Source organism: Xenopus laevis, chromosome 1S (assembly GCF_017654675.1).
Source record: "Xenopus laevis strain J_2021 chromosome 1S, Xenopus_laevis_v10.1, whole genome shotgun sequence".
NCBI classification, from domain to species: Eukaryota; Metazoa; Chordata; class Amphibia; order Anura; family Pipidae; genus Xenopus; species Xenopus laevis.
Window position 1 is genome coordinate 45053822 of NC_054372.1, and position 144179 is coordinate 45198000.

At 37.2% G+C, this 144179-nt stretch overlaps 1 protein-coding gene across 2 annotated transcripts; it reads right to left on the minus strand.

Moving 5' to 3' along the window:
• Positions 1–14630: 14630 nt before the first annotated feature.
• Positions 14631–91135, minus strand: fhip1a.S (FHF complex subunit HOOK interacting protein 1A S homeolog). Of its 2 annotated transcripts, XM_018243267.2 has the most exons (13): positions 90766–91135; positions 76227–76309; positions 66303–66539; positions 58016–58642; positions 53264–53422; positions 49863–49949; positions 34462–34629; positions 31954–32033; positions 26607–26791; positions 22033–23031; positions 20838–21016; positions 19577–19715; positions 14631–16065 (listed from the first exon to the last, which is right to left on the minus strand). In XM_018243267.2, exons 3-13 carry the CDS (start codon positions 66402–66404, stop codon positions 15842–15844), a joined length of 2949 nt encoding a protein of 982 aa, XP_018098756.1. In that variant the 5' UTR covers positions 66405–66539; positions 76227–76309; positions 90766–91135; the 3' UTR covers positions 14631–15841. The 2 variants fall into 2 exon arrangements, with proteins under 2 accessions (XP_018098756.1, XP_018098755.1); XM_018243266.2 differs by lacking the exon at positions 76227–76309.
• Positions 91136–144179: the final 53044 nt, after the last annotated feature.

Genomic DNA, 144179 nt, shown 5'->3' on the forward strand with positions numbered 1-144179 from the left:
TGTTGTTCTTAGATCTACCAGGCAGCTGTTATCTTGTGTTAGGGAGCTGTTATCTGGTCACCTTCCCATTGTTCTTTTGTTTCGCTGCTGGGGGGGGGGAAAGGGAGGGGGTGATATCACTCCAAGTTGCAGTACAGCAGTAAAGAGTGATTGAAGTTTATCAGAGCACAAGTCACATGACTTGGGGCAGCTGGGAAATTGACAATATGTCTAGCCCCATGTCAGATTTCAAAATTGAATATAAAAAATCTGTTTGCTCTACTGAGAAATGGATTGCAGTGCAGAATTCTGCTGGAGCAGCACTATTAACTGATTCATTTTGGAAACATTTTTTTTCCCATGACAGTATCCCTTTAAGAGCAGTTCAGTTGGGTGTGGAGGGAAGTGTCAACTGTGAGTCAGGGCCATATAACAGCAAGGGATCCTGTTACTAGCAGCGAATACTACAGACAAAGCTTAGCTGTACATTATTCAGAATGCACACATAATTTAGAATGTGTTAGATATCATGAAGTGCTTAAGGCAGTGCTGACAGTATGGAATCTTGGTGGGCAGAACATAATACACAGTGATCTATTAATAATAACCATAAAATATTGAAGGACATGTTTCCACTGCATTCCTGGGTCCACCCACGTGTTATTTCTCCTAGCAAACATGACAAATGCTTCTTTACCGATCTATGTACCTCAAGGAAAGACAGAAACACCAATCAACCTTGGCACATCACCCAGTGACACCACTACATGTCCTTTCCTTCATAACAAAGAATTATTGTCCAGACCAATTAGAATTTTTCTTTAATCCCCTCTCAGGCAAGATTCATTATTGGTGCAAATCCAGAAATCTTAAGTGTGCCGCTGGCATTGCATTGTCTACTCGGCTTAGTTCAGTTGTATATTGCATTAGTCATCCAATGTATTTTTATCATTAGGTCATCACACATTCATTTACCATGGCAAAGATGCAATGGCATGGCACACATGTTAGAGTATCATGTTAGATTCTGATGTGTTGTTTGGATAGCAGCATTGTAAAGGATCTCTTTGAAGAACCAGCCAACCCACCTACCTACATTTATAAAGAGAGAGATTTCTATGTTTGATTTTGCAGACACATTGTGTAATGTAACTAATGTTTCTTTTAATTATGTTTGGTATCTATGTACTACAGTATCTTTAGTAGAATGGCAATGCTGGAATGGAACTGTTCCTCTAATTACACTAATGGGACATTTAATTGCATAAAACAATAGTACATTTTAAAGTTGACTAGATTTGTATTGGTTAGAAGCTTCTAGATGGGAGATAAATGTGATTATAGACAGAATAAATATGTTTATCATATTTTTAAAACAAATTATTGTCTGTGTTATGCAGTGTTTGGGCTAAAGTACATGACAGCATGAGATCCATCTATGCCACAAGATTTTATGGTGTGCACTAAAATCTCATTCTACATCTGGTTATCGTCTGGTACATTTATGAGACTATTTTTATATATCCAACGTGTTCTGCAACCCTTTACAGAGACAATACATCATTTGGAGCACCCAGAGTTCATAGTATTATGATTAGGAAAAGAATCGGGCATTAACACGTCCAATGATATTGCAGCCATTCTTGGTTCCAATCATTACTGCTCCACTGGATGCCAAATGTTTGGATCTTCTGTATTATACCATTTCTTTCCACCTGTTGAATGTGTTTAACTGATCTAAATAAATAGCTTTAGTACTACAGTACTACAAAGTTTGAGGGCAATATTTCTTCCTAAATATGACTGTAATGTAAGGTATCCCAACCCAGAACTAACTCCAAGGTTCCAGTCTCCTGCCCACTCTTCTGCCTATAGCAGCAGCCTTTGGCTTCAGCTGGAGCCCTCCGCTACTTAGATGGAACCGAACGTATAGGGATGGGGGAGCAGTCAGCATAGACAAGAAACAGGCCAGGTCAAAGGAAATGCAGTACCAAATTAAAAAACAGAAGCAAGGTCAGGGTCACAGGCCAAGGTCAATACACAGAGCAGTAGCTAGGGTTGCCACCTTTTTTGGAAAAAAATACTGGTATTCCTATATATTTATATTCCCTATTAATAACATTGGTATCAACCATCATTTTTACTGGCCAGGCAGGTAAAATCTCAGCCAGGTGGCAACCCTATCGGTAGCACAGCACCAAATTGGGATCCGAATAGTCAGAAGGGCATTTCATATCTTGGCTCTATGGTGCTCCATTCTTCTACATAAGCTTTCACAGTGATCCAAAGCATGATATTTTGAGAATTGTTAGAGACTAAATCATCAACTATTCCTTACAGGCAGACTTGGGGAGAAAAGATTTTAGGGAAAGTGTTTTGGCTGGAATAGATTCCATTATTCTACACCAATATTTAGCTACTTTCTTATACAACAACCTCCAGGGCTGGTCCGATCAAATGTGGGGCCCAATTGGTACCATTTTGGAGGGGCCCCCAGATGAAGTGTATTGGCCTGATATTGATAAGATATTGGCCTGTAGGAGCCAGGGAATAGGGGGTTCTTTGTATTTGAATGCTACTGTTGAGAAGGATGCCCCTTTTCAAAAGAGTCAAGTAGGGCTTTGTGTAAGTACAGTGCCAGTTCATGTGCATATCTTTTGTACCAAACACTGGGATATCTGTCTGTTGCTTTGTTAGAGGGTAAGGATTAAGGCCTTACATGTTTTTCTTCCTGTTATCGGGTTAATTACATGTGATCACAGAGATGCTGGGAGACCTGGAATAGGGATCCTGTCCAGCTATGTCTTTATTAGTGTTGTGGCTAGGTCGTGACGAGTAGAGTTGTTGGTAATGCACAAAAACATATGCAACCTCTGGCCCTCCAGCTGTTGTCAAACTACAACTCCTACCACCCATAGTATGCTAAGACTACTGAGGGATACTGGATGTTTTAGGCCTTCAAAGGCTAGAGCCACACAATGCAGATTCTTCGCATGCAGAGAATACGCTGCCCCACTGCTCCCATTCTTTTCTTCAGGTACTGTGTATTTCAGCCAGAAATGCAAGATGTCGCATTTGGGTGCTGAAGTCCTCCACGTCTGCTTGCACCCAAGTGAAGCCAATGCTTTCGGGTGCAGGCCGAGCAGGAACGGGGGGCAGATTCTCAGCCTGCAGAAACACTGACCAAGATCCACAATCATCTTGCTATAGCCAAAAGAAAGGCCTCGGGATTTTCCTTAGTTAGCACCAAAATCTGCCTATGTATGGCCAACAAATACAGGTTTAACTAATTTTCTCATTATATTTGTCTAACTCTTGGTCAAATTGGGTTAATACTAAAAAAATGCAATTATTTTTTTTTCTATTTAATCTGAATCTCAATTATTTAGTAATCTCATTAACACAATGGCAATTGTTAGATTATGCATTAGAAATACTATGACCTCACTTGAATCAAATAAACATCAGTCACAGAAGGTAAGATCATGACTTCATTTAATGACTGTGCTCTGCCTCTATCTCTGTCTCTGCCACTCTGACTCTTCCCACCCCCCTTTCTCTCCTAAGTTTTAGGTGTTCCAAGAACTCTGCAGAGGTGGAGAGAAGACTCCAGTGGAGGATCTAGGGCTTCTGAAGGACAGAATGCAGTTAGAGGAGATTTGCCAAGAAATTCTTAACGGGCACCAAAAAGAGGTATTTTGCATTTATATAACTTCATAAAAGTAAATGTTACTTCCCCCTATGGAACTTCCCTGAGCTCAACATCACATTCAGCCTTTCCCACCAGCCATAAGTCAAAGTACAATGCCTCTTTTTTACCCCCATATACCCCTTTATTTATATACAGATAAGAGCACAGTCAGTGGCAGCTGGTAATAAGTATTTGTGAAAGTTTCATTACAGTGTTTCACGGCATATTTAGTGTTCAGCTGACTATGAATCACTTCAATTAAGAATATTAATAATGCAAGTGGCAGTCTGCAAGGAGCTGTTTGTCAGGTCATGGTCTTATATCTTCACATTAGAATGGCATGCTCATTTCTGTGTGCCAGACAAACGATCGTTTCACATTATATTCTTATTAGGTTGCTGAGCCGTGTGTTTATTATAATAAAGCTAATAAACCTTAATGGCTAAACTGTTTTCTGAATGACCAGTCTGCAAGGTAACTGTTAATGGTTGGAACATGAGAAATTTATTATATTGTATTTATATTTCTTACAGGGAAATACTGCCTACATTTGTAGATTATCTTTTACTCTATTTAAAGAACATGGTACAGGTATTGTACATACACAATGTACATGTGCCATAAAGCTATAACATAATATTATTAAATTATGTGGGCACAATTGCAATTGGTGCAAATTGTAGGCAAACTGATATTACATAAGCACCCAATATATCTAATTTGCTAAAATGTGCACAGATGTGCATTCAATAAAACGCCATGTACAAAGTGCTTGCGCCTATTTGTAATTATCTGTAGTAGTTCCATGCACTGATTTATAGGTACATTGGTGCCACGAGACATGCTGATGCCTTGACTCTTTATTAGTACTACAGGCTTTATACCTTTGGTACCTTCACATCTCTCTCTCTCAGCCCTGCCTGTGTACCGCATACTGTATAGATAACAGCAAATGGAAATGGCTATAAATTAAATAATTATTAAATAAAAAGTCAGACCAAACTAGAATCCACAAATGGAGCTTATTTATTTTTTAAAAAGCACAATTTAATTGGATTGGGAACAAACTTGATAAAATAGAGCAAAAACCAGAATAGTTTTAGATTCTTTTTAAAATATTCTGGGCTCTTTCCCCTTTTCGTATTTTTGCCAAAAATGTCAAAAATAGTCCGATTTTCAGGGTAATTTCAGGGCAGACCATGAAAAAAGTTCAAATAGAATAGGGACCTCTCACGTTGACTCATATACAACCTTGGCAGGTCATGCAGGATTTTGACTTCTTTGCCAGATCGGAAGCCCTCATAAACTGGCAGATAAGCTGCCGAATCGGCCTAAAGGACCAATATTGGCAGCTTTAATCTGCCCGTGTATGGCCACTTTAAAGTCAAAGAAATTTGGCCTCCAGATTTCAGTTGTCTATTTTCTTTTAGTCTCAAGAAAGTCATTTAGTTCTGTGCTGGAAGTAATGTAAAGCAACTGATTTCCTGGACCTGTAGTATAGGCCTCAGTTGTGCTGCCTGGCTGCAATAACTATTTGCTCTCACTCCATGTCTGCCTAGCAACAGCATTATTAATAAATTATGCAGTAATTATATTATAATAATACACAAAAGCCATGAATATCTTGTAAATTATATCCTTATAAACGGTGAGTAGTGATGTCATCAGTTATAAACCGTGAGTAGTGATGTAATTTCTGTCACATGACTCACTAAAATTTGTGTATTATAATTAATAAAGTACCCCCAGTTGTAAAATATGAGGATATTATAAGTTACCTCAGAGTTCCATGACCTGTATAAAAACACTCGGCCTTCGGCCTCGCGTTTTTATATGGTCAAGAAACTCCTCGGTAACTTATAATATCCTTATATTTTACAAGTACTTTATTCACTATTATAATAGCTCTTACTTCATATGTTTTAACATTAACATTAAAGAGAAGATCCTTAAAGGGATTCTGTCATGGGAAAACATGTTTTTTCAAAACACATCGGTTAATAGTGCTGCTCCAGCAGAAATATGCACTGAAATCTATTTTTCAAAACAGCAAACACAGTTTTTTACATTTCATTTTGAAATCTGACATGGGACTAGACATATTGTCAGTTTCACAGGTGCCTTCAGTCATGTGCCTTGTGCTATAGTAAACTTCAGTCACTCTTTATTGCTGCACTGAAAGTTGGAGTAATATCAGCCTCCCTTTCCCCCAAAGCAGCCTAATAATAGAAAAATTGGAAGCTAGCCAGATAACAGCTCCTTGGTATGAGAATAGCACTCAATAGTCAAAATCCATGTCCTGCTGTGACTCCTTCAGTTACAGTGGAGAAACAATAGCTTCCCTGAAAGCAGTTCTATCCCAAAGTGCTGGCTCTTTCTGAAAGCACAGGATCAAGCAATGACCAGAGATGGCTGCCTACACAATATTTTCCATAATGTATCCCTTGATGTATCTCTACATACCCTTCTGTCCTCTGTTAGGGGGTTGCACAGGTCATGTATTCATAGCCTCAGAGTAAAAATTCCATAGGGTTTGTAATGAAGGAATCACATCTGTTATATACATGTACAGAGTGACATTGGAGAAATACAAGGTAGAGCCATGGCATTTTATAGCTTGAAGGATGCATAACTGACTCAATTCAGTAGAAGAGGCAGGGCTGATGCAACGTTACATGTTTGGATCAAAAACCGTAATGCAATGATCTCCAACCAGTAGCTTGCGAGCAACATGCTGCTCACCAACCTCTTGGATGTTTCTCCCAGTGACCTCAAAGCAGGTGCTTATTTTTTAATTCAAGGCTTGGAGGCAAGTTTTGCATGAAAAATAAGTATACTGCCAAGTAGAGCTAAAAAAGCAGGGGCTAAAAATTAGCCAATCACAGCCTTTATTTGGCATCCCATGGACTTTTTTTCATGCTTGTGTTGCTCCCCAAATCTTTTTGCATTTGAATGTGGCTCGTGGATAAGGTTGGGGATCCCTGCCTTAATGAATGATGCCATAAATCCCAACATTTTTATCCATGTTAGCCCAGCTGAACATACTGTAAATTACCCTTTCAGCCTTTTCAGTTGTTGCTTCCTTCCTGAATGTTTGGCAACACAGCATGAATATTTCCCTTTAAAGTTCTTCATCATCTGTAACTTTCACAATGCAGGAGCCACTGCTTGACCACTTCTACACTCCTTTAATATTTCTACCAGCTAGAGGATTTATCACTTTTACACTTGGCAGAATTTATTGTAATACGTGGCCCAAATCCACAGTATCCCTGGATCACTGTTAGCCTTGCCTTAAATGTTAATAAGACAAGCCACATGCCATTAATAGCAAAATTAAAATATTGAACATATTAAGAGGCAGATTTATCAAAGGTCGAAGTGAATTTGAGGGAATTTTCAAAGAAAAGTAATTTTTTGGATACTTCGACAATCGAAAAGGATACTACGAATTTACTTCGAATTCGATTTGAAGTAAAATAGTTCGAATATTCGATAATCGAAGTACTGTCTCTTTAAAAAACTTCGACTTCAATACTTCGCCAAATTAAACCTGCTGAAGTGCTATGTTAGCCTATGGGGACCTTCTACAGCATTTTTCTACGTTTTTGAAGTCGAAGTAAAAATCGTTCGATTGTACAATAAAATCGTTCGAATCGTTCGATTTTAGTTCGATGGATCGATGGCCAAATTCGGAGAAAAATCCTTAGACTTCGATATTCGAATTCGAAGTATTTTAATTCGAAGGTTGAATTTCGAAGTATTTTTTACTTCGAAATTCGACCTTTGATAAATCTGCCCCTAAATATAACGATATTGGAAAGAATTACATATTTTTTAATTAGGCAAAATGTTTGTTTACATCCCATTTAAATTAGATATTAAAGGGACAGTCCACACAATAAGGAAATCCTTGTGTAAAGGTTCCTGTTCTGTGGCCCCATGCCCTTTAGTGGCATAAAGCTTAATGGTTGCTTCTTATATCCCTATGTTTCACTGTTCTACATTACAATATAGTCAGGTCTCAGTGCAGCAAAATAACATTATCAAGCATCAGATTGAATTTTAGTATTAAATAGAAGAATATTAGTATAGGATAATGCTGATCTGTTACAATGATGACTTTGTAGTCAGCAGTTTATTCTGTGCTATTCTTTGTTTATTCTAACCTGTAAGCCCCTCTTTTAAAAGAATTGTTCAGTGTAAAAATAAAAACTGGGTAAATAGATAGGCTATGCAAAATAAAAAAAAATTCTAATATAGTTAGTTAGCCAAAATGTAATGTATAAAGGCTGGAGTGATTTCATGTATAACATGTCAGTCAGAACACTACTTCCTGCTTTTCAGCTCTCTTGTTTTACACTGACTAGTTACCCTGGTTACCAGGCAGTAACCAATCAGAGACTTGAGGGGGGGCCACATGGGTCATATCTGTTGCTTTTGAATCTGAGCTGAATGCTGAGGATCAATTGCAAACTCACTGAACAGAAATGTACCATGTGGTCCCCCTTCAAGTCACTAACTCAGAGTTATAGAACTAAAAAGCAGGAAGTTGGATTTTGGCTGTTTTATTAGACATCTGTTCACTCCAGCCTATATTTATTACATTTTTGGCTAACTAACTATATTAGAAACATTTTTTATTTTGCACAGCCTATCTATTTACACAGTTTTTATTTTTCACACTGAACTATTCCTTTAAGGCTTCTGTTGCCTGTGGGGGGGAGGGATTAAAAAAATAAATTTAAGAAGAAAATAAGCAGCCATAATTATGGCCTATTTTAGGTCACCTCTGATTCAGTCCTGTCCCTGGGGCATTTAGATTTGTAATTAGAGTTCCATGCTTTGTCCTTCATCTTTTAATTAGTGTCCTTCAATTGAGTATAGAAAACAATATTTTGATTCCTTCAGATGATACAAAGCCGTACAAAAGAATCTCATTTCACCGGCGCATCTGCTCTCTTTTCATAGGGTAAACTCCACATGTAGACAAGAAAGTAGCAGAAGGCAGCATTTATATAAGTATGTGTCCTGGGATGGGAATAGTAAGTGATGTAACTTGTCCCCCTATATCAGGAGTTGTAGGGTGGGGCTGCAAGAATTAAGCTGTCCTATGGCAATGTCAGGATTCTTTTATTTTACTAAGTACACCTGCCATGCTAGATAATGCAAATGCCTCATGTGAAGGGGTTGAACTAAACAGTATAAAGTGTGTGTGGTGGGGGTTGTAGCTACAGTATGTTCATTTATATGTCATTGTTCTGCCACTGTTGATCCATGTGATAACGATGCCCGGCTGTTGCTTATATTCAGTGTTCTTTATTGATTTCACAGCTCCTGTTGTCATTCTCAGAAGGGGTTAGAATAACATATATTCTCTCAAAATGAGGTTAGCAATCAAATCTATTTCTATTACAGATTATCAGCTCCCAGTCCTGTTTTTTCAGTACATCCCATTAAACAAGAGACGTTGAGAAACTAAATGTCAGCTTAACTAGATGTTATTGGGCTCCATAGCAAATTAATTTTAGGGCCCCCAACATATCCAGAGGCTATCCTGTTTTAGCAATATATGTTGAAATTGCTCATTAATTAGGGTTCCATCGGGGCCCCCTATACCTCCTGGGCCCCCTGCAGCTGCAGTGTCTGCTTCCTCTATAGTTATGCCCCTGCCTACTCTGAATCATAGGACACTCACTCCTTGCAATTTCACATACATGGCTTATTGCCAATGTGCCCACCCAGGGTGCTCTGCAGAATAGTGCACACCTATTGACGTTTGGACCTGCGAATGTACCACCACCCCCTGAATGAGGAAGTAATTCCAGGGTTCCCATAGCAGATTGTGCCAATAACTGCAACAAACTTGCTCCAAAAGAATCACACACTAATGGTATTTCTGACACCGCATGCAATAGTGATCCTTTTAATGTTTCGGGGATAACCTGGTGCCTGGTGTAACTCAACACGCTACAGCAATAATGTAAAGCAGGTGTGGCATTGTTGGGAAAAAACATGTCAATTTGCGTCCTAAAGTTGCACTTATCACATGTCTTGCTGAATTATATCCGTTCCTAGAGGAAGATCTCAAAATATTTTGCTCAGTTCCAGTAGTGGATGCTCCAGTGCTAAACAGGGGGTTAAGATCTTTATTGTTGCTAATAATTTCTGTTAGCCAGGCCTATGGTTCTGCAGCTTCCTAGGTTACAGTGTAAATGCTCAGGATATACATATTTTAGCAAAACATCACATATATACTGTATAACTTTTACAACAGAATTAACACATCCTCATGCACTGAAAGGCAGGCTGTAGAATGAGAGACTAATAATATGCCACTAATTCCCTGTATCTTCTCTATATGTACATCACTTAGTTGATTCTGGAGCATCATCCATAAATCAATCATTCCCATCATGTGAGAAGCAGATAGAGAGAAATTAATGATACTCTATCTTATTATTATAATAAGATATTTGCTCCCTGTGATCTGAAACTCATTGTTTTACCCAGCAACTGCTATAAATGGACCAATGTAGGGAAAATAAGTAACTTTAGACAAAACTGGCAAAACCTATCCCATTTCTTATTGTAACTGGTGTGTCTAGGCCTCCATGTGACCAATCAGAGGAGGCAGGGTGGTCACCGCCAAACCTCACTTATTTCACAAGATAGAAAGAATGATCACATCAATATCATTAAAGGACACATTAGTAGATTAAATTAGTAGAATAAATTCACCAGGCATAGATTCACAGCGAACTTCCACGCATATAAATTCCTGGCATGTGCAACATGGTGTATTCTTGATTCACAATAGTTTTTCTGGACCACAGTTGCCACTGACCATTAAAGGAGAAGGAAAGGTTAAAACTAAGTAAGCCTTATCAGAAAGGTCCATCTAAATATACCAGTAAACCCCCAAAGTAATGTTGCTCTGAGTCCCCTGTCAAAAGAAACACTGCATTTCTTTCCTTCTATTGTGTACACACGGGCTTCTGTATCAGACTTCCTGCCTTCAGCTTAAACATCATTGCCCTGGGCAAGAGCATGCTCAGTTTGCTCCTCTCCCCCCACCCCTCCCTTCTCTACTGTAATCTGAGCCCAGAACAGGGAGAGACTCAGGCAGGAAGTGATGTCACACCACATTAATACTGCAGCTCCTCTTCTAAACAAACAGAGAGTTTCTAGAGCTTTTTACTCAGGTATGGTAAAACACTCTACAGAATAAATATAGCATTCTAGCTTGCACTATTGCAGCTAATCTATTGGCAATAAAATGCCTCCGTAGCTTTCCTTCTCCTTTAAGTGACACTGGGACCCCCATTAGTGCGTTCCCTGTGAGTCTTACATGACCCTTTGTCTGGTGACAGTAAAAAATACACACAGAGCTTTATTTTACATATGTTAGAGGCAATCTTGATCCCTGAGTAATTCAGAGTATGCTGAGCAAGTAGTGAATATATACCATCAACTCCAGTCAAACAATAGAATATTTGCATGAAAGCCAAGTAGCCTTAAGTCATTTTTTTACAACAGATAAAACTTTTTATTATATATTTACTTCTTTATTTTTAACATATATAAATATATACAACACAGTTTGAAAGTTGCAGAAAGAATATAAATAAATAAGCGGCGTATTAACCATACCAGTTGATGGTGTCCCACCTAAAAGCTGCACGCCGGAAGGAAGGCTTACAAAAACTTATGACAGATTGTGTCTATATCCATATGCTACACTCTTGCATGTTTAAGGCAGGTCTGTGATTTTTCTTTTTCAGGGGCTGTATAGGCACTTCTGCAGTTTAAGGCACCATACACCTTGCAGGTGGGATACACCTGATATAAAGTGTGTTTTTTTACAGTACAGTTTATTGCATCAACAAGATTGTGTTGACCAGGCTAATCGTGTGAAGGGTTTTGTGGCTGCAATGATGTAATGAACAATTTTATAGGCACTCAGCCGCTAATGCAAAACTTGTTCTGATCTGTACATTTCCTATCACCGTCACTGAGCTTGAATGACCCAATACAATCTGTCATTTCTGAACTCACGTTGCCCCAGCTCCCACTGATCACTAGGGAGGCTGCAGTCTCTGCCATGTTCCCCAGGGATGCACACTGAGCAGGCAGCACTCCAGTAAGCATCCTATGTATGCCATAGCTTATAATAACAACCAGCTCCTAAACATAAATACAATTACAATAGCCAAAAAGTATAAAAACAGCATTAGTGTAAATGTGAACAGTGTTAGATACATAAGCCCAGCGGGTACTGTCCTCAACGTTTACACTTTACACAAGAAATAATGTGATAAGATTAAGTTTTACTCTAATTTATTTGATGGGGCTCCTTACATAAATGATTATTTAAAAAATGATTATTGCATTTATTGTATGTTTGTATTGTAATGACAACTACAGCCATTTAAACCTTTGTGTTGTAGGTGGTGATAAAACATTTTTTTAAACCTTAATTTGTTAATTTTATATTTTAAATGTTAACTTTGATATCTGTAATATTTATACAATGCTTGAATGTACCCTCCTGCCACCTCCACTCTACAACAAATGTATTGAAAATGTAAAATTAGAAAAAGTGTTGTTTCTTTCTATGTATAATGTAGATTGGAGCCAGCCTGAGACCACATTTGCTGCCCAGATAATTCTCCCCTACTGTGAGAGAAAGGAAAGCTTGGACCCTCTGTATGGCTAGTTCTCCTCAATAAATATAGCTGCATCCAAGCCATGTACACTGGATCCTACATGAAGGTTAAACTGGTCATGCTTACCATATAGTCTCCCATATCCTGGATTTGTCCCGAAGATGAACAGCTATGGAGGCTGCATTTGTGATTTGCTGATAGAATCAACACTGTTGAGCAATTAAATTACTTTCCGGCTCACAAAGGTGGCTGCCAAGAGTCCAATGTTGTTAGTATTTATGCACATGGAAGATCACTGAGACTGTCCTGCTGTAACCACCGCTTTTGAAAACACATAATCCAGACCCAACTCAGACATTCTCCACAGACTGAATGATTATGTGCAGGTTGCCTACCATGCCATATTTGCAGCTGCTATGATGCACTACAGGGCCTCATTGCCTAATGATTTGTTCCTACCCACAACCTCTCTAAGCCTGGGGCTGTAACATATAGGGGCAAATTTACTAAGCAGTGAAAATTCGCCAGCAACGGCTTCGCAGGCAGCGCATCACTTCGCCAGGTGAAAATTCGCTCGGACAACGCTAATTAACTATCATGTTAAGTTTGTCCTTGGCACCGAACGATGGTGAAGTTGCGCTAGCATTAATTCAACAAGCAGAGCTAAGTTGCGCTAGCGTTGGCTAATTTGCATACGGTGGGAAGTTAAAGTTGAATGGACGTATATGTTGCAGCATATACATTACACTACACAAGCCCAGGGTTGTTATATTGCCCTACACATGAGCCCAGTGTATAGTTTATGTGCTATATGTTAGGAAATGTAGGGGGAAGCCGGTTACCCCAAAAAAAATGTACGCTCTTTTGCAGCCTATCACCCTGAAAAAAGGAAAAGATGCCAGCGTTTTTTGGGGCTTAGAAAAATTTTCAACAAAATTCTTAGGATGTTCTATCTACTCTATTGCACTGGTCTGAGGAGGCGAAGGTAAGTCTGGCGCAAGAGGTAACGTTCAGTAAAATCCGCATCTTAGTGAATTTGCGCAGTTACGTACATTCGCCAGAGCGCAACTTCACCTGCCGATTGAGTGCGAATGAGCGCCAGCATCAGTCTCTTTGCTAGCGAAGTTACGTCTGCGCCCATTAGTAAATCGGCAAAGTACCAAAATGACGTCACTCTAGCAAATTCTCGCTAACGTTAGTCACTTCACCCTTTAGTAAATTTGCGCCATAGTGCATAAGACTGAGGTTTACATGTACAATAGCCCTGTATTAGTAAAGTTCTACCCAATATACTTTAAAAGTGCTCAAGGTATTTGTGCAATATATATTTTTAAATATAGGGTCTATATAAACTGTTGCAAATTAGCACTGGGATGAGACCTATTGTCAGTAGCAGGCATCTTGATCACAACTAACAATTGTAGTGATCAGTTGCCTCATTTGATACAAGCCGTGGTCATTATTCCTGTAGCTCACTCCTGTATCAATAGAACTACTTATAAAATACTTATGGGGGAATGTAATAAAAGTCGCAAAGAGCAAAACAATTAGCACAAAATAAAAAGTCTAATTTCGCAATGTAATACTCTTCCTTAAACTGTTATCACATTGCGAATTGTGCATTGCCCACTTTTAAGAAGTGCTTGAAGGTGTCATAATCTTTTGGAGCAAACATAATAACTTTTTCATAAGAGGTTTTATTACATTCACTGCACACTGGCGCTAACTATAAAATTCGCAAACCTTCTTCCACTGTCGGAAGTGGTCGCTAAACAGTTTCCAGGTTCGTAAATGCTATATTAAATTCGCGCAAAGCAAAATTTGTTTGCACAGAGGCATAACTTTTCGCATTGCGAATATTTTTTACATTCCCCCATTAGAGCTTAAAACAGATTAAGGAAGGCTAACCCAAAATTCTGATTTCTGAAATCTCAGGGGCACATTTACTTAGCTCGAGTGAAGGATTAGAATGAAAAAAACGTTGAATTTCGAAGGTTTTTTTGGCTACTTCGACCATTGAATTGGCTACTTCAACCTTCGACTACGACTTTGAATCGAACAATTCGAACTAAAAATCGGTCGACTATTCGACCATTCGATAATTGAAGTACTGTCTCTTTAAAAAAAAACTTCGACTACCTACTTCACCACCTAAAACCTACCGAGCACCAATGTTAGCCTATGGGGACCTTCCCCATAAGCTTTCTAAGCAATTTCTGATCAAAGGAAAATCGTTCGATTGATGGATTAAAATCCTTCGAATCGTTCGATTCAAAGAATTTAATCGAACGATTTTTCCTTTGATCGTTCGATCAAAGTAAATGCGGTAAATCCTTCGACTTCGATATTCGACCCATAGTAAATGTGCCCCTCAGTGTAAAAACAAATACAAAGCCTTCAGCCAATAAGCATTTCTTAGTATGTTATGTGCTAAAGGTGCAGAAGCAGTAGAAGAAATAGAAGATACTGTATTAAAAATATTTGCACCAGGTCTAGCAACCAATTATAAGGCTGTAGGTCTAGTAACCTACAGCAACTAATGATTAGGTTGCATATAGGTTGTGTATATACTGATCAGCTATAGTATTTAAAGGGTGAACTTTGGCAAAAATTAAAATGTAATATAAGTTCCATCATATTGATATAAGAAACTTTGTAAATACAATCAATTAAAAATTCTGCATAGTTTCTGAAATAATCAAGTTTATCTTCACTATTCCTCTCTCAGCATCTCTTCATTCTGTCTTGTGTCAGAAATTAATTCGCAGTTAGATCCAATACATATTATAGGGGGTCTTCCTTTTCTAGAAGACGTATAAGAGCTGATTCAAATAACCAATTCCACTACAAACATAATATAACAAATAATAAATCCTGCAGGTAGAGAGACAGGATTTTTTGTGATTTGAATAGTGAGCTCTAATACATCTTCTAGGCAAAAGGAGCCCCCCCCTACAAGATATATTGGATTTAAAGGTCATTGAAAAACAGACTCCCAAATCCTGCATGAAGACAGAATGAAGAGAGACAGATGCCGAGAGAGGGAGAGTGAAAAGTAACTTGAATATTTCAGAAATGGTTTAGAATTTGTAATTGATTATATTTTAGAAAACTTCTTATTTTAGTATGATGAAGCTTATATTCAATTTTAATTTTCACAATAGTTCCCCTTTAAAGCAAGTATCTAATGGATTGCTGGACCTGGTGCAAAGTTGGCATTTTTATTACATATTGTCTAATGGTGTCTCATGGTACATATATGAGATCATAAAGCAAATATTATAATCACAAAACCACCTTAGAAACCACATCCCCTCCAATAAAATAATTCCGTCCAGAGCATCAAGTATTACAGGAAGTACTAATAACCTCTTTCAGTCATTGTATGGAATTGTGTTCTGCTGCAGTTTATCCCCACAAAAATCCAAATTCATCTAAAAGTAAACTTTGCACTATTAAAGAAAAAGACAAATGTACATAATAACCCCCCCCAACCCCTGAACTAGTGATAAAAAAAATGTAAAACAGAATGTTCTTGAGCTAAAGCAGCAAGTTCTTTCAGGAATTCTTGAAACAAGACAGCAGCCAGCATAGCATTTTTGGTTTTTTTAGATGCTCCCGCCATAGGTAGTGAAGTGTTTGCTCTATGTTCCTTTGATTTTTGTTCTAATCCTTTGGAAGATTCTACAGCTTCTCTCTCTGTGCTCGATACCACCTGTGTGTTGTCTGAAACAGAAACAGAACAATAACATAGACTAGAGGTTTTGCCATGTTCTACCTTGCCCTCAGCCATGTAAATAAAATAATAAATAAAATCAGTTAATAGTGCTCCTATAACAGAATCCTGCACTGAAATCCGTTTTTCAAAAGAGGACACTTCTTCATATTTCATTTTAAAATCTGACACAGAGCTAGACATGATGTTAGTTTCCCAGATGCCCTCCGTCATGTGAATTGTGCTCTGGAAAATTCAGTCACTCTTTATTACTGTGCTGCAAGTTGCAGTCATATCATTCCTCTCCTTTTCCACCCAGCATCCTATCAACAAAACAATGGAAAGGTAACAGGATAACAGCATGCTGACACCTGCATTGCTAAGATATGAGAACAGCACTCAGTAATAAAAATCCAAGCCCCACCACAACTCCTCCAGGTACATTTAGTAGCAGAAACAATAGTTTATCTGAAAACAGTTTCATTGCAAAATGCTGGCCTTTCAAAATGACCTGAGATAGCTGCCTACACACCAACATTTCAGATAAAAAAATATACATTTATTGGTTGAGGAATAACATTTTATATATTTGTAATATCTACATTGCAATTTTGAAATAAAACGTACACAATAAAAATCATGACAGAATCCCTTAATATATATTGGCATGTGCTCATTCAGGTGGGCTCTGTCTGGACTTCCAAAGTTAATATAAATGCATTACTTTTTTCACAGACATACCAAGAATTGATAGGTAGCCAGGATACTCTTGCAAACCATTTCCCAAAATCCCTTAGGTTCACAATATTATGCAATGTTTACAATGCAATGTTATCCCTTCCCTCATTTTGTTCCATTGTGAAGTGTTGTATTCTTGGACTCGACAACCCTATGATTTCCATAGTGAGTGGTAAAGATTATCTGGAAAGCAGAGAGACCTCAAATCACAGAATTCATCACTTCACAATAGAATAGGGGAAAGGCTGTGTTACGCTGTGAAGGGGTGGGGAACTATTCCATATTTATATTTATTTCAGAAAGTGTTTATGCAACTTTTCTACAGAATGAGCTCATGCCAAATGTGTAGTGCATTATCCCTTTAAGTTGGCCAACTAAGTCATAGATATCCCTGTTCTGGCCAGTCCTACTCTCAGTTTTACCTTATTCATTCAGAAGTTTAGCATTTCACTTCTAATTTTTCAAAAAGCTAAACCAGCCAATACATGGGCCACCAGGGGCTGCTGAATTGGCTGCTCCAGACTGAATGGACAGACTATTGGCTTGTATCTGAGTCAATGTGGCAATATCTGGTTGTGGTTGAAGTCATTGAATTGTCTTCAAAGTGAGAGGTCACTTATATGATTTGGTAGTTAGCATAGGTATCATATGATCTGTTCAGTCTGATTTTGCCCCAACCTAAAATTTTTCTTTGTATGGCTAGGCTTAGCCCCCGAATGGCTGCACTTTTTATTGGACAGCACAGGGATCCCTGAGAACGAATGCATTGTAAGATGCAATAATAAATGAATCAGGTGCAATCAATGAATTGTTACATTGTGGGAATGGAGAAGAGGGGATACTTTGTCATAGTCAGCCAGCTTAAATGTCCAGCAAGATGTAGACAAAATTCTGTTTTGCATTTAGCATAAAATTCCTTAATATCTTTTAATATACTAATATGGGCATCTGGGATCTATTGTTCTATGAAATAAGTAGTCACACACCCACAGCACAGCTTTGACTTTTGCTGTTTGCTTATGTTAACTGTAATATCAACTGCAATATTTTAACTAGGACCTCTATGGTATTCCACTTGCATAAAATGGTCACAGCTACAAATCCACTACTGGATATAAATACTAGGCATCCTATTTAGTATCATGTGCACATCAGCCATACCTTCTAAGCCTCGGCAGCAGTGATGAAATATTAAAGACCACACAACAAAGAATGCTACAGCAGCTGTAACTTTGAAGCCAGACATTTGTCAAAGATATGGAGCAAGCCATGAAAGAAAGATTTTGCAGAAGGTAATCGGTGAAAGGCAAAAAGATTCATAATAAGAATAATAATGGTAATAACACTGACAAATTGATGTGCAAAAGGCTTTAAATCCTGTATTCTCGGCCGGCGAATGCAAATGCATCCTCTTGTTTGCACTTGGAAATGTTTAATAGATTAGGAGGCTCTTTATTCATTTGCTGCCAATCACTAATTTGCAAAACAAATGCATTTCAAGTTTAGTCTAAGCTGCCACAATCATTCCCTGATAAGCACAAGTTATGACACATAAAAAGGGGGATAATATTCATGCTCCAGCATATCTTTCTCTATACTATACAGTGTATTGGGAGCTTAGGACTAAAAATTGTGCTAGAAATGTATTCAAAAGCTGCAAGTAGAGGCAGAGGTAGGCAGAAAGCTGCAGAGATTAGTATGGGATAATACAACTGAAGATACCTGAATACCAAGACTGGACAAATTGCTTCTGACCATGGGAAATGAAATATTGTGTGATGGTGATGCTGATTAACAAAGACCCAGTTCAATCAAGGCTGTTCAATCAACCCTCTAATATTAATGCATCAAGAATGTATGGTAGATTAGGCCGATTGAGGAGATGAAGCCGTCTGGATATTATGAAGTTGTTTGGGTCACCGACAGCTTCTTGGGCTCCACACACATTTATTAGTTCCCAGTTTCACTGCTTCCCTACAGTATTATGAAGGGTATGGCAATGCCTCAACTGCCAGCCATGTTAAGTCAACTACCAACCAACCAGATACATTTCAGTTCCTCTTTCAGTTTGCTTGCAAGACTATATATACATGGTAGATAATGGAAGTTACAACTGACCACAGCGAGCACCCCATTTCCGATGGACAGGTACATATATAAACACTGTATATACTGACTGTTCAGTGGCAATAACAGTCCTGCATTTTCAAAGCAGAGTATTTACATTGACTTTCCAGGGTTTAATACCTTATGGTTAAGAAATGGTTTTCTGTTTTTTTTCTATCCAGCCCGTTTCAGACAATAATGACTTGTTAAGAGAAGAAAAGGCAGGAGATGAAGGACTATCCTGCTGTGTCCTGGGCATGAGTGCTCTTCTCAGAACACCACCAATAATGCAGAGGCATGGGGTATTTTATGTCTGTATAAATATGACAAATGTTTATCGCTTAAGGTGCAAAAACATTGGTGTGTGGCCAATCAAGCAGCCTCAACTGAGTTTATACATACCAGTATGTTATACAAATATATGGTGCCTCTGTATAGTTTAAAGTCATACTAAAGAGAAAGAAAAGATAAAAAACCATTCCCCAAATCGGAAGGCAGCATGGAAGAAAAATGAGTAAAGTAAAGTAAAAAAGTAACAGTGCAGACCAATAAATAGTAAAATGGAGCATTACAAATGTGTGCCTTAGCTATGCTAACACTTGTAAAGTCATGATGCAGGGGGGGAAATAAAATAAGTTTTATTCATGCACAAATTGCATACATTACAATCAAATGTACCTTTGGTAAATGTATCTCTAGACTGGTTAGGCATGTCCATACGAGAAAGCAGGTACCGCTGAGCTTCTGCGAGGAGCACTGGAAAATTCTGCTCTGTTGCTGCAAATTGCTCAATTTTCTGTTTGACAGAGGCCAGCACCTGATATAAAGAGAATAGAAAATGCATTGTTTATGAGCTTTCTTTCCTAAAGAGCTTTTATCTACTTTATCAAGCTTTGTTTATAAAGAAAAGAAAGGCTATATTTATCATATAAAGTAAAAAGTGAGAGATTTGGGTCCCTATGAAGTTCTGAATGCATCTGAACTCAAAATCAATGTCATGATAAAGTCAAGTATGTATTTCATCTTTACGTTCCTAGTTCTGGAACTGAAGGGTTATTTAAATGGACACATACTAGTTAAATATCGTATTGAAAAGATTGCTTACAACATGCGTGCTACAAAATAATATGGCTGTAGATAAACTTCAGAGCAGTCATTCTCTTGGGGGGGGGGTATTTACCAAAGTCTACATTTTTCTGGTTGGAGTTTTAAAGGGGAAAACAATTTTTTATAGGAAAAAAACCTCAAAACTCAAGATGTATTAAACCCAGAGGCTGCTAAAACTGAGGGGAAAAAATTCTCCATCTCTAACAAGTCAGTGGCAAATGCCCAGTTTGCAATTGGAAGATATCATGATCTTTGCTGGGTTCCATAAATAATCTGAATAAATTGTGGTTTTCGGGCATCAGATCTAAAAAATGTGTACGATTCAGAATTATTCTTTTCCAGCACCAGATTTTCACGAGTTAATTTATTGATAATTAATAATTTATGAATAAGGTGAAAAGTTGGATGGGAGATTGGTTGAAGTGGTTTTAAGACAATCATTTTCGGATTTTAGTAAATAACCCCCTCAATGTGAGACATATATATGGATTCATTACACCCCCCATGCCCTGATCTGCATAGAGCCTATGTAAATGCAAAATTCCTTATTCTGCAATGATTGTATTCATTTAAGTGCTTTTCTTTCTTTTCATTCCAGTTCTAAAGTTGCATGTGTGAATTCTACACTAACCCTTCACATTTTTCAGGTAATTATTTTTTAACACAGAGAAAGATAAACAATATGTCAATAAATTTATATTAGCTGAACATTTCTTCCAAGTGTTATGTATACTACCCTGTATGCCCCTTCTTTTGGGCCCACAGTCTAAACAATTGGAAGTGAAGAGGAGCTGTTGTCTCTCCGCAGGATCATTGTGTAAATGTAGAATACCTGATACAGAGATCGCACACTGGGCTGAAAGACTATGTTGGTGTTGAGCAGAAACGATCTGATGAGTGGCTGGGGATAGGTGGCAAGCTGAGTAATTATCCCAATCAACAGCAGATTAACATGCAAGGAGTTTTCCAGCATGTTCTCTAGCTTTGACAGTACAACACTGATGAATGGTCCTGTAGGAAAAATTAAGTAAATTATAATAATTATGTGCCAAAAACAGTAGACCTGCCGACATGAAATAGATGAACCAAAAAGACACAAGTCTCTGTGACTGGCAGAGAAAACATACAGAAGGGTATGAGAAGAAAAAAGAGACATTGGTATTTTACACAAACTCCAAATTTGCAAGCACTGTCAGAAACATCAATAAAGAGATAGCAGAGACCCTTGAAATGATTAATAATGTAGATTTATCTTTTTATATTTCTATTGTGTAAAGAGAAAGTTGAAACAATAAAGCCAGTATAGTAGTCCTGTAATTGTTATTGTAAATATCAGTCAGGCATCTTAGCCACCCACAAAAATGTAGCTGCAAATCAAAAAGTGGTAGGTAGTTTGTTCTACCAGGGACTAGAATGACAAATATGTCTTATATTTAGCAAAATAATAATAATAATTATATCCTTGAGAATGAATAAAATTCTGTGTAGGTAGATTCCCTCGGGAGTCCACCCTGACTTGGATGGATTCTTTTATTGAGCTAGCCTTGGTACTACTACCTTGACTTTGAGGAAGAACCATCCCATTGAGTAGTTCTTTGATTTTCTGTACTGTGAAGAGATATATCTATGCTCTTGCAAAGGCAACACCCTTTTCTGCCCCTACGTTCTTATGTCACACATTCCCAAGTTTATAAAAACTCTGTGATTTCTTTGTTCGGGGTTCTGACTCAGAATCCACAGAGCATGTGTCAAGTAAACTTTATCTTTTCTCCTCAAGTGGTCTCCGGTTTTTAAAGTTCCACATCACCCTCATCAGTCAATATCCCATTGTTCTTCAAGATTACTTTCAGTTTTATATTTGGAAAATTCGTCTTTGTTCCCCCAAAACCTTATTGCAAACAACAAACCATTCACATCATTTGGGGAAGCGTGAGCACGGTACTAGATGCCAAATTACAGTTAATTCATCATTAATTCAGTATTTAGTAAAATTATTGTTTTCTACACTTTCATATTTAATTACTTACCAGTAAATGGAGCAGCCTGAGACCTTGGAAGGTAATTAGAAAATATCGTTGCATCTCTTGGCCCAAATGGAGATGACATGCTCTCTGACTGTGGTAAATCCAAAGAATATTTGTCAAAATCATCCTCGTCTTCTTCCATTGGAGAAGCCAAACTGTGAACTGGAGATAAAGACTCTTCCAGTGTTGAGATTTTCAGTCCATTAAGCAGGTCATCGTATCTTGCAATAAATTCCTCACTGTCTGGGCTTAACATATTCATATTAGAGATATCATCTGCTGCAGAAGAAAGCCTAATCTCTACTTTGGGTACTGTTTGTTTAACCTGTTTTTTTACACTGGCATTATTTAGATTTGCATTTTTATTGTTGTTTGCTTGGGTCTGATTTCCTTCCTGAAGTTTTGAAAATTGATCATTTGTCTCTAGATCATTTTTGTCTGATATGTCCTGCATATCTGCATCATTAGCATCCTTAACAGCACATAATCTGTAAACCATTACATCATCCTGAAAATCTGATTCTTCAATGTATGATCCTTTGATGAACATGATTGCATTCCGCTTCATCTCTTGAATGTGGTGAGGAAGCTCTGGTGGTAAAACTGTATCAATAGATGGTTGAGGGGAGCAACTTCCAGAGTCAGGAGATATCCCAGTATCATAGCTGTCATCCCATTCAAGATCTAGCAAAGTTTTACCTCCTAGAGATGGTGTCTCAGAGGAAATTGAATCCATATTTTGCCTATTTGCACGTCTGAATGTTGAGAAATTCCCTCTTCTATAATTATCCTCCATCAGAGTTTTAAAGGAGGTTTCAGGGTCTGGGTTTTGCCCATCATATGGGGCAGACCAAACTTTACAGTCTTCTAAGCACTTCAGAATATTTTCATGAGCTTCCCATAAGTACTCAAGGTAGTTTTCATCAACTGGTTCTGCACAATCACCATCCATCCAGGTATCTTTCTCATATAAACTTGAAGAATGCTTAGAATTATCAGAATCTGTAAAAGACAAATTGCAGTGTTTGACCAAATCTGTCAAAAAGCAGCATTTATTTTTCTAAATATTAACGATAATGAAAATAGTGAATTGACTGTTATGGTGCCAGTATAATCATTATATATGAAAAGGAGGTAGTCCAAAAAATATGAGTGAGTTGGCTAGTATGAGATTGATATTAGCATCATATCATACATACAAATGCCAATCTTGTTGTTAGCTGGTTGGTTGATACTGAGATGGATACAGAAATGAGACAAGCAAAGCAGGGCATGTACCACTGTATAAAATTGCCGTACTGTAGTAACTGCTGCAGGCAGAAAATCAAGATAGGTTTTTAACTGGTTGCAATGAATTACTGCACTAAAACAGTATGAAACAGATAACCTGTAAATGCCAGAACTGTAATTCTACAATAGAGGGAGGCCTAAAGCTCTGGTGAGTCTCTAAGGATTTAAACCAATATCCACAAGAAATATATGAGTGGATGCATACCTCCATTGACACTATCCAGAAAGGTATATGAGCCCATACATGCTCCTGGTGATGAGCACTAATGCACTCAGTCTGCTGTGATGGATTGTGTACATGGACACTAGGAACACTGAAAATAGCCTGGACCCAGCAGTAATTCTGGTATTCACCTAGAGGGTAGAGGGTTGTGTCTATAGCCAAAATATTTATACACTAATGACATTACTGAAACTGCACACATTGGCATATCGGAAGTGAAATGCTGCAACATGCATGCAATTCACAAAAGTGCATTCTAGTTTTGACACAAGATATTTACCCTTTTATGCTGGAATTCTGTGGGGACAATGCTGCATTCTGGCTTTAAAGCATGGTGGTTTGTATTGAATTTAAAAGTATTCAATGTTAATTAATATTTCAAGGATGGAACCAAGTCATATGAGCTGGTATGCACATTTATTGGCACAGGTTAAGATGTTGAGTACCTCTCTAAGTGATTTGTCCAGCTGGATGGAATACTCACATCTTTATATTGTACAATAACATCTCACAATGAGTGGAGTGTTTGTTTAAAGAGATGAATTAAATGCTCTTCTGACACCCAGCTGATTGTTAATGGAGATGTTATTATGGCAATTGTTCTGCAGCCTGATCCTCTTAATCTTATGAAAGTATATAAGGAGAGGGCCATCTACGCTGCAGCTGACAAGTGAGATACTGGTTTCATTTGTTCTATTGAAATTAGACTTTTAAGAGCATGATTGTTAGCCATTCTTTATTTTGGTAAGAGAATTATCAGAAGAAAGGATTGTATTAGCATTTCATAATTCGAGATGAAGTATGCGCAAGTCACATTTTCTGCTTTTTATAAAAAAAAAAATATATTTTGTAATTTGCTGGGAGTTGTGCAACTGCTGTGTTATTCATACAGACAAATTATAGTTATCATTTTGTTCTGCAGAATACAGACCCTATGTGAACTAGTTTGTCACAGAACACATGGCTACCTACACATTGCAATGCATTGTGGGTAACAAAAACATCAGATTAGAGTTAAGCAGATTGTAATATATCAGTAGCTCACTGCCTGCTCCCGTATAGTGTACATATTTCTGCAAAAAGCAAAATAAACAGCATTTATATGTAGACGTAGTCTTTACATAGTACTGTAACTGTCCTTCAGAACATCCCTTCTTTGTGAATTACACACAGCAATTATGTAATTGGGTTATACCAGTGAAGTGAAGGGCAAGTTCCCCCTCCTGCAAAACTATATGGTGTATGTGCGGCTCTCTTTCCATCATTCTTATACAAGTGAATCCAACTAGCCAATTGCTCTCTGATTTTCTCTCTACTCCATTTTAGATGCACTGTCCTTATTTTCTTGTTTTTTTTAATTGCTCCATATTTACACTCTTCTTCTGTAGTTCTCTTCCTTTTTTCTTCTCTTTTTCCCACACTGTCTTCTTTTTGTTTATATTTATATAATAATTTCTATATATGGTTATTTATCCTTTACCCATGGGCATTTCTCTGTTCCTTTTCCCTTTATTAATCTCATAATCTCCTTTTCTTATGCTTCATTCCCACCATTCATCTTTCTCTCTTCCCCTCTCAAATCTTACATTCCCTCAAACTTTTATCTACTGTATTTTCTTTTCTAACCTCCTTATTCCTCTCATCTTCTCTCCTCTTTTTCCCCTTCCACCCCTCTTTCTATTTGCCTTATCTGCCCACTGATCATCTACTCCCTCAAACCCCTTTCCTTCTACTCCCCTTCTTTTTTGCTTTCCTCGCCTTCTTTCCCTAACATGACTGCTCGTCCTTAGAGATGAGTACATCACCAAAAATGTGTGAAACAGCAAAAAAATTGCTAAATTGAAGTTAATGGGGTGTTTGTTGTGTTGTTTTCAAACAGAGCAACTTTTTTTTGTTTTTTAACCCATGCAATATTTTTTTAAAGCACTTGATATTTTTTTAACTATTCATTTGAGTCTATAGATGTTCTGTTGCAGAGAAATGCCGCAAAATAGCATCCCCTCTCCTCTGCCCTGTACCTCCTTCCTCTTTTTTGCTTTCTGACCCATTTTCTTCTGCTCTGCACTTTCCCCCTACTCATACCATACAGGTATGCATAAGTTATCTGATTTGCTTTTCAAAGAATTAAATCATGCAGCCTATGGATAAACTATCAGAATTAAAATGAGATCCAATCCAATCCATGAATCCAATCAAAGCACTGAAAAAGAATCAAACAGCTTCAGCAAATCCATGGATCTGGTGTAGCCTCATGACATTGTAGCCACAAACACACAGAGGAAATGGACATGACTGGTACATAAAACCCTGCCTGCCTGGAGATCTTGTTTTTTTTTTTTTAAGAATTGGATATTGTTTGAAAATATGACCACAGTCTTGAAGCCTGCTATTGTGATCCCAAAAACCTAACCTTATCCATAAGGCCTTGCAAAATGCTTCAGCTAAATATACAAAAATAAGACCCACAGCATTCATCAAAAAAGTTAAAGTTCATATTTAACATTATTATGTTATAGACCAGAAGAATTCACTCTTTTTTTCATTAGTCAGTTGCATGAACACTGAAGTGTTTTAAAGTAATAAAAATATAATGCAGTGTTGCCCAGCACTGGTAAAACTGGTGTGTTTGCTTCAGAAACTCTACTATAGTTTATATAAATAAGCTGCTATGTAGCAATGGGGGCAGCCATTCAAAGGAGAAGAGGTTCAGGTTACACAGCAGATAGCAGATAATGTAGCAATTAAGCTCTGTAGAAAATAATGGTGTTATCGTTATCCACTATTTAAACTGTGCCATAGAGCCTTTTTTCAATTTCCACTATTGCTACACAGCAGCTTATTTATATGAACTATAGTAGTGTTTTTGAAGTAACAGATCAGTTTTACCAGTGCAGGGCAACAGTACATGATATATTAATTACTTACTTTAGTTACTATTCCTTTAAAAAAAACTGCCCCCGGCTGCAAATGTTCTTAATACCAATGTCTATAATAAATTAAACATGGTTAATGTCCATTTAATTATCTCTTAAAACACGACTTATTCCTATGTTAATCTCCATACCTGTCCTTTGTATGAATTTAGAATTCATAATCTGCCTTCTCTCCAAATATCCAGTGCTACTGACAGTAATAGCACAGCAGTCTGGAATCAAGGAAAGGAACTTTGCTGCGCATGCAGAGTAGCAGTCTTGTTCTCTGACAGCTGATCGCTGAGTGACCATTACATGATTGCAAGGGATTAAATACCTGGAAAAATAAAGTTTTAGTTAAACCCAGTGTTTTACGGCAAAGTAGCACAGCCTAAGAGACAAAAGAAGTAGAATGAGAGCAATATAACATGAGATTTGAGGACAAACACTAATTTGCATTTTGAATACTGGCAGGGTAAGTCAAGTATTTATGTAATTTTAACCAGTAAGCAATGAAGGCCTGAGAACACGTTGACCATAAAATGGGTATAAAAACCTTTGGCCCAAGGTAATTTGTAATATTTTTTTTCCTGAAGAAAAATTGCCACCCGTAAGAGGTTGCACTGTACTACTGACTGCTTGGGTCCAAACCCGTATTTACTGAATCAGAGCCACTGTTTACTTTTCTCATTCAAAGCATGTAGGTGTAACGTATGGTGTCCCAAAATCCAGAACATACCCCATGGTCCTGATCTTAGCTCACGTTTCTGCCTTTCACTTCGAGAGGAGCCTTCCTCTACTCGGATGTCACCAGGACTGAGTGAGAGGACCAAGGGGGAAGTTCTAGGCAAGCAAGGGAACTGCAATAAATGCAGGACAGGAAACAGAGGGTGTAGTCGTTGAAGTGTCACGGAAAATACTAGTCATAATACATTAGCAGAATAACAGGCCAGGGTCAAACCTGTCGGCAACATTGTGCAGAGTCGGGATCCAGAAGACAGGCATGGGTCGGTTCAGGCAGCGATACAGCAAGGTCAAATCAGGCATCGGTCAGGAACAGAAAACCAGATGAAGAATCACACCCATGAACTATCAGGAAATAGACCTACACTGGGCAATGAGTCAGTGCAGAGCAGGGGGTTTAATAGGTAGCTTAATGGTTTACACTGATTACCAGTGGCCTGACTGATAACAGGTAAAACAAGCCATGCCTACTTGCAATTACAAGGATAGCAATAGGAGTGAACCAGGGCCTTAGTTGTCTGCTCACATAGGGTAGAGCTAATGCCCTGGTAGAAACACCTGGTCACTGGTTTGACTCCAGGCCGGTTATGACAAAGGTTTTAGAACATAAATTGAAATGTTGATGGAATGGCATTCAATAAAGTATTAGTGCAATTAGATGTGATTAGAGTGTGCACACTATGAGCTATTTTGTATGAGAAGGCACCAGACCTGGCAGCACCTACAAAGAGAAATGACATCATGCACACGTGTGACGTCACTTCTGGAATACATCATTTCTGGTTTCCACCATGATGAGCCCTGTACCCCCCATCTCAGCACCTGAGAGCTGCCCCCAAAAGCTGCTGCCTTAGGCAGAGGCCCTTGGGTGGCTATATGTATGGCCCTGGCCTTTACTGGACAGCCATTTAATTTATAGAATATATTTTAAAAAAATTGTAAAAACTACCACAGCTGGTAAAATTACTGTTGATCTGTTGACAAAAGTGTCTGCTTTATCTATTCCTTAAAAAACAAAAACACAAATCCCTTTCAGAGTTAATTGCCAAGGGGATTTATGTTTGTTCTTTTTATAAGACATTGGTTTAAACCCAATCACACACATCCATCTGTCATTTATTATTTTATGCAAAAAACATATTATATTTTGAGTTTTGTTGGACACCTTATTACAATAAGTTATTTGATTTTTTTCCCAAGAAAGTTCTACAGTCTAGCAGGTAAATAATTATGTATTGGGGCATTGCTTATGTTAGCAATGTTGTTCTCACCTGATTAGTAGCTAGGAGCACAGTCGATTCTGACTATGTTTGCGTTATTGTTGTTTTTGGATATTGAAGAATCTAGGGGCAGCCCTCAGGGCCACAGTGTAAGATACCACTAATATTTAAATAATATTATTGCTTCTTTGCTACCACCTCCACTACCTACATTCTTTATAGTGAATATCTGAAATGAGTAACCAATGTCCCAAATTCAAATATTTTACTTTCCAGGGCCAGATTTATCATGGAAAAAAAGCAGATAGTATATGGGCCAAATTTAGAATCTATGGGTTTCCTTGCTATGCCACATGATAACTTTGTTGCTGACACTGTTCTCTAGTATATAGGTCAGGTCTGCCTGTTGGTATGTTACATGAATACATTTAACAGTGCAGCTGAAAAGGCTTATTTATTAAAGGTCAAATTTCAGTGGTTTTAAAGGTTTTTGTAATCACGACTAAACTCACAAACAAATGATTATCATTGTATTTATTAAAAGATCAGAATATAAAAAGTTTGAATGAAAAAAAAGCATTGAACGATCGGAAAAAAAATCCAAATACCACTAAAAGCTCTAGAAAATTTGAGTTGTTCGGACAATTTCTACCAAAAACTACTACTACTACTACTCTCCAAGTCCTACCTCTCAGAAGCCATGTCCCAATATCTGATGAGATCTAACAAGATTGAAACAGGCTGTCTGCAAGTATGGATATATGGTTCTAAACCATTAGGCTGTATCTGTGCTATAAACCAGCAGTTCTGGATGCATAGTTGGCCAAAGGGACACAAAGGAGTGATTTGCATGTCTCTGCTCATGATGCTTTATGGGAAAATCAAAACTCTCATCTTTGGTATCTAGGCAGTGCTGTGTGTAAGGCATGAAACAAGTAAATACCTTCTGATTCCAGAAGGCATCACTTTGCATATAATTACTAACTAATGGCTTTTTGGCTCCTTTCAGCCCTTCTCACCATAACCAGATTTGGTTCCTGCAACCCTCTCATTCTGCTCTAAGACACCAATTGTGTACTGACCAACAGCAACTGTTGCTGTAAATGATTAGAGAACAACAACTCTCAGTGAGGAATCTTGCATATTTTATCTGAAACTGATGTTCTACATAAAACAAAGGATTTGATGAATAAAAAGGTAAGCTTTGTTCCATGCAGGAAATCAATGAGGAAGAACATATAGAGGTGCAGACATCTCTAGTCCATCCATGCTGAGAAAAGATGTGAACAGAGCAGCCTTAGATTAAGTTTAACTCCGGTTCATTAATACTCATTACAAAGAGAATAGGAATGATGCAGGTCTTTCATATGTAGGCTATTCAACCTAAGAAAATGAATGCATGCCACTCAAAAAAAAAGTATTGGCACTGCCTGGCATTCAACTCCTTAAGTTATTGGTGATTCCTGGCAATATTGCTACATCAAGAATCTCCCTGCTGACAGTGCCTTGCTATAATAAGGCATATTTTGTTACTTAGCAAAAAGACACATCTCATAGTTTCATTCTAGACAGCCACTCTGCAGCCATACATTATATTAATTAAAACATGATTAACTGATATTTTTTTATAGCTGTAAAACATTCAAAACTGGTTTTCAGGCAGGGGTACCCATAAAATATTAAGCAGGTTCAGTATCTCCTAAAGGAATTTCACATTATTAGGAATTGTAAAATAAGGGCTATTTAAAACAAATCATTGGTCACTGCACAATCATTTGCTGTGGTTGTGGTAGGATTTTGGTTTGTAATCATATAATAGATGATAATAAATAATAGGTGACTGATTCAGTTCAATTCAGACCTGGGCACAATTTGCAAATAATTTGTATGTCCCCTCTGTGTTTGTGCAGGTTTTTTCCCACACTGAAGAAAACTCAATTCTTAGTGTGTTTTGTGAATAGGACAGGGACCTAAGAATTAATTTCCACTGAGGCAGGAAATAATGTTAAAGATGAACATTCTTTTTAAAGTACTGTGTAAAGGTATCCACTATATGAAGGATAATAATGAATTATTACTCATTAGATATTGAACTGGCACTGCCCTGCACTACAAAGCCAACAGTCTCAATAAATAAGCACTTTCTTTCTGAAAGATGCATCAAACTGTATTAACGTCCAATTAAAATGGGTTGTTAAAATGGGTTGTTCTCCTTCATATTAACTTTTAGTATGATGTAGAGAGCGATATTCTGAGACAATTTGCATTTGATTTTCATTATTTATTATGTTTTTGAGTTATTTAGCTTTTTATTCAGCAGCTCTCCAGTTTGCAATTTAAGCAAATTGGTTGCTAGGGTCCAAATTACCCTAACAATCATTGATTTGAGTGAGAGACAGGAATATGAATAGGAGAAAGCCTAAATAGAAAGATGAGCAATAAAAGTAGCAATAGTAATACATTTGTAGCCTTACAGAGCATTTTTAGATGGGGTTAGTGACTCCCATTTGAAGAATCAGAAGCAAATAATGCAAAAACTATAGAAAAGAAAAAATTGCTTAAAATTTGCCATTCTATAACATACTAAAATGACTTAAAGGAGAACTAAACCACTCCTTAGGCTCACTTACCAGAGGAATCCAAATATCCTGAAGATGGCACCAATGAGCTCCACTGCGCTGCTCTGCATGAATGTGTCAATGTTACTGCCAGAGACACTTTTTTCAAGAAAGGTACTATGAAGGGAGAAAGTGGGGGGGGGGGCAATGGAGGGAAGGGATTCGAGGTTTTATCTTAATGGGGGTTTAGTTCTCCTTTAAAGGTGAACCAACCCTTTAACTTGGTGTTCAGTGGGAGAGATACTGCAGGTACAGCTATTTGCAAGCTACAAATTGTAATGGATATGACAACTAGTCTGCTGACCCCTGCTTTGTATCCCCAGAAGAAAAGGTTAGTAAATGTTCTTTAGTTATGCTGAGATGAGCTTTAAACTCTTAATTCAGGATTATATTATTTGGTCATATTATTTGTGTTTGATAGAAATGCACATCAAATACTTCAAATGCTTTAAGCTTAATTGAATGTATTATATTATTTCTTCTGATTTTCACTTTTGGCTGAACATATTTGTTACACAATGTTAATAAATATGGGAAAAATATGATGTCATATAGAAAACTATGACATCACTGTTAATATGGTTAAAAAAATATATTACAAACTTATGCTAAAGACTCACAAGGAAACTTGGGGCAAATTCTCAAAATGAGGCGCCAACTATGTTTTCCAACCAGCCATTTACTTTATTTTTTATTTTTCACCTTTATTCAATTTTTCCCATGTGCCTCACACTAACTATGGCCACATTATTGCAACAATCAACACAAAGAAGCTATTGGTTAGCAATACATTTTTCTATATATACATATATATAAAAATAAAGCTAAACAACAGGGAAACTTTACTTTTAAAACAAAACAGAGATGCCAGGAAATAAATATTCCCTGAATAACCAAGAATCTAATGAATCCATTACCTCAAAATGAGTTGTAACATCACGTCTTCACAATGTAAACCAATAAGAGTTCGGAACAATGCCAAGGACACAACGCAAAGCTAGGAGAGAGAAAAAAAAAGACACAAAACCTTGTAAATCATTAAGTTACTGGTGTTATTTGTTTGGAGATGATAATTGACACAGTGAGATACATAGCCAAATGCTTTCATTCTAATGATGCTTTAAGCTAAGGGATGAGTCCCTTTAGAGTTAATAACCTTTCATAATATCTTCAGTTTTCAACACCTAACTTGATAACAAGCTAAATGTCTCCACAAAAGCTCGTCACAGCAATCTATTAACTATATCTCCACATTGCTAAGGACCTAATAGTAATAGTTTGTCTCCAATCAATTTGTTTTGCACAGAGAAGACAAGGTTTGGTGTGACTGCAAACAGAAAACTTGTATGTAAAAATAAATGCTTCAATCTGAATTTACCCCTTCGTGTTCATGTCTCTGTTGCATGTGTTTGCTAAACTACAGAGATATTCCTAAAATGACTATTGGCTGTAATAACCTGTGCAAAAGTACAGTCAGTGCTATATAGGCCGTAGCTTACAGAAATCTAATATTTTCAATTGAATACAGCAAAGAGAAAATAATAGATGCCTTTGCTTGATCTTCTTTTAATATTTTGCAGTGCCAGTTTGACTTTGAAAGGACATTGATTTTGTTTGCATGGCTGTCTGGCTTATAAGATTCACCGTGATATGTTTGTTATGCACAGCGATTCACTATTCTGAGAGAGTAGTCTGTTAGTTTGTAGAATCTCATCATGACATCGCCATCACCTATATTTCAATCCTGTTGACAGTGCTTGAATATGGATTACAGCTATGTACAGTGAACAGCTCTTCATTAGTAATGGTAGTTAGAATTACAGGCACCGTGGCAATGAAAGAATATTATCCTTGGTCTACTTTAACAACAAAAACTTCACCTATTTTGAGCTGGTACAATAATATAATCGAAATAAGCATCAGTATGCTATTTAGGCTGGGGGCTGAATTTAGACATTTATGATATTATGCATCAAAATAAATAGTGTCCTAGACATAAGTGACATTTTGGTTAGATCACAGAGCTATCAGTAAAGCGTAAGAAAAGGACGAATTGTCCATGTAGTGGAAGCCAGCAGAGAAAGAGGTTCAGGTAATAAGAGTGAAAGCCAGAAAGTACAGTAGGGCAATATGTTCATATAATTCCTTAAATACCCTTCCAATCGAATTTCGAGTATATTCGAATTTAGTAGAGTTAAAAAAAATTCACATGAATTTGAAATTCCATCTTTGATAAATGGACTTTAGAAAATAAAAGGGTTTTTGCTTAATGATTGGTAAGGGATAAGGCTGATAAAGTGACTTGAAATCTGGGAAAAGAAAACTTAAAACCTGAGAAATACAACTACTGAAATGAATTAGCACATGAAGGGACTGGGGAAAAATAACGTATGTAATAATGTATGTGTAAATGTATGTGCATAGCTATTTAAGTGGCAGGGATCTATCAGACCAAAACAATGCAGGTTTCCCATGCAACAAGTTCTGGTGCCATGCTAAATTTGGTGGGTGATACTGATAGCTTACCAAAGGATTGTTTGGTGGGCAGTAATCATAAACTCTTAGCAAGACAAGAGCCAAGTTAAAAATTCTAACTACTGCTAATAGTATATGATACACATTACACATATCAAACAGCATTGATCTCTAGAGATATAGTGGGACATTCACTAAGATTCGTTGTTGCGCCAGTGTCCGCTTCGCCAGGCGTATTTTCGCCAGCGCTACTCAAATTCACTAAAATCCGAAGTTGCGTTCAGGGGAAGCATAAGGTTGCGAAGTTGCGCTAGGGTTAATTCACCAAGCAAAGCAAAGTTACGCTAGCGATGGTTAATTTGCATACGGCGCCAAATTCAAGTTACAATGGAGGTATATGTAGCAGCACTACACAAGCCTGGGAAACCTTCAAAACAGCAAATAAAATTTTGATTTTGCCCTACACATGTGCCCACTGTATAGTTAAGGTGCCATGAGTTAGGAAATGTAGGGGGGAAGGAGGGTAGCCCCAAAAAAAATTTCGATCTTTTTCAGCCTATCACCCATACAAAATGAAAAAATGCCAGCGTTTTTTGGGACTTAGAAATTTTTTTAACTTTTTTTGAAGCAATTCCTATCTACTCTATTGCACTTCGCCTGGTCTGAGGTGGCGAAGGAAGTCTGGCGTAAAAGGTAGTGTTCAGAAAAATGAGCACTTTAGTGAATTTGCGTAGTTACGTCCGTTGCGTAAATTCGCCAGGCGTAAGGGTGCAAAGTAACACTAGTGAATTTATGCCAGCGTCCGTTAGTGAATCGGCGAATTAATGAAAATTCGCGGCGCTGGCGCATTCACGCTAGCATTAGGCGCTTCGTCTATAGTTAATTTGCCCAATAATGTTTTACAAATAGCTGTAATAAGCACAGATATCCACTGTGACTAGAAGACTTACCCGAAATGGGGTATTGATACGACTAACCAGTGTATCTAGAATGTGCACTTTCTCATACTGATGAATCAGGATAAAACGGAGCAAAATTTGAAGTAGGGTGGGCTCTGAGATACTTCGCAGGAACAGATCCAGATAAGCAGTAGTAGTTATTACTTCCTCCACAGTCACCTGAAATGAAGCAAGTGCAGTAATAAGTGAGCAAACCTCCCAGCATTTTGGAAATAGAAAGGACAAAAAGATCTGCTGCAAAATTGCCAAAAAAAACCCACCATGCTGATTTTTGTGGCCACACTCCATAATAACCATGTTAATTTTACGAAATTTGGCAGGTTATGAAAGGTTGAATACTTTTCTGTGGTTTTAATGTGTTATTATAGTTTTGCTAATAAAGGTGAATTGCCATTTAAGCTGCATGTCCCAGTTTCCCCAAGAGACCTGCTTATCTTAAATTGTTACAATTGTTTCTTTGCATATTTTAAATTGTTAAAATTGCTTCTTTACTTATCTTAAATTGTTACAATTGCTTCTTTGTTACAAAAGTATCAAAGTACACCTGCTGAGTTAATTAAGTTAGAAACTTTGTATCTTTTTCTGGCTGTTCAGTGCAGGAGATCAAAGAGAAAGTTGGGACATTTCAGTAACAATCCGGGACTGCAGATTGAGCTGTCAAAATCAGGACTGTCCTGCGAAAAACTGGACAATTGGGAGGTATGAGGATACAGTATGCTAAATACTAGTTCTGATTGGCTGATTTCTGTTGGTTGAAGATACTGTTATAATATAATGGGATATAAAATAATCTGTACCTTCTCTCCTTGTTGGTACTTATAACAGCAACATTTAAGATGAGTTTAATGTAACCTTCATATGGCTGTAAGATGCAGACCTTCAGGTCCAGAAAACGTTTGAATTTGCTTTCCTGGTCCATTACTCCCAGGACTTGGAGATCCAAGAAAAAATATACAGCTAGCCACCCCTGATTATTTGATACAGGCACACCGACAACTGAGCATTATATAACCTTGTCTGACATGAAGAAGAGCAGTGGAAGGAAAACAATAGGCAACCATTCATATTGGCATTATTTTATTATAAATTATATTAATATAGGAAGATGAAAACACAGTCTTGCATAAGCATACAAATAAAATCTGTCTCAAACTTCAGTTTCTATCTCCCACATACTCTTAAGAAAGTATTTTTTTTTGTAAAGGCAACAACTTACTCTAAATGCATAATTATTTTAGCAAAAGATTGCCAGCAATAACAAAGCTGCAAATTAAGTTTGTTTGAAGTGCAGTTCTTTACAAGCAGTGTAAAACAGCTGACCTTTCCAATGCTTATTCCTGCGTGACACCCAACAATATTAATGCACCCTCTTATGATCGCATTTGAAAACATAAATTACTCAAGGCAAAAATATAATAAGCCCTCTTCTCTTTGTAGGGTACCAAATTAAGATAGTCTTAGAGAATGATGAATTCCACAAATGACAACATTATGATTTCATTAAAATAATTATTGTTGGGTGGATTATCAAATGTCATTAAAAGTCACGAGATTCATTCGCAAAGTGCAAAAATTATAGACCTGGGTAAACTGTCAACATCTTTGAAAAAAAAATCTGATTAAAAATCTATAGCTTTAGAACAGAACAGTGGGGAATGTTCTATAGTTTGCAGAAAGAAAACAAATGATTGCCATTATTCTTTCTTTATACCATAGAAAATTGTTTAGGAAATATATACTTTACATCCCAGCATGGCTACTCTACCAGATCAGGAGTCATGCTAAAAATAAAGTTCTCCAAAGAATCCTGATTACAGATGAGCATATTATAAAACAGTTGTCTTATTTGTAGAACTAACTAATCAATTTAAAAATCCAGAGATTTGCAAGTAGATTTGTAGCACGCTGACCTGTAAATTAGTTTATGGTGAAAATTCACCCTTGTAAAGGTGGAACAAAGCATACTATGAATCACAGCTGTGAGAGCTGAAATAATAGCAGTGCTGTTAAATTTAGGGCAACCATTTCAGAGTTTTAAACTTGAAAGAAAGTAAGCTGGAGGTAAAATTGAGTCCCTGTGTAAAATGTATAATGAAGCGGTAGAATTCTTAATGAATCAGATGAAATGAGCGTAGGACTGGCCAGACCAATTAAATATATTACAATATATGGAAAACAAGCCCTGTTTTGTTTAAAAGGGAGGGCATTTTTAGTATCTTAATGCACAAAATGCCTTAGGGGCAGATTTACTAAGGTTCGAGTGAATTTTCGAAGTTAAAAAAGTTTGAATTTCGAAGTAATTTTTTGAATACTTCGACCATCGAATAGGATACTACGACTTCGAATTTACTTTGACTTCGTTTCGAAGTAAAAATCGTTCCAATATTCGACCATTCGATAATGGAAGTACTGTCTCTTTAAAAAAAACTTTGACTTCAATACTTCGCCAATACTTCAAAGGATTTAATCGTTTGATGGAACGATTTTCCTTCGATCGTTCAAACGCTAAATTCGGCGAAAAATTTCAATTTGAGGGTCGTTTTTTTAACTTCGAAATTCGACCCTTAGTAAATCTGCCCCTAAATGTCACATATATATATATATATATATAGGAAAAGTAGGATAAGTACAACATCCACAAATGCATGTTTAACCCTTTTGATCTATAAGAAAATAGTCCCAGCACAGGTCCTTTTTTAGTTAGTTCAAGTATTAGACAGGCCAAACAGCTTTATGCAAGGAGGGTATAACAGAGAATAGAATAACTGACAAGAATCATTCCAACAGATAATGTGATCCCCACTTTGACATTGCTGGGAGCTGCAGGGATGTTACATATAAAACACAGAGAGTTCAGTTCAGGAAAGTGTCTTTCAGTTACGAGCACTAAAATTCTTCCATTTGTGTGTACTTAGAAAACTGCAGATGCCTAAGGCAGTACATTTTCATTAGGAAACCTGTACAGCCTGGCAAAATGAATTTTTACTACTAGAGCAAACTGAAGATACAGTAGAAAAGAATGCAATTTGTTAAGTGGGACATAAGAATAAATGTCTGTATACTGTGTATATTTTTATTTGTATGTTTTATTATTTACCATATAGCAACAAACAATCACATAGTACTCTGGTCGGGATTAAACTCAGGTGCAAGTTTTTCCCAAAAATTAAACAAGAAGTAGTTAAAAATATAATAACATTTATTACATGACATGAGAGACAAGAAAGTCTGACATGTTTAGTGCCAGTTGGGGCACTTATGAGTATGTGCCCCAACATGAAACGCCTCAAGCTTTCTTGTTTCTCATGTCCTAATAAATGTTTTTGTATTTTTAACTACTTTTTGTTTAATTTAATGGAAAAACTAAATTTTTTCTGTTTTGCACCATCAGACTGGGGTGAACTATGAGAGTCTACCCGTATCTTTATTTACTCTCTATGTGGTATACTAGGTTAGTGCCTCTACTTGATTATTTACTTTGTAATATTGCATCAGTTTTTCTATTTTTACTTTAAACTCAGGTGCCCCCAATTGCCCACTAGTATGGTGCCAACAAGGTACACATATTGGAACATCCTTAAAAGACATATGGGTGGCTTTTGAACACCAATTTTTCCGGCATGCCAGAAAGCTCCAAATTACAAGAAGGCCATCTCCGATAGACTCATTTTTAATCAAATAATTACAAATTTTAAAAACAATTTCCTTTTTTCTGTGTAATAAATAAATAGTACCTTGTACATAATCATAACTAATCATTTACCCTTATTGAAGGCAAAACAATCCTATTAGGTTTATTTAATGTTTATTTTTTAGTCGATTTTAGGTATGGAGATCCAAATTACGGAAAGATCCCTTATCTGGAAAATCCCCGGTCCCGAACATTCTGGATAATAGGTCCCATACCTGTACTTACAAGATATTAGCAGAGCAGTGACAAAAATGTACTACATTATAATTAAACTTGGAACATGAAGATTTTTCATTTTCATTAGAGAGAGAGCTTTACTTTGAAAGTTGCGCGTAAAACTTTGGGGCCCATTTACTTGGTTCGAGTGAAAAACTTCGAATTTCGAATGTTTTTTTTGGCTACTTCGACCATCGAATTGGCTACTTCGACCTTCGACTACGACTTCTACTTTGAATTGAATGATTCGAACTAAAAATCATTCGACTATTCGACCATTCGATAGTCGAAGTACTGTCTCTTTAAAAAAAAACTTCGACCCCCTAGTTCGCCACCTAAAACCTACCGAAGTCAATGTTAGACTATGGGGAAAGTCCCCATGGGCTTTATAAGTATTTTTTGGTTGAAGAAAAATCGTTCGATCGATGGATTAAAATCCTTCGAATCGAACGATTCGAAGGATTTAATCGTTCGATCGAACGATTTTTCGTTGCGGTAAATCCTTCGATTCCGATATTCGAAGTCTAAGGATTTCCATTTCGCAGTCGAATATCGAGGGTTAATTAACCCTCGATATTCGACCATAAGTAAATTTGCCCCAAAGTGTATAATGAAGCAACAGAATTCCAGGAATACCGGGGATGACGTTGACGTAGTTGGCCAGCTTAAATATATTGCAAACAGATGAATATTGCACTTATTTGAATAAAGTAGTATTTATTGCGAAGACACATTTTCTGGCTGTGTGGTTGACCTTCGTATTCATGGAGTGTAACCAAGCCCAGCTGTTCCTTTCCTATTCACATAACTGATTCACTGTAACCAAGCGCACTTATTAATATATCCCCTGACTGTGCTGAGTCAAACTGCCAGGCTGTATTCCACCACCTTTTAAAACTAACCTTACATACCAACGAACCTAACTACACTCAAGGAGACAATGAGGATATCCAGGTAGGAATAGAAACAGACCACTGCAATATTAACGTGAGATATACAATAGCATTCAATTATGTAACAGCTTCATTACAGAATTATATTAACGTTAAGGTAAAACTTTAATACATACTTATTATCAATATATATGCTTAATAAAACGAATTACCTAAACAGGCTACCTGCCATCATGCATACCAACTGCAATCCTTGCTTGAAGGCAGTGAAATACATAATGCTGGAGCAAAGCATTCCTCCAAAAGCTGTGAAAAGCGACAAACTACTATCACCACACACACACACTATATTAATATTAAGCTAATAAGCAGGATGCTGCTTACTGTGCTCCTGGAACAGAAATAAGCTTCTTCACTGGCCTGTTCACTATTCTCTCCAACCCCTTTTCTTCTGACTTGACTGAGGAGGGGGGGGGGGGATTTTGTGGATCTTCAGTGTGCCTACTCCTTTCTGAATCATTATATTCACAGAGAAACCATTTTGAAGCATACCGACACATATGACAAGTATGCCACCTACATTGTACAATGTATATATATATATATATATATATATATATATATATATATATATATATATATATATATATATATACTGTATTAAAACAACAAATGTCTGTGTACTCTTGCTCTTATATCGCTAGACAAACATGGTAGAGTATCTTTAACCTGCATTCAAAATCTACCTAACCTGGATTTAGCTAAAATTACAAATTGGCATCAGGCAATGACACATTTTAAATACATTCATGTTTGATCTGTCTGTGCTCTCCATAAGGTTAAATGCATTCAATTATTGTCCAGCATAAGAGCAAATCTGTTCTCAGGCTTCTTTGTAAATTACACATTTGGGCTTGCTTACATAAATTAATATGAAACAAGGTAACATGGGTTGCCTATTCCTGACTTATGGTGTTAAATTGAACATTACAAAATATGCAACAGTATTGAAGTTAACTAAAGGGGGGGGGGGTAGACAGACAGAGTGAGAGACTGAATTCTAATTATATAGTGCAATCATTTCTGTCCTAATCTGGACCTGGTGAAAAGCAAAACTTTTTTTTAGTCCCAATGGCGATAAAGAATTGCACCATATGTCTGAAGGGCAGTTTAAACTAAAAGGTCAAATGCAAAGGATTAAGCACTTGTGCTTTGCTACTAGTCCAGAGAGAAATTCCAGTAGAGTAACAAAGGTACATGTGAGTCTGTTTAGCCCTGTTTCTCACTCTAACATCTTGAGAGGACTGACTGCTTTACTGTATAACTGGGATCTGGTAACTAAATCTTTGGCATTGTTGTCAATGAAATCTTGCAGTGAAAACAATATTTAATATTGTGGCATCCAGCAGCCACAAAATACCCCTAGGACACAAATAAAATCACTTACTACTAAAAATTCCTAGACAGAATGAAAGCACTATGTGACGATAAAGGGCCAGCTGTTTTAATATAAACTACACCACATTCTTATGGACCGTGGAAATGAATGGACTATACAAGGGCTTCTTGTATAGGTTTACTTTTCTCTGGACCCACAACCTACTAATAGTTGGGGCCTGCAGGATCCCTGATATAAGTATTTTTAACATTGGCCATGATAAACCTGTATTTGACCAAATGTTTCCTGCTATTTAGTATTCTTATTTGTATATTTGTTAATTTGTTAAGTATTTATTTGAGAATTTTAATTATAGAAATATTTGGAACTCACATGTTGGTTGCATGTATGGCAGTCTTCTTTACAGAGGAGCAATCAAAACATGGCTAGTACCAAGAAGCAAACTGTCATAATAATACTGTTCATTTTTCTGTGCCTCAGGCACAAAACTTAAATTTTCAAGATATTAGTGTTTTGTGCTCTGCATAGACATTGCTCTCAATTTCCCGTTTTAAGGTTGCCAAGATCTCATTACTAAAATTCATCATTTCAATTTAAGGTTTAAAAATAGATGTAGCAGAGGTCTCTGAAGTATAAGATTGGTGCCAGTTGACAGGCTGTGGATATGTAATGTATTGGCATGTCATGCAGTTACTGCATATCATGGTTTGCCCTAATCATTACACTTGCATAAAAACATTAGACCTGATTAGATCCTGGTCTGTGGAAGTCCAGGGAGCCTTAGTAAGGCCAGTCACACAGGTACTTCATTAGGTTTTATGGCCATGTTTTTTTAACATCCTTAGTTAAACATGCAAATCTGATATCCACACTAGGATTACAAATTACAATTTTCTTTATTTTTTATAGAACTTATTTTAAAGACTCGTGAAACATTTGGGTTCTGGATTCTGCTAAGCAATGTCTATTGATTTGTCCTAATTCTCTGAGCTACACTTCATTACTATGTAAGCACATATAAAAAAACTGTGAAAGGTAATGATAAAAACGATAAGGCAGAAAAGATTCTTTAACGTTAGCCTCAATGATATCTCAAAGTTTGGATGGATCATAAACATTGAAGAACATGTTGTGTCCATTTTATGTTTTCTGTTGATTTACACATTATGGTCTCCATTCTACAGTGGGATTCTTGGGCATTAAGATTCTTGGTACTTGACAGAGGAGCTTAGAAATCTCTCACTAAGCCTCTCAAGTTACTTGTGAAATAGTTCAGATGTACACATTCTACATTCACCACATACCACACTATGAGGACAAGGAGTGAGGACAAGGGGTCAGCCTGGAGCACAACTAAGAAGGCTTATGCCAATAACTAATAATACAATTATCCTTGAAATCCTAAGAAAACATAGGAATATGTGTTTGCAATATTGGTTACACTATTTCTTAAACCTTCCCTGAACCTTTTGAATAATTCTATATCTCTAGTTAACTATCTCTCTAGCAATCATATATATATATATGATAACCCTTTCTATCTCATATTTGATTTATATTTCTCTCTCTTTATTATCTATCTCTTTATATCTCTATCATCTCTCTAGCTATCATATATTTGTATAAAATATCTATCTCTTTAGCTATCACTTATTTATATAAAATATCTATGCCATGTATCTCCTATCTATCCATATAGCAGAATACTCTGTCTATATTGGTTGTGTCCAAGGCAGGTATCTTAACCTTCAAGATAACAAACAACTGACAAGTAGCTCTATATAAATAACAAAAATTAGACATTCATAATTATTTAGCCCAGGGTCATAATAAACATCAAGGGGGTTATTTATCAAGGTCCAAATTTATCTGAGTATTTCTAATATCCAACTCCAACCAACTCCGAATTCCTGAATGGACCTTATTTATGAAGAAAAAAGGCCAGAAAAATGAGGGTTGGGCAAACTTCGGAGCTTTCCCCGAAAATTGTTCAGAGTTTTCCGCGAAAACTGCGATTTTTTCAGAGTTTTTTCTGATATCATTGGATATCGGTACGGACATCAGCGCAGACACTGGGACTTTCCTCATTGACTTATGCAGGACCTCGAGAGATTTTAGATGCCGGGGTTTCGGATTCTGAGTTTTTAGACCATCAGACTTTAACGAATCTCGAAAAATTCGCAGTTTTTTTTTTTTTGCTCCGAAAACTAAGAATTATTTGAGGTTTGGATATTCAGAGCTTGATAACACCTTAAAGTGTAATAGACTAACATTAAAATGATCATATGATATATGTGCTAAAAAGAAGTCTGCCACCTGTCTTAACATTTGAAAATGATCATCTATTTTGCATGCAAACAGATTTATAAACATGGTGTTTATTAGGATAATTAATAGCATGCCTCTAAGCAAGAGAGGCCTCATCCCTATTGCTGATATGCTTCTGCTAAGGTAGAAGCCTGTTGGTATCCATATAACAAGTCTAAATTTGTACTGAGAGAAACCAACTCTTTATCATCAGCAGTATCATAGGAATGGCCTGTATGCACAGCAATTTATATGCACGACCAGCACTGGTGCTAAGCATAACCTTACTGACAAGCATCAGTCTCACACTTCCATATTGAGCATTTAAATGTATAGGATTGCTTTTACTAATGTGAGATATCATTCAATCATTCACTGACATACATGCCAAGAAGATTATTAAACTTGCTGTTTGGCCACACGTCCCTTGTAATGTTGCAGACCAAATGGCAGGCATCAGCCAGTAATGGTATGAGACACTACTAGGTGACACGGCAAGCAAAAGCTAGAACACTAAATTGGCATATTTTATAAATAATTTGGGCTTACTAACAATGAATGAAGTTATTGTGTAAAACAAGAAACAAGAAACCAAATTTGGCAAAGACCAATTTATTTGACTGGGTTTCTGTTACAACAGCTCAATATTGCATTGTTGTTATTATCTTGTATTTATAAAACCCCAAAATATTCTGAAGTGCTGTATAGTAAATTCTCATAAACATGGACCATACAGATTAAACACAATAGTACCCATTAAAAGATACAAGAGGTAAAAATGGTTCCTTACCAATCTAAAGAGACCCATTCAATTTCTATGCACAATGTAAGTCTTTGCAAAATGTTAATTCAGTAAAGTTTTTCCTTGCAATACGATTAACATGGCTGTATTCAGCTAAACAATTTCCTATTATTACATAATGCATTTTTTACACTTTTAAGACTATGGTTCCTTAGAGAAATACTTAGCAGCAAAGACCTGATAAAAGAAATACATTCATTAATAGCATTATCTAGCCTGAATTGCTAAAGCACTAATGACAAGAAAAGTACACGTAAACAAGAATCAGAATCCATTTCATTACCCAAATAATTTCACTTTCATAATAGACAACTTGAGTAGAATTCCTATTTATTATGCCATAGGAAACATTGCATAACAAGCACAATATTTATGCTCAAGGAAGATTTTGGCTTTTGGGAAATAACATAGTAAAATATAAACTATTCCACAAGGTGTACATTATGCCTTCACATTTTCCCCCAGCAGTTCAAGTAAGACAAAGGCAAACAATCAGCATGTTACTGCTGACCAGAAAGAAATTGTAAGTAAATGCTTTGGAACCAATATACAGCTGCAGACTTTATGAATGCTTTAATGAGAAATTAATTATTAATTCGGTGATATGGGACAGTTAGGAAATTACGGTGTTTATCCTATACCAAAAGGGCAGTTTTAATTGCAGTGCTATCCTTTCAAAAAAAAATCTGATACTTTCCTGAGCAGGAACATTTTTGGATAAATTCAGTTTTACGCAATACATCATTAAAGCAACATTGGGTTTTTTTTACCTTAAAAAGGCTTTATTTCCACCAGTAAACCCTTTGAGAAATACTTAATAAATTAATTTAGTTTACATTTCCTGCATTGCCATTAGGTTTATTCAAAAAGTAATAGGATCCCCAATTGCTCCTGTTTAAGCAACTTGTGCTTCAATCTCTTAACATGACTTGATTATATAGGTTATCCAGAATGCTTGGGACCTGGGGCTTTCTAGATAATTGATCTTTCTGTAAATTGGATGTCTAGTCTAGAATATCATGTAAACATTAAATAATCCCAATTGGCTGGTTTTGCTTCCAATATATTTTAGTTTGGATCGAATACAAGGTACAGTCTTATTATTACTCAGAAAAAAAAGTTCTATACTGACTAATAGGGGTGCACCAAATTCAGTTTTGTAGGATTCGTCACAATCCTGGATCTTTCAGAAAGGATTTGGCCAAATTCCAAACCAAATTTGCAAGCATACATATATAAATAGAGTAAGGGAAAGGTAGGAAATTGGCATGTGGAGATTCTTAATAAAAGTTTGCGATTTCCTTTATCATATGACCTAAAGTCTCATGGTCTTAGGGATTTTGATTTAGTTAGGCCAGACACTTGGATTCAGTCAAATCCTGCCAAAAAAAGCAAGAATTCGGCCAAATCCTGAATGGAACCTGGGATTTGTTGCAACCACACTGACTAAGTTTTACAGTGACTATTGCCACTCCCAGTGGTGCCCATGACCAAGTTTTAAGAGCCCTAACTTGTAAAAATTTAAAACTACTCATGCTTAACTCCATAACGATTCATTAAAATATATAAAAGAGATCATTCAATTGGGCATACCTAGTAAAGGTGCGAAAACACTATTAATAATAACACTAATAATTTTGATAGGCATAAATTTGATCTCCTAATCCAATTCCAGATTGTCCCAAAGAGCCAGATACAATTCAGTGAGGAAAACTTATTTCACTGTTTATCACATCAAAACTCTAGTGGAACATATGGAAAAAAAACTACACCTGAATTAGGTGAAAATGTTTTTCTCATCAAATTGCTTTTGTATGATGAACTTTAAAATAAAATTTTCTCATGGAAATAAATCTGGTCAAATAGCCCTTATGTTTTCCCAATGAACAGCTAAGGCCACTGTGCATATTAAGGGTCAAAAAATTAAAGTCTGCCCTACCCTGAGGGAAAACACAATATACCCACACATATACCGGGGGGGGCTACTTATGAAGCCTCAAATTTTTCTGGTCGAGTTTTAAAGGGGAAAAAATTCCAATTTATTATGCTCCGAATCTGCTTAAAATCCAAATCCGAAAATACTCCAGCTAAAACCTGTCAGTCATATAAAAGTCAATGGTAGATGGTTCCTTTAACAAATGGAAGATGTTTTTTGCCTTCATGATAGTTTCAAGCTGTTTCAAGCTGGGTTTCATTCGATAATTTAGGCAAACAATTAAATAAATCATGTTTTCCAGGAAACAATTCGAAACAGTTACAATATTCGAATTATTGCACGATTTTGCCAAGAATTTTTCTTCCACAGACAAATTTCAATAAACTTTCATTACTAAATTAATCCAGATCGTGGTTGGAAATTAGGTTGAATTTGTTTTAATTAAAAAAATTCAATTTTAAGAACATATGTCCCATACTGTATATTATGGAACTAGACAGGTCAGACAAATGTATGTAAAATTATATAAACAATAAACTATATGCAGAAACTTGTCACAACCAAGTTTTGGTGTGACTTTGACAACCATGGTTCCATAGGGTCACCAACTATGTCAACCAAATTACTTTTAACATTTTATTCAAAGCCTTGGTTTATGTGTAGTATCAGAATTTTTTTCAATTGAACAAAGCACCAGTTGTTTGAAGAAGCTAAACTGTTAACGTTAAGCTGATGACATTTTGATTTTGGGTTCCACAGAAGTTGACAGCGGCTAAAGGTTAGTAAAAGTCATACAAGTAACAAAATAAAATGAGCACAGGCAGAAATATTTGATAAACGTCAATTTTATAAAATATAATTTTTTTTTTTAAAAGAGAAAAATGTGCCCTCCCAGTTGAAGCCTAATTTAGTTAAAATACATATAATAGAATGAATAAAAAGCATTAGGAAATGTTTATTGTGCTTTGTACAATTAAATAATCACTGCACTTCACAGTTTATGTCATTTGAAAACAAAAGCCAAGTTTCAGCGATGTTTGCATTTCTAATTTACTTAATTCTAAAATTGCTAAATAATACTGGAAATCTGTTAATTGTTACATAAAAGTGAAATGCCCTACCTACCCCATGATGGATATTTAAAAGCTTTGCAATTACCCAACGATTATTAACTATGGTTGTTGAAGAGTGCTGGGAGAGATCATGGACCATCTTTCTTGCAGGACTTACTATATACCCTTGAGTCTAGAATTTAGGTTTGTCACTGAAGAACATCGGATGAGGAAGAATTGGGAAAGCCTGGCTTCATCATCATCATAGTCAGCTTTCTTTCCATACAGCCACTAGCTCTAGCTCCGTGCTGGTGTATAAGATTCTACTTGACAGGTGACAATAAGTACATCAACTATGTTGCAATACCCTGATTTTACATTTTCTTGGATTTTACATCATTTTTTTCTGGTCCCCTGAAAAACGTATAATGGGGGTTCTACTGTATGGTACTTTCTGTCAATCCAAATAAATTTTCATGACCAGATTTAGCTCTGAGCACTATAAAATGATTAGATGCATATTCAAATCAGATGCAAGTCAAATTAATACTAATTAGAACTAGTATCAGATTGACTTAAGTGACAAGCAGCTGCAAACATTGAGCTATTACTGTTCTTTGTAAACTGCCTGTATCAGATGATGTCCGTTTTATTGCCACTAGTTATCCCACTTGTTAGTTCTCATAGGGCTATGCCAGACCCTGCTGTCTCTACCAGCCAAGTTGGTGGTAGATTTCATGAAGGAAATTCTGGGAAGGTGGTCAATCAACTTGTTATGCTATAAAACAAACTTATGGTTGAAGTCTTCTGGTCTTAATATAAATACACCTAGGCACACCACACACACTCTTTGAAAATGGGAATCTGTAACAAATACTGCTCAATATAGTACATAAGTGGCAATGAAGTACCAGGTGAAGTGTTTGTTTCGAGTGTTATTATATTTATGAAGGTGTGTGTATTAGTGCCAGACTTATCCCTAAAATTATACTGCATTATAGTCGAACAGCAAAGAACTTGTGGCATGAATTAAGGTGTAAAATACAGATGATGGATGCCTAGCACTGGCAGGGCAGATGAATGACACAATTATGTAATGTATCAATGAAAAGCTGCAGGAAAGTATGGGGATCCAGATTAAACATTTTATAGAAGAGAAAGACAGGTTGTTTGCAGCAAAGTTGTCCAAAAACCCCAACGCAATAATCTTACAAAATCATCTCAGGGAGCAAAAAAGCTAAAATTGATCTTGCTATAAATTAATAGGGTTCGTGGAATGATCCAAATGTGGATTTCTAAACAGTTTAATGACAAATTTTTATACCTTTTCCTACAGAAATATGTTTGAAGGAAACCAAAGAAAGCTTTCAGGTGATAGGTCACAATTATGGAAGATTTGTCTCTTTTTCTGTGAATGTTCCACTACTAGACATGTCCCAAAATATGTGGTCCTTGCACATCATTCATAATATTTTGCTCAATTTCATGTATTAAGGTATCCTATTTTGTGAGTAATATTCCACCTTTTTTAAAAAAAAATACAGCCCCTGACAAGAATTTGTAATATCCAGTCTATCGTTAATGTGTCCTCAAAGATCCTTCATATTTTTCCTTTACAGAAACTGAATGTTGAACTTTGTTAGTGGCTTTATCTGCAGAATAAATATCTGTCATTTCAAGTTCTTCTTCTTCTTTATTTATAGATTGCCAACATGTTCCGCAGTACTTTATAGAGAGTAATAATAATTCACAGCCATATCAGGCCCTGCCCCAGTGGAGCTCAGAGTCTGTGGTCCCCATCACATACACACATTGTTCAGTTTCATCTGGAGCCAATTAACCTTTCTTTATGTTTTGGAATGGGGAAGAAAACCAGAGTACCTGGTGTGGAAAGCTGGAAACAAACAAGGGTAGAACATATAGATACTTGCAGATAGGATACACAGGTCCTTGAGAAAGGTCACATTGTAGTGATTGGAACATTGGACTTTGCATGTGGTTAAATAAATATTTGTATTTATTTGCAAAACTTTTTGTTTATTTTAAATTTCCCTATAACCAGGCAGCTGTTTTCTACATTGTTTGGTGTGCACCTCCGATGTGAAAGGCTATATACAGGTATATATACATAAGATTCAATATTCAGAACAAGATGAGCGAACGAAATCAGATATGTATAGACCTGCTGTTTCAACACACACCATCCATCATGTGATAAGCATTCAATTTGAAAGTAAAGGAAACAGACCAGGAACAGGCAGTACTTTAGTCTGCAAACACACTTTATTGGTGTATTTTCACTCACGACATGTTTCGGGAACCAGTCCCTTTTTCATTTTTATAGGGTATTTATCAAAGGGTGAACTTTCACTTTCACCCATTGATAAATACGCCTTTCAAAATCCCATAGAAATGAATGGAGAGCTGCGGAATTTCACTCTAGTGGCGGAACTTCACTCTTTGATAAATTTACCCCTATGTGTTGATTAACAATGTGCCACCAACAATCTTGCTATATGTACTTCATGACTATTCTGATTGTATTTCCTAATAGAAAAGGCAATATAAATAAGAGGATATTGAAAAGATACAGCATAGGACAGCATACATGTCAAGTAAAGCTCATCTGTCCTAATGGTTAACAAATATAATTAAACACAGTACCTGCAACACTGAAAGACATTGTGATTATTACAGGAGATGCAAAAGTTGTAATGCATTGCTATAACCTGTGTTTTATGTAACCATAGCTGATGGCACCAAAAGTCTGTATTCATGCAGTGAATCATCAAGTGTAAAAGATATTGAAATTTATAATTTAGTGACAGCTATGGAGAGCTACAGGCGGAATATGTCAGTCAGTGTCGTAACTAGACCCAAGTTAGGGCCCTAAAATGTTGCTAAGTTTACCATTTCTACCAAGATATAATGAAATTGCTCAATAATTAGGGCCTCAATGGGCCTTCTACTCTCCAGGGTCCCTGCAACCGTAGGGTCTGCTTCCTCTATAGTTATGCCCCTGATGTCAGTCCTATGTTGGCACAGTTACCAAACAATATAAATACACAGTGACACATCTGCCAAACAGAAACTCACCTTATGTAATGCAGGAGCCATTACTGGTAACAGGAAACCATTGTATATATAATCTACAAGCTGGGCACGGATAAGAGGATGAGCCACCTGGAAATACAACAGAATATTGTCATTGACCCCATTAGCACATACTGTCTTCTTGTTTTACATATACATGCCATAGAGCTAGGAAGTAAGATCTTTAAAAACACCAAACAGCAATCTTAACTTATATTCAAAGGGTTGTTCACCTCTAAATTAACTTGTAGCATTATGTAGAGAGTGATATTCTGAGATAATTTGCAATCGGTTTTCATTTTTTATTTGTGGCCTATTCTTTTTAGCGGTCTATTCTGTTTCAGTGTGTACCTTGCGTTCTGTTTAAATCCTAGATATTGACCTCAGCTTTTTTTTTTCCTGCTTTTGCTTGTCCTCTTCTTGTCCTCACCCGTAGGTTAGTTCTTGGTTTCCTGTTATTTTCTGTATTGTACCTTTTGGGGCCATCACGTAAAAACTCAACACAGGACACCAATGATCTATTTCCTTCAATAAGTCTGACACGGCAGTATTCCATGATATACAATTGCAAAAAATTGTTTAATCTAAAGTCATTTGGCTGCAACATTAGGGATTGATGGGTTCCAGGAATTGTACAGTAGAGTACAATAGCACACACATTCTTCTCTTAAATACACTAAAGGTATCTAACATCTTAGCTGGACCTAACAGAATACTATCATACTTCAAGCAGTTCAATGGATTCATTTATTAAGTTTTAAAGCAGGACAGCACTGGCTTACTGCTAAAATCCATCAAAGTCATTAATAAAAGGCTAATTATCAGGTACAAAATGTCTTTGTGTTATTTAGAGGCATGTAAAAATAAGAAGCACATTTCAAGTAGATTGATGGTTTCCTCGGCAGAGTCAATGTTATTGATGTCAGTCTCAAAACTATTGCAGAGGTAACGTGCATGCAGAGAATTCTAAAATGACATGGTTAAAAAGTTATCAGGGAGCAAATTATTTTTCTGAAGGGATAAGGGCTTATCCTTGTTTACTAATTCTCCAGGCTACAATGGGATGGCAAAAAGAGAATAAATACATAACTTTTAACAGTTACCTTATGATAAGTAATGTTTCCGTTATATCAGTCCAGTAATAAAATATATTTATATCACTAATATGTTTACTGATTATATAAAATAGTCCAGATAGAACTGCTAATACTATGCTAATATGTCACAGAACTAAAAATAATAAAATTAAATATGCAGTTTAATAAAACAAAAAAAACATATGTCTTCCAAGTGTCCTTATTTTTCTAGTAAGGTTTCTTCCCATACAGTAATTTTATAAACCGGATTCACAGAAAAATATTAGTGATCAGGTTTGGAACACTATGCCACTTATACTGTTAGAGTATACCCTCTTTTTTAACTTAAGCTCAAAGAATAGAGTCTGCACAGAATATACTCTTTGCCTATTGTTTTTTTCTTGAGAATATGTATCCTTTTTGCTATTTTGTGCTCTAAAAAGGAAATAAAAACTCTTTCACTTCCTGGTTCTGCCAAAAAAGAGGAGTTTGACAGCTGTTCCTAATGTTAAAGCTTAACAAAGGCTGCAGCTTTTTTTTATTATACAGAGCTCATTATCTCCCATTAAAAAGCAACCTATTAAAGGAGAAGGAAAGTCGAATCCCACTTGGGGATGCCCAATGTTATGTACCCCCAAGTGATTTTATTTACTTACCTGAAACCCCAAGCCGGTGCTCATATTATGAGAAAACTGCACAGCGCGAGGTTATTTCAGCGTGCACCATGGAGCGACCCTCTTCTGACTTCTTTCTTTTTTTGTTAAAATTCGGCTTTTCGCTCTAATGCGCATGCACAGCCGCTAGAAGAAAGAAGATGCTGAAAGAGGATTGCTCTGTGGTGCTCGCTGGAATAACCCCAAGCCGGTGCAGTTTTCTGCTGATAGAAGCAAATACAATGAATGAATGCATGAATGAATGAATGCAAAGAAAAACAAAAACATTTTCAGTAGTGCCTTATTTTCAACACAAGTCCTATTTATTGTACTTGTAACATTTAGTAAAGGTGTATATAGGTGTACGCTGCCCCTTTAAACATAATTCTTGTACAACACAAATGCCAATTCTATATTCAATAACCATCTAAATGGGCAATATGCTTACATATAAATGTTCCTTTTAATTTTAATACCAACTTGAACTGAATATATTTCCAGGTAAATATTGAGTAATAATAAATCCTAAGCACTGCTTTCTGAAATGTTGTTACAGAACTGAATCATTAATCTCACAGCAACTTTCAAATGTTCTTTAACACAGAAAAGCCTTCATGATAATTTATGTATCTCATTCCTGAGGGGGAAAGACTTACTATTAATTATGTTACAACTGCCCAATTTTGTATACAAACTATTTATAAATAATCAACAGACAATTTTTCATAACTTACCCACATTTTGTTTTTCTCTTATATGTAAAACTTTAACTGGGCGTACATGTTTGTTTGGTGTTAGACTAAAGACATTTGTTGAGCACTTTGCAAGACATGGCCACCCAGGTAGTGGGCCAAGATTGGGTGCTTTATCAGTCAATGCAAGCTATATTGTTTTGCTACTAGGCCAATGATTGGACCACAATGTGCAGACTCCATAAACAGCCCAATGTAATCCTTTCCAGATGGGATTTCAAAGTCAGTCTGATTGACAACTTCTGTTCACCCCCATACCAGATATTGGTCAGGAAGGCAATTGCAGTTATGGAAGCAGCAACTGCTTATGGTTAATTACTGTCACATTATAAAGGGATCTGAAGTTTATACCGTATATACCCTGTAGGGTTATTTGTCCATGTATTCGCTTTAGGTTAGGCAATTTTAATCTTAATGCCTGACTCTATGGGCTGCATGGCACCTTGGGTCAGAATGTCAGTCTATCAGAATAGAAATGTATATGGTGATGCTCCTTCTCAGTGTAAGGATTAAAACTCTGGGCTGCACTGGTATTTATCTGGATTCTTCTATACTGAGCCACTTGAGGCTCTCTAAGCTCAGCTTTGATAAAACATTTTACATTTTTTAGGTATGCAGTGAAAACTTTCCAGTATATATACATGTGACCTTTTTTAGGTTAATATCTAGTAATCTAGATATTACCTCCGACTTTTCATTCAGTCCAATTAGAATCTTGACACCTACGTCTTCATGCGACTTGTCGCATGCGTTTTGTCACCGGGCGTCGATCCGATGAAAAACGCTTGTGGAGTTCTACACTAAGTTTATACTTAAAGGCCTAAACACCATTATCAGGGGCAGGTTCAAGAGAAACATTTAATCCCCAGAAGTGCTATTGAATTGACATTCCATATGAATGAAATGCTAAATTCTCTTTTTACCTGTATTACTGCATTGCAGAACTCTAGTGAATTCTGGAACTGAATGAGTTCAGGAATCTGTAGACAATCTTCCTTCAGAAGACAATGCCACTCCTCCCCTTTGTCATCTAGCTTTGTGGGTAAAGAGGAGTAAAGGCCACTAAGTCCTGTGGCAAGAACCTGTGAACAGTGAGATAGGATAATATTACCATCAGCCTTCAAGACAAAAACAGAACCAGCACATATCCATATAATCAAGGTCTAATAAGTTCCATATAATGAGGACACCCAACATTTAAGATATATATATATATATATATATATATATATATATATATATATATATATATATATATATATATATATATATAATTCGGTATAAACTGATTATAGATGAATTCCAATTTTTCAATCACTATACTGTGATCTTCCTCAGTAGTAATTCTATAGTTGGAATCCTTATAATAAATCATCATCACTGATCTTGTTGAGTGTGGTACTCTAGGAAGAAGTCAGCAAGCACTCCGGAAACCTCTTGTAGTGAGTAAAAGTTATTGCTTTATTTCAAAATACATTAAAACCATTGCATCCTGACGCGTTTCGTATCTAAGCGATACGTAGTCATAGGCTGAGTCATAGGTTGAGTGTGGTACTCTGATTAGTTCTACCTTCACCCAGACTTTATGTTAATGTTCCCTCATGTGTTTATAAGTTCAGATTTCCTTTAACACATAAATATATATACCTATGTGTTGAAAGAACAGGTCTTATTCTGGTCAAAAAGATTACCTTAGTGCAAAACCAACATTTCGTCCTTTCTCAAGCTGCAAAAAATATATACTCTCCAGATGTGCAAAGATTATGCAAAATTCTTCTTGTATTATTTATTTTTTACTCCCCAGTGTGCCCTTTTTTCAAAATTCAAAGTTGAAAAGAAAATCATGGTGGGTTAAAAAGTGATCATAAAATAAAACTTTTCTGTTAACGTTAGCTGCTTAATGTTTTTATGGAATCAGTATCTACTCCTCTTTGTGTATAATATACTTGTGAAGCAAGTGGCCACTGCTTTTAATTTTGTAATGTGCCTGGGGTGCCTGTACCCACTGCGTTCACTGTAAATCTGTTTAGGACCACATAAAAATAGTGTAAAACGCAGGGAAACTTAAAATCAGGGTATTTAAAATTGAGGTTTCACTGTAGGAGTAATCGTTTTCTTCTACCATGAGCAATACAGTATGTATAAATACTGTATATTGTGCTTGTGGAGTTCCAGTTTAAACTGTATTGTTTATATTTTGTTGCCTTGCAAACAGCCACTGTAACCATATCCAGTATAATAAAGTCAAAGGCAACTGAACAGTCAAAGGTTTTTTTTCCACGAAAAACTCTAAGGGGCAGATTTTTTAAGGTTTGAAATGAAAATTTGAATTTTCAAATTTTTTTTTTTGGTCAAAACTCTCAAATCCTATTTGTGAATTATCAAAACTCGATTGAACCAGTCGAATTGCTGTATAAATCAATGGGAAATGTCCAGGGATCAATTTGGTGATGTTTGCAGCCTTCCTGACATTCGAGTATTTTTTAGGAGAAAAAACTCATATCAAGTTTTTTAGATTCGATTTGAGTTTTCGGGTCGATTCAATTCGTCTGAGCTGAGAAAATTTGTTAATAAATTTGATAGGTCGAATTCCGAATTTATGGGAGTTCATGGTTTTAAAAAACTCACATGAATTTGAAATTTGACCCTTTATAAATGTGCCTCCCCACGTCCAGTTGCCTTTGACTTAATTCTGCTATACACTGTATATCATGACCTGGATAAATAAGAATCTTCATAGACATATAGCGCTGTAATCTTTTGCGGATTTACAGTCAGCAAATAAATAACAGAAATTACATGAAAAAAATAAATGTTAGCAGCTGAAAAAACATCAATATGTTAAGTGGGCTACATGAGGAACCTTAGTGAAGCCTTTGCATTCATTGATGGAAACATTTGCATATATATGTCCACTTTTCCAAACTGAAAAGGCACTCATTACCAACACACTCCAGAATCACAGCCCTTGTACAATACAAACACTCCTTCCAAATGCCAACAGTAAGATCACTGCATCACTTAATTAACATTCCCAGCAGCACTTTGTCGATTTTAGTCAAATTGGGCTGCATCATTTAAGGACTATGATATAGAGATTCTAATCACAATGGAACATATTAATTCTCAATCGCAGAGAGTGAGCCATTCTCCTTTTAAACAGGCAATAATCCTCTACCAAGGACAAAGATTTCTCTCTTACTTATGCAAAAAAGTGCAAGCAAACTAATAAGACACGGAGTCATTTGTGTTCAGTGTAAGCAACTGCAGGGCAAAACAAGACCACCATTAGAAATGTTTAAGTTTAATATTGAAACTTAGCTATAAATCTTATTTGCTTATTTTTAGCTTTAATGTAACCTACATATTAGGTTTATTGTATGTTAATACACAAGATTTTATTTTACTTTGCTTCTATTAATCCAATAATTTTAGTTGTAGAAGCATTGACTAAAAACGTAAAGGGGCAGTATTAGTACACTTTAATTCAGCATAGATTGGACTGTTTTTAAAGGGATTCTGTCAAGATTTTATGGTATAATTTTTATTTCTAAATTACACTGTTTACACTGCAAATAATTCCCCATGTAAAATGTCATTCCTAACCCAACAAGTGAATTTTTTTGGTTGTAATATTGGTGTGTAGGCAGGTGTGTATTGCTTTCAGGCAGGCTATTGTATCACCTACTCAATTTAACTGAAGATTTTGCAGTGGGACATGATTTTTTACTATTGAGTACTGTTCTTATATCTACCAGGGAGCTGTTATTGGGGTATCTTCCCATTGTCCTGCTGATGGGTTGCTGGGGGGGAGAAGGGAGGGGTGATATCACTCCAACTTGCAGTACAGCAGTAAAGACTGACTGAAGTTTAACAGAGAACAAGTCACATGACTGGGGGCACCTGGGATACTGACGATATGTCTAACCCCAGGTTAGATTTTAAAATTATATTTAAAAAAAATCAGTTTTCTCTTTTGAAAAACAGATTTCATTGCAGAAGTATGGAGCAGCACTATTAACTGATTTTTAAAAAACATGCAATTTTAAAAAAACATATTTCACCATGACAGTAACCCTTTAAGAATGCATCCTGCTTAATAATTTCATTCAAAGAAATAACTAGCAGATCATTGTTTTTTTTTACTTCCTCCAAGGGGATAGTGCAGCCTGGGGCCACACAGCCTAGGGACACCCGTCCAGGAAATCAGGCGCTGTGGGGGGGTACTCTTTATACGAAGGCTTTATCTTCAGATAAATTGATAGAAGTAAGAGGATTGTCTATGGTTGATAGGACTGAAAGTGCATACATCCTTACCCAAAGGGGGGGAACCTAGAATGCATTATAATCATGTGAGTAGGCTATTTACCCAATTTTTATTTTTATACTGAACAAGCTCCTCATTTCAGGTACTCGTACAAATCACTGCTCCGTCACAGGCCACAAGAAAGGTACGATTTTAGTGTGAGTATTTTTAATGCCTCTGAAATGGAACATGGCAGCATTATATCAGAATATAACTTTGTATTAACATGCAGCATTTCTCTCACAGCTCCTTCAAGGAGTGGAATTACTTATTGATGGTTTCTGCTTTTGACTACTGCAGTTTCTATGGAGATTTCTGATGGCAAATTTATTCTAACTGTGGGCAAGGCATTAAGTTACAAGAAGGATGGAAGATGAACATTTCTAAGGAAAAAGGTGAAGATGTATTCTGGTAATGTTTCCTTCTGAAGATTGAAGTTAGCATTCACATGCATTTCAGGGAGACAGATTTTCTCAATTTACCAAGAAACTAATGGGAAAATGAAAGGGCCTAGCTCAATTCCACACCCTACAGCGACTCTGATATTAAAAACTGATTGCATATAAATAAGTGTGCTGGTTCCTTAACAGGTATGTGTACAAAGGTTCCATTCTCTGATGCTTATACAATCTTTGCCAGAACTTTTTGTTAATTGCAAAGAAATGGACTTGTATTTGATGCTAAAAGGTATTTTGAACAGTTCAGTAAATAAAGTAATTTTAAACATTTTAGCATGTCTTTCAAATTCTTTTATGAGCTGATTATTTCAATGAAACATGTCATGAACAAATTGGTTACTTCTGAGGCATATAATTTTGGAGAGAAATAAAACAGAAGACTTCAATTCTGCATAAGAATCATACTGCTTTATGATTTGTAAACCTGCATAAATATCCGTCAGCGGATACAAAATTAGGGAGAAGAGTGATGGTGGGGCAATGTAGGTGAAAAAAAGTCACCTGAGGAAAGGTTCTAATCTTGCATCATGGCAGGAGCAGCCCTGCTGCCAAAGGAATAACACTATGAAAAAAACACAAACCTATTTTCAGAGGTGACTGAACCCCTGTTAAGAAGCTGCACTACTGCATCTAAACTTTGAAGCTTTGTATTGCTGAGTTCCATATCGTGATAATAACTGATAACGTGAGCAGGCTTCTTGTTTGTAATGTACCCTCAAAAACAAACACATAAGTGATTGTTTTAATGGAAAAGAATCATTTAACTTGTTTATTTGAATGTGCATACTTTCAGAAATATTTTCTGACAATGAAATCTATGAAAAAATGGAAGACATTTGTTATTATATATGAAAAACTCTATTATTCTAAGCCACACTGTTTAAGAGTCCAGCCACTTTAAGATAACTTACCGGGCAGAAATAGGTGCTCTCGACTATGTGTTTAGCAACAACGTTATTCTCAGCAGACAAAGACATGATGAACAGCAAAGCATCCCGAGCCTGTTGCCCCACTGTGCCTTCTCTATGGATAAATGGTATTAGGAGAGAGAAAATAAGGAAATTGGCAGCTCCTTGGTCTTCACTAGTGTGGAAAAACAGTTCTAAGATGGATGGATCTTTGGCAAGGATTGAGCAGAGCTGATTAAGAAGGACAGCCAGTTTTGTCTCCACCACTGGAGTAGATGTACCAGAGCAAGCACTTAGCAACATCATCAGAGGTTTCAGAATAGGCTTGTGATGAAGCAAGGGCTGATGAGACTGAGTGACCAATAACTCATACATCTTGAGCTGCTCATGCTTGGTTTCATCTGTAAATTCTCTCCTAAGGCTCCACAAGAACAGCTTTTCCATAATATTCTCAGACACAACAAATTCCAGAATTGGTCCCATGGCAGCATCCTTTACTTCTTCCTCAATTAAAAGAATCAGCATATGTTCAACATAATTCTGTACGGCACTCACTTCATCAGCAGAAATTGGTTTACATTTGGTCTGAGTATTCTTAAAAGGGTCATGGCTTTCTAAAATACGCTGAACCTTGAAATAAAAGAATAATTAGATATATAGAGGTAGATCAAGTCATTGTAAAAATAGAAAGTGCTTTAAACAAAAAAGTGCCATAATCATAATGATCTTGTATTAACTATACTTTTTATTAATCATGAAAATTGTGTGGTTTTTGTAATTTCTTGAGTTAAAAAGGGCAAAGAATTGAAGCTAGTCCATGTTTGGTCCTCGTGAGTTAGACTACCAGTATAAAATCTCCTCTCTTCACTGTTTGACAGGTTTGTAAGCATATGTCTATTATGCAGGGATATCTGTGCACTTGTAATATAATTATCTATTTCAAGTACTTTTATTTATTTCAATGTGCAAAAATCTCAAAGGTAAGCCATGCCAAGTGAGATTCACAAAAAGTCAGGGATAATTTGTTCTGTATTACAAAATCAGCTCATGTGCTTATTGCCAGATTTTTTTTCAGCATGACCATAACTGAAGAAGGAACTGGTGAAGTAGACCACGAGGGAAGTGTAAGGAGTGCAGGCCAGGGCGAGTTATATCATGCACTGAGCATGGATCAGATTTTAAAGAGAGCAGGGGTCAGATCCATATTGCCAATATAGCTGGGCAGTGAGTAAGGCAGGTCTTCCCTTCTGGCATTCTAAAAAGCATCCTCTTAATACTCATTAGACAGGTAATCACGTTAAAAATCCACCTTCTTGTAATTATTTAAAATCCAATCTCCCTATAATGAAAAAGCAAGATTCATTTAAAACCAAAGAAATCTTGTCATTCTTTAGCTACTGATATAGTTAGCACATACAGTAATGAAACACAAGCATGTGGCACACAGTACAGATGTATCTATTTAAGAAAGATAATTTGCATTCCTGTTCCTGTGCCAGATCTTCTGACACTCTTTTTTCCTTAATTTTGCTCTAATAAGATGGTGTCTGTTGACTCACTTCTCACATATCTGAGGATGAAATACCCAGAACTTATGTTAGCAATCAAGTTTAAAAATGTACCAGGTGAATATCCTGTAAGAATAATGCTAATGAGTAGGGTTTGACACAAATCTGTTACTGTAAACTGGTGAAAAAACTGCAAATCTGATACATTAATAAAGAATAATATCAGTACTGACACACATTTGATAAGAACAGGAGAAAAATCTGCCTGCATCACGCTCATACCTTATATTTTTTTTAACCATCCACTTATCCAAGATTAAAATACATTGCATTAAATAAACAAAGTAGTCTTTTAAAACTTAAGGTTTACTTTAATGGGTGAGCATAAACATAGTTTAAAAAGAAGCATAAATACATTTCTTACCAAAACTGATGCATTTTTGTATTTATAATGAGACCAAATGAAAAAAAAATCCCACTTCAACTTCCAGCATCCAGATCTGACCTTGTGTCTCAGAAATAAAGAAGAGGCCATATTTTAAATCATTCTACTTCAACTTTTCCTACTAACCCCACGCATTCTCGAGAAACTGCCAAGCAGGCTGTGACATTTGAAGTGGGTTGCAGGCATCAAGGAGGGCAGTTTAATTAATAGGGTTTGTGCTGAACATACTTTTTGGTGATTGGTTTTACCACAATAGGTTTTTGTTCTTGATATAAACAGAACAAACAGGGAGATAGAAGCTACTCTATGTTTGATCCTTGAGAAGTAGCTAATTAGTGTAGAACCCACCTTCTTTCACCATCTATTGTGGCTTTTTTATTTACCCTGCAATGAAAAAACATGTGGCTTCAGTCTCCCGGTTTGGCTTAATAAATATCAAAATCCCCATACATAAAACAAAGTCAAAAAGCATGTTCAGTACAAACACTATTCATTGCACTCATGTTGAAAAGGGGACATACGTCAAACTGAAAAGAGTATATATGACAAACTGAGTTGTCTGCTACTAATAGTGATGGGTGAATTTGCGGCGGTGCACTTCGCCGAAAAATGTGTGAATTTCCCGCGAAATTCGCGAAATGGCGAAGAATTTTCGTCCGTTTTTGATGCTGGCGTCCATTTTTTTGCCGCAAATTTGCGCCTGCCGAATAAATTCGCCCATCACTATGCAGTCCTACAATTGTCTTGGCTGTTTTATGCAGGCTTGGGAAATTACTACACTTGGTATTATTTCATACTGTTCTAAAAGCATACAAATATTATAATTAATATCCACTTACAACTAAGAGCAAAGTTCGATTAAACAGGTAGCATATATAATGCACAGTTAGTAAGAACCTGAAAAGAGAGGAAGGATGTTCCCACCCAGAAACCTTTCAGTCTATAGTAGAACCTGATCTCAAGTATTTTACAGAGGACTCAGGGTAAAAGCAGGGCTCCCAGCTGTATTCAATTCAATTTGTTTAAATCATATTGTAATAATAATTTATAAAGAGCAATAATAAGAATAAACTTGATTCCTGGGCATTGAATAATGGGATGACATTCCTGCAAACTTTAACTAAACATGGACTGCAATCAAACTGTTTAACAGGTTCTTATTTAGTGTACTTGAGATTTGGAATATGCAGTTGGACTGACAAATGATAAACCTTATGATCACATGCATCTCCTGTCAAGAATTCCAATGCTAAGTCTTTCTGCTGACTACATCTTTCTATACTAGGTGTTCCTGGAAGTTGCAGTGACCAAAATCTGCAAGGCCCATCCACTGTTACTGCTCTATATACTTTAGGTGATATCTATACTTACTGGATGAGACAAGTTCACACCAGATTTACAACAATCAATCACCACTTTGTTCTGATCAGTCTACTACATTTAAGACATTAAAACAAAGATCTTATTGGCAGCTATGGGTAACTTCAATAAGGCAATTTAGAACACATATCAATATCTTAGAGCCAGCAACTGTATTACAGGGTGTTCATTTTAAAGTGGTCTGATTTATTTATCCCTCTTAAAAGACAATTTCTAATGAGTGGAACAAGGCTTCTTGCATGGTAAATCTAAGCAAGCATCCCTCCACTGTTCAAGACTATGTTTCCCTATCCCCATTAAGAAACTTGCCAGTCCACATAAGTCCAGGTGCTTCTTGGTGCTTAATGCCCTGAAAGTTTTACTAGTTCATCTTCCTTAGAGAATAGCTCAAACACATGGAGCCAAACAATATGTCTAGAAATTACTTTTTACATACTTTTTCCCAAACTTGAATGGGATAAGCATGCAATGCATCGGTGTACTACAGCACTTTAAAGGCAGCTTAAAATGGTTGACTAAGCCTTTAACAGTTAGTAATGTAAAAACTGTAATTACATGAAGAAATGGATGAATGGATGCTTTATAAAATTTTAACTCTATATAAAGTATAGAAAATATATTTTGGCATTTAGTAGAGAAAGAATAGATGAACATACTGATATGTTATTTTTTTTTCTTACATGTTATCATTTCATCACACATTTCTTCTGTTTATTTGCAATATTGGATGTATAATTTGGTTAGAAACTGCAATATATAATTAAGTGATCCATGCAGTATACAGGGACTCTTCATCGAATTTCCAAAAGTGTTTTCTACCCACACAGGCACAACTTGTGCAACTCTGATAATGACTCACTACAGTGGCCATTGTTCTTCAGGTAAGAGGAATGAATCATGGCATGCTATGCTGTTGTAAAGGGGATACATGCTTTAAAACAATATTCTCCTACAGCCCACACGGCAATTAATAAATGATTTATTTGTCCACACAATTGCATTAAATCCTTTTAAATCCCACAATTATTTAATATATGGGCTATGCTGTCTGTGAATTAAATGAGAGAGGAGTTTTTATTTTCACCCTTCATCTGAATACCTGAACAATGAGAGTGCACCTTAAAATAAAATAGAGCAATGATCACTGTACAAAGGGTGCAGGTCCTGTGCTCTCCCTTCAAAGGCATGCAAAGCTATGAATCAACAAAAGTGTAACATAGAAGAAAATGTTGTGATATCTCTCTGGTTATAGGGAAGCTAAATTATAATAATTATAAGTAATAATTCAGTTCTGGATTTCTTTTAGTGCTAATTATAAAAATTGACAAGTGAAATGGCATGGAAATAGCACAGGACTGTTGTATGAGCCTGCACATCTGTCACTCAGAGGCCTGGCCACCCTCCTGGTGTTAAGCTGGCCATAGACACACAGATCCTAGATCGAGGATTCGTACAATTTTTGGATCGTGTGGAGAGTGCCGACGTCTTTCGTCCAGCGGAGATCGGTCATTTTGGTCGATTGGACAAGTTTGATTTTGACCCGACCGATCCCGCCGGAGCCCATTGCACATAGTAATCGGATGAGCGGATCTTTGCGTCTATGGCCACCTGTATTCTATAGCAGTTAAGCTGAAATAAATCTGCAAAATGCCTTAGACAAATGGAAGAAAGTTGGACAAACAGCAAGCTACAAAAATAAACTTTCTGTACCCAAAATGACCAAAATGGCCTTACTTAATTTGTGGATCATGCAGATATTCCCCCTATGGCCCTGTAACAAGCTATGGTTAGTTCTCATCAGAACAAAACCCTGGAAATAGCTTGTTAGCTGCTGGACATGTGGTTACTCAAAAGGAAGAACTATAAAGTGTTGGGTGAAGTAAGCCATAAGATGCAAAATAGCTGTACAAATATTATAGTATAAATATAAAGTAAATTAAAGTAACAGCTTCTTAAAAAAGGTAATTCAGGTGTCTAATAGGGCCAGAATGGTAGGTGTATCTTCAGCATTCAAGCAAGTTGATGTTTAACGGGGTTTCTTGCAATTATTACACCAGTCACAATTTTTAAAGCTTATTGGGAAAATTAGAATGTCAGCCAGCATATTAATCTGATTAATCCATTCAAGATTCCTCATACATATGCAAGCAACTGGGAGGTATGATCATGGATAAAATTCCAAATCAATATGTTATTTTTTATGCAATAACATTTTTTTAATCACAATCACAGTTTTTCAATCTAGTGACTTTTGATAAATATGCCTTATAGTATTGCCTCAAAGTTAAAATAAAATAGAAATGTATACTGTCACTGAAAAAACTGTGGCTGAGACAAGCAAATAACCCCTTGACTGTTAATTTGGCCAAATACATGGTCACATGTCCCATATCTACATGAGATTTGTAGACATATACAATTATGCTTTTAAAAGAGTTTTACTAAATTTAATTGAAATGACTATATGACTCCTTTAAGCCCATCAGTCAGACCAAACTAGAATCCATGATTTGACCTTATTTATTATTAAAAAAAGCACAATTTAATCAGTTCGGGAAAAACTCCAAAAAATCTTATTGTTCGTTGTTTTTTTTTAGTTTTTTTCCTGACTAGTAGTTCGTGATTTTTCCCAAAAGCCATAAATTTAAGTATTTTTGCCTGAAATGTCCAAAATAGTCTGATTTTCAGGCTAATTCCAGAGCAGATCACAGAAATTTCTGAATAGAACTTCCCATTGACTTATATACAACCTTGACAGGTCCTAGATGCCGGATTTTTTGATTCTGACTTTTTGCAGCATCGGGTTTATTAAATTGCGAAAAGTTCTAGTTTTTTTTTCCACTAAAACTTCGGATTTTATAGTAAAAAAAAACTCGGTTTTTGCGAGTTTTTGGCATTCAGACTTTGATAAATAACCCCCTTAATGATTATCTGTACCCACCCGCTGTAGGACAATAGCATTCCACACTGGTATATAGTGGTACTGTAATGAAGGAGCTATTATTAGTGTTTCTTTTCAATGTTAAATCATCTTTTGCCCTACTGTCAAATCATGTTTGTTTTGCCATATGAGAATCATTCAGTTCTTCAAAATGAACCTTCTGTAAATGAACCACAACAACATCTGTTGTTTTATATCTGAATTATTTCCGCTACCACTGTACATATAAGCCCATGTCTGTCCTCTTTCGAGAAGCACTATTTATTACTTGTTTACCTAATGTACTCCTGTGCTCTTGGCAAATTAAGTATTCATACTACTCCTGTAAAGCTTCTGAAAGATCACAGAATTAGGAGACAGCTGGGAAAAAAACAAAAGAGACCCTGCTATGATGTAGAAAGAAGTGTTTGTTTAATTATAAAACACAGCACAAGCTGTTTATTGTGAATGTACCTTTGACATACTCTGCTGAGAAGCAAGCCATACTAGTAGAAATCTAGAAACAAAACATTGATACCACTTTCCTCAAAATGCTAAGATTTTTAAAGAAACTGTAGTTCCAGTATGTCATTGCACACCTCACCTTGATGTGTGCAGCCTAATTAATTGTATACAGATTACCAGTGTATTGCTCTTCTAGTACAAGGCAATACTTGTACTAAAATCTAAATTGTAATGGGGATACCTTCAAACTGAATGTTGTATCAACTGGTGTTTTATGCCTTTGGCAAAATATACTATATAAAATCAACTCCTCAAAAGGTCCACAGCATATGATACAGATGTCTAGGCCTTAGATGCCAAATAAGTATTAGTGTGGTATTCACAAAGAAGTACAAGCATGCCTGTGCCATGGATTCAGTTTCTGGATTTTGGGAAAGTCTATAGAAAATCATGAATTGTGTGGCAACGAGAACTCTGTGTCATGTGGTGCAGAAATAGTTACATTAAGTCTGCCCTTGTAGGCCAGCCTATGAGCAAGCGAGACAGAAGAAACATATCTATGGTAGAAACAGCCCACTATAGCTAACAAATGTTTGGAGATATGTTAAATCTTCTCATCCTCAACTTCCCACAGTTGAACTGAAGGAGCTGCTCGGATGAGTAGTGAAACGTCTTCAATAATTGCTCAGCTAGTCCAGTTGTTTTTAGATTTACCTGTACTAGATATACCATGACCTGGATGAATGAAAATCTTCAAAATCTTCATAGTCATATTCTCATCCTCAAGTTTCCAGTTCTGTGTAAACCTCTTTGCATATATGAGTACATTTGTGCATTTTCTGCTAATAGCTCAAATCTACATTAAACTGAATTATTTCAAAATAATGTATTTTCATTTTCCATTGTGCCAAGCTTTCTTGTCTAATTGCTACTCTGTCATAGCTCAAAGTGCTGCAGTATAGAATGAGTTTATGAAAGGATCTATTAGTTTTGTAAATGGAGTTGTGTTCTTTCCCGTTTGGAAACAAGAGGGGGGGGGCAGACTGCATGGATGGTAGTGTGATGGCATTTAGGTACGAACTAATGATGTCAAGAGGGCAGGGCAATGACATGGTGGTCAGTTATTGGTGAATTTAGAGTTTTGTTCGGGTTTTTGAGCTCTAAAACCTGGACAGCCACTTACGGAACTACACAGCCCAAGTGAAAGCCAGACTGTCTGGTTTCAAATCTTACTGTTAAGACTGTTTCTACTCATGTCTCTTAGCAGTGATGGCAATGGTATCATGTCTGTCTCTGTGCAGATATGGTAGATTCAAGCTCAAAAATACACATGCGCAATTTTAAGCAGAAAGGTGACTTTTTTTAACAAAACTACGGTAAATGGAATGTTTTCCTTTAATCACATAGTCATTGTCATTGGAAAGAAATGTTTTGAAGACATGTTTCTGAGATTGGAATTATAGCTTGACTCTGCCTAGTGATCCAGAAAATGTTCTTTTCTAAATCTAGAAAAAATAGTACCAAAATTAGCAGGGTTTTATTAAAGAAAAAAGATGTTTACTATCAAGTCACCTGATTCCAGTGGTTCTTGAAGACCATAGTGCATGTCTCTGAATCTGCACCGTGCAGTTTTACAGGCTTCAGTCTGTTGCTGGCATGTAGGCTCTGAGACATTTTGTCTGTCTTGTTTTTGCCCCTTCTTACAAGGCCTGTTTTTCTAAGTCATGTCCAACCTGTTTTCAGAACAAACGGTCTGGTTCTTCAGGTCATTGTCTGCTGAACGAATCTTTGAGAGGCTTCATCTCTGACCTGCATTGTTAACCATGGGAGAGAACATTTTCATTAAGAGGTTTAGGCTCTCATGCAAAATACTGATTTGTACGTACTCACAACGACCTTCAAGCCTTACAATGCAAACAGCAAGTTACTAAGCAACAGCGTAGTGCCACAAGTAGTATTAATAGACCGGAAATGTTTCTGTGTGAAAAATAGTTGCATTTACACAGTATACTTACATACTTTTATTCAATGTCAGAAGTAGAAAATCACTTGTGTGGCAGCTTGCAGGGAAGGACACAGAGGTTTTTTTGCTTTATCAATGGCCAGAAAAAGTATTTGTGTGGGATAGAAAGCAACTTTGCAACATACGTCATGTCTATTTATGGCATGCTTATTCACCTCTCTTTATGAAGTGCAGGTATGAAACTACCCTCATTGCCCTGCTTATTAATTATCACCCACTGACGCTGCAGTATAATAAGAGGGCAAATTTATCGCCAAGTGATATTTTTTTAATATGACAAAAACTGTGACAATAAAAGTTCAAAACAGCCCTAACTAGTGCGGCAGGTGCATAAGCAGTTTGATATATCAGGAAAGGAACACTAATTCTATCTCAGTAAAGATTGTAACACCTGTATCCTCTCTGCATACCTTAACACTTAGGGCAGATTTATTAAGGTTCTAATTGGAAATTCAATTGGATTTGGATTTTTGGTCAAAACTCACAAATTCGAGTTGGGAATAATCCAATTTGAGTTTTTAGGAGAAAAAACTAAATTTGAGTTAATTCAAATTTGATTCAAGGGTTTTTTTTTTACAAATACATAGTTTTCCTTAAATTTTAGAGGTATAAAAATGGTTTATAGTGCATTATTAACGTAACACTCTTTTGGTGTTTGTCCCAGAATCAGTATATTATTTACAGCTGGAGAAAAGAAATGAGGCTGAGAATCTCACAAATAAACAATTTAATAAATAGGCAACTTTACAATAATAATAATAATAATAATGATAATAATAATAATATTATCAATAATAATCAAGTCTATTTATGAAATTAATCATTACAGATCTTTTAAAAGTGCTGTCATTGCATTTCTTTTACGGTGCTATCCAGTTTTACCCACATTATGGGAAAAGATAAAGTCCAATATTAATTTTACAATATTGCAAAGTGTCTAAGAGTGCCTATAGAGTCTAATGACAAATTCTGCTGGAATGTGGCAGAATGTGGCAAGGAACAAGCAAATCAGTAACAGGATTACACATCCTGGGCCTTGCAGCCCCTTGGCCACTAAAAGCTGTCTACCTGTTCTGATATGTCAGAATATGTCAGGCTTACTAGAGTAGAAAAAAGAGGATTTGGGTAACAAGTGTCCTATACAAGAAAGTTCAGAATCTGCATGTAAAATGAGTAAAAGTAATGCATTAACAAAGCTTGGGAAAAGGTACAACATGTTACATTCATCTAATAATATTTTTATCACAAAAGAAAAGTTAAGGGCCAGTTAAACTGATACGGACATTAAAAATATCAATGTACATTAAAAGTTACCTATAGGTCATGCTGTTTTTTGTCGAGAAGTTTGTTTTTGTAAATAAGTTAGTTGAAGTTCCTAAACCTGACTGTTTGGCCAACCTGACTGTCCCATCTCAGCCTGTCAGTTTGTAATGCTAAAGGACTCCTGCTGCACCAATATGGCAGCCTCCTCACAGACGATCACAGGGAGACAGACAGGTAATGTAAAAGCATTGGGCAAATACTTTATGGCAAAATTATAAGTAGCATGCAAAGCCAATATTATGTTAGATGTAAAAAAGGAATAATTTGTCAGTATCTCTTTAATGGATACAGGTAATCTTTGAAGGTCTGGCTACAATGATGTTATTGTTCTAATAACAGTCTCTACATCTTGATGAGCTGGAAGGTGGATGGTGTATTGTAAATTACCAACACATTCCTAATGGTACAGCAAGAATGTGGTATCTCTGCCAAATAGTTCTGAGGCACTCGTCACTTTTGTCCTATTCCAGAAGTTGGTTTAGAATGTGTTGCTAATTGAAAATATACACCCCTGTAAGAACCACCAGCCAAAAAATCAGGGTGGTTGGCTGGCACAACTTCAAACACCCTTGTAGCAAAGCCCAAAGTCACTTGATGTAAAACTGTATGCCTGTCACACACACATTCAGAGCAAAGAGAAAAGGAATGAATAGCACGCTTTCTTTCTAGCATCTGGCAGGCTCATATTACAGCTTGATTCAATGATAATATCGCTGTTGGTCGATCAAGACATATTAAGGATTTATTTATAAGGTGTGAAACAAAGAAACATAATTCTATAATAAGGTTTACTGTGATCAGGTCCAACCGAAAAAAAGCCCTTGTTTTATCCTCTTGACACAGTTCACACTCACCATGCACACTACCACATTGTTTAATTTGTTATCAGAACATAACACAAAGCCTGTGACAAGGATAACATCGACACAAAAAGAAAACAGAAATGAAGTAGCACACAAGTAAATTAAAATAAAGAGGGAGTCTTGAGAACAAACACATTTTATATGATCTGTTGCACTGCAGAATTCTCTGCATGCTTTCTACTTTCTAGCAGAACAGGAACATAAAAGGAACCATTAGAAATGACAGCATTGTACCATACTTCAAGGATTTAATTGTGATTTTAAAAAATTAAAATGAATTAGTTCCAGCAAAAATGATCAGTATAAAGAACCTGCCTTTAAATTATTTAAATGCTATAGATGAAACAGAAATACAGCAAATTCCATCTGCTTTTTTTGTGCTTCTAAAACACAGATACAACCAGCAAGGAGTCTGTGCATGATACATAATAACAACACATTAACATAAAATGCAAGCTAATGCAAACTATACAGTATCAAGACACAAACTCAGTACTTTCTCAATCAATAGATATGTGCAACACTGGGCTACAATTCATACACTGAGCATTCCTTCTCTATATATATATATATATATATATATATATATATATATATATATATATATATATATATATATATATATATATATATATATGTATATATATATATATATATGTATATATATATATATATGTATATATATGTATATATATATATATATATATATATATATATGCAGTCCCACAGTACCAGCACTCAGACAGATGTTGCCAGTGGTGCACGATCAATAAATCGTATATAGTCTTATGAAGGATCAGCACACACTGTTCTGTAGTGAAGTAATAGTGTTTATTTTCAAACAAAACACATTTTTATCCGACGTTTCGGTCCCACCTGGGGACCCTTTTCAAGGATGAAAAAGGTCCCCAGGTGGGACCGAAACGTCGGATAAAAATGTGTTTTGTTTGAAAATAAACACTATTACTTCACTACAGAAAAGTGTGTGCTGATCCTTCATAAGACTATATATATATATATATATAAATATATATATACACACATATATATATACATATATATACATATATATCTGTAGTACTCTGTATTCAGACAAATACCATGTACATTTTAAAAAAATTATGCAGGTTATGAAAACTTTGATACAACAAATAAGGCTCAAGGGAATGCACAGGGCCAAAAAAGTGAAAGTAAAAGCAATATTTATTTGTTAAAGGAAAATTATATACAAATGCAGGTCTCTATAAAAATATATTGCATAAAACAATATAATAAAACCCTGCTTCACGTAAATTAACAATTTTTATAATAATATTCTTTTTTAGTAGTATGTGCCATTGGATAATCCTAAATAAAAAAAATCTATTTTAAAAAATAAAGGCCGTCTCCTGGTATCCTAGGATTCACGGTGTACACAAACAAATCAACCATGTTAGGTCACACGAGCCAATTAAACAGAGTTGTGTCTTTTGCTTCCACACTTCTTCCTGTTACAGTTACAGTTGTAGTATTTCTTGTCAGGTGATCTCTGAGGCAGCACACAGACCATCACAAAATGGTATTTGGCATTTTACTGGAGTTTTTTTCAGGCTCATCATGGGATATATGTTAGAAACTTTGATAAAGAATACATGATTGGCTTTATGGCAATTGGAATGTGAAATAGATCAAAGTCACAGAAGCCAGAAAATGGAGACCCAAATAAACAGATGAATTTATGTTAACTCCGTTAACCGTGAGAAGTTTCTTTTTTAAGTAATTTTTTTTTCATGATAAAAAGTCCCTAAATATTTTTGTGCAAATTCAGAGACACTGAAAATAGACTAAAACTTTGTTTAGAATCTGACAACCCTCCCAAAGCAATTGCCTGCTGAATGATACAATCAAAGGCCACAGTATATACATCTACAGAGTTTCCAAGAAAACTCTGTAGCACCTTAAAGTTTTTAAGACCCAACAGTAAAAGCAGTCCTAAGCACCACATTTTTTTTTATCTTTATTTAGGCTAAAAGCTGGAACACTGTACTGCGACTGGAGAAATATAATGGGTACTGTGTAGGACAGTTTAAAAATGTATCTGTGCCACTGCATATGTCACTGCACTGCCTAGTAGTAGGCCAGGGATAACAAAGGAGTTCAATTAGAAATGTCTGACAGCAGCTCTGTCAGCTGGGGATTTGTAGTTGACAACAGCTGGGGAGCTGCAAGTCTGATACTCCAGCTTTACATTTCGACAAATTAACACTGACATAAGAAACAACGTGGATAATTAATAAGTCAAGATTCAAACCCATAAATTAAGTGATTGTTTTTATCACTGCTGAACTGCCGCCAGCCTAAAATCCCCTTCAAATAATTAGCAGTTTGGTGAAAGAGATTTGCAGTAAATTACAGTATATCTGCCTGACATTAAATATGATGCGCTCAAAAAAGCAAAATTGTAACAGCTGAGTAATTCACCTATATTTAGAACAATGGCTGATCTAAAATGTTTGTTTTAACTCAATGGAAAAATGTTTTTTTTTTTTTATGAAATACATCAGTTTCGTAATGTATGATGTGATATGATGTATTTCGTAAAAAAACAAAAACATTTTTTCAAAATGAATCAGTTAATAGTGCTGGTCCAGCAGATGTATTTCGTAAAAAAAAAAACATTTTTTCAAAATGAATCAGTTAATAGTGCTGGTCCAGCAGAATTCTGCACTGAAATCCATTTCTCAAAAGAGCAAACAGATTTTTTTATATTCAATTTTGAAATCTGACATGGGGCTAGACATATTGTCAATTTCCCAGCTGCCCCAAGTCATTTGACTTGTGCTCTGATAAACTTCAATCACTCTTTACTGCTGTACTGCAAGTTAGAGTGATATCACCCCCTCCCTTTTTCCCCCCAGCAGCTAAACAAAAGAACAATGGGAAGGTAACCAGATAACAGCTCCCTAACACAAGATAACAGCTGCCTGGTAGATCTAAGAACAACACTCAATAGTAAAAACCCATTTCCCACTGAGACACATTCAGTTACATTGAGAAGGAAAAACAGCAGCCTGCCAGAAAGCATTTCTCTCCTGAAGTGCAGGCACAAGTCACATGACCAGGGGCAGCTGGGAAATTGACAAAATGTATAGCCCCATGTCAGATTTCAAAATTGAATATAAAAAAATCTGTTTGCTCTTTTGGGAAATGGATTTCAGTGCATAATTCTGCTGGACCAGCACTATTCACTGATTCATTTTGAAAAAAAAATTTTTTCCCATGACAGTATCCCTTTAATAGCGCTTCTCCAACAGAAGTCAACATTTTTGCTAAATTATTTTTTATATTTAATTTTGAAATCTGTCATGGGGCTAGACGTGTCACCTTCCCAGGTTCCCACATTCATGTGACTTGTGTTCTGATAAACTTCAGTCACTCTTTAATTCTGCACTGCAAGTTGCAGTTATATCACACACATCAATAGACCAATAGGACGGTAACAGGATAACAGCTCCCTAACACTTGCATTGTTAAAAATTATCCCATGCCCCACTAGTGGTATATGTAGTAATAGTTACATCAGTGACATGATGGCTGATTTAGTGAGTAAATGCAGTTATTACCAGTCCATACACATACGTAAGTAGAATTGCACTATTTCACTGGCCAAAATAGTCTGTATATAAGACACACACCTGCATAGGTAGCAGAAGATAAAAAATTGTACTACTTACCTATGCAACTCCTTCAAGGAAAAAAAGAAAACATTTGTTTGAGATATATATATATATATCTCAAACAAATGTTTTCTTTTTTTACTTGAAGGAGTTGCATAGGTAAGTAGTACAATTTTTTATCTTCTGCTACAGGCTATTTGTATTAGTGCAAAGAAAAGATAATAGATCATAGAAGGTAAGACTCCCATTGAACAGTAAGCCTTAAAGTGTAATCCTTCGAAGAGCCATTCCTGAGTAAATGAATCCTAAAAACACTCACATTTCAATATAATACTGAAGAGTATAAAGAAAAAACACATGCAGAGACTTGGTGAGTTTTAACCCCTGAAAATGAAAGTGTTTCTAATGAGATCATAATAAATATGGAACAAATGTAATTTTATACAAAATATTATGCAGGTGTGTGTCTTATATACAGACTATTTGCCACCTAAAACCTGCAGAGTTAATGTATAAGTCAATGTTCAAAGTAGAGTCCTGCAGCGGGTCGGGTACCCGCGGGTTACCTGCAAAAACCTGCAGTAGCCTGCGGGTTGCGGGTAGAAGTTCCAGGTGCGGGTATAGACTCGGGTTTGCGGGTCGGGCCTCGGGCCTTCTCAATAGCGATTTTTACTCCTTTTTTCTGATCATGCCTAATTCCGATGATGTCACTTCTAGTTTACAATGACAGTACTTCCTGTTTTACTAATTTTTTTCTGATATTGCCTACTTGATGATGTCACTTCCGGTTTACAATGATAGCACTTGCGGATTGCAGGCTGCGAGTATGGGTCGGGTAAGGGTTCCAAAAAATGGACCAGCGCAGGACTCTAGTTCAAAGTTCCTGTCTTTAGTGCAAGCATGTCCAAAGTGCAGCCCGCGGGCCAATTGTGGCCCTTTATTAAATTTACACTGGCCCTCAGCCTTCATCATGAAATTAATAATAATGTGGCCTGCCAGCATAGTTCGATCAGGAATCACGTAGATGTAGCAGTAATATTTGGGCACATTAGTGAAATGATCTGCCACTTGGTCTATACTGCTCACAGGCAGCAGTATAGACCAAGTGGCAGATCATTTCACTAATGTGCCCAAATATTACCGCTATGGCTATGCAATTCCTTATTTAAATTAGTTTAATGGTGTTAATGGTTCAAAGAACCAAACCAAATCTGTCCCTCGTTGCAAAAAGTTTGGACACCCCTGCTCTAGTGTTTCAGTCTGGCAGCGTGATCCAGGAGCATCCGAACTGTAACAATTTGCTACATTTAGTTGATACAATTAGTTGATACATTTCTCAGCAGTATCTGTGGAATATTAGCAACTATTGTAACAATTCTAACAGCTGTCTTTAAGGGTTGGGGCAGACAGTCAGATTCGGGGAGATTTAGTCGCATGGTGACTATTGGCTCTACTGCGGGGTGACAATCTCCCCAAACTGCTTTCCGTCTGCCTTCCGCCTGCTTGATTGAAGAATCGCCTGCGCTAATGCACCCGCGACGCTTTGATTTCCGAAGTCGGCAGAAGTAAACCAACTGAACTGAAAAAAGTATTCAACACAAAAAGTTAATCCATGTCTGGTGAAAACCAGATAATTAAATTGCCCGTATACCCATCCCAATATGCCTGACGGTTTTCTTAGCCGGTGTCCATTATGCAGAGGGTTTATCTGTTCACATTTAAAGTCATTTCCTCATGCAGATTCAGCATGATACAAACAGTAGTACTCCAAGACAATTTGGTTTTTGAAATATTTACATTCTCTGTTTTGCAGCTGTCAGGCTTCAAATTTTAATTGCAAAGGTAGTTTGGAAGTCACAGTTAATGATGTAAATATGAAAGTATAGGACCACTCCTAAACACGCAATACAAAATCAAAATAATAAAATTGAAGGGTGCTAATGAAAATATTAAAAAAATGATGACTAACTGAAAAGTTGTTTAGAATGTGTCAAGCTATAACAAGCTAAAAGTTTAATCAAAGGTGAATTTCCCTTTTGGATGTTGCTCTCAGGGTCCTCAAAGCAGGTGCTTATTTTTGAATTCCAAGCTTGAAACTACTATACTAGTAGCCTCTTGTAGGCTGCCAGTCCACATAGGGCTATCAAAAAGCCATAGCCCTTATTTGGCACCCCAAGGGACTTTTTCATGTTTGTGTTGCTCCCCAACTCTGTTTACTTTTGAATGTGGCTCACGGGTTTAAAAGGTTGGGGACCCCTGGCTTAGACAGAATGACAAATAATAACGTTTGCCCTTTAACAGTTCAACTGTTATAAGCAACTGTAATATACAATGGTATATCGCTATACAGATTACAAGATTATGAATAAATTGTCAATCACTACAATAATAAATAACAAAAATTATATATTTTTGTAGATAAAATAAATGTATTTGGCTAACTTAATGAACAAAAAAAGAATTGGCTCAGCAGTTATTACTTTGTTGCAAATTCCAGATAACAGTTTTTATCTAGTTGATGTACTTTGAAAGTAATTGCTGAAAGATGACATGGCCTAGCACAAATGAAGTGTCTGAAAGAAAATAGAAATGACTTCTCAAACAAGAGTTTGTCACAAGTCTACTTTATGCTTTGCAGATTAGGCTCAGCCATCACTACAGGAATTTGTAATAACAAAATAGCTTGGATGTTTTATATAATGGTGATTTTTGTTAACTAAAATTAAAAGTAAACTATATACATTTTTGGCAAAACATTATCCACTTAATACTTGGAATTGTAGCCCAACGATTTGTAATTAATTGGTTGTTATGAGTTATAGCTCTGGTATAATTTAGTAAATGATAGCCCTGCTTACATCATCAGAATAAGAGACTTTTTATGCATGCACAGATTTCAGTTGATAGTTATGTGCATACACATGTGCCACGTCTGGGTCTAAGATTGCTGTACTATAACAATGCTACTGCAACTTCTTGAAGGAACTAGGTTTAATTATGAGCTGAAGGGGAAAATGGGCACAATGTAAATACTAGGTAACAACTTTTAAATATTTTTATGAGCCCTGTCAGATGGCCTGGATTTAACAGGCTTTACTGTCCTTTAATATAAATACATTGAGTGGATAAACCTGTATGGCTTTTCCATTCTGAGACCGAAATAATTTTTTGTTACTATATTGTATTTAATTTGTTAGTTATATTTTAGTAAATAAAAATATATTTTATATAAATGAGATGACAAAAACAGGAAGATTATATAATTCACAAATGTTCCTACTTAAATGCAGATTGTTATATAATTAATGGTGATGCATTAATACAACCTATTATTTTCCAGTTCATCGTCTGCACTAGATTATTGGTAGAACTTTATCACTAGTACGATCATATGCTCTCATGTGATTTAGCCGACCATCTGTCTACTCACTATGCTTGGCTCGTTACAAGTCAAAATACATATATATATATATATATATATATATATATATATATATATATATATATATATATATATATATATATATATATATATATATATCCACACTGGTGCACTCCGCAGTAAGGTAGGTTATTGCCTTGGTGCTGGTAACAAAATTACATATAATAAATGAAAAAAGACGGCACTCACAGGACTTTCACAAGAAAACAAGCCCCCCACGGGCTGTGACGTTTATTCCTCAACGTTTCGGCTAGCAAACTCTAGCCGTCCTCCTGAGGAATAGGAATATATAGGAATACTGTCAGGCAGAAAGACATTTTTCATGATGTTTTAATTGGTATAGGGTCATTAAAACCAGATTTTATTGGGTTCTTTATGAAGGGATGGAAACAAGTGCTAAATAGCAAAATAATACCTCTAAATGTTGTTGACCTCTACATGGCAGCTCTCTGCCTTTATCTGTTTGCTCCTTTTAATTTGGTACAATCAATAGGCACAGGAGCTTTATTTCCATACTGATATGTACTGTATTTTTTAATTATTTTTTTATTATTAATTAAGGTTGAACAGCCATAATTATTCTAATAAAATAACCTTTTTCACAAGCATTAACAAGAAATAACCTTTGCACAAAATGCACCCCACAACTCCATAATAAATCAATATGCAGTGGAAAAATTTGTGTGTTACCTTAAATATAAGATAATATATTGCCAATTTTAATAGAATTCAACTAGAGGTATAAAATAAATAATGGAAGGAAAATGAAACACACTGTAAAGGGGATTCAATATCATAAAACTATATGACTGATAAGTCTAATGTTTATTTTTGGATAGGTAAAAATATTACAGGCATTGCTGCTGCTGCAATCATACTGAAACCTTGTCAAATAGAGATAAGTTGGGTTTTCAAATATGGATAATACACCTAATGTAAAAATAGAATAATGGAAGAGTCATGATGGTTTAATATAGAAAAAAGATATCTGAAATTATATTAAAATGCAATATTTCCGCTGTTATTAATCTTTTAGCATAAATCTGCAACAGTAATTTGTTGAGATGGCAAAAGGAAATAGATGAAAGATTACAATGCATGGATTCAGCATTACAGCTTACATCACTGTTTCCAAAGAAAACAAATAACGAATTAAAGAAAGTGATCAAAATAATGTAGATGAAAGGTGGCATTAGTCGCACAAACAAGCTCAGATTGCACCTTTCATCCAGCAGAGATCTAAGCCACAAACCATGCTATGTAGGCAAGGGTCTTCAAAGTGTAATTATTTGTATACATTACATGACTTTCTGGCTGTCTTTTTTACAGGGACCTCAACTGAATAAAATTCAAAAGGATTCTGGTTAAGTTTAAGTCCCTCCTCAATGCCCAGGCCACACTATTACTGACCCAAGGCAGAGTCAGAACATTTGGCAGACTTGTAAAAAAGATGTGTGTAAGGATGAAGCACACCAGTTTTTCAGCAATCTTGCTTGATGACATTTATTTGCAGAAATACAAAGCACAAGCTTTTGGGGCAGAACCATTTCCTCAGCTTGTACTTTGTATTTCTGCAAATGAATGTGATCATGAATCATGAATGGTGAAAAACTGGTGTGCTTCATCCTTACACACATCTTGGAAGGTATGTTGGATGTGGAAGCAGTCCAATATTGAATGCACCCTGTATACGCTAATAGTAAGTGGTGTGTAGTTTGTAGTATAGACAGACATTAGTAGACATTATTTGCAACAGTATACAACACAAAATACAACAGTTACTTCGTCTGGGCCTTTGTATTATGTATGTATGTGGCCCCCTGGATAAGGCATCTTTCTGTAATTTTGATCACAATACCCTAAGAGGCCTATTTATAAATTTTCAAGGTTGAGGAAAAAAAATGTGAGCGCCAAGAAAAAACTGCAACAAAACCCGTGCAACATTTTTTCCTGAATGCTAGCTTATTTAAGAAAAATTCAACAGAATATTCCCGCGCACATTTTTCACACACCAGGGAGAATCACATAGTTCTACTGACCCAGGAAAATTAATATATGATTAAAGCTGTTAGAGCTGTTACCATTCTAAAGTTTTAATAAACAATTCCTTGCAGAATTGTATGGTTCTGTTGTGTATGTTTAGTTGTTGTTAGCAATTTACATGTTTCATCCTTTACAGCAGACATATCCAGGCTGTTGCACTTCAGTTTTTTCTAATCTACAACTCACTGCATTCTTTATATCATTATCAAGGGAATGGAGGTTATCTTGGGAGGTATGCATTGGTCCAGTGCTGAAACTTACAGGAGCAATATTTCTGAAATGTAATGATGCTTAAATACTAAACTAAACCATCAATGGAAACAATGGGTTATTATACCATCCCTTAACATTGATTCATTTTTATTATTGTACAATACACTATGACTGCATATAAACCATGTATTCCCTTCTAGCACTACCCATACATGATTGCTCTCCTCTAATAGGATCCCAATGGGATCGCTGCCAGCCATTGAGCCTTTTGTTACCTAGCCACGGGTATAATGTATGTGTAGAAACACTAATGACAGCAATCCCTCTGAAAGTGTATATTTGGCAACAATCATGATATCAATGACTAGGCACATCCACACAAAACTTAATGGAGATTTCCCAAGATCAATGAGTATAATATTCATAATATTAAAAATGAACAAACAATGAGCAATTAACTTTTTCTTTTTTTTAAAAAAAAAAAAAGGGTGTATCATGCATAAGTTTGAACGTTTAACCCACATGAGGTGCACACCCTGCACAGAGGACCAAGAGGTAAATTCATCAAAGAGTGAAGTTCCGCCACTAGAGTGAAATTCCGCAGCTCTCACTTCATTTCTATGGGATTTTGAAAGGCGTATTTATCAATGGGTGAAAGTGAAAGTTCACCCTTTGATAAATACGCCTATAAAAATCCCATAGAAATGAATGGAGAGTGGCGAAATTTCACTCTAGTGGCGGAACTTCACTATTAACTTCACTCTTTGATAAATATACCCCATAGTGAAGCCCCAGGGTCCCATAGATGATGTCATATTTGAAATATAGTGGGGTGTCAATGAACCAGGAACATCACAGAGAACTCTTCGAGCCCCTTTTATAAAGTGCTAAATTAGTAATGTCGCTGTCAACTATTGTAATTATAAAACAACAAAAATTACTGCTAAAGGTGGACAGATGTCATTGAAATGACTAAAATAATATTATTTAAATCAATATTAATAACAATGATTACTTTTTTTCTCATCTTGCTCAAAATAAAATCTTCATCTGGCCATGGAATAATGGGATGTCACCAGATCTGAGCTGCACTGGCTGACACTGCCAAATGTGAAAGTGAAAAGGAGATAAAGTGAAGAGGAGCTAGAGCACTGATCTGTCATGAGCTCTGAACAGTAGGAAGACAGCGATACCAAGTGTGGCCCCTTGTATGCTTTGTTGGTGGCTGATCAGCCAGAGAATGTAGAAAATTGGTCTTTGTAAGGTCGCCAATTGAAAAGGGACCCGTTGGCACTTAATAAATAGGTCACTTGATCTCTATTACAAAGAGTAGAGGGGTGAATTAGGATAATATTGTTACATTATTGAAAACCCACACTTCATATTAGGCAGATATACTCCAAACCAGTCTTAATTCTAGAGGCTGGTTGTAAGAATTGCTCTGAATAGGCCTCATGCAATTCTGCTTTTATGAGCAAGTATGATTTGCTCTCATGAAGTTAGGACATCCGTTCACATTTTAAATAATAACAGAATAATAACAAAATGAAATGGGATTGTGATCTGCAGTTTCAAATATCAGATATTTTAGGCGCAGCCCCATTAAAAAATTAGCTAACAATGTTATTTTTATGGAAGAAAGCAAAAACATTCTAGTACTTGTTTCGAGCAAATTTAACCGTCTAGTTATAGTTCAGTTATAAGTATGGCTGCATTTCTGTATGTAGGATAGGTCCAAAAGTGATCATAAAAAGTGACTAGCAACCAGACAGTGGTCTGAAGATAAATAATGAAAAGTAACAATAATTCTAAAATTGTACAGATTTTTGGCTGCCATGGTGAGCGTCCATATGAAAGCTCAAAAAAGGCAGAAGAGGAAGGCAAATCATTGAAAACTATCCATAGTTAAATCTCTTAATAATATTACCAAGAATTTTAACCAGTGAGCTAAAACAACTCTAATATCTCCATTAATATAAATGACTGCACATGTACATGTACAGCTTGTAAACAGTGATAATTAAAAAGCCCAACTGAGTTAAGAGACCAACAGCTGAAGCCACTGATTGATGCTACTAAGAAAACTGTAAATTTGATAACTTTACGCAGGGGTCACCAGGTAGAAGATTGTTCCTGTTGTGACAGGTATGCTTAGAATTATGAACAGTGATGAGACAGCAGACAAAACGTCCACTGATTTTAAACGACTTTATGACTGTTGCCTAGAGTTAAGAAATACATTATTTATGGAGTCCCGCTGAGTAATCTGTCATTAGCTTTTCTAATATTGCCCCATATGGTGATAAATATGCAGAATATTTTATGTCAATAGCTGCCACTCCAAAAAAATGACTGTTTCAAATAAACAGAGAGCTATATGGGTCCAGAGATGTAAACAGAGGAAAATGAAAAATACTTTGAATTCTCAACTTGCCTCAGGTTTTTGTGTCTTTTTAAATACTTATATTTATCACACATGGTTGAAATGTTTGAAATGAAAACGCTGCTACTTGTGATCCTAACGTCAGTTTCTATAGCCACAAAAAATGTAATGGTTCTTGACAGCACGATCTAAAATTGCACTACAAACAGTCTGCCTCATTTACAAAGCCAGAGAAAAGTACAAGATGCAACTTTGTTTAAGCAAATGGCCGTTAATTTCATCCACAATGCTGCGGTTCTTTTACCACAATTCCAGTATAGTTGTGGCATACTACATCCACTGTATTCGTATTGGAATGGCGTCATTTCCAATGCACGGCACCAATAGTGACATTAGCCACTGATTCACTTGTACAAGTCAGTTACCGATACTGATAGAACTTACTATAGAAACCCTCTAATTACAAACACATCCAGTTGATGGAAGTTCCATGGCTCCCTCGTGTCCATATGCACACTTGTATGAAATTCATCAGAGCAGGTAAAAGGCACTGGTGCTTTCTGCAACTATCTATTAGTTACTAGTAGCATTTGTAGGTGCAAGTACCTTTTTTTGTGAGTAGCATCAATGAATGCTCAGCTTTGTATTCAAACTAGTGTTTTGCACTTGGGATTCCATTTGATATCAACATTGACATTGATCTTCTACATGTAGCAGTAGATCACATCTGCCCTATGCTTCTCCACCTCTTAGCCATTTGGCTTTGTGTAGGTGTTTCACTGAAAGTTCAGGTTCACTGATACATATCTTTGGTAGTTACACAGATTTTTAGTACTTTAATAAGTGAAACTGCATGCATAAAAATATACAGATTATTATCAACAAGAAACAGCAAGACATCTGTCAAAAAAAGTAGTGAACAAAACAGAATCCTACATTTGCTTAAAACTGGCACTTGCCTATCTTTAGATTTTAGTAGACAGATGGACACCAATGCTTAACTGACAAAACTGATCAGTATTTCAAACATGTCGGACATATGGAGGGCATCAAAGCAAAAAAGATTAATCAACAAAAATAAACACACTGTAAAAAATGTATTAGCCAAAGGCCACACAATTATTAAAGGGGTACTGACATTGTAATAAGTATGCACCGATCTGCACTTCATATGAAGTATTGTTATAGCATTTCAAAGTTGTGAGGGTTGGCCCAAAACAAATAACTCCAGCTGTGGGTTGACACATGTTACAGGTATTCCCTGCGATTGAGCAATGACTATACCTATCCCGCCAACTCTGTTAATACAACCAACCATATGCTACCCACCTCTGATATCAACAGAGGGGACAAAAAGTTGAAATATTTTTAACGGTTTTGTGATGGGTTCAGGTTTGATAGAGGCAGGTTAGGGCCATCTGCAGGGTTAAGCTTGAAAATGCAAAGAAAATAATACAATGCATACAAATACATTTTCCTAACATGCTGGATTTTATCAAAAGCCTAAAGTTCTGATATTCCAACCTTTAGGAATAAAAAGTGCTTTAATGTAGTAGTAGAACAAATGTTTATTCTACAAACTGCTTCCTTCCAGTTGTGGTCAAATATAATCATAAAATTATACAAAACTACATTTTAAAAATAAAAATTCTCATAAAATGACTATCTCCATGATGTATGGCCTAAATCAACAGTTTAAAATGCCTATAGATATGGCATAGCAAATATGAATGTATTGTAATCTGCACAAGGAGCAGTGCCTCCCAGACTAGAACACTGACAAACTCTAACAGGAACAAGTCCTTTTTTTTGCACAAAAGCACTATAAACTTTATTTACTATGGGAACCAGCACAAGTGCTCAGGTGTCATTTTGGGGGCCTGAAAAATTATTTGCTATGGGACCCAGTAATATCAAGTTACGCCACTGCCAAGGAGCACAAAACTGTATGCCTAAAAATTTGTGTATTTTGGCGTAACGCACACTAGTCAGCAATACAAGTTCAGATTAAATGTGATTTTCTCTAGGCTTTCTCTTTTAACACAAAATATTAGCAATCCCCAACACATATGGCAAAATTCATTACATGGATTTATAGCTACATTGCATTTACACAGGAATAACAATTCAGATAAGCAGAGTACCGACAATGCACTCGGCCCCCCATAAAAAATATGTTTAAAGGGGCCCGGCACCGCAAAACCCCTCAATGGCGAGAGTGAGTGAATTTAAATTTTAAAAATGCACATATGTGGGCTCGTCCTTCTGCTCGAGTACACGCTGCCTGCACGGGGACTGTGCACACAAATTTTTGGTTAGTATCGTCCTGGGCCCCACAGGGTGAAAACCTCCACAAAGAATCCTAAACCAAATCCTAATTTGCACTAATAACCAGTAATTTCACGTGATTTTAAGGGGCAAGATCCGGTTCTACCAAGCATTTGAATTGAGTCAAATCCTTCCAAAAAAAAAAAAAACTTAGATTCAGAGCATCACTAATAGATATCCATTCCTCTGATCAAATGAGAGCCAATCACATTTCACTTAGACAAAAAGTTTGAACTCAATGAATGGGTGAATTTTTTCGACCTAAACTGATATATTACTATGTTGCATAACCAATTAAAGTCAACGGGACACGTTAGAGGGGCAGAATTTTACTAGTATCATTCTTTAATAAATATGCCCCCAAGTATACCATTTTTTGTTACTAGTAGTTCTGTAGAATCATTTATTATTATGTAGTGTTCTACTATGGAGTTTTAATAACATTAACATAATTCTTGCATTCATTATTTGAGCTGTGCTGCACATATAGTATATAATACAGTGCATATATGAACTTAGGTGCAATTAATTTGAAATATGTCCCAAAATATGCTACATACAGTTAAGTCAATCATGATAAGCACCACCGAGTGGAACAACTGTAACTCAATTCCTGACAATAGTGAAAGTGGCACCCAATGCAAAGGATGCTTGCTGCCCTTCAAAAGAAAAAAACATAATTTGTGAAGTACAGGTATGGGATCCATTATCCAGAAAGCTCCAAATTACAGAAAGGCGATCTCCCATTGACTCAATTTTAAGCAAATAATTCATATTATATTATTTTTATTAATAAAACAGTAACTTGTACTTGAGCCAAACTTAGATATAATTATGATATAATTGATCCTATTGAGTTTAATGAATGTTTAAATTATTTTTTAGTAGATATGGAGATGCAAATTATGGAAAGACCCCTTATCCAGAAAACCCCAGGTCCCAAGCATTCAGGTACCATATCTTAATATATATATATATATATTTGTCCATATATTGCAGTATATTTAAGCTGGCCAACTACGTCAAAAACCCATATCTGGCCAGTCCTACGCTCAATTTTCATCTGTTTATTAAGAATTCTTTTGCTTTGTTATACATTTTATACAGGGACTACTAAGTTTTGCCTGCAACTTACTTGTCGATATATATATATATATGTATATATATATGTATATATATATATATATATATATATATATATATATATATATATATATATATATATATATATATACACATACATATACATATATATATATATATATATATATATATATATATATATATATATATATATATATATATATATATATCGACAAGTAAGTTGCAGGCAAAACTTAGTAGTCCCTGTATAAAATGTATAACAAAGCAAAAGAATTCTTAATAAACAGATGAAAATTGAGCGTAGGACTGGCCAGATATGGGTTTTTGACGTAGTTGGCCAGCTTAAATATACTGCAATATATGGACAAATATATATATATATATATATATATATATATATATATATATATATATATATATATATTATTTAATATAATGTCTGCCTTGCTGCCTTTTGCAGGCTGCCTTTATACAGAATCACTAGTTGATTCTGTATAAGGTTGAAATGTTGAACATTATTAGTCGATTTGTAGTTGGAAAATGCTGATTCTGTACCTTCCATGTGGCATGCTATGTGCTTGAACACATTCTGTGGCACCTCAAATGCAACAATCCGTAGCTACAGAGAAACAAGTTTTTTTATTGTCATTATTATGATACAGTGACACCGTGCCAGATGATTATAGACATTTCAACCATGTTCAATAAAATGATATGTTGTCAGAAATTTTGTATTTTATGCCCTTTTCATGCTTGATGCCATAGAAATTTTGCGGAGAACCATAAACAGCCCAGGAGGCTGCTAGCCTTCGTTAATTATTTTGCCAGCTCAGTACTGTAATTACACTGGTCATGTCACAATGACACAGCATTCAGCAGCCCCTTCCAAAACTCTACTGGTCAGCCAACTAGAATCCTAAATTATTCAAGTGGTTAGCCCTGTCAGAGTAGCTTTTAGTGTTAGGACCTACTGTGTGTAAAGTGGTTACTTTGCTAGGGCTTGCTGCCTGTGAGTCATAAGTGGATAAGAAATTAGAAAACACAAATGTAGGCTCCAAACAAAAGCATGTTACACATGAATCATCACATACTTCAGGATCACATGCTATATTCCAAGCAGTTTATTTGCAAGAATATACCGACATACTGAAATCTCATTAAGAGTTCAGGTTCTCAGTACTTTTCTTCTAAGACTCCATTGTGAGCTGCTGTGTCTACTTATCTTATATCTTATGGTGCTTGAAAGATAAATGATAATAATAATCATTTGTTTATTCCCTGATTTTTATTGTAAGCTCAAAGGTATAGAGTATTCTGGATATATAAACACAGTAGTCATACAACTGAACCTGAACATGTTCAAAGTAGTCTCTGGGTTACTCATTTTTCAATTCAGTTAACTCTCACACTGCTGTCACATTGCTTAAAATTCTATCATCATTCTTATTCAAAGAAATTAATGGGCAGTGGCACATTTCCAACCCATTCTTTTGCTTTAGCCTTACAAAATATTTCAATGCAAATTTAAAAAAAAAAACCATGATTGCCATCAAACCCTGCACGACAACTCCCAGTTACTTAGGCTATCCACAATCTAACCATCCTAAACTGCATAAGGCTGTTATCCATACTTGTACTTCAATAAAGACCCTTTTACTACAACTGCCTGGAGGATTGCTCTTTGAGTGCCTACCCTGACAGTATAAGCTGCATTGACAAAAGCATCATTTATGAGGCAAAATAAGATAAACAAATATCTGCAGGTTTGTATTTCCTTACTATTATTGATGGCAGAGGAATTTAATGATTGTATACACAGAAAATATACTGAACTGGTAAAGAAAAGCAAACTAACCTGAAAATGCCTCACACCTTAAAGGAGAATTCAACCCTTTAAGAAATAAACCTGTACCCCCACCCTCCTCCCCCAGCCTAACTGCCCCCCCCCGGGGAAAATGTATGCGCAGTTGGAGAAATTTGTCGGTTCGCGTCAACTGCACATGCGCCGAAACTCAGGAAAATTGCAGAATCGCTGGAAGAAGACAAGACCCGGAAGATGGCTGCATGGAACTCGGATGCCAGAAACTGTGCCGAGGGGTAAGTATAAAGTATAGAGCATTTCCCCGTGGGCCCCAGCCGTAAGTGAGCATATCGGGTTAAGATCCACTCGTTTGGCGACCTCGCTAAACGAATGGATCTAATAGTGTGTGGCCACCTTTACTTGTATGCAATTATCCTACAGACACACCCCTCTCAATGACACATTCTTCTACCACAACAGAACTTTAAGGGGCATATTATTTTTTTATGCTGTGTAAAAATGGCAGGATAATGCACCACATATTGCATCGTGTAATTCCGCGTATGCACAGTTGTCGCAAACCGGCAAACTGCTCCACGTGCGAATGCGCAGAAAATACCGATCTCCCAGTCAGCTTACAGAGAAGCCAGAAGATGGATGTATGGAACTTCGCTGGAAGAATAGGCGGTGAGGGGTAAGTGTGGAGTATGGGGCATCTCCCGGGGGATGGGGGGTAGTTAGCCTGGGGGGAGGAGGGATGGAGGGGGGGTACGGGTTTTTTTCCCCACAGGTTGAATTCTCCTTTAATTAAGGGGCAAACATCCACTTTAAAGGGTTTGTTCAACTTCATTATGTTTTAACGTTTTTCCAAAATCTATGTTTAAAGTTGAATGTCCGTGTCTCTGGTGTTTCAGTCTGGCAGATCAGTAATTCAGGTGCAGACTCTATTATTACTCTGTTACAGTTTTGCAACATTTAGTTGATACATTTCTAAGCAGCGTCTCTGGAGTATTAGCAACTATTGTATCAATTATAACAGCTGCCTGAAATGAAACCCAGGGATTCTGCTCAACAGACCAGGGACAAACTAAATGTATCAGTTTAGAACAGTTTACAGGGTCGGCGTGACCCCCCCCCCCCCTTCCCAAAGATGCTTTAGAAGGTTACTAATGGCACTTTACACTTGCATATTAGAAAAATGGTCACACATAGAAAATAGAAAATAATTGGAAAAGTCATTATTTCTGGTGAACTATCTGAAAACAATTAGGTGTTTGAAGGTGAATAACCCCTTTAAAGGAGAAATAAACCTTTAATTTAAAAAAAAACCCGCCTGTGCTCTGATTACATTTTTTATATTATCAGAGAGAGAGTTTAGAGGAATCACTGTAAGATCATTGTAAAAGGATATAGGGCTGATTTATTAACCCAGTTCCCTCCAGCACAGAAAAGAGAGTGACACAACTCCTGTACTCTCAGAGATAATAAAGAAAGAGTTAATTATAGAAAGGGGAATGAATTCCCCCCTCCTCCCACAATCAGGCCCGGACTGGCAATCTGTGGGTTCTGGCAAATGCCAGAGGGGCTGCTATAAGGTCCCATAGAAAGTCAGTATTTATTGGGCTGGTGGGGGCTGTTTGGGCCTCTATGTGGGCTGATTGGGCCTCTGTGTACCTGAAATGCCAGGGCCTATTTTAATTCTCAGTCCAGACCTGCCCACAATGACTTTGTTTACTGTTACTGGTCATATGGTTTGCCTTTTTCTAGTTAGGTTAGTATCTGTAATAATTATATCTATAGACCAGATAATGTTTATGAAACTTTCTTGCCATAGGTCATTGCCCACGGGCAAATTTGTCCAGTGTTGATAAATTACCCCCAAGTCTTGCACATAGAACTGTTATTTGAATTTAAAGCCTCCTGGTCAGATTCTGGTTGCTTTGGTGCCCATAGGGAATAGGACCAGAGATTATAATAAGAAGCCTGCCTAGTATGCAAAAATACACAAACTGTTCAGTCGCTCTTGCAGCTTATGCCAAAATTTCTTAGGTCTGGCCTTAGGCTACAGCTAATTATACAGGTATTTAAAATGTAAACATGTCTCCAAGTCTGGCTCATCGTAAAAGGTGAGGGTGATAGTTGTTCAGAGTTGCCTTTGGGCAAGAGGCCTAACATACTGTACTTGTAATCACATCTACAGTCATGGGTTACTTAAAATTGGGTGTCTGAGGAATGTCATAAAACCAGTACTTTCTTGATAATTCCTATTCTACAGAACACCTACATTTATAATTAGGAACAAACGTAATAAGATCTCTTATCATATGCTAGTTCTACTTATTGTTTTGGCACAGTCCAAGCTATGTGTCTTGTCTGTTTGCAGTTGAAGAAAGGACACTGAACATTCATTTAAAAAATGAAAATATCTTTTTGTGTATTAGCTTCTTATTGCCCATCAAAAATTAAAAATAGTTGTTGACTCAAAAATGTTAAATTAGTTTGATTGTACCTGTACACAGTACACAGGTTGATCACCTTTAACTTAACTTTTAGTATTTTATATAATGGCTCTAAGCTACTTTTCAAATGGCCTTCAGATGTTTCCTTTTTTTATAGTTTTGGAATCATTTGCCCTTTTCAACTTAAAATGGGGGTCACTGACCATATCTAAAAAAATGTTCTTTAATGCTACAAATGCATGGTTATTACTACTTTTTATTACTCATCTTTCTTTTCAGGTCCTCTCATATTTATATTCATATTCCAGTATTTTATTCAAATCAATGCATGGTTGCTAGGATAATTTGGCCTTAGCAACCAGATTGCTGAAATTACAAACTGGTGCTGAATAAAAAGCTAAATAACGTAAAAACCACAAATAATAAAAAATAAAAGCCAATTGTGTCAGAATATCACTCTACATGACACTAATGGGTTATTTATTAAAGTCCAAATGCTAAAAACTAGAAAAATTCAAGGTTTTTTTACTATAAAATCCAAATTTTTAGCGGATAAAAAGACTTGAATATTTCAAGATTTATTATCTCCCAAGGCTGTTAAAAGTCAGAATCCGAAAATACTCCATCTTCAACCTGTCGAGGTCCCGTAGAAGTCAATGGAAGAGGTCCTATTTGCAAATTGAAGATATTATTGTCTGTTCTGGGTTTTCTGCTGATTTCACAAAAATTTTGACTTTTTAGGCATCAAGTATATAAAATCTTGATTTTTTGTGTGAAAACCTGAAAAAGTCATGGTTTCCATGTGACAATCCCTTGTCTACAGGGTCAGACCAGGAAAAAACCCGGTGGGCCCCCGCCGGCCCAGACCTGCTCCCCTGATTGTCTGCCCCTAAAGAACAGATATTGTGCCGCAGTGTTCTCGTGCATGCACGCAGCATGATGTTCCGCATGTGCGTGGCGCACAGGGCAGGGGCTTAGAAGACTGGAGGGGGCCCCCCAAGACTGCCAGGAGGGCCCTTCATGTTGCAGCCCCGGTGGGCCCCCAATGCTCCAGTCCGACCCTGTTTGTTTATCTGATTTTTTTGTGGTTTTTAAATGTTAAATAAGAGTAAATCATGGATCCTTCTGCCCAGCGAACCGAATCCAAATCCTAATTTGCATATGCAAATTAGGGGAGGGAGGGAAATCACGTGACTTTTTGTCGGAAAACAAGGAAGTAAAAAATGTTTTCCCCTTCCCAGCCCTAATTTGCATATGTAAATTAGAGTTTGGATTCGGTTCCGTATTCGGCCGAATCTTTCGCTAAGGATAAGGATATTATAAGTAACCAAGGAGTTTCATGACCATATATTTTTATACAGTTCATGGAACTCCGAAGTAACTTCTAATATCCTCATATTTTGCAACTGGGGGTACTTTATTTATTATAATACACAAATTTCAGTGAGTCATGTGACAGAAATGACATCAGAACTCATCGTTTATAATGGATGACATCAGAACTCACCATTTATAAGGATATAATTTACAAGATATTCATCGCTTTTGTGTATTTGTGCATATGCAAATTGGGGCTGGGAGGGAAATCGCGTGACTTTTTGTCACAAAACAAGGAAGTAAAAATGTTTTCTCTTTCCCACCCCTAATTTGCATATGCAAATTAGGATCCGGATTTGGTTCGGTATTCGGCCGAATCTTTCGCAAAGGATTCGGGGGTTCGGCCAAATCAAAAATAGTGGATTCGGTGCATCCCTAATATATAGTGAATAAAGTACCCCCTCTTGTAAAATATAAGGATATTATAAGTTACCGAGGAGTTTCATGACCATATAAAAACACGAGGCCAAAGGTCATGGAACTTCGAGGTTACTTCTAATATCCTCATATTTTACAACTGGGGGTACTTTATTTATTATAATACACAAGTTTCAGTGAGTCATGTGACTGAAATGACATCAGAACTCACCGTTTATAACTGATGACATCAGAACTCACCGTTTATAAGGATATAATTTACAAGATATTCATGGCTTTTGTGTATTATATATATATATATATATAGGAAGAAAAGAGGAACACTACTTAAACTATAGGTGATTATGTAAATAGATTAATGTTAATAAATAAGTACATACTGCTATTACTTTTCACACAATACGAGGCAGGGTATATACTCACTCACACCATAATACATCCAGGGTCTTTTACTCTTCTTTTGACTTTGAGAAGACTGAGGAAGTGATGGCAAAGCTGCCATTGTACCCAGTATATAATCCACAAACTATTACGCAAGCAATAGACATGTATAAAGAGCAGGTTTGTTTCGCACACAGATAGTAGCGAATAAAGGCACGAAAGCAACAAGCAGACAAAGGAGCCAGTGAATGAGCACTGTACCTGTAGACAGCAGGCAAGTTGGTGGTGACGGAGGGGGCAGTCAGGCGTCTGTGCGTAAAGTTACCTGGGCGCCACTTATGTGCGCAGCTCCCGGCACGCAATAGGCAGGACGCTGTTCTACAGGTTTCCCTTGTTGCACAGAGCCGGGAGGCTGTCAGAGGAAGACTCCTGGGAAGTGACAGGTTAGAGTTGCGCTCATTGCAGATGCAGAACGGCTTTCAGAAGCGGGGGGAGGGGTTTGAAGGGTGAACCTGCAGGCTTATCCTATCACCTTGCATGGAGCTGCACTTTGCTGAATGGGTGGGGACTGGGGAGGAGAGGCACAGTATTAGTTACACTGCCTGAGTTTGTGTCTGACAGAAGATCAGTAAAGGCCACAGGGAAAGGGTGGGAGGAGCTTTGGGAGGAGTTGTCAGACCTGCAGGTCCCAGGCTGAGGTGAGCGAAGTAGGACGCCCCTCCCCCAGTGAAACCTGAGGCGTGTGATCTCAGCATCCCGGCAGCGGATGGACAAAGTTACTTTGCAGCCTAATTTGCATGAGTCCAGGGACACAAGACAATGTTCAGAACAAATAAACACATACGAAAGGCAGTTACTGCTTTATTTACATTCATTTTTTTAAATGACTGACCTACTTTGAGCTATTACCTGGCTAGTGGAACAGTACACTCTCCAGGGCCAGAACTAGGGGTAGTCAGAAGAGGCACCTGCCTAGGGCGCAACGACAGGAGGGCGCTGTTGTCTTCTGCCTAACCCTAGTCTGTTTTTGCAGCTCTCTTTGTTTTCCCCCCTCCCCAGCTCTGCACCAGGTCCGGACTGAGAATTAAAATAGGCCCTGGCATTTCAGGTACACAGAGGCCCAATCAGCCCACATAGAGGCCCAAACAGCCTCCACCAGCCCACTAAATACTGACTTTCTATGGGACCTTATAGCAGCCCCTCTGGCATTTGCCAGAACTCACAGATTGCCAGTCCGGGCCTGCTCTGCACCCTCCCCTCTGCCCCCTTTCCCTCTTCTTGCTGCTCCCCTCCCCTCTGATGCTCTCCTCCCCTGCAACCCCTCCCCTCCATCACTCTCAACTCTTTCCTCTATCTTTCCCCGTCCTGCGCATGCACAAATTGTGGTTCATCTGGGGCGCATACGCGGGAGGAGCAGGGTGGCTGGCGGGGTTGCCTGCAGCACCCACCTGACTTGGCCTTGCCCTGATTCTCTCACTCAGACTCTCTCAAATGTGCAACTCTTCATCATCTCCATCCCTACTTGGCAACGCCCTCCACTCAGAAACTCAGCTCTCTATCTTCCGCCACTTCTGTTTTCCAATCAGAAATTTAAGGCCAGGGTTAGAGGCAGGAGGGCATGTCTCTAGGGTCATTTCACCCCATCACCATCACCGCTGTTCTGCCTAGGCACAGGGCTCTTCTGCCTACCCCTAGTTCCGGCCCTGGCAAATATTGTAGGTTGCCTAAATTCTAAACAGAGCTTGCTTGAACTAAGAAAACTTTAAAGGGGTGGTTCACCTTTAAAGGGACACTGTCATGGGGAAAAAAAAAAAATTCAAAATGAATCAGTTAATAGTGTTGCTCCAGCAGAATTCTGCACAAATCATTATCTCAAAAGAGCAAACAGATTTTTTTATATTCAATTTTGAAATCTGACATAGGGCTAGACATATTGTCGATTTCCCAGCTGCCCCAAGTCATGTGACCCTGTCCCTGTGCTTTCATCCTTTTCCTGTGTTCCTGGCTTGTTCTGGTGATTTCTGCCTCATTCTTGATTTCCTGCCCTGACCCCTATTCAATATATTGGACTTTGCTTCTGTTTGCGGCCTGCCCTAACTTCTGGCTTGTGCTCTTGACTATGACCAAATCTATCCATGAGTGGGTTTTACACTCTCTTTTTTGCAGACTGCTCATTTACTGCTCATTTACCAGTGTTACACACTTTCACAGGCTCCTCTAGCAAGATGCTATCCTGGTCTGGAAATTTAAGTTAAATATGGAGTGAACATTTACAGCCTCTGAAGACACTTTTTATAGAGCAGGCAGGGTGGATAAATGCACACTGAGTGACTCACTCTCTGTCTTTTTTAATTTGCACCGGGCTAGGGTCACGGGTGCACCCGGAGACACATCTACATTTTTTTTAATTATGTGTATTTTCTCTTTTTTATACTCTTTATTTTGTTTTTCCTTTTTTTTATTTTTATCTGTGCTGTGCCTGGGTCCATTTGTGTGCTGTGCACGATTGGTATCAGCTTGCTGGGAGAAGATTAGGAAGACAGGAGGCAAGGCAGCAACCTGCCCATCACCACACAAATAAAAATAATTTAAAATAAAAATAATAATTGAAAATGCTAGATGAGCCCCTGAGCACTCTGGGCCCTTAGGCTATAGCCTAGGATAGCCTATTCATTAAAGGTGGCCATAGACACACAGATCCGATCGTACGAATCGAGGATTCGTACGATTTTCGGATCGTGTGTGGCGTGTCCCGACTTCTTTCGTCCGGCGGAGATCGGTCGTTTGGTCGATCGGTCAGGTTTGATTTTGACCCGACCGATCCCGCCGGAACCCAGGGCACATCGTAATCGGATCGTTCGGCCATGCGGCCGAACAATCAGATTACACCCGATATAGCCATGTTTGTTAATGGCATATCGGGGAAAGATCCGCTCGTTTGGCGATGTTGCCACCTTAATGCACCCCTACATGCGAGCATTGTTCAACCCCCTTTAAAATCCTGTTGCTTACATACGCTCATGCAAGTGGCACAAAGAAAGAAGGAAGGAAGAGTATCACTTGCAACTGATTAGATGTTTGCTTTTAAACAAGTGACCAGTAAATGCTACCTATTGATTTGTTGCTCTGGGTTACTCTTGGACAAACTTGGTGCCTTTTATTGTATAACCCCCAACATCTCCAGCATTTTGGTTAATTGATTAATAGAAACTATATATAGATCAAGTTAAAATAGCACACCAGGTTAAATAAATATTATAAGTGCAGATTAGTATCTGTTGCATATATTTAGCTAGAGCTGCCATTACTTTTTTATCAGGGCTCGTGTTGATTTATGATTTGTGGGTTTCATGTTGGGTTAATAGTTAGGCAGCCAATGCAGTTTCTGTTGTTTTGTTAGACAGATCGTATATGCACATACATTTAACTGTCCTTCAGTATTCTGCCATGTTACAATGTCCTTCTCATTGTGCTTCAGTTAATCCAGAGCAGGGCTGCAGAAGGTTGGACGCCTAATTATCATATACAGTCTCTGGCTGTGTGTACCCATATCTCTAATCAAAAACATTGCATATGTTGTCTAACCATGGTGTCCCTATCAACGCCAAGCAACCAGCTGTAAATGAATATAAATTGTATACCTGAATATAAACTTCAGAGAAAATGGATGATTAAATAACATAGTATTTTATCCAATATTAGGCAAGCTGTTTGATAATAATATTCCTTTATAGTGCTTCTAAATCATCCTTTGAAATGAAATCTGTCAGTGCAACAGCTGTCACTTTACACTATTCTGAATTTCTTTAATTTTAGTATAATTAATTAGGCAGAGATTCAGATTAGTGCAATTAACGACTTTATGCAGACACAAATTCAATAATAATTTCTGGGATCAGTGGGATGTGTGCCTAATAACAACTTACAAAAAAAAACTCTGTCTGTTCTTTGTATGTTAAAATATTATGTAGGGCCTGCATCCCTAGGAAAAAAAACATACAGTAAGTATATTGGAAATGTAACATAAAAATATTATTACATTAAATAATGTGTCTTTTAAAAGATCATTCAAATGCCCTTCTTAAAGTATTTATTTTGGAACTTATGTGCAATAAGACTGAATTAATAATGATATAACACTGAAACCTGTAGCATTCTAGGGGTGTGGATGACTGTTGATGCCGAAGAGAGAAAAGGTATATTACTAAGGAAAAAACATCAGGTTTTGGTAGTAGTATAGATTATCCCCAGATCATTCCTATGAGGCTTGCTGATTCAAAGAAGGGAGCACCGAGGAGGCCAGTTGTTAAAAATCTTTAAAAAGTCAAGATTTATTCAAAAATTAATTTAAAATCTCCATAATTACAGCAGCAAAACGCACACTTAGGTTGCCCGCTTGACGCGTTTCGTGGCTCCCTGCTTCTGATGAAGTGGCAGGGAGCCACGAAACACTTCAAATGGGCAGCCTAAGGGGCCAATTCATTAACTTCGAGTGAAGGAATAGAAGAAAAAAACTTTGAATTTCAAAGTGTTTTTTTGGCTACTTCGACCATCGAATGGGCTACTTCGACCTTCGACTTCGAATCGAAGGATTCAAACTAAAAATCGTTCGACTATTCGACCATTCGATAGTCGAAGTACTGTCTCTTTAAAATAAAACTTCGACCCCCTAGTTCGCCACCTAAAAGCTACCGAACCCAATGTTAGCCTACGGGGAAGGTCCCCATAGGCTTGGCTAAGTTATTTTGGTCGAAGGATAATCTTTCGATCGTTGGTTTAAAATCGTTTATTCCTTAGATCGTACGATCGAACTATATGCGCAAAATCCTTCGATTTTGATATTCGAAGCTGAAGGATTTTCATTCCCAGTCGAATATCTAGGGTTAATTAACCCTCAATATTCAACCCTTGATGAATTTGCCCCTTAGTGTGTGTTTTGCTCCTGTAATTATGGAGATGAAAATTAATTTTTGAATAAATCTTGACTTTTAAAAGATTTTTAACAACTGGCCTCCTCGGTGCTCCGTTCTTTGAATCTATTGTGGACAAGACATCACTGCAGGGGATAGCGGTGCACGTGCAGCACGCTGAAGCCAGTTAAAGTCCGGTAAGTGCTCCCACTTAAAGGAGAAGGAAACCCAGTCCGCGCAAAAACCCTCCCCCCCCCTCCCATGTGTTGCTTCCCCTCCCTCCTCCCCCCTGGCGTACCTGTCTCGCTGGGCAAATGCCCCAAACTTGTTACTTACCCTTCTGCGCAGGTCCAGTCTACGGAGTTCACCGACGCTATCTTCTTCCAAGCGATCTTCTTCCTGCTTTGACCGGCGCATGCACAGTAGGAGCATTTCGCCAGTATGGATCTATTGCGCATGCGACAAAAGTCACGCCATGACTTTTGGCGCATGCGCAGTAGATCCGTACCGGCGAAATGCTTCTACTGCGCATGCGCCAAAATGCCGGTCAAAGCAGGAAGAAGATCGCTTGGAAGAAGATGGCGTCGGTGAACTCCGTAGACTGGACCTGCGCAGAAGGGTAAGTAACAAGTTAGGGGCATTTGCCCAGTGAGACAGGTAGGCCCGGGGGGAGGAGGGAGGGGAAGCAACACATGGGAGGGGGGGAGGGTTTTTGCGCCGACTGGGTTTCCTTCTCCTTTCAGCTATTTGTTCTGGACTAGGAGGCTTGCTGAATCAACAGGTTAAATCACCATGTCATCAGTAATAATCGTAAAAGGTGTAGTAGGAGGAAGTACTATTGTTTGCCAGGTGACATTAAAGGGGTTGTTCACCTGCAAACAAATTTTTCAGTTCAGTTGATTTCAGATAGTTCACTGAAAATAAAAACTGTTTCCAACTACTTTCTCTTTTCTAAGTTCAAAGTTATAATTCTTGCCTTCAAAAGCAGCTGTGGGAGGAAAATTGATTAATTTAGTTGATGCATTTGTTATCTTTAGCCCTAATGAGTTTCATTAAAGGCAGCTGTTTGAATTGATACAATAGTTACTAATATTCCACAGATACTGCTGAGAAATGTATCAGATAAATGTAGCAAATTTTAACAGTTCAGAAGGAACATTAAACTTTGAACTTAAATTTTGGGAAAACGATAAAAAATAATAGATGGAAGGTAATTGAAAATGTATTTGTTTATGGAGAACAAACTGAAAACAACTGAACTGAAAAAAAGTGTTTGGAAGGAGATAGTTGGGAAGTAGTTAAAGATCTGCATCTGGATATTTATGGTTAGTAAAGTTAGCGTCTAAGTATATCTTGATGTCACTTGCATACAAGTTATTTCAAAGCTGAATAAAAACATAAGGTCTCATGGAGAAAGACAGAGAGCTGAATACAGGAACCCCCACACTAAGCTGAATAGAGGATTTGTAAGTGTAGGAGACAGCGAAGGATTGGTTAGAAAAGTAGGACGTGAACCGGGATGCAGCTTGATTATGGATACTAAGGGCTCTTACACACGGCCGTTCCGACCTGCGCTCCCCTGCGTTCCGTTTTTTGGCGTTCAGCCGCAGGGGAGCGCAGGAATAGACGCAAGTCATTATTTGAAATGGGGCTGTACTCACTCAGGCGCGTGTAGGCGCCGAACGCAGGAAAAATGCAGCATGTTGCGTCTGAACCTGCGTTCGGCGCCTACACGCGCCTGAGTGAGTACAGCCCCATTTCAAATAATGACTTGCGTCTATTCCTGCGCTCCCCTGCGGCTGAACGCCAAAAAACGGAACGCAGGGGAGCGCAGGTCGGAACGGCCGTGTGTAAGAGCCCTAAGGGTTTGGGAAATTTGCATTGGAACAGAATGGTCAGCAGTATCAAAGGCACCTATTCATACATTTGAATTGTTCTCATGTGCTGCACTCATTAAAAGCTATAGTATTTCATAGTATGCTTTTATATGGGAGTGTTTTAGAGAACTTTTTATCTTCAACAATAAAAGCAAGCCCACATAAAATTGTAAAGGGGCTGTTCACCTTTGGGTTAACTTTTAGTATTTTATAGAATGCTCAATTCTAAGTATCTTTTCAACTGGTCTTCAGTTGTTTATTTATTTATTTTTATAGTTTTTTTGTTTTCTTCTTTTGACTCTTTCCAGTCTTTCAAATGGGGATCACTCATCACAGCAGACAAAAAAAAACTATTGATCTGTGAGGCTACAATATTATTGTAACTTTTTATTACAGGTATGGGATCTGTTATCCAGAAACCTGTTATCCAGAAAGCTCCAAATTACGGAAAAGCCATCTCCCATAGACTCAATTTAATCAAAATAATCCAAATTTTTAAAAATTATTTCCTTTTTCTCGGTAATTATAAAACTGTGCCTTGTACATGATCCAAAGTAAGATATAATTAATCCTTACTGGAAGCAGAACCAGACATATGGGTTTATTTAATGTTTACATTATTTTTTTTACTAGATTTAAGGTATGAAGGTCCAAATTACAGAAAGATCCATTATGCATAAAGTCCCAAGTCCCAAGCATTCTGGATAACAGGTCCCATACCTGTACTTTACTTTCTATTCAGGCACTCTTTTACCAACTGCAAATTGTCTCAGAATAGCACTTTCTACATCATACTAAAAAGTAATTCAAAGGTGAACAACCCCTTTAAAGACTATGACGTTTTCATGCATCTAGGTCATGGTATATCCAGTATAGGTAAATCTAAAAACAACTGGATTTGCTGAATAATCAATAGTCCAGTTGTTTTTAGATTTACCTATACTAGATATAACCCCTATAAAGGAGAACTAAACCCCCCCATCCACTAGCCCACATTTCGTCCTTCCCCGCTTCCTTTGAAAAAGTGTTGCTGAATGTCACACAGACCTCTGCATGCAGAGTATTGCAACAGAGCTCACAGGCGTTATCTTCGGATCCTCTATGAAGTTTTCAAGCACCTCCTACTCTCTCCTGAACAGTAGGAGCATGTTTTAGCAATGCAGTTGTCAGTGATCTGTTATCTATCTGGTTAACTTCCCACTGTTCTGCTGATGGGCTGCTGATATCAGTCCAACTTGTAGGGCAGCAGTAAAGAGTGGCTGAAGTTTATCAGAGCACAAGTGATTGACTGGGGTCATCTGGGAAATTAACAATGTGTCTAGCCCCATGTCAGATTTCAAAATTAAATATAAAAACATCAGTTTTTTTGAAAAAAAAAAACGGATTTCAACGCAGGATTCTGCTGGAGGAGCACTATTAACTGATGCATTTTATAAAAAAAATATATTTTTTCCATGACAGAATCCCTTTAACCAGTTAATCATTCAATAGACTATTTGCCAGTTAACGTAGCTATTTAATAGGTGCAATGTTTTGAAACATTTTACTGTATTTTATGCCAGGACTGAATTTCCCTTAGTGCACAATTACAAGTAATTTGCTAAGCTTACAACTTTTTACACCTACTGCTTATTATAGTACTTTGCTTCCTACATATTAGATCAGGGCTGTTCTACTGTAGTCTGTGGGCTAAACTTGGCCCTCTAAGAGATTTTTATAGCACTAGAACCGCAAGCCTATAGCACCACATTTCCATATATCTCTTTGTATGATGTCAGGATTGTATTGTAGTCTGGGCCAGGCCTGGACTGGGATTCAAAATAGGCCCTGGAATTTCAAGTACACAGAGGCCCAAACAGCCCCCACCAGCCCACTAAATAGTGACTATCTATGGCCTCTTACAGCAGCCCCTCTGGCATTTGCCAGAACCCACAGATTGTCAATCCGGGCCTGCTCTGGCCTCGAAACATCAAATAGCACAGAAAATCTTGCACAGCCCTGCACTTTTCTGTAAAAAAAGATTAGCATGCAGCTATGACATTCATGTAGTGGCAGTAACAGGTGTTTTTTTTTATTTATTTTGTTTATTGGGGTGGTGGGGGATATCTGGATATCTGCAGTGGCAAAATACCATAAATGGCATCAAACCATTTCCCTGAACAGATAATAAAGAATTGCTGGGTTTAGGGTAATGTATTTTAGTAGTTGTCTAAGTGTGTGCATTAGCATAATGATTTATATTAGCTGTCAGAAAAAGCAGTCTCTACTATATTTCTCATATATACAGTATATACCACACATAAACCTCTCGAGCTATGGAACGCACTGCAATACATATTACAATGCATATTGTAGTGCATTTTTTGTAAATCGCTGCATTATATTGCTTAACTTCATGACTGCAGTAATACAGTATATAGTCTGAATATGTCGAACCGCAGTTCCTTCCTTATCTGTAGCCTGATCCACTATGATACATTAGCAATCCATTAATAACTTGTTGAAACAAAAGTGCTTATTTTATACATAATGCTTATACTATTTGTTTGGTTGTTTTGGCTATAAAAATTCAATCTATACACAGCCAAATGCAGGAATGCAGGCCTTTGTGTGTTTCTGCGCTTCTTCAAGTACATACAGTCCCGCTCTGTAAAAATGTCTCTTTATTAAGTAATTTAATAAATAATGTGAATTGTGATTGCATCTCTCTATTACTGCAATAGACATCATTGATATAGAACAGGAAACAATATTAAAACGTTATGCTCCTATATTTTGCATACTGATAGATTTATATAAATAGAAACTTGTACTTGAGAAACAAATCCATTATCACAAAGCCTCTCCCACACAGTAGAGAATATGAGACTCCACCCTTGTTTTCTGTGAACAGACGTCAAACAATACACATTCATACACAGATGATACTTGCTAAAGCATTTCTAGTGCAAAAGGGTGTATCAATAGTGCACAGGAAAAGGCTTGAAATACCCTCAAATGTCTCAAATGGAGTTGTTCATCTTCAAATTTCTTTGAAGATAATAATAAAGTGCAGACACTTCGTTGTTAGTCTTCATTTTTTGTAGTTTTTTTAATAACTTACACATTTTGTTCTTCCAAGCCTGTAATTTAAACCATTACCTGGTGGCACTTGGTTACTTAACCTAGTAACCAGGGAGCAATTTACAAATGTCATTGGTTCAATGTTGATAAATGCAAGGTGATGCACTTTGGCAAAGATAATAAAAATGCAAGTTATACACTTAGGGGCAGATTTATCAAGGAATTGAAAATTAGTTTTTTATGGTCAAAACTGTCAGATTCGACTAGGGAGTTATTCAAATTCGATTCAAGTTTTTTAAAATTAATACATTTTTTAATCAATTTTCGAGATTTATCATACTCCGGCCTTTAAGAAATCGAGTTCAACTATTTGCCACCTAAAGCCTGCCAAATTGCTGTTTAAGTCAATGGGAGATGCCCAGGGATCAATTTGGAGTTGTTTGCAGCCTTCCTGAAATTCAAGTTATTTTCGGAAAAAAACTTGAATTGAGTTTTTTTTTAAAAAAATATAATGCAGTGTTGCCTTGCACTGGTAAAACTGCTGTGTTTGCTTCAGAAACACTACTATTGTTTATATAAATTAACTGCTGTGTAGCAATGGGGGCAGCCATTCAAAGGAGAAAAGGTTCAGGTTATACAGCAGATAGCAGATAAGCTCTGAAGAACATAATGGTGTTATTGGTTATGCTCTATTGAACCTGTGCTATATGGCCTTTTTTCAATTTCTGCCATGGCTACACAGCAGCTTGTTTATATGAACTATAGTAGAGTTTCTGAAGCAAACACATCAGTTTTTCCAATGCATGTATATAAATGATATTTTCATTACTTTCATTTTTTGGTGTTACTGTTCCTTTAACTATGTAAGTGTGCCTGGAGTAGAAGGTAAACCAAGGGTTTTACCTACTATACCTGCTGTCAGTGCATGTGGGATATGTGTTCCTTTCCTCTGAATGCAAGACTGGAATCAGTATGTGGCTTTGATAGGGAGCAGACCAAAGGATAGAGAACAGTCACCAATATAAAGAGGATCCAAGCACACTGTTTTCATAATACCCAATATAGACCCCCCCCACACACACACACTCGGTGGCAAATGCCTTCTTTGTCCTCTGTGAAAGCATCCTTGAATATGCAGATGTCTCACTCAGTTTTAATGACAATTAATCAAATACATGTGATTCCATTTTTACATGATTTTAAAATGTAAAAAAAAATCCAAAGGTGGAGTTTTCCCAGAAAGGAGTACATGGAAATTGGAGTGAAGAGCTGAGAAGCTCTACATACTCACAAATACAAAAAACAGTCACAATGTGTAGAATAGTGTTTATTTCAGGTGTGGAGATTTACATTTATGCCTCTGTTTGACTGATCACACCTTAATTGCAGTTGATACCACACAAAGAATCTTTTGACTTTTGTTAGGAGGTGACAACACCAAAGGATGCAGGCAGGCTATGTGGAGCAATAGGGAATGTTATTTTCTTTCGGGCTAGGTGGCTGGCCACAAGTAAGCATATCTACATAGAACCCTGATGTATAAAACAGCATGTTGAATTTGTCAGTTTGGACCTAAATCATAATAATTATAACTAAACCATATTAAAATCTATTACCTCTTGAAATGACATCTATATTTGATACATTTTTGAGTAACCTTGACTTTGCCTTTGTATAGGATGAACCATGTTTTCTAAAATATCAAAACTCCAAAAGAGTAAACAAATAAGATTCAGCAAAAAAACTGTACAATCTGTAAAAAACTGTACCTGAAATTCAGTAATCTGGGACACTATAGGTATTTAATTTCTTGATACCAGTGTCAGGTGGAGGTCAGGGCAGACAGAACCAAGCAGAGAACGATGGACGCCCCCTTTGCAGGAAAGGCATGGTAAATTTGTCTACTTGGAGTTGGATTTTGAGCAGCAACATGCTTTAAAAAAGGTTTCTCCGCGTGGGTTAGAAGCTAGAAGTGGATGAGCTGGATCGGTGTGAGGATGTGGGTGATGATTGAGTCTGGAGTGGACATGTTTCCCATGCCAGAATTAATTTACAGTAGATGATTACATTTTAGGAGTCTACCTGGATGTCTGTAGTGGTGTCAATCCCAGGGTCATCCGGAGCAATCCTGAAACAGTCATCTAAAGTGTGTGGTCTAGTGTGGGAGCTGGTTTCTGAAGTGAGCTCAGGGTCCAGGTGTCTGCCACCATCTTGTGTTTTGTGCAGCTTATCTTTTAAGGATTCAGGCAAGTATGGTATGGCTTCTGCCTAATACTGAACTGAATACGAACCCTCACGCCTGGTGGAAATTGCTGGCAAGTAGGTGGAAATACCTTGTGCATGCATAGAGTGCAGCAAATGTTTTAAATTGCATAGGTTTTGGATTCAGTTTGGCCAGGCTCTTTGATTTGACTGAATTTAAACCCTGCTACAAATTGCCTGGATTCAGCTGATTCGATGTATCCCAACATTAAAGCTCCTTTAAAACATTTAAAGGGAACCTGTTGGCAAAATATATTATCCCCAACCAAAGGTGTGGGCTAATAGAGCCCACACTCCAGTTGGGGTAACAATAGTTTTCTTTTTAAAAATGCCCCTTGCCAGCGCTTGGAAATTCGCACCCGGATGGTGCTCCCAATGTGATCAGCCATGTCAGTCTGAGCACATTTGCATAACACGCTTCTGATATCACATGCATGTGCATAATGAGCAAGTTGTGGCATTTGCTCATTATGAGCATGCATGTGCCCCAACATGGCTGCTCAAACTGGGAGCTCCCTCCTAGTGCAGGTGGCCTAGCGTTGGCATTTAAAAAAGAAATACTGCTACCCCCAACCAAGTGTGGGCTCTATTAGCCCGCACCTTTGGATGGGGATAATTTATTTTGCCAACAGGTGCCCTTTAAGCATTACAAATGCAGTTTGTTTGGCAAATTGTTTGTGAATGCTGTATGGTTAACCTGTTCACCTGCTGCTGTTTGGCGTGGGGGGTGGCAACCAAATGGTATGTAGGAAAGTATTACTTGCCCTTAACCTAAATGCATAACTCCGTGACTTTAAAATATGGCTGCTGCTTGTACTGCAGTTAGGATTGCCACCCGGCTGGTATGTTACCGGCCTAGCCCACCGATGAAAACTTACATTTTCGTCGGCTTCGGGTGGTGGCCCGGCCCCTTTTCTGACGCTACTCCACCTGGCCACGCCCGTTTTGTGATACTACTCCCCGTGGCTCCGCCCTCTTTACGGCGCCCCCTTTTTGTGTCACGCCCCGCCCCTTTCTTTTCCGCCCCCCACCATCGCCGGTATTTTTTTTTTTTTTAAAAGGTGGCAACCCTAACTGCAGTGAGACAGTTATCAGCCACAGCCTTGCCAAACAGCAGTAGAGATTTGCTCTTGATTTGTGACCTCTCTAAAGGAGGTTTTTGGAGCCAAAAATGAAAGTGAGGCAGATATTTTCCAGGAAGAAAAGAAGTAACAAAAGCATGGACTCTGCACAGAACTACTAAGAGACAGCTTAAGATGCCTCCTTCTCTCTTGTGAGTGTTCCTGCTGATCTGTCCAAGTATTAAGCTAAGCCTAGGGGTTTCACCTATAGAACATTTACTCAGAGAATGTTTACCCATATAGGGAACTTCATAGGCAGAGGGCAGGGAGTGAGTTAACCAGGGGGAGCAGGGGGTGCGAGCGGGCCAGGGGCCCCCCGGCAGTCTGCACGATGCTTTGCGGCGCATATTCCCGGCCAGTTCTGGGTGTACGGAGGGGGGCGGGGGGCCCGGCTGCGTGTCCTGCGCCAGGGCCCGCCCCCCTCTAGTTCCGTTTCTGGAGTTAACCCCTCCCATTTAGCCATCATAGTGTATGGGACTAGTGCAGTAGACCAGAGTCATTGCTAGGATAGTAATCCTTGTAGGATAGATAGGACTTCAACCCTGTAGTGAGTTGCAGTGGATCTCCTTAGGTTATTGTAAGGCCTTCTTCTACACCAGCATTTCAAGCTCAGTGTGGATTAAAGCTGCCAGGCTACTTCCCTGCATCTACTCTGCCTCACAGGATTTATTTAGCTTTCACTACCACTGGGAGTTGGTGAGACCCTTTTCTTAACACACCCCAGGGTGCAACACATTACTTAGCATTCTTAAAGGGACCTTGAGAATTTTCATATAAGGGGTGATTATTATTATATTCATTTCAGGTATAGATGGACTTAATGAAAAACTCTCCTATATAATTGATATGATGTTACAACCTATTGTTAAAGCCCTACCATCATACTTAAGAGATACAGGACACTATCTACAGATAGTATAAAATGTCGAATGGAAGGAGAATTATAGTTGGTTAACTTTGGATGTAACCTCATTATATACGAGTATTGAACACACCATAGGACTGCGAGCTGTAGAATTTTGGTTGCAATTTTCAGGATTATATGATGACACAACATTGGAGTTTATCCTCTTAAGCATAGAATACTTACTCACACATAATTTTTTCATGTTTGATGGGGTGTTCTACCTCCAGAGACGCGGCACCGCTATGCCCCTACCTATGCCAACCTAGTCATGGGTTGGTGGGAGCGATGCCGCGTCTATGGATGTGGAAACCCATATAGGAATAAAATTATCACCTATCACCGATTTATAGATGATCTAATATTTATTTGGTGTGGATCCCAACATGAAATAGTTAAATTTGTGGAATACTGCAACTTGAATGAATATAACTTACGCTTTACACACTCAACACATAATAAAAGGATAGATTTTCTAGACATCAGTTTGGAGGGAACAGATGTTGGTAAAATCCAATGTGATCTCTATGTAAAACCAATTGCCAGGAATGCCTTATTGAGAGCCGATAGTTGCCATCCCCGTCCGGTTCTGGGGGGAATCCCAGTGGGACAATTTCTGCACCTTCGACGCATATGTACCACGTGGGATGCCTTCCATAACCAGGCAATGATACTTTGGGATAAATTGGTAGAGAGAAAATATGAAGTTACTGCAATAAAGAAAGCTTATGAAAGAGCAGTGAGAACCTCTAGAGAAGAACTTTTATATCCATCCAAAAGTAGAGATAATAGGAGGAATAAACTCAAAACTACAAACAAAAAATTAGACGGATCTAATATATACTTTATTACTAAATACAGTAACCAGGCTGATCAAATAAGGAAAATTATCAATAAGAGACTGGATATATTGAAAATTGATCCCATGTTGGATAGAGGAATGTTGAGAGGGGTCAGGTATGTGTTCAGAAGGGGCAGAACCATTTCCAATGATGTGTCACCAAGCTTATATCGACCTAAAAGTAAACAAATAGAAAGGAACAAAAATTGGTTAGCTAAACAAGGATCGTTCAAATGTGGGAAAAATAGATGCAAAGTGTGCAAACACATATTGGTTCAAGATTCTTTTAAAAGCATAATAACAGGAGAGATCTTTCCCATAAAGAGCTACATAAACTGTGATTCAAGGGGCATTATTTATTTAGCGACCTGCACCTGTGGGGTACAATACGTGGGTATAACCTATAGATCACTTAAAGAGAGAGTTAGAGAGCATTTGCTACCTATAGACTTAGATAAAATAGAAGAAACAAACTCCTCAAACAAAAGAATCTCTGCTATAGGCAAACACATTATGTGCAGGCATGGGGGTGACTTTACCCATATTAAGTTCCAAGGTATAGAACAAGTCAAGTTGGGACCACGTGGAGGCAATATTAAGAGAATAATTGATCAAAGAGAAACTTATTGGATATTCACTTTAAAAACACGGTATCCACATGGTCTCAACTATGACTGGGAAGTAACATGTTTTTTACAGCCTTAATGTATGTATAATACTCCACAAATGTATATACCCTGTAATTTATAAGTGAATAATGCCTGCTCTATGAATAAGTAGAGACTATGTATATATATTTTTTATATCAGGATACAAAATGTTGTGACCAATATGACTTGTGAACAAACAGGAAGATTTGTATATATATAGTTTTTGTGCAAATCTCCTTGTTTTTTTTCTTTTTTTTTATATTGGGATTTTTTAACCAATTAACACAGGTATATAAGGCACAGGATTTCCTGTGACCTCACCTCTGATGAAATGCCAAAAAGAGGCATGAAACGCGTCAGGTGACCTAACATGTTATAGGGTAGGAGTACATCTGTAATAGATGCCTGTTTGTTATTTTATGATCCAATAAAGCTGGAAATTTTGATTTTACGCCATAATTGTGGATTGGCTTCCTTGAACTACCTTATCCCCCACATATTATTATTATATTGCCTAACATTCATAGTGTTATTGTTGAAACTGGTATTTTTTTTTTTATTGAAATAAACTATATTACAGTTACTACATAGTGTGTCGTTTATTTTCTGTTACACTGGGTACAGTAATCACTGCTGCTGCAGTTCCCAGGCAGTTGTATGCACAGGAATACCTGTTTCTGTCCCTGGGTGAATGCACTTAACCCAGTGCTGTCTAACTTCTGCGGTACCAAGAGCCGGAATTTTTCTGGCCTACATGGTGGAGGGCCGATAATGGAAGCCAGTGTTGACCACTCCTGTTTTTACCACCTACTTTAAACCAACAAATATTTGGAAAGAGCAGGGCCGACCGGCACTCAAACAGCTCCACAGGACCAAGGAAAATAGTTAAAAAATATATATTTTATTTATACAAAGTTAAAAGTGTATATTTGCATCTCCATCCAGCCTACACGTTTCGCACCCACTCAGGGCCCATGACTAAGTGCCCTGAGTGGGTGCGAAATGCGTAGGGCGGATGGAGATGCAAATATACACTTTTAACTTTGTATAAATAGAATATATATTTTTTAACTATTTTCCTTGGTCCTGTGGATCCGTTTGAGTGCCGGTTTGCCCTGCTCTTTCCAAATATTTGTTGCCGTACCGCTCCCTAAAGCTGGGGGTCTGGGGCTGGAGCACCCCGACCACATTTACTATTCAATGAGTTTTTGTGGGGTTTTTTTGCACTAAAAAAAGGGCACAATATGAAATCACATCCTACTTTCTATTTGTATGCGCAGAATCAAGACAAGTCACCAGTCCTCTGAGAAGCTCTCTGTATAACCAACCTCCCCTCCCCCTTTACCCCAGCTGTATGTTGTAATATAAAGAGCAGCTCATTATACAGAGACTTTTCAGTGGGCTTTTAATTTGTTCCGATTGTGCTCATAATAACTGAAGTGCATTTATGCAAGCTTGTGCAAGCGGTACAGAAACCAAGTGATATGTCTTTCCCGTACAGTATGTAAAATTTGACATTGCTTTTTAGAAAAAGATCAAACATCTATGCTGACCATGACAAAGATTTAGAACAAGTGTCATTATTGAAAAGCATGGAGAACAACTCCAGAAAGTCTGTTTTGGTAAATATTTGATGGTGTGTTTACAACCTTTAGAGAATATATGATGAATCTTTCAAAAACAAGAGAAAAACAATTATTGGGAGAGCTTGGCAAACATTTTTGCAGATGACCTCAGTTGTGTTTTCCAAAGCAGTAAATGGAATTTTTAATGACACATGGTGTTTGTTTACCACTGATATTTAAAAAATACAATAACTTTAATATTTTTGTAATTGGAGGCTTTGCTGTTTTCCGCACTGGACCATAATGTCATTCTTAGATCAGAGGGTCAGGCTGTGCCAACATCAAAAGTTACAAGAAAAAATTAAGAAACAATTTCTTACCCTTCCCTTTGAATGATTAATTTGTTTGGATGTTTTATAAATTCATTGTACATTCAGAGGGGGACAGGGGAGAGAGTTGTAGGGGGCCCCTGAGTGTAAGGGGGGCCCGGCCACAACACACTTACTTGATTAGCCGGCCCCCCGTCTTTCTGAGAGCTGCTGACTTTGGGAAGGCATGGACGTTTGAGGGGCCCTGGCAACCAATTTTCTTATAATGTGTGTGGGGAGGTCCTGGCCACCAATTTTGGCCACCATTTTTCATGTGGGGTCCTAGCGACATGGGGGGGCCCTGGCCACAAATGTTTTTTTTATGGGGGGCCCTGACCACCAATATCTTTTTATTTTTTATTAACATGTGGGAACCCTAGCCAATATTTTTTTTGTTTTTTTTACTGTGTGGTGGGGGCGGACCTGTGGGGTGGGGCTTGAGGTGGGCGCAGCCCAGGGGGCCCAGGAAATTTTGTCATATGGGGCCCTGAAATTTCTGATGGCGGTCCTGTACATTTATCATAAAAGTGAACTTTAGATTTCAAGAACTATTGTCAGAACCTTACAAAGGACAAGATGATATTGAGCTATAAAGGACAAAGACCAGGTGCTTGCCCAGCATATACAGAATATGGGAAAAACTGAAGCTAAAATGTTGTCCCATGTATGCACCCAAACTGTAGCCAATACATAATAACTACTTAAATGGTTTGTTAGTATACTGTACCTTTTTCAACCATTTGTTCACCTACTTTATACAGCTCTTTGACAGTCTGTTGCAAACTACCCACCGATCCTGGAATCTGCCTTGAATTTCAGTTCTTGGGGTTTTGCAGTGTCCTGGTGAAAAAGAACAGTTCCTGGCCTGGAATCCTGCTGCTAACCTGACTTGTCTACCATTGGTTTAACCAATGTTTAGCCCAGAAGTATTGATCCTTGATGCCAGTTTATATGATCACTATCCTTAAATCCCATTGCTTTCCATGTTTACCCACTGCACCAGTTTCTTTAAACTAACTAGGCAAGCAATTATTAGTATTGATTAAAACCAAATTAAAAAAATTTATTTATTAATGTTGCAATTTGCCTAAAATGTAACTTTCCTTTAGCAATAGTTAATACAGGTATGGGATCCTTTATCCGGAAAACCATTATCTAGAATGCTCCAAATTACGGAATGGCCGTGTCTCATAGACTCCATTTTATCCAAATAATTGGATTTCCTATTTCTATGTAATAATACAACTGCACCTTGTACTTGATCCAAACCAAGATATAATTAATCCTTATTGGAAGCAGAACCAGGCTATTTGGTTTATTGAATATTGCATGATACTCTAGTAGACAAGGTATGAAGATCCAAATAACAAAAAGATCTGTTATCCAGAAAACCCCAGGTCCAGTGTATTCTGCATAACAGGTCCAATACCTGTATATAATGGAATAAATATCTGATAAATTGAAAAGGAAAAAGAAACAGGCAAGAAAATAAATATATCAAAAACATGTCATATTTTGCAGAGTTTAAACGAAGGCATCTATTGTATTAATTCAACTGCATCCATCAGATCTCATTTTTTTCATGTCCTCCTGCAGTAGGATTTATAAAATTTTCCATAGATGGAAATGTTTATAAATGAGATGAGACAAAAGAAAGAAGAATCATCTTACTGCGAAAAATATATACAATAACATAAAATGATTACAAGACCTAGATCAGACCTCCTACAGGTAGAAATAAAGTACTGACAGTCTAGAATTCTGTAATTCCATTAGCAGTACATCAAGCTCAGTTTCATACCAGCAGGTTTCAGAAAATGTATAAAACAGAAACATTTCCATTCTAGTTGTATAGTGGTGATATAATGCCTAGAAATATATGTGCTTTCTTCATAATAAAGTAAAGCAGCTTATCTTGTGGAATGTACCTACTGATCAAAAGCAATCCACTTGCAATGTAGGGAATGCATCCGTACAGTCTGTTCGCAAGAAAAAAAAATTTGGAATATAAATGACCAATTGGAACAAGAATTCTATGTGTGATACTGGCAAAAAGAATTAATCTGTAGGAGAACATAGTTACAGTATAGTATAGCAAACTATACTTTCTTTCTTATACGATCTTGCAAGAAGGACAGGTGGGTGACTTTGCTATGATCGTTTTATTAATTCCAATGAACTTTTTATTATCTTTATTACATTTTTATTTCTAATATTTTTATCTAGGTCCTTTGCTAGCATTTGCTAGGGTCATTTGAACATGGCCATTTATTCTCTCCATAGTTTTTAAATAATTTGCCTTCCTCTTCTTCCTTCTGTTCTTTCAAGCTTGTAACTGATTAGATGTGTATCATGCAAGTTTGAAAATACCTTTGGGTGAACCTACTGTATGATCAGTCTGAATTGGACAGAAATCCACGAATTTGCTGACCCCATTAAACATGATAATCTCATTGTGTGTACCCAGCTTTACTGTTTTAACTGTAAACTTAATCTGTCTCTTAAATCTGTCAAAGCCATTTACAAATTCAGGGCAGCATGGGTGTCCTGCACCAATCACAACTGCAACACACTATTGCATGGTAAACTGGAAATATTGTTGGATCATTATGCATATTAGAAAAAGTTTTACCTGATAATATAAAAAGTACAAAGATCAGAGCTGGATTCTAAAATGATGTGCCCCTTGGCTGCTCTCACACCCAACCAGCATTCACACATCCACCCCCTTCCAAGCGCTCTCAGCTCTCTCACCTTCAGCTGCAGTTTCCCTGATCGCTGGGCACTGGATCAGTGGGAGATTCAAACAACTGTCAGAATCTCCCACCCAGCATCCCACCTTTAACTAGGCATTTGTGTCTTCCCACAAATCCAGGCCTGACAAAGACGTTGAGAAAAGTCCAATTATCTATAAACGATAACCAGCGAGACCCTTAAACACCTCTGTTGAACAATCCTGCTTTTTTTCAAGTAAAGGAAAACAATGTAGGCCTCTATTAAAATATGTTGCAAAAAACAGCTAATTTGTAAAACCTTGCTTTGCTTAAATTTGGAAATTATTCCCTAAAGTAAGAGTTGGAGAGTACATATACAGTATGCATGGAGACCTCTCACATTACATTTGTCCATTTTTACATGTTTGGGTTGTTTTGTCGTTTGTTTGTATATAATTGTATTATATATTTGTATGTATTGTTTTTGTGAATAAGGTGAAAATGTAAAAAAGGCATACACTATTTCCTTTTTTTTCCAACAATATATATTTTATTGAAAGTTTTGTTTTATGTAAAACAGCTGTCTTACAAAGAAATAACATAAAGGAAAAAAAAGAAAATAAAACTTCTTATCACTGTCCATAGCCCTACTTTTGTTTCATCAGTTTCTAAAAAGGTGCCATGTATTGGTAGGCATATCAGTCCAGGAGACATTGTGTGACACCACTGTCAGTCAAAGAATACTGTCAATAGAATTCTCCATAACTGTAACAACCCCTCTGTACCATAAAACTAGACCTGCATAATATTAACCTATATTTTCTGTCCTCGCTACCTATTACCCAGAGGCAGTGTGACATGCAATATAAACCTTCCTACACTCCAATAAAAGGGACTGAGATTAGGGTGGTTATTTATCCAAATCCGATTATTTTTTTTGATTTTTTTAAGTAAAAAAAGTCCGACCAAAATCCACGATTTGACCTTATTTATCATTGAAAAAACTCAACAAAATCAGTTCTGAAAATTTTCTGAAAAATTAGGGTTTTTGCAAAAAAACCCACAATTTTTTTGTTTTATGCCTAAAATACTAGAATTTTTCCTGAAACCGCTCGAAACTCAGGGCAGACCATGATATTTCAAATTTGAAATGGTAGCTTTGCCATTGACTTCTACAGGATCCCGGCAACTTGGAGGTGGAGTATTTTCGGATTCTGACTTTTAGCAGCTTCGGGGTATAATAAATGACATTTTTTTTCACCTCTAAAAATTCATGCTTTCTACTAAAAAAAAATTGAATTTTTCGAGTTTTTCCCATTCGGACTTTAATAAATGACCCCCTTGAAGCCTGTACTATTTACTGGAATATTAGGAAGAGGTGAAACTATAATATAAATTAGATGAAAATGCAAAAAAGTACATAATGTGCAATAAACACAGCAATCAATAACTGGAACATGCAATGTATAGGCTAAACAGCTGCAATTTGAACACACAGATACAAGCACAAAATATATATGCATTAATGCATATATAACTCTCAATCTTAAAGCAAAAAGGAGATTATTTTATATGAATTGCCTGCATGAAAATAAGAGGGAGATTTTAGTTTCCTTGCTCCTGATATCATTTCCAACTTACTTTATCACTTGCACATTAAGCAATTTGTCACAAACATGAAGATTAAATTGTTCTTGCAGGGCTGATATGTGGACACAAGTGAAACCAATCAAGGTATTGCCTCCACATAACCATTTTTCACATTTCCCTTGACAAACTATTTCTATTTCAGCCTACAAATATGGAATATCCCACATTATGAGGAATACAAAATATTTTATCATGATTTAAAACTCATTTTTACAAGTTTCCTATAACCTGATGAAAACACCTAAAAAAGAAAACCATTCCTCTGTGAGGTTCTCTTGGTTCAACTCCTTATGTGGTTGTTATATGAGTTACTAATGAATTTTCAAAAACTCAAATATTTGGTATTAAACACAAAAAACTCGAATGTAAAACTTTGGCATCTAAAAGGTTGTGAGTTCATGTAGAAGTCAATGTGAGTTGTCGTAGACAAAGGCATTTATTAAAATAAAAATGTTCGAGCCTTTCAAGTTTTTGCAAGCTTGAAAACTCAAATTTTATTTTTTTTCAATCAAGTTTTTTATATTCAGATTTTTTTAATAAGTAAGCAAACATTCAAGTTTTTTTTTAATTGTGAGTTTATTCAAACTAAAGAAAACCTCACAAATTAGATTTTTAATAAATAAGACCATATTTGTTTCTTAAGAAGCCTTGGCTGAATTTATCCTTTTATTTAAAAAAAACAAAAAAAAAACGATTTTAGCAGTTTCTCCTATTTATATGATGGATTTGCCAAGTCTGCAGTCTAAATTCAGCTCTCAATTAGGAATGATAAGAAATGTTTATGAAATGTTAAAAAGTTCAGCTGTAGAATACATATAAGACTGAGGCAAACAGGACGAGGAAGCATTTGTCAGCAATCAAAACCCTGTCAAAAAAGGAAACTATTAATATTAATCTCATCATATATTTTAGATGCTGAAGAGCAAACAGACACTTTAAATCAAAATATTTATTATGTATAACTTAATAAAAATCTAATCAAACTAAAAATAATTATGCGGATCATACAATACTGGCCAGAGATTAAACTATGTACACTGTAACTACAACTGCAATGTACATTCCTCTACTATGTAAAAAAAATCTATGTCTTAACAAGGGGCATGGCGGTAGCAGCAAAGATGGCCACTCATTGAAGCTACTCTGTGTATACTGGGGAGAAAACTACAGTAACAACCACTACACTGAACTCAAACTTCTACAGATCCCTTACTTGTCACTTGGAACATCGCTCTCCTCCATGGTAACTACCGAGACACGGATGCAATCTCCCAACCGTGGCAAAGTAAGTCCACAAACTCCTGGCCCATGACAGTTGCCTGAGCACCACACCTCTGGACTTATACTCAGGAGGTACACATTTAGGCGTGACTCTGCACTACCCACCTATATGAAGAAACAGAAGGAAGAGGCAACAAGGTGTGTGGAATAAAACTCCAACTTAACTTGCCAGATCCATTATGGCCTACTATGACACCAACACCCGTTATGGATTTGCACATCGAGGAACCCCAAGGTTATGGATCACAGGAATTTCTTGAAACAGATCAGCAGAATGTAGGTGTAATGGAGTCTACTGACCTGCTCCAAGATGGCGTCCAAAATGGCGATTCCTCTTCCCTGCACATGGCTCCGGGTGGTCGCAATCATCCTGCATCATCTCCTTCTTGCCCTGTGATTGGTCGCCGGCGACGGAACGGACGCCGGCGTCAGAATCGGGCGCCGGCGTCAAGGCGTCAGCGTGGGGACGCTGGCGTCTGCGTCTGACGCCAGCGCGTCAATTTTGGCGCCAATAGACTGGACTATAAAGACCCTCATTTCCATCCTGTCCTTGCCCAATTATAGGTCTATTTCATATAGTTCCTGGGTGCGATATATTCTGTTTTGCTTATCCGTGTTTGAACCTTGCCTGTTATCGACTTTGAATCTGTACTGCCTGTCTTGACCATTCTGCCTGTTTTACGACCATTCTTTGGTAAACCCTTTTCTGTACCGCGAACTTGGATTGTTGCCTTCTCTTTGGTCCTTACTTCAACTGCGCCTTCGGGCATTACAGTAGGTACCCTTGGACCTTATAAAGCTCTTTTGGACACATTTGAGCCTCTCATGCTACAAGAAATCTTTGCCACTACAAAACATATAATTGAAAAACTTACCCATCAGACTCAAAAACTTGGAACTCACACTGACCAACTTGAAGGTTAAAGGAACAGTAACACCAAAAAATGAAAGTGTTTTAAAGGAATGACAATATAACGTACTGTTGCTATGTGCTGGTAAAATTGGTGTGTTTGCTTCAGAAACACAACTACAGTTTATATAAACAAGCTGCTGTGTAGTCATGGGGGCAGCCAAGATATGCAGTAGATAACAAATATGTTCTGAAGAATCCTAAAATAAACTATAGAAGAGTTTCTGAAGAAAACACACTAGTTGTACCAGCACAAGGCAACATGACATTTCATTACTTTAAAACACTTTCATTTTTTGGTGATACTGTTCCTTTAAGTGCATGATATAATTAGTGTTGCACATGAGTCAGATATACTAATCAACTGCAAGATGCCCTTAATAGAAACGATATAGACAATCTCTCCAGTCGAAATAATATAAGGATCAGGGGCCTACCAAAAGTATATTAGAGCTATATGCTAAATGAAAGGAACAGTAACATCATGAAATGAAAGTGTTTTAAAGTAATAAAATATAATGCAGTGTTGCCTGCACTGGTAAAACTGGTGTGTTTGCTTCAGAAACACTACTATTGTTTATATAAATAAGCTGCTGTGTAGCAATGGGGGCAGCTATTCAAAGGAGAAAAGGCTCAGGTTACACAGCAGATAACAGATAATAAGAGCATAATGTTATCTGTTATCCACTATTAACCTGTGCCATAGAGCCTTTTTTAAATTTCCGACATTGCTACACAGCAGCTTGTTTATATGAACTATAGTAGTGTTTCTGAAGCAAACTGATCAGTTTTACCAGTGCAGGGCAAAAGTACATGATATTTTCATAACGTTAAAACACTTAAAGTTTTTGGTGTTACTGCTCCTTTAACCAGCAAAATGATCCACCTTGCAATGTTATGATTATATGTTTCCACTACCATTGAAGTCAGGACAATGTTCTGCCGGCAGCTAGAGAACGGCAATCTTTGGAATTTAATGGCCATATATACCATATTTACCCAAATATCTCTTCAACCACAGCAGAGAATAATGCAACCTGTCACTAAATTCCTTCAGCACCATAAAAGTGTGAGCTTTTCCTTTCTGCCAGACATTCAGTGTCAATTACAAACTGTATAGCCTTGAATTTCTGGACGAGAGAATTAGAGAGAAATAATGTCCAAACTAAATTTGTCCAACACCCAAACGGTAAACATTTCTGGTAGGATTCCAAGTAAAGTAATATGTTGTACGCAGCAGACTGAACAACAGGATCAATAATCATGCTGTAGACTGTCATCGGGTAAAAAGGGTTGGGGAACCACACAAGCATGCAAAAAAGCTCCTAAGGGTGCCAAATAAGGGCTGTGATTGGTGATTTGGTAGCCCTTATGTGGACTGGCAGCCTACAAGAGGCTCTCTTTGGCAGTACCCATGGTTTTTATACAACCAAAACTTGCTATGAGGCCACTGGGAGCAATATTCAACGGTTGGTGAGCAACATGCTGTTCCTGAGCCACTGATTGGGGATCACTGCTCTAAAGTGAAGATCTACATTTTTACCCTTTGTCAGGTATCCTTTTCCATATTTAAGTTATTGTTTGATATTTATATGGTTCCGTCTGTTTCATATCACTGAATCCGAATTTGAACATTATGGTTCCACTATACCAAGGGTGTTGCAGTATTCTTTCATACTGGTTTGCTGCCATGATTTAACTTAATCTTAGATGCAGGCAGGAATTGTCAGACTCACTACTGAACAAGCCAAAGCTATTTATTTTGAAATCACAATAGGTCTTAATATTTCTGCAAATTTTTCCTGTCTACAAAGTTAATTACCCTAACTGTATTCCATTCTTCTTAAAAGAACATAATAGATACCATTAGGGAGGAGCAAAATATGTAACAGCTTTTTGCCTAGAAAAGCTAGACTCTAATGTACATTTTAAAAAATGTTGGCCCAAAAAATGGCCATTGACTTTAATGCGTTTGGCAAATTTTGTTGTTTTTCAAATTTCCAGGGAAGCAAAATGGGTCAGATTCGCCCATCACTAGATACTAGATCTTTTTATTTGATTATCTCAATGCAGGTAAGCTTTATTTATCTCCACTGAAAAATACAGATTCCACTTGAATGCAGGTACACAGAGAAGAGGCCTGCCTGATAATGTCTGGTTTCATGGTTTCAGGGCAATTTCCACTCCCTGCACCTGAAGGCAGTGAGCAGAAGTGAACGGATCCACTTCTCTCAGTCTGCATTAAAAACACAGTGAAGAGTAAAGGGAAGCCAATGCTCTGTTTACCCTTACATAAACTAGGCCAGTACTAACAACATTTCCAACATCTTCATTTTGTGACTTCCTGCATGACTATTCTACTAATGACACACTAAATTCCTCTAACAGTCCCCCTTTTTATACACTTTAAAAGCGCCACCCTAAAGCTCCACCCAGATGCCCCTGTACTCTAATTACATGGTTAATCTTCTACATAACCCTTTTGGCCCAAGTGGCCAAAACTAGAAATTACTGGGCAAAATTAAATTAGTAATGTTTTCCACCCTCTTACATGTGAAGGGTGTCTCTGTGTACTTGAAATGCCAGGGCTTATTTTTAAACTCTGAATGTGTATAATCTATTGTCCGGAATATTAGGTTTTTCTATACTTTGTCCATTCCTTAAAGCTAATAAAAAAGCAATAGGATTGTATTTCCGCCAACATGTATTTATACTCAGGGGCAGATTTCTTAAGGATTAAATAGAAAATTCGAAATCTTCAAATTTTTTTTATGGTCAAAACTGTCAAATTAGAATAGGGAATTATCCAAACTTGATTCGAGATTTCAAATCAATTTTCGAGATTTATCATACTCTGGCCCTTTAAGAATTAGAATTTGACTATTTGCCACCTAAAACCAGCGAATTACTGTATAAGTCAATGGGAGAGGTGCAGTGACCAATTTGGAGTTGTTTGTAGCCTTTCTGGCATTCAAGTTTTTTTCAGAGAAAAAACTCGAATCGAGTTTGGTCGAATTTAATTTGAATTCGATCTGAGTTTTCGAGTCAGTAAAATTAGTCCGGGTTTTACATATTCAATTTTATTAATAAATAGTCAAATATCCAAATTTCTGGCAAAGTTAAAAAAAAACTCGCATGAATTCGTAATTCAACCCTTGATAAATGTGCCTCCCCGTGTCGGACTGGGATGCCAGGGGCCCACCAGAAAACCTTAGACCACGGGCCTGTTCTCCAAGCTAATTTTCTTCCACTTCTAACTCAACCTTTTTATTTTCTTAGTGCTTTTCTTTACATGATATACTCTATTTTCCATCTGTTTGGCCCCTTTGTATTCATACAGAAACATGAACATTACATTTTTACAAATGCTTAGAAGCAGGAGGACCCACTAACACCGGGGCCCACTGGGAGTTTTTACCATCCAATACTACTTTATTGTTCTATTGAAGAACAATTATTTTAGAAAATAGGTTTCCATGAAGAATGCAATTCTTATATTTCAGAGCTTTCTGAAATGACTACAGGATAATGCATCTCAATATAAGAAAGAAGGATTGGGAAAGAAAATGGTAGCATTTGCTATATTTTTACAACCTTACATTTGCATATGTGTCATGTATTTCCAGACTCTTCACTATATTAGTGGATGCCTCAGCTGCTGAAATAACAACATTTCAGTTATAAAGTGCTTATGCCACCTTTTAGTTTTCCTCCTTCAACCTCAGATTGTGTCACCTCCTCCCGGCCACGCACTCTTTCTGACAAACGCTGCAATCTTTTGGTCCATTTGCTAAGCTTGGAAATGTCAGTCACTTTGATTCTCCTGTTGCTCTTCTAAGCAGTTCTTCAAGTCTTTCCTTTATGTTTTATTAATGTAATGTTGCACATAAATAAGAACACATTATCTATAATGATATTTGTAACAAGTTTTTATTTGCAATTTTTTTTGTAGAATTGGAAACAGGGATGTTGCTGCCAGCGGTAGATAAAGAACACATCATTTGTATGCTGTTCATCAGTGTAACACCTCGTTTTTATATTTATACTATGCAGCAAATTTTTTCGATTTATCTGTATTAATAATTGTGAAATATAACAGGTTATGATTTGTGTGTGTTTTTTGTTGAAAGCAGTCAACCAAGAGAGATTCAGCGATGAATGTAAAGTTTTTCAAATACCAGTGTAAAGATGAAATATATTATTGTAAACGACTTATGTTATGTTCAATTCTACTATCAGATGGTTACAACTTGTGGTCAGGATTCCATCAGAAAAGCCTGTACAGGAGGTCCATGGGTACACGGCAGATATAGTCAGGTAGGCTGTGGGGGATTATAAAGCATAAAACAAGAAAATAAAGTGAGCCAGATAGTGACACCACTTACCTAGATTACCTAGCTGTCCAAAATACTGATATCTCTTTCCGTTTATAGATACTTTCATCAGGGGGCAGATTGGTTATAGGAAGGCACTTGGTCAGATGGGTTCAGGTAGGAAGAGCCATCCCCGTGGATCAGAATCAGATCATGGGTGTCGGTTCTGGTTGGGTGTTGGTCCACTAAAACAGACCCGACACTCACAGGACTCCAGTAGCAACCCATTAGGTTGGTCATTTATGTAAACCTCCCCTTTGAAGTGTCTAGATTAGAGGAGGCGCCAGGCAAAGAAACCAATATAGAGGCATTGGGATAGTAGGCAACAGTACAGACTATTTGGAGTTGGTAATTGTCAGCCCATGTGGGGGAAGGCACCAATGAGGAGGTTGGTGTGTGTGGTAGATAACCAGTGGAAATCATACAAACGTCTCAGAGCTTGTAGGTTAGGAGGAAGCCAGGAGACTTCCAGTGGGAGGGAGAGATTTTGTGCACTTCTTCAGTGCTGGACACTTCAGAAGGTGTTAACTCTCTGGGGTGGTCCCCTCAGTGAGGACAAAAACTAGGATAGGCAGAAGAGGTGACTACCTAGGTTGCAACAGTGTGGGGAGCACAACTTGGAGTGTAGGCAGTTAGTTAGTGGGGGCATGAACTAGAGTGCTACTGGCAGAGGTGTATGTAAAGTATGTTTCAGTGATGGCAGGGGGGTTGCAAGGCATTGGTCTCAACAAATCAGGCTTCTCAATTTTGATATGATTGATATGCTTATATACTTATTCTTTACAAGTTCCTCAATTATACGAAACATCATGACATCTGACCCACTGCTTTAGTTATGCAGTTGCTAGATATACATGGAGCTAGAAACCTGCATGGAGATAAAAATGCCTGGGGCACATGTTGCCCAGATAATGGTATGCTATTTTAAGGGAAGAAGAAAGAGATGAACAGGAAGAAAAGCATTTTTAGGAAGAAGAAAAAAAAAAGAAAAGCAGGTTTAGGGGTGTATTCCTTAGAGAAGATATCCAAATGGACAGATGGGAATAGTTGAATAGTCTTTATCATAAAGGCTAATTAGTCATTAATAGACATAATGACTATATGGCAGCACAGAAACCAGTGCAACTAGCATCAGCATTTAATAATCAGCCCTTTAGCATCCGCTTGATGGGCAAACCTCATTTTCTGCTTGCGACGACCCCTAAGCTTATCTTCTCAATAGCTGCTCAGAGCCCACTGAACATGTGAGTGTTGCAGACACTTTCCAAGATGGTCAGGGCCGGATTTACATAGTGGGCACCCCTATGCCCACTGCCGTTCATCACCCCTGTCCCCTCTCCTTTACTCGCAAAATTTTCATCATCGGAACCAGAGCAATGGGGATTGGTGCATGGGGAATTTAAAAAACTATTGTATCTCCTGCACATCGCCAGTATTTATGAGCAATGTGAGTGTGGTTGGGCAGTATGCCACCCCCTAAAATCCTGCCACCCTAGGCCCGGGTCTTGCTGGCCTTTTCACATATGCGGGCCTGAAGATGGTGACCCTCTGTGATAAGTTTGAAGTCCTGGATCATTGCTGCTATTGAGAAGCTGAAACTTTAGGCTGGTGCAATAAGTTCAGTATATAAAATATGGCATTTTTAGCTATGTTCATTTTTAGGGCTTAGTTCTCATTTAAGGAGGTGTAACCAGGCCAGGAGGTGTTCCTTCAGTGTATTGCACCTACATGCACATCTAGTGAATCACACTAATTCCATGATTGATGCTGTTTTCTGGCACACAATAAAACATTGTGCCTGCATATGTAAGTGCCTGCAGTGCAGTATTGTGGGTAAGAAGTGAGCCTTAGTTTCTTCCAACAGCTATTTCATTCATTCTTATGGAGGCTGTGGAGATCTCCCACAAGTTACACTGGGGTATACTTATTCTTTTTGGGAATAAAGTTCTACCAAATTAATTAAATCACAAAATCAAGTCTTTTCCTGTACCACAGGCCTATGAGTAAACTTAACATGCTGTCAAGTTCTGTAACCCTCGCTGTAACATTATATCCAAAAGCAGCAACAGACTAGCACCAAAAGACACATAATATTAGGTATCTCTGCTTTATCTTTACTGCCCTCAAGTGTCAGTTAAAAACATGTAATCTGGAAATAAAAAACTGGAAAGTTAAAGGGGCAATTCATTTTTAGATAGTATGGTATAAATAACGTTCTTTTTCCATTTTTTCTGTTTTTGATTTTTTTCTAAATATATTTATATATTTTATAAATAATGTAAAAGTATATATTTATTTTTTAACTTTGATATAATTAGTTTATTTTCTATTGACCATCTTTCACTAAACCATCAAATATGAGATTCCCTTCCAAGACCTGAGACTTCAAAAGGTTTTTTTATATTACAAGCACCATAATTTGCTGTAAAATATGGGATATTATTACATAATATATATATTATATAGATTATATATATATTATATATACTTAACTATATATGTATATTTAGATATACTTACAGATTTATCATGGGTCGAAGTGAATTAGAGGGAATTTTTGAAGTAAAAAAATTCGAAATTCGAAGTAATTTTTTGGATACTTTGACCATCGAATAGGATACTACGACTTCGACTTCGATTCGAAGTAAAATAGTTTGAATATTCGATAATCGAAGTACTGTCTCTTTAAAAAAAAATTGACTTCAATACTTCGCCAAATTAATCCTGCCGAAGTGCTGAGTTAGCCTATGGGGACCTTCCAGTCGAAGAAAAATTGTTCGATCAAAATCCTTGCATCATTTGATTCGAAGGATTTCATTGTTTGAATGAACGATTTTACTTGACCGCAAAATAGTCAAATTCGGTGAAAAAACTTCGACTTCGATATTCGAAGTCGAAGTAAAGCCATTCAAGCATTTATAACATCGAAATTCAACCCTTGATAAATCTGCCCCTTAATGTTGGTTTATACAAGAGGCCTGCAGGGAGAATCTATGGGCAAGACACCACCACAGAGTATAGGGAAAAGATCATTCAAAAGGCAACGAGCAGTAAGGTATTACAGTGTGCTTTTCAGTTTCGTCTCAGTTTACATGTTGTTTGATTACAGTATATCATCTTGCATTTGTTGTGCTATATTACTTATATTAATTAACTATTATTTTATTAAGCCCTTTCTACTGTACTGTGTACTAAACAAGACCAGTGGCGTAACTACCAGGGGAGCAGGGGGTGCGATTGGGCCAGGGCCCCCCTGGCAGCTCGCGCACCACTGTCTTCTACGGAGTTCCGGGTGTACGGAGGGGGGCGGGGGCTCGGCTGCATGTCCCGCGCCAGGGCCCGCCCCCCTCTAGATAGGTTAGTGAACAAGACTATTAAAAGGGTGGTTCACCTTTAAAAGTTATCTTTTTGTTTGTTATAGAACAATTCTATGCAACTTTTCAGCTGGTCTTCAATATTGGTTTTTATAGTTTTATAATTATTTGGCCTTTTCTTCTGACTCTTTCCAGCTTTAAAATGAGGGTCACTGACCCCATGTAAACAAACAAATGCCCTGTAAGGCTACAAATATATTGTTTTTGCTATCTCTTATTTCAATAAACGCATGGTTGCTAGGCTAATTTAGATCCTAGCAACCAGACTGCTGAAATCGCAAACTGGAGAGCTGCTGAATAAAAAGTTAAATAACTCAAAAAGCACAAATAATAAAAAATGAAAAACAATTGCAAATATCACTCTCTATATCATGCTAAAAGTTCTCTCAAAGGCGAACAACCCCTTTTAAGACAAATGCCTACTCACACTAAGGGTAACTACAGGCTTAACAATATACTGCTTCTAAATGAGAGAACTTTAATATTGATGCATGATATTGATTCATTCATTCCATTAAATGGATGAATAGAAAAAGACTTTCTTAGCACAAATATAGATTTGTGGTAGAAAAAGGGTAATGCTCTCTCTCTTTACAAAGCACTGGTGAGGCCCTACATAGAATATGCAGTGCAGTTTTGGTGTCCAGTGCTTTATTACTGGATATTACTAATAATAGCAATTAACAAAGAAAGTCCAAAAAAGAACTATTAAACTGATGGAACTAAGCTACTAAGTTGATGGTATGGAAGGTCTCAGTTATGAAACTTGCTGTGTAAGGCGGGGCCCTTTTGCAGTAAAGTCCTGTGTGTGTCCACTGGTCTCCAACAGCATTCTGTTTGCTAAATCTTCATTTTCCATATTTCTGCCGCTTTTGGCACAAATGATTTTCAGCTCCTTTACAGCATCTTCTTTTACCTGTTGTACAGTATATAGGGTACAGTACTCTCCTAGATCAAGTTATGTATGCCTCACTGCTTCTTCTCTGTCTCTTTTCTGGAGAAAACCTTCTCATCACTTGAACTAAGGAACTCTCCAAGATTGCCATCTTTGAGTCAGGAAGGTTTTTTTTCCCTTCCTCTGGATCAGTTAACAGAACCTTTAGGCTAAAAGGTTGAATTTGGTTGACCTGTGTCTTTTTTCATCCTAAATTATTATGATTCTAGACTATTGCATCTTGTTCTTTATTGGCCTACCAATCACTTTCTTATCGTCTACAATATAAGCAAAATGCCACTGCAAGGCTCATGCAACTCACCTGTGAAACCACCTCTACTGAAACTCTCTGCAAATCCCAGCGCTGGCCACCAGTATAGTAAATTCTTATATAATTATAAAATCCTGACCATAACCTAGGGAACAATTTAACAATGCCCCACCTTACATATCAAACCTCATCTCCAGATACACTCCAAATATATCACATTGCTTCTCTAATAACTTTATAACTTTCCAGCTCCCTAATAACCTAATATTCTTGTCTTCCTCAGAACCCTACTTGTGATATTCAATACAACCTCATCATCAATATCCAACATCAGACACTTCCCTGTCTGAAGAGCTTTATATGTTCCACTCACTTTTGTGAAGTTCGCACGCTAATCCTATCAATGTAATTCTCACTAACATTAACCTTAAAGGGATCCTGTCATCGGAAAACATGTTTTTTTCAAAACGCATCAGTTAATAGTGCTACTCCAGCAGAATTCTGCACTGAAATCCATTTCTTAAAAGAGCAAACAGATTTTTTTATATTCAATTTTGAAATCTGACATGGGGCTAGACATTTTGTCAATTTCCCAGCTGCCCCTGGTCATGTGACTTGTGCCTGCACTTTAGGAGAGAAATGCTTTCTGGCAGGCTGCTGTTTTTCCTTCTCAATGTAACTGAATGTGTCTCAGTGGGACATGGGTTTTTACTATTGAGTGTTGTTCTTAGATCTACCAGGCAGCTGTTATCTTGTGTTAAGGAGCTGCTATCTGGTTACCTTCCCATTGTTCTTTTGTTTGGCTGCTGGGGGGGGGAAGGGAGGGGGTGATATCACTCCAACTTGCAGTACAGCAGTAAAGAGTGATTGAAGTTTATCAGAGCACAAGTCACATGACCAAGGGCAGCTGGGAAATTGACAGTATGTCTAGCCCCATGTCAGATTTCAAAATTGAATATAAATATAATCTGTTTGCTCTTTTGAGAAATGGATTTCAGTGCAGAATTCTGCTGGAGCAGCACTATTAACTGATTCATTTTGAAAAAAAATTTTTTTCCCATGACAGTATCCCTTTAATATTTCTTAAGAAATATTAACATATATCCCCATACAACTACAAGTTTTTATATTGTAGCATATTGTATACAAAGCAGTGCGTAACTTGTCGGCGCTATATAAATAAATGATGATGATGATGATATTGTGTCTCAAGGTGCTTTAGGAATAAATAAAAAAATTATGATAATTTTGCTCAGAGAATCCAAGGGTTGATTTATTATGGAATATCGGTTTTATTGCCTCCAAAGGATCCTTTTGCCCCTGAGTCTGCTGTATGGGTAGAATATTATGTGCTGGGGCATTAGAAGGTGCATAATATGAGCTTTGTGTAGATGTATCAGCTTCCATGGAGATACCACTCTTGGATAGGAACCGGCATGATGGCCATAGGGAAATGATTTCTCTGGAATGTAACCTCATTACTGCTATCAAAGCTTCTAGTTACTGAAATAGAGCACAGGGTGGGAGTACTTAGAAATGTAAATCGACACACACAGTTTCAGAAAGTTTTGTCTTTTTCCCCTTGGCAAAAATAAAATATTATATGATTTATCTTTGCTTTTTTAACTGCAAAAAAGAAGCAGTGCATAGCAGACACCCTTGAACTAACAACTGACAGAATTTTAGAATGTCTTTCCAATCAATTTAGCCCTGAACCCCTGGAACTGACAACATGTTTGGATGAATCTGATGGTTTGTTATGCTTTGGCAGGAAATTAGCAGAAAGCTTTTTACTGCATTTTTGGGCCTGGTGCCCTTGCCTTGGCACTGTCATCACTTAACTGGCCACTTCAGGAGATCAGCAGGAGTTAAATCACTTTGTTGATGGAAAATGACAACATGATAAAATATCACAATGAAAATGGATTAAATAATTGTTTCCCTTGTTAGTTACTGATGTGAATGGCTGAAAGCTGCTTCTGCTAACAGGAATTCTTTCCTGTCACACACGTGTTGGTAAATGTGTAATCTCTTGCATTAACAGTACAAATGTAGCACTACTATGATAATGCAAGGCCAGAAGGGGGTGTACCTTTGGTATACCAGGCTAGGTACAGCACAGGCCATACAGAAGACTTTCACCCAGGGCTGGGCCCTCTGTTTGTAGTGACAGGATCACTAAAAACTATATTGTGGCACTGAAAAGATGCAAATTAATGGACACCAAGAATTCTTTATTAGGTAAATGTATTTATAAAGCAACTGCAGGGTCATCTATGCTAATACAGTGATAGTATAATAAAAAGAGCAATTGCAAAAGGATCATAAGCTGCAGGAAATAATTCAGTATAACCTTTAACAATATGAGGAATACACTATGGTCTCACACACCCAGGTCTGCTAACAGACACTTCTTGTAGAATTTGGATCCTCTATATAGAAAAACACCTTCCTTATCACTGTCCTTTATGCTGGGCTTTTCCCAGGTGTCCTATGAAGGTTGAAGATTAATTCTGTTTCAGTGGCTGTTTGTAGTAGTTCTTCCTTCTAAAACTTTAGAAGTCACCATTCTTTCACCTAACATGGGTTGTCACTCTTTAACTATGTACAGAAAGGTGTTTTTAGATACATTAACTAATGATACAGTGACACCTACTGGCAAGATGTCAAATAGCTGAAAAACATAATTCAACCAGCAAAATATTCAATAGTAATCTTATTGGTTACACAAATATATATTTCTGTCTTTGATCATCATCCTCTGCATTCGCAGACATGATTTAGAGATTATCTGGAACTACTTACCTGGAAATAGTAAAAACATTTTTATTTTCAAGATTTTAATGTTAATTAAAGATAAAGTTAATAAAAGATAAAGTGAATATATTTATGCACAGGGATTTATGTCCCTGTAGGGGCTGTGAGATTTTCAAGGACCCCAACTTCCTATTAAGTAATATCGTGCCCTGTTTGCAGCAAGCAGTTTAGCAAAAAGTTACTCACAGGGCATAGTCATTAGGCAGCTACACAAAACCCAAACAAAAGCTTTTGAAATATCTTGCAGGAATGTGCATGCAACTAGAATTAAATACATCAAGGGACTACTAAACACATTACCCCAGCACTCCATTATATCGCCTTAAAGGACAAGGAAAATTAAACTAAAGAAGTAGTTAGAAATGTTGTACATTGTGTTTTGGGCTTCTGTACCAGCCACAGGCAACCACAGCCCTTTAGCAGTAAAGATCTGTGTCCCCAAAGATGCCCCAGTAGCTCCCCATCTTCTTTTCTACTGATTCACTGCACATGCTCTGTGCTACTGTCAACTTACTGAGCTTAGGGACCAACTCGCAATATACAGTACATAATAGACTATAAGGGGCACATTTACTTAGGGTCGAATATCGAGGGTTAATTAACTCTCAATATTCGACTGTCGAAGTTAAATCCTTCGACTTTGAATATCGAAGTCGAAGGATTTACCGCAATTCGTTCAATCGTAGGGTCGAAGGAAAATACGTTCCATCGAACGATTAAATCCTTCGAATCGAAGGATTCGAAGGATTTTAATCCATCGATCGAACGAAATTCCTTCGATCAAAAAAAGCTTAGAAAGCCTATGGGGACCTTCCCTATAAGCTAACATTGAGGTTGGGTAGGTGCCCTGTTTTCTACTTTTTTTGACAAAATTGGCCCTGGATATTATATTTAAATTCTATTTATAATTTTGCCATGAAAGTATTTGCCTGATGCTTCTACATTACCTTTCTTACCTCCATGTTCCTCTATGAGGGGGCTGCCATATTTGTGCAGCAGTAGTCGGTTAGCATTAGAAACTCTAACTTACAGGCTGAGATTGGATAGTCAGGTTAGATGAATTTTTATTACATTAATATTTTGAAAAGAAAATTTCTAGTGTCAGTATCACTTTAAGATAACCTCCATTCTTATAACCATTTATATATACAGCATAAGCACAAACTATGGAATGTAGAGCTACATTGTGTAATTATTACAAAACATTCGCCAATAACTCCATCCATAACTGGATCCAATGTACAAAATAGGGGTGTGGAAGCACTCTAAAGGCTAAGTAATAGTATATTTAAAAAGCCACATACTGGCGGGGAGGATAGAGCCTTCACACTGAAACCAAGGTTCAACATACACTGATTCATGGATAATGCTACTATTCAGAGAAGTAAGACTTTTTATACTATGGCCGAAAGGCAAACAAGTTAGGGACCGCCATATGGGGTTTACCTTGACGTGGTATGGTGGCTTTTCAACTTTATGATCATAACTTTATAACTAAAAACCCCTGTTTTGTAAACTTACTTTTGACAGGGGACTAGGGAATGTGCATTAAAACTAGCACTTCCATTTCACTTAAAAATACTATTACTTAGCCTTTAGAGTGCTTCCACACCCCCATTTTGTACATAACTGGGTCCATATAGGATCAAAATGTACAAAAGAGTAAATATTTTCTTTAGGAGATGTTATCTCCCGAAATATATCCAAACAGAGTAAAAAAGAATCCTACATAATTTCATATTGGTGATCAGCAACAAAGAAAAAAAAAACATTATGATGTAATTTTCTGATAAACTAGACCAAAAAGTATACAGTGACTAGTACCTATCATTCAAAAAAGAGAGCGCTCAATCACAAGTGGCACATAGTTGGGCAAGGTTATAGTCCAGCCAGCAGGTGGCCCTAAGGTTGGGGTCTAGGGGAATTCCCCTGCAGTAACCTATATAAGGAAGTGCAGGAGCTGTGCCTTGGCCTTGGAATATCAGGCAGGATCGCTTTGGCCAGACCAGGTGGGAGGCTGTTGTGGTTAGTATTGGGGCAAGAGTTAACTCAAGGAGTGAGAGATAGAGAAGCTAATTAGCCAGGACAGTCTGTTGTCCCAACGAGGAGTACTTTTTTGTGGTAGAGCCTCTGTGCTATTGTGCACCAGTAAGGGAATTGAGAGTGTTCATGTGTCGGTTAGAGGGAACCTACTGGAGCAGTAGTGAGTCAGCATAGGAAGAAGCTTGGGCACTGTATGTTGGATACTACAGAGAACCAGGGAATTAGGAGAAGAGGCCCCCTCAACAGCTAACAGCACTCTGACATTTCCACATGACAGGGGTCATAGAGGCTTTGTGCGAGGGGCGTTATGGGACCTATTTATCATGCTGTGTAAAAATTGGAGGAAAACATCACTGGTTATGTTGCCCATAGTAACCAATCAGAAATTAGATTTCTACAGTCACCTACAAGATAGAAAACAAAAGCAAAGATCTTATTGGTTGCTATGGGCAAGATCACCAGTGAGGTTTTTCCTCAATTTTTACAGAGCATGACAAATAGGCCCCTAGAGCACAATAAGTGTAGATAATCTATAAATATGTGTCAACTATGTTATTTCCATGCTTGAGTGGGTAACTAGTGCAGTGGTCTGTCACCTGCCTCCCTGCATGAAGCTGCTTATAAAGTGTAAATCTGTTCATTACAACATTACAGTACAAACCGTACACATATGACTTTAATTGGTGTCCCCTGTTGAGGGCTCTGTTACCTATCCTATTTCTAACAGACAGTCCTATAACAATGGAAATTAAAAATGCACAGAAGCTGTTGCAAGATGTGTTTGCTTATAAATTCCTAAAATAAGTGTCAGAGTTGGGTATCAATGGCATGCAAAACCCAGACTTACTAAAATTCCTCAGGGTAGCAAAAGAGCTATGATTTTATCCTATTTGTAGCATTTCCCACCAGCACAGAGATTCCTGACATTCATTCCCAGCTCAGAATTGAACATATGGTACAGAAACACGTGCCGTTTATGCTGCACAATCCTTAAAAGAATTCAACCCTCCCGCACAAAAGAAGACTGGATAGAGTTTCACAACACACTACAAAATAAATACATGAAAATCATTATTTAAAAACAAAACTCGTGGTCGCTTTAGTATGAATTGAGAGCTTAAAGGATTCCTTTTATAGGAAATACATTTAAAATGGTGCACTTGTTGATTTGTTGTGCAGAGTTATTGTGCGTGTTTACAAATTGAAATGATATGCAAAGTGTATGACTCATAGATATACAAAATTAATCATTTATTTAGTTATTGCAATGAAATAAGAACTTTGGGGCCGATTCACTAACTTCGAGTGAAGGATTCGAAGTTAAAGAACTTCGAATTTCGAAGTTTTTTTGGGCTACTTCAAATTACTTCGAATCCTATGAATCGAAGGATTCGAAGTAAAAATCGGTCGACTATTCGACCATTCGATAGTCGAAGTACTGTCTCTTTAAAAAAACTTCGACCCCCTAGTTCGCCACCTAAAACCTACCGAACTCAATGTTAGCCTATGGGGAAGGTCCCCATAGGCTTTCCTAAGTTTTTTTGATCGAAGGATATTCCTTCCATCGTTCGATTAAAATCCTTTGAATCGTTCGATTCGAAGGATTTTATCGTTCGATCGAAGGAATAATCCTTCGATTGTTCGATCGTACTATCTGCGCTAAATTCTTCGACTTCGATATTCAACGTTGAAGGATTTTAATTCCCAGTCGAATATCGAGGGTTAATTAACCCTCGATATTCGATCCTTAGTGAATCGGCCCCCTCAATGTAGGGCATATAAATAAAGCCATGATTACAGAAGACATGATACTAATTAGTTATGGATTTATTTCAGCTGGCAGTACACCCCCTTGTTCGACATGAGTTTAATGAATGGGGCTTGTGGTATTTATTTTTTTTGCCTTGTTTTTTTAATTACAAAAAAATCTATGATTTCATGAGCTAAACTGGACAAACTAAAAAACGGGGAAACTATTCATGTTGGGTTCTAGCTCCTTACATACTCTTTATATTACTTTAGAGGGATACTTGCACCAACAAATTTCAGGATTGGACCACTTTGCTAAAACCAGCCAACTTATCTGTTTGAAGGATCTAGGGGTTTTCGTAAATAACAAGTTGTCTAATTCTGAGCAGTGTCATTCTGTGGCTACTAAAGCAAAGTTCTGTCTTGCATAAAAAGGGCATTAACTTAAGGAATGAAAACATAATTATGCCTCTTTATAGGTCCCTGGTAAGGCCTCATCTGGAGTATGCAGTGCAGTTTTGGACTCCAGTCCTTAAGAGGGATATAAATGAGCTGGAGAGAGTGCAGAGACTAAGTGCAACTAAATTGGTTAGAGGGATGGAAGACTTTTAATTATGAGGGTAGACTGTCAAGGTTGGGGTTGTTTTCTCTGGGAAAAAAAGGCGCTTGCGAGGGGACATGATTACACTTTACAAGTACATTAGAGGGCATTATAGACAAATAGCAGGGGACCTTTTTACCCATAAAGAGGATCACCGTACCAGAGGCCAGCCCTTTAGACTAGAAGAAAAGAACTTTTATTTGAAGCAATGTAGGGGGTTCTTCACAGTCAGGACAGTGAGGTTGTGGAATGCACTGCCGGGTGATGTTGTGATGGCTGATTCAGTTAATGACTATAAGAATGGCTTGGATGATTTCTTGGACAGACAGAATATCAAAGGCTATTGTGATAATTAACTCTATAGTTAGTATAGATATGGGTATATAGAATTTATGTGAAAGTAGGTAGGGGTGTGTGTTTAGATGCTGGGTTTTTATTTGGAGGGGTTGAACTTGATGGACTTTGTCTTTTTTCAACCCGATTTAACTATGTAACTATGTAACTATGTATGTTTACTGGGCTATGCAATACAAATTAGACAATAAGGCTGGAGTATTATTATAAACACTGCCACTATGTAGCATTGGTTCCTAACTCAGCCACAACCTATGAGACGTTTGTATGTTCTCCCTTTGTTCTTCACACAGAAAATATTTTCAATCTCTGTAAAGCAAGACATAAAAATGCTGGTTCTCTATACATAAAGCATAATAAATCATTTGTTTTAAAGTATTTTCAGTGCTGAGAAAGGATGCTACATATACAGTAATCTTACATGTACTTATAACTGTAGCATGAGAAAGGAGACTAGCTCCGTGTAGGATTGTTGCCATTTGCCTTAATCCACTGAACATCTGAAAGCCAGACTGTCTGACTCGGACAGGTGCTATTAGCCCTATGTCTGACACAAAATAATCAGTGATAAGGAATGCCAGTATTTATTTTATAAACATTAAACAACAGCTCCATCTTGTGGGGATGTTTAAATCTCTGCATTTCAGTTTTAAAATGAATGAATGAACACACAAATATTGCAGCTCCTACCACTGGAAAACTACAAATGATTTAGGCAATCGAATCAGATCATCATCTTAATCTTATTTCCAATGATTACGTCTTTTTCCTTTTAAAGCTCAGGCTTGTGGCAAAGTGTAACATGAAAGAGGTTTCTGCACACTCACATGCAAATGACATTCATAAAAGCATACATATGCAGAAATAATTTTTTAAAAAAAATGATTATTATTTCTAATATCCAGTGTACTAGAAAGTGAGTAGAACTTAGAGCTTATTATGGAGCAATATCTGTATTGGCACAGGTTTCTGGTATCTCTTTGAACTACAGTAGCTTTCTGTACAAGATCTAAGGAAATTCACTGAGTTCCCTCGCTGCTAGGAAATGTGCTTTGTATTATAATGTTTCGCTAGTCATGTACCTATAATGTCATTGTATACCCCCTTCCTAACATCTTGTAGGGAGATTATAAACACAACAGGAGCTCTGTGGATGGTAATAAGCCGTTTAAGTCAGTTTGCCCTGAAACAATGACTGAATATGCATAGGCAAAACTGCAATATTGAGGAGATAAAGGAAATAAAAAATATTTGCAGCTTTTAATACAGTATTTCAACTACACAAACACATAAAAAAAATGCAAAGACAATTTTATGGAGTTTTTTGCTATCAAAAGTAACATTATGGGGAAACTGAATGTTGCCATCACTCTAATAACTCTAACCCTAAACACTAGGGGGGTTATTTACTAAACTCCGAAAAATAATTTTTTAGTATAAAATCTGAATTTTTAGTAAAAAAAAAAATATGATTTTTTTGGAATTTATTATACCCCGATGACGGAAAAAGTCTGAATCTGAAAATTGGGCATCTCATCTGCCGATGTTGCATATAAGTCAATGGGAGAAGTCCCAAAGATTTTTTTGATCTGAGTTGGGTTTCGGGCAGTAATCTGGGGATTTGCGGGGTTTTTGAGCAAAAATCGGAAAAAAATTGATTTTTTTTTCAGGAAAGTGTATTAACAAATAAGGCAAACAAACCCATGAGGATTTGGTCTGAGTTTTTTTCAGAAAATATTATAATATACAGTAAATTCGTACTTTGATAAATAACCCCCTAGGTAATGATGGATCTGTTCTGGGTAAATAATTGTCATATCCACCATGACACAACTTGGTGATCCTGGGTTTGCTGAGCACTGCCTCTGCCCCATAGCTGCTTTTCACACCTTACATGATTGTTCACACTATGGAGGGCAGCTTAAAGGGGTTGTTCACCTTCAAACACTTTTGCCAGTTATGTTGGTTCCAGAATCACCACAAATAAAGACTTTTTGCAATTACTTTCTATTTTCTATTTGTGACTGTGTTTTCTAATATTGAAGTGTAACGTTTCAGTTTTCACCTTCTAAAGCAGCTCTGAGAAGGGGGGTGGGGGTTGTCGACTCTGTAACTGTTCTAAATGGATACATTTAGTTGATACATTTATTATCTTTGTCCCTGCTGAGCAGAATCTCTGAGTTTCATTACAGGCAGCTGTTAGAATTGATACAATAGTTGCTAATATTCCAAAGACACTGCTCATAAATGTATCAACTTATGTAGCCACTAAATGTATCAAAATTGTAACAGTTCAGATGCTCCTGGATCACTGAGCTGCCAGACTGAAACACCTGAGACACAAACATTAAACCTTAAACTTAAATTTTGGAAAAAAAGATAAAAAAGAAAAGATGGAAAGCTATTGAAGAAAGTTTTTATTTGTGGTGCTGGTTGAGGCACCACTGTGCCCAGCCTCTTTCCTAAAACCAGGGCCTGATTTACATAGCAGGCTTCCCTAGGCCCTCTTGCGTTTGTCGCCCCCGTCCCCTCCCTTTTATTTGGCAAATTTTCATCATCCGGACTGGAGCAATGGGGATTGCCACACAGGAAATTAAAAAAAACTATTGTTATATATATATATATATATATATATATATATATATATATATATATATATGTCATTCAGATGTATAAGTTAGGGAGAGTTAGAGGATGCAGGTCTCAGCAGGACCCTGTCCTTATCTTCCACCTGAGGCAGATTGCAACCAGCCTGGGAATAAAGCTGGTCGATAAAATTAGTGGCCAAATGAGTTGATCTCTATGTGTATGCCCACCTTAAGGGTAAGGCCAGACAAGGAGATTCAGGGAGATTTTGTCGCCTGGCAACTTATCACCACGTCTTTTGCGCGACTATCTCCCCGAACTGCCTTGCGAGGCAACTTTGGGTGACTACTGAAAATGCATCTGCGCGTGTGCATTAGCGCAGGCAATTTTGCACTGTAGCCTATGAGGAAAAGACACTGAGGCAGTTCGGGGAGATAGTCGCGCAAAAGACGTGTCGATAGTCGCGCAAAATCTCCCGTAATCTCCTCGTCTGGCCTTACCCTAAAATGTGCAACCAGCCTGGGAATACAATGTGTTGTCTGAATAATTCACTTGAATCCCTTAGTGCTCTTAAACTTCTTTCCGCAGTTGCTGTAAATGACTACTACGTTTTTTTGACAGGAACTGAAAGCACTTTGGCATGGAATACTTGTAAGAAAGAGTAGTAATATTTCACCTGTGCACCTAACTGAATCCTTGCTACAGGTTTTATCCCCTCTCCCCTTTACCCTTTTCCTGTGTATTATACTTATATAGTTTGGGTTTTTTGTTTTGCTTTTTTAACGGTTTTGTTTGGAGCTTTTGACAAAAAATTTATATCTAAATCCATGATGCAGATTGTATCCCCTCTCCCACAGATACTATATTGGTTCTATTTGGGTTTTTCGCATCTGAATGGGTTTTTTGTTCCTTTTTTACTGTTTTGTTTGGAGCTTTGACAAAAAAATTATATCTGAATCCATGCTGCACATTGAATCCCCTCTCCCACAGATACTATAGACAGTGCCCCTAAAATGTTGCTGCCCTAGGTCCGGGCCTTTGTGGCCTCGCCACAAATCCAGGCCTGACTATAGAGCTTCTATAGGGGTTTTGCATTTGAAGTTTTTTTTTATTCTTTTATCTTTTTTGTTTCGAACTTTGTTTGTTTAATATAAGTATATATCTGGCAAACACATTTAGTGGGAAAAGTTAACACAGTATACAAAAAGGGGGGGGGGTTTGTGGGAGCACTCAAAAGGCTAAGTTAAAGTGTATTTAAGTATAATGGAAGTGCTAGTGATTTGGCCAATTAATCAGTGCACATTTCCTGGGCCCCTGTCTAAATAATTCATTATAAATGCAATAGTTGCAAAGTTATGATCATAAAGTTGATGAGCCACCATACCATGTCAAGATAAACCCCATACGGTGGCGCCAAATTAAAAATAAAAGGAGGCCCAGGACGCCTGTTCAATGCCTGATTATAGGATTTGTTTGTTACATTCCTGGGTGTTCCTAAATTCCGTTAATTGCTGATTCTTGGACTTTTGACCTTTGCCTGAACTCTGGATTTCAATTCTTTGCTGCCAGCCTATTGAACTATTGCCTGTATCCTGACTATGTTTATTCTTGATCCCTTTGGTACCACAAACTTGAACTTTATCCAGAAGTGTCCTCCTTGGTCAGGACTTCACTGCTAGGAGCCGATAGGCCCCTTACAAAAGCTACTGTAAGTTCCCATAGTCAGTCACTATTTAGTGGGCTGTGGGAGTGACTGTTTGGACGCCAGGGCCTATTTTGAATCCCAGTTCGGGCCTGACTACATTCCCCCTACAAAGGGGGAGGGCAGATAGCATTGGGGGTGGAGCAGTGATGTTGGGGTGGGTATGACGACATCAGAGGAGGGCACAATGATGTTGTGGAGATGACAGTGGGTCAGGGTTATTGCTTCACTTAGACACAACTGGCTGGATTTCTGTCCAGATTTCTAAATTTTTGTAACGTGACAGAAAGTTTTGATCGGACAGCCCTTTGAAAAAAACTGAGACATCCACTTGAAACCCTACCTTTATCTATGCTGCCTGATGAGTAAGCCCAATCCTTTAACTACAGGTATGGGATCTATTATAAAGAAATCAATTATCCAGAAAGTTCTGAAATACAGCAATGCTCATTTAGAAAAACAATTTCGTATTTTCGAATTGATATGCTTTTTTCTGTTTCTGTAATAACAAGAAATTAACTGCACTTGATAATAACCAAATCATGTCAAGGTGAGAGTATCTTGGTATTTAAATGTTTTTCATTTATTGGCCAGATTTGTTTGGGTTTTACAATTTTACAAGGCTGAAAAAACCAAACAGGCCTCAGAAAAACCGAATTGTTTGGGTCAAACCCCTAATTTATGTACAGTTCCTCGTGTGCCAATATCCACTGGTTTTTCTTGTATATAACATTCTTGAGATAAAACAAGAACTTTGCACCCAAGCAGGCAGCCAGAGCAGAAAGGATAAATGCGGATACTGATCGTTTCTCTCAATAATGTAGCAGTAGAGTATATTTTGTAGAGAGGCAAGGCCCGGAAGCCACACCTTTTGAGATGCAAAGTTTTTACCTTTGCCCACTGATGAAGGTCAAAAGCACAATGGAGCAGGTGGTAGGTAAAGGTCTCCATTGCTGCCTGCGCCCACCAGAACTTGTTATTTTGTGGATGAGAACGGAGAGAGGGAAAGGTCATATGCCTCCCCTGCCCCTTGTGACTACAGCTTTGCTATAGGCTGACCAAGCTATATTCATGGGGTCAACGCAAAGCGATCCATTTTGGAGCACAGTGACCTAAGGCAATTTTATAAAAGGATGGTGCAAAGAGCAGAAAATGTCAAATTCTGCCCCTCTTTTGCACTGCACTTGCACAATGTCCTGTACATGTCCTTATCATCTAGGACACAGAATTAACAAATAATCTAATAATTTTTCATTAAGGCATATAAATTGCATATAGCTTTGCATTGATTATATGAATTATATGATGATGCATTCATAATCAATTCTAGCCAAATGGCAAGTTCCATAGGAGAATCCCCCTTTCATTGAGCAAAACAGGCGATATGTGGTACTACAAGTACTATAAGAGACAAAGCAGCAAGATTTTAGCTGCTGACAATTTTGAATAATGCATCTCCCAGAGGTATAAGGCAGCTGGAAGAGTTCTGCAACATATCTATAAAACTATTTATGTATTTTATAGGAAAGGATAAAAAGATTTGCAGGTATCCTCAGACAGGGCACATAAAAATACTTGGCTTAACATAATAAAGATAGGTGTATATTTAGCCTTTTACAGACTGTATTTAGTGAAGCATAGCAGTGAATGTGCTCTTTAATTTTCTCCTAGTACTGCATTAGTCAGTGAGTTACAATAGTTGCCTTTCCCTGAAGGCTCTCCTCACCCATTCCAACACTTTTGTTTTTGATATTATGTAATTCTGAACTTGCAATAGATACAGCTTTAAACATTTATTATTTTCCTTTGGGCAGCAAAAATATTATATGAAAGGTATGCAAGATACTAAATAGTAGTACAGGTATGAGACCTGCCATCCAGAATACTCGAGACCTGGGGTTTTCCGGATAAGAGTCCGTTATTTGGATCTCCATACCTTATGTCTGCTAGAAATAATTTAAACATTAAATTACCGGATTGTTTTGCCTCCATTAAGGATTAATTATATCTTAGTTTGGATCAAGTATAAGGTACTGTTTTGTTATTACAGGGAAAAAGGAAATATGTTTTAAAAATTTTAATTATTTAATTAAAATGTAGTCTATGTGAGACAACCTTCCCATAAGTTGGAGCTTTCTGGATAATGGATTTCCGGATAATGAATCCTATACCTCTAATATCAAGCAAGTAAGAAGGGTGCTGTAAATCAACATTTACAAAGGCAAATCTCCCAAACATTTCAATATATCCAGTATCACAAATATGACTTCAATAAAGGGCCTGCAAACAGTGAAATATTTGACATGATAATGGAATGTGTGGAATTTTCTGTTTAATTATCCACAGGCTGCACAGCTGAAGAATTTCCCAGAGCTCTCTCATATAAACTGGATATTTATCTTCTCTTTCCCTGCTGTTTTAGTCTATAACATTATAACAAACAAGAACCATGACTGACCTGTAAAATATAGCCTTATAAACAATATGAGGGATGTCACTTGTCTCACATTATGTATTGCAAATTATGTATTTTAAGAAATAATAAACCCCCTGTTGTAAAATATCCCATGAACTTTATAAAAGCATTGCTGCCTTGTGCTTCTCCTCTTTAAAATATCCTTATAGTTTACAGACCGTAGGCTAGAATTTTTCTGGCCTAGTGGAGGACTGATAATGGAAGCCAGTGAGCATACGGCAGGCAGAGTATGGCACACACAGGGAGCAAAGGACAGACAGAGTATAGAACACACAGGGAGCATAGGGTGGGTAGAGTATGGCACACACAGGGAGCATAGGTAAGACAAAGTATGTCACACACAGGGAGCATAGGGCAGACAGAGTATGGCACACACAGGGAGCATAGGGAAGGCAGAATAGTGCAGGAGACAAGGAAACCTATCAGGACTCTAAAATGAACAGTTCATACTGTGCAACATACAGTGACACAATGCTGGTGACCCTCCAGCAGTTTGTCTGAGGTGTGAACAGGTGAACAATGTGGGCAGTTTCAATCTGGATCTGGTGAACAGTACAGGACTTTAGGGGTGTGAAAAATAGGGGGGTCACCGGTGTGAACAATGCAGGGGGGATTACAGGTAAGAACAATGTAGGAGTTTATTGTCTGAATTTGAAGTGTAAACAATGCAGGGGCCAGTTAATCTCAGTACTGATACCTTTTAAAGTTTACACAAGGCATATTGGGGCCACACAAGGGGGGTCACGTCCGCACGTCTGGCCGCGAGTTGGACAGCCATGTCCTATATTATTACACCTTGTTAACATTTTGCATTAATATACAGTATGTTATTATTTAATAGAAGTTGCAAATCAGCAACCAATCAGCAAGCAAAGTTTACTGGCCATCTAAATAAAACAACCATCTTATTTGTTGCTGTGAGTAACTGTATCTGGCCAGAGGTTGTGCTTTTTATTATATATGGAGGATAGGCACTGAGTTTCATCCCTAGCTTGTGACCCACTTGTGTGTTCAAACACTTTTGGAGACCACACATGGTCTTCCAATCAGTCACAAGTGACATTAAAGGATGGTCTGGTCACTCCTGTTCTGGGTAACTTCAGCCCAATTTAGAGAAAGTTAAATAGCATCATTACCTCTTGGTGTACTGCTACTGAGTATAAGCAGGGCTGATCCCAGACTATTAAGGCACATAAACTCCCTTTGTGCCATCTAAATGTGTGCCACAATAAAATGATGAAAACTGTCTTCTAAAGCAGTTACTCCTAATTATATTTTAGTAGAATTCTGTTTGCTACAGGTTACAGCATTTACTTAACTAAATTCAATGGTTATTAGACATGTTGGATTCCAGCTCCTACTCATGGTTCAACATTTGGCTGAGGAAATAAATATTACAGAGATGCACAAATATTGTCATGAAACTCATCCTTACGTGTTTACACCATAATTATCATTCAGACTCAGGCCCTATGCACTTTTTCTGGTCAGCCTGACAGTTTAAGAACACTCACTCTAATAAAGTCTAAACTCTGCTGCTATAAGTGTAAAAGTCTAAAGTATTCCCAAAACACAATTAAAAAAAAAGCAAATGCTTACCCATTATAAATTATTTTTTTTTATGAAAGAATTGTAGACCCAGTCTTTGAGAGAATACATATTTCCTCAGATACAAGAAACAAGTCAAGCGAGTTGCTATATAGTTAAATAGCACAAGATCTAAGGAAGTATGTCATAATGCTGGCTTAGTGAATTAACTGGCAGTTGTAATTCAGCAGACACACTGTATGAGTAAAAGAGATACTATATAATTAGTGCTGAAGAGCTAACTTGCTAGACAAGGTACTACTTACTCCTCTGTATATACTGAGAAAGTGCTAACACAGCAAATAAATATTTTCCTTGTGTATGAAGCAATAACATAAAGTAACAAGAAGCACAGAGAAGCATATGCAGCTTGCTGAGTAGGCGCATTCGGATAAAATGCTAGAAATCACAATGGCACTGCAGGCTGTCTGATAAAAACTATCCCCATGATATCCGTATGGTCATCTTAAGTATAATCATGCTGAAAGAATGTCTCCAGACATGTGAAGATCTATAGTGTGTAATAGGAATTGACTCTCATAAAAGGCCCACACTTTCCAGCAGCCCATAGCAACCAATCAGAAGTTTCTTTTCAAACAGCTGCCAGTAAATTATACTTTCTGATTGGTTGCTATTAGATACTAGACTAGTAACAAAAATATTACTCCCTTAGAGGATGCAAAGAGAAAATAACGGTGGTCAGAAAGACGAAGAGAAAAGAGAACAGAGGAGAGAAAGACACTGGGATTGAAATACAGAATAAATAGGATATGGAAAGAAGAATAATGAAAGTAAACTATTAAGATGAACCTTTTCCTACTCCATAAATGTATCAGGATGCACAACGGTTCAAGGAGAACCGAAACACGTAGATGTAGAGGAGCCTGTAAAACTTTAATAAAATTCACTTTGTATTGCATCCGTGAGTGCTCCTGATGTTTCCTGTTGAATATCTTTAAAGGGATACTGTCATGGGAAATTTTTTTTTTCAAAATGAATCAGTTAACAGTGCTGCTCCAGCAGAATTCTGCACTGAAATCCATTTCTCAAAAGAGCAAACAGATTTTTTTATATTCAATTTTGAAATCTGACATGGGGCTAGACATTTTGTCAGTTTCCCAGCTGTCCCAAGTCATGTGACTTGTGCTCTGATAAACTTCAATCACTCTTTACTGCTGTACTGCAAGTTGGAGTGATATCACCCCTTCCTCCCCCCCCCAGCAGCCAAACAAAAGAACAATGGGAAGGTAACCAGATAACAGCTCCCTAACACAAGATAACAGCTGCCTGGTAGATCTAAGAACAACACTCAATAGTAAAAACCCATGTCCCACTGAGACACATTCAGTTACATTGAGAAGGAAAAACAGCAGCCTGCCAGAAAGCATTTCTCTCCTAAAGTGCAGGCACAAGTCGCATGACCAGGGGCAGCTGGGAAATTGACAAAATGTCTAGCCCCATTTCAAAATTGAATATAAAAAAATCTGTTTGCTCTTTTGAGAAATGGATTTCAGTGCAGAATTCTGCTGGAGTAGCACTATTAACTGATGCGTTTTGAAAAAAAAAACATTTTTTCCGATGACAGGATCCCTTTAATGAGGAGCACCCGGGATTTGATGGATCTGTGCTGAGTGCTGGTGCATAGTTTGACTATGTTTGAGAAAGGCCTTAGTATAGGCTGAAACGTTAGTCCCTTGCAACAAATAAAAAGATTTTTTACAAATTATAAGACCTGTGAGTTGGCTCTTTTGCAGTAAATATATAGCCGGTTCCTTTTTTAATCTATTTAATAAACATGAAGTTTTAATTAATTTTCGTGGAATATGGATAATGCAGCTTTTTTAAGGTAGCACCCAGGTACGTGATTTATTTTTGAAGTTACTAATGGATGGTGTGCGCTAGGACTTTGAATCTATATATTTATATTTTATGCTTTGAAAAAGGCTGCAGCAGCAGCCGAAACGTCAGTATGTGCCATTAAAAATTTCTTTAATTATTATAAGTCCTGAGCAGTGCGGTTTTTCTTGCTATATGTATATATATATATACATATATATATACATACATTTATATATACACATAAAGAAAACTGGCACTCACGCAACAGAAGTTCACATGCGATTGGGTGCACAAACTCCGAAGGGTTAGGGAATCTATAATATATGTGGTTTATCTATAGCTCTCATAAATGCTGTAATACACACACATTGTTTTAGTATGGATTCTTTAGTTGCAAAATGTTCTTCCTTTTTGTCAGTCACCAAACAATAAGGTTCTGTTCCCATCCTTTACTAGCATATAAAACATCCCCTCCAGCACTCTATAACTATCCCTCAAAGGACTTTCAGCCGAAACTCTCTAGGATAAAGGCTGCATGCTGAGTAGCTCACAAATACCACCCACATGATAAAGACAAATATTTTACTTGCCTGAATTATCAAGGTATCAGTCAGTGTCAGCATTTTCCCTAGCCCACCAGCACATACAGCTGCTGCTTTGGTTACAGAGGCAAAAATGCCTTCAATAAACAAAGCCTTTTTCCTAGAATGTTAATGAATTGCTTTACAGCTTATAGAAAAAGTATTGTTTCTTATTTTAAAAAAAACTGTAGGATTTAGTGCAAGCAATGATTGTTTGGCGTCTCAGACAAACACTGCTTAAGGGCCAGGGCACACGCTGCTGATTCGGGAAATTAGTCGCCCATCGACAAATCTCTTCTTCTTCGGGCGACTAATCTCCCCAAACTGCCTTCCTGCTGGCTAGAATGTAAATCACCAGCGGGATGGCAGTCGGATCGCTTTGGCTTTCCAAAGTCTCCCGAAGTTTCCTCGTGAGGCAAACAAAGCGCTCCAAGTGCCATCCCGCCGGGGACTTAGATTCTAGCTGGCGGGAAGGCAGCTCGGAGAGATTAGTCGCCCGAAGAAGTGATTTGTCGCTGGGCAACTAATCTCCCAAAATAGCAGCGTGTGCCCTTACCCTAAAGCTAATACAGCTAATATAGGACCTATTATCCAGAATTCTCGGAAGATGGGTTTTTCCAGAGAACAGATATTTCCATAATTTGGATCTCCAATATGTTTACTAGAAAACCATGTAAACATTAAATAACCCCAATAAACTGGTTTTGTTCCAATAAACATTCATTAGTTTGGATCAGGTACAAGGTAATGTTTTATTATTACAGAGAAAAAGGAAATCATTTGTAAAAATATGGATTATTTGGATAAAATGAAGTCCAGCTTTCCGTAATTCTGAGAGTTCTTTTTCAATTAAAACGTATAAGGGTAAGATGGCTAGAGGTCTGGAGCCGAACAACACATAGATGCTCTGTTTAGTTAAGCTGTTTTCACACATGGGGTCTGCCAGACAGACCTAAAATACACAATTCTTCCCAGTATTTACATTTTTGATGTGTGTGTTACACTGAGTTGGGGCAGGGTCCTGTACACAATTGCTGCAGTTTTGGCGTTTTCTTACTACATTTGTCTTTCTGCAAGAAGCAATAAAATACCGGCTGTAGTCTGTATTAAAGTGTTTCTGGGTTTTTTTTTGTAAACTTGTTTTACCTTCTTATTTCACAGTGAAGAGGAAAGTTTCAAATGGTGCAATAAAACACGCAAGCTAAAGGTTGGAGATTTTGTGAGAATCTTATAGCAATTTTCTTTCTCATAAAAAAAAAAAAAATAGTCAAATTACTTTGTAAATCCACATACCTGCTCCTGCTTTTGGGACCTATTTACAAAGCTGTGTTAAAAATGGCATAAAAATATAATGCCCATCACCAAAAACCTTAAAATCCAGTGTATTTTTATAAGGGAGTATTGCTTTTAGGCATACACAAAGCACAATGTAAAATGTCACTGTGGGAAAAGTGCTGTTTCACCATTTGTCACTTTTTACTGTTGTTTTAATATTTCTAACACCGGAATTTTCTTCCTGTCTGGATTTTTCTTAAACACTTAAATGGGGTAATTTACAAGGCTATAAATGTTCTAGCACTAGTTAGAACACTAAGGAGCTCATAATTGCAACTTAATTCTCATTCAAGAAGCACTTGCATCTGGGGTTTGTACTCGATAACAATTTTAACTAAAATGACAGTGTAAAGGTAGTAGCTGGGGGTGTTCTATCTACTACTATAGAGAGAGCTGACCCCAGCCCTCTATGTGGGCCCCGTCTCATCCAATATGGCCACAGTGTTCCTCATTTAGGCTACTACTAACTAACATCCTGATACACAGCTCAACTATCTGTCCTCACAGTAATGGCTTGCAGAGCAGGATCATCTGCAAGTTGAACGTGTCCTTACTTCTCTGAGTTAAGTTTTTGGGCCAACTGAAGATTGCAGCTTGTGCTGTGATTCAGTGAACAGTGCATAGCTCTTTAGAGAAATGAGCACTGGAATTATGCTGTCAGATGCTGAAGGGCCTTGATTGAGCAAAGGGAGTCGGAGCAGGAGAGGGGAATGGAGTGGGGAGTATGGCAACTGGAGGAGTAGAAGGTCAAAATGTGTAGCTGAGTGTCTGGAGATTGAGTGGCATCATAAAAAGGTAGAAATGAGATAGAAGGAAAATAATGAGAAAATGCATTTAGATGCTGAAGACAGAAGGAAGGGGGAGCAAAAAGCACAAATGGAAAAGAGGGGGAAGGAAGTGCCATTACAAGTACTGAGAGTTTTGCTAAAATCCAGAT

Coding starts and splice junctions, on each gene's coding strand:
- fhip1a.S (XM_018243266.2), bottom strand. CDS start 66,404: ATGTCTCAGAGCCTACATGCCAGCAACAGACTGAAGCCTGTAAAACTG. Junction 34,630..49,862: donor TGGCTCCTGCATTACATAAG/GTGAGTTTCTGT, acceptor GCTTCATTTCAG/GTGACTGTGGAGGAAGTAAT. Junction 21,017..22,032: donor TCAGGCTGCTCCATTTACTG/GTAAGTAATTAA, acceptor TTTTTCCTACAG/GACCATTCATCAGTGTTGTA.